The 128,417-nt window shown below is 53.8% G+C and overlaps 12 protein-coding genes and 1 non-coding gene across 30 annotated transcripts; 6 read left to right on the top strand and 7 right to left on the bottom strand.

The window, feature by feature from the left end:
• Positions 1-3,325: 3,325 nt before the first annotated feature.
• Positions 3,326-3,430, top strand: LOC114224481 (U6 spliceosomal RNA). The gene has a single exon (XR_015769405.1). It is a non-coding gene; the product is annotated as a U6 spliceosomal RNA (small nuclear RNA).
• A 9,670-nt stretch (positions 3,431-13,100) lies between these two features.
• PRODH2 (proline dehydrogenase 2) lies at positions 13,101-22,705 on the top strand. 4 transcript variants are annotated; one of them, XM_028123585.2, is made up of 10 exons: positions 13,101-13,274; positions 13,350-13,546; positions 13,635-13,773; positions 13,857-13,943; positions 16,325-16,405; positions 16,483-16,638; positions 16,716-16,882; positions 20,958-21,068; positions 21,507-21,592; positions 22,521-22,705. In XM_028123585.2, the coding sequence occupies exons 1-10, from the start codon at positions 13,101-13,103 to the stop codon at positions 22,703-22,705; spliced, it is 1,383 nt and encodes a 460-aa protein (XP_027979386.2). The 4 variants fall into 4 exon arrangements, with proteins under 4 accessions (XP_027979386.2, XP_087884601.1, XP_087884602.1 ...); XM_088028475.1 differs by lacking the exon at positions 16,483-16,638; XM_088028476.1 differs by lacking the exon at positions 21,507-21,592 and having other exon boundaries at positions 22,521-22,545.
• Positions 22,706-24,991: 2,286 nt separating this feature from the next.
• On the top strand, positions 24,992-31,642 carry LOC114224386 (inactive serine/threonine-protein kinase TEX14-like). Its single transcript, XM_088028440.1, is given in 17 exon segments — positions 24,992-25,124; positions 27,441-27,555; positions 27,956-28,121; positions 28,201-28,355; positions 28,436-28,496; positions 28,573-28,697; positions 28,836-28,928; positions 29,368-29,703; positions 29,806-29,963; positions 30,040-30,233; positions 30,317-30,389; positions 30,473-30,561; positions 30,700-30,873; positions 31,045-31,095; positions 31,097-31,198; positions 31,394-31,443; positions 31,549-31,642. Coding segments are annotated over 17 exon segments (2,169 nt in total).
• Positions 31,643-31,799: 157 nt separating this feature from the next.
• On the bottom strand, positions 31,800-43,518 carry ARHGAP33 (Rho GTPase activating protein 33). Its single transcript, XM_028123539.2, has 22 exons — positions 43,424-43,518; positions 42,234-42,331; positions 42,070-42,154; positions 41,641-41,721; positions 41,399-41,536; positions 40,877-40,969; positions 40,229-40,351; positions 40,063-40,140; positions 39,913-39,979; positions 39,769-39,828; positions 39,521-39,673; positions 39,335-39,437; positions 38,305-38,449; positions 38,144-38,226; positions 37,955-38,062; positions 36,499-36,644; positions 35,706-35,859; positions 35,476-35,621; positions 35,318-35,392; positions 33,559-34,239; positions 33,075-33,466; positions 31,800-32,972 (listed from the first exon to the last, which is right to left on the bottom strand). Exons 1-22 carry the CDS (start codon positions 43,448-43,450, stop codon positions 32,187-32,189), a joined length of 3,822 nt encoding a protein of 1,273 aa, XP_027979340.1. The 5' UTR covers positions 43,451-43,518; the 3' UTR covers positions 31,800-32,186.
• Positions 43,519-48,616: 5,098 nt separating this feature from the next.
• PROSER3 (proline and serine rich 3) lies at positions 48,617-57,103 on the bottom strand. 9 transcript variants are annotated; one of them, XM_088028427.1, is made up of 11 exons: positions 56,523-57,103; positions 55,687-55,783; positions 55,177-55,379; positions 54,158-54,285; positions 53,945-54,054; positions 53,189-53,271; positions 52,953-53,062; positions 50,147-50,322; positions 49,081-50,029; positions 48,911-48,992; positions 48,617-48,802 (listed from the first exon to the last, which is right to left on the bottom strand). In XM_088028427.1, exons 1-11 carry the CDS (start codon positions 56,690-56,692, stop codon positions 48,661-48,663), a joined length of 2,250 nt encoding a protein of 749 aa, XP_087884553.1. In that variant the 5' UTR covers positions 56,693-57,103; the 3' UTR covers positions 48,617-48,660. The 9 variants fall into 9 exon arrangements, with proteins under 9 accessions (XP_087884553.1, XP_087884551.1, XP_087884554.1 ...); XM_088028425.1 differs by having other exon boundaries at positions 52,953-53,092; positions 56,523-57,098; XM_088028428.1 differs by having other exon boundaries at positions 50,180-50,322; positions 52,953-53,092; positions 56,523-57,098.
• On the top strand, positions 56,356-60,551 carry HSPB6 (heat shock protein family B (small) member 6). The gene is made up of 4 exons (XM_028123639.2): positions 56,356-57,140; positions 57,268-58,249; positions 59,219-59,341; positions 59,462-60,551. The coding sequence occupies exons 2-4, from the start codon at positions 58,067-58,069 to the stop codon at positions 59,630-59,632; spliced, it is 477 nt and encodes a 158-aa protein (XP_027979440.1). The 5' UTR covers positions 56,356-57,140; positions 57,268-58,066; the 3' UTR covers positions 59,633-60,551.
• A 57-nt stretch (positions 60,552-60,608) lies between these two features.
• On the bottom strand, positions 60,609-65,809 carry LIN37 (lin-37 DREAM MuvB core complex component). Its single transcript, XM_028123598.2, has 9 exons — positions 65,278-65,809; positions 62,677-62,752; positions 62,435-62,485; positions 62,107-62,136; positions 61,940-62,025; positions 61,688-61,854; positions 60,991-61,131; positions 60,831-60,904; positions 60,609-60,745 (listed from the first exon to the last, which is right to left on the bottom strand). Exons 1-9 carry the CDS (start codon positions 65,642-65,644, stop codon positions 60,664-60,666), a joined length of 1,074 nt encoding a protein of 357 aa, XP_027979399.2. The 5' UTR covers positions 65,645-65,809; the 3' UTR covers positions 60,609-60,663.
• Positions 65,810-66,571: 762 nt separating this feature from the next.
• On the bottom strand, positions 66,572-67,992 carry PSENEN (presenilin enhancer, gamma-secretase subunit). Its single transcript, XM_028123658.2, has 4 exons — positions 67,842-67,992; positions 67,553-67,709; positions 67,022-67,126; positions 66,572-66,855 (listed from the first exon to the last, which is right to left on the bottom strand). The coding sequence occupies exons 2-4, from the start codon at positions 67,611-67,613 to the stop codon at positions 66,716-66,718; spliced, it is 306 nt and encodes a 101-aa protein (XP_027979459.1). The 5' UTR covers positions 67,614-67,709; positions 67,842-67,992; the 3' UTR covers positions 66,572-66,715.
• A 61-nt stretch (positions 67,993-68,053) lies between these two features.
• U2AF1L4 (U2 small nuclear RNA auxiliary factor 1 like 4) lies at positions 68,054-70,338 on the top strand. 3 transcript variants are annotated; one of them, XM_028123601.2, is made up of 9 exons: positions 68,054-68,190; positions 68,337-68,424; positions 68,810-68,876; positions 68,957-69,006; positions 69,082-69,180; positions 69,358-69,491; positions 69,613-69,708; positions 69,818-69,967; positions 70,063-70,229. In XM_028123601.2, the coding sequence occupies exons 1-9, from the start codon at positions 68,087-68,089 to the stop codon at positions 70,145-70,147; spliced, it is 873 nt and encodes a 290-aa protein (XP_027979402.2). In that variant the 5' UTR covers positions 68,054-68,086; the 3' UTR covers positions 70,148-70,229. The 3 variants fall into 3 exon arrangements, with proteins under 3 accessions (XP_027979402.2, XP_027979401.2, XP_027979405.2); XM_028123600.2 differs by having other exon boundaries at positions 69,818-70,338; XM_028123604.2 differs by lacking the exon at positions 69,818-69,967.
• Positions 70,339-70,434: 96 nt separating this feature from the next.
• IGFLR1 (IGF like family receptor 1) lies at positions 70,435-73,176 on the top strand. Its single transcript, XM_028123594.2, has 4 exons — positions 70,435-71,292; positions 71,795-71,979; positions 72,329-72,719; positions 72,803-73,176. The coding sequence occupies exons 1-4, from the start codon at positions 71,016-71,018 to the stop codon at positions 73,126-73,128; spliced, it is 1,179 nt and encodes a 392-aa protein (XP_027979395.1). The 5' UTR covers positions 70,435-71,015; the 3' UTR covers positions 73,129-73,176.
• Positions 73,177-73,590: 414 nt separating this feature from the next.
• On the bottom strand, positions 73,591-93,641 carry KMT2B (lysine methyltransferase 2B). 3 transcript variants are annotated; one of them, XM_028123533.2, is made up of 37 exons: positions 93,279-93,641; positions 91,941-92,013; positions 89,636-91,695; positions 89,266-89,379; positions 89,022-89,172; positions 88,456-88,735; positions 88,237-88,292; positions 87,711-87,989; positions 87,331-87,425; positions 86,951-87,049; positions 86,711-86,824; positions 86,423-86,569; positions 86,223-86,318; positions 85,671-85,788; positions 85,066-85,179; positions 84,689-84,873; positions 84,515-84,604; positions 84,319-84,423; positions 84,110-84,183; positions 83,409-83,524; positions 83,221-83,312; positions 83,001-83,138; positions 82,019-82,177; positions 81,668-81,788; positions 81,516-81,594; positions 81,255-81,415; positions 79,955-80,182; positions 78,577-79,873; positions 78,401-78,490; positions 78,214-78,323; positions 75,576-75,713; positions 75,397-75,471; positions 75,120-75,297; positions 74,726-74,833; positions 74,527-74,610; positions 74,277-74,406; positions 73,591-74,162 (listed from the first exon to the last, which is right to left on the bottom strand). In XM_028123533.2, exons 1-37 carry the CDS (start codon positions 93,639-93,641, stop codon positions 73,887-73,889), a joined length of 8,193 nt encoding a protein of 2,730 aa, XP_027979334.1. In that variant the 3' UTR covers positions 73,591-73,886. The 3 variants fall into 3 exon arrangements, with proteins under 3 accessions (XP_027979334.1, XP_027979335.1, XP_087884541.1); XM_028123534.2 differs by having other exon boundaries at positions 79,955-80,152; XM_088028415.1 differs by lacking the exons at positions 73,591-74,162; positions 74,277-74,406; positions 74,527-74,610; ... (2 more) ...; positions 75,397-75,471; positions 75,576-75,713 and adding an exon at positions 76,643-77,138.
• Positions 93,642-94,630: 989 nt separating this feature from the next.
• Positions 94,631-98,403, bottom strand: ZBTB32 (zinc finger and BTB domain containing 32). Of its 3 annotated transcripts, none has more exons than XM_028123578.2 (6): positions 98,277-98,403; positions 96,202-96,249; positions 95,869-95,942; positions 95,684-95,752; positions 95,397-95,558; positions 94,631-95,211 (listed from the first exon to the last, which is right to left on the bottom strand). In XM_028123578.2, the coding sequence occupies exons 1-6, from the start codon at positions 98,375-98,377 to the stop codon at positions 94,934-94,936; spliced, it is 732 nt and encodes a 243-aa protein (XP_027979379.1). In that variant the 5' UTR covers positions 98,378-98,403; the 3' UTR covers positions 94,631-94,933. The 3 variants fall into 3 exon arrangements, with proteins under 3 accessions (XP_027979379.1, XP_087884595.1, XP_027979378.1); XM_088028469.1 differs by lacking the exon at positions 98,277-98,403 and adding an exon at positions 97,032-98,270; XM_028123577.2 differs by lacking the exon at positions 98,277-98,403 and having other exon boundaries at positions 96,202-98,270.
• Positions 98,404-118,189: 19,786 nt separating this feature from the next.
• UPK1A (uroplakin 1A) lies at positions 118,190-126,110 on the bottom strand. Its single transcript, XM_028123634.2, has 7 exons — positions 125,585-126,110; positions 123,922-124,122; positions 121,362-121,436; positions 121,110-121,217; positions 119,684-119,863; positions 118,318-118,401; positions 118,190-118,234 (listed from the first exon to the last, which is right to left on the bottom strand). Exons 1-7 carry the CDS (start codon positions 125,663-125,665, stop codon positions 118,190-118,192), a joined length of 774 nt encoding a protein of 257 aa, XP_027979435.2. The 5' UTR covers positions 125,666-126,110.
• Between the last annotated feature and the right edge of the window lie 2,307 nt (positions 126,111-128,417).

The raw sequence follows: 128,417 nt of genomic DNA, 5'->3' as shown, positions 1-128,417 counted from the left end.
CTTTAATTTAAAAGATGATTTGATTCCTAAAAGTAGAATTTTCCTCATTGTGTATTTTTCTTTTTTGAAGAAGAGACCTACAGCATTCTGTTTCCACACTGGCTAAGCAGGAAAGTGAATTTATTTGGCTGTTCTAGCTGACAACGGCAGGGGAATGCTGGCTTCAAGCACGGCTGGATCCAGTACTGAAACAAAGCCACGAAGGGTCTATTTTTCTATGTATTGTGGCTCTGCTTTCCTGGTTGGTTTCACGCTCAGGTAGACTCTTCATTTAAGAAAGAAAGACGACCCCTTACAGCTCTAGGCTGGCATTCCACACAAGCTCAGCAGCCACCGTGCCTGTTGGGCCGGTATTTCTGGAAAGTCCGGGACCTGTTTTTCCCTCAGCCCAGCTTGGGTCTTAAGCCCATCCCTGAACCAATCATTGTGGCCAGGGAAGAGAATATGCTAATATTCTTGGATCTGGGTTGCTGGATACCACTTGAACAGCTCGGGTAAGGCTCCCCAAAGGAACTCCATCCTGTGGCTGGATCTCTTCGTGCACTTCCTATTTCCTCTTTGCCACTGTCTGAATCAAGGTAGCAAATATCTATTGCTTCTGTCTGCCCAGAATCTAGTCCCTTTTAATTTACATAAATAACTCTGAATGAGACAAGTTCCTGATTACAGCAACCTCCTGGATCCAGCTGTGCCTGAAGTGAGAGCTGCTTCAGGACCATAAATTCCCCTTTCCCCTTAGGCCAATCTGAATGGTGGCTTTAGTTAGTTGCAAACATAAATTACCCTCCTTCTTAAGCCAGTTTGAATGGGGGGCCTTTAGTTAATAGATACAAAAAATGGATAATTTGCAAGGGGCAGAAACTCACTCAAGCTTAAGTAGAGCTAAAAAATCATTTGTTTTACTTGTTACTAAGGGAAAAATAATAATTTCATAGTTGAGAAAACATGATCGATGCCACCTTAACCAAACGATCAAAGTTAACATTACCAGTCATGGGACAAAATGGCATCACGAGCCCCCTGGTATGAAATACTGAGGATATGACAGAATGTCAATGATATTCTGGAGTAAAATGCATAATATGAATCTAATAATGAGGAAGACAGATAGGAATTGAAGGATATTCTATAAAATAACTGGCCTGTAATCTTCATATATGTCAAGGTCATGCAACACAGAAGATTGGGGAAAGAAAAGAACACTGAGGGGCGCCTGGGTGGCTCAGTTGGTTAAGCATCTGCCTTGGGCTCAGGTCATGATCTCAGGGTCCTGGGATTGGGCTCCTTCCTCAGCGGCGACTCTGCTTCTCCCTCTCCCTCTCCTTTTGTGATCTCTCTCACTCTCACTCTCTCTCAAATAAAAATCTTAAAAAAAAAAAAAGAAAAAAAGAACATTGAGGAATTATTTCAGATTAAAGGAGACTAAAGAGACATCAGAACTTCCATAAAGACTATTATGGGGCCAATTGGCAAAACTAAATAAGGACTGTAGATTAGATAACAATATTGTATCAATGTTAGTTCTATTATACTATGGTTGTGTAAAAGAATGCCTTATTCTTAGGAAATGTACACTTATGCATTTAGGGTAAAAGGGTATGGTCTCTTCAGTTTACTCTCAAACAGCTAGGGGGAAAAAGCGTATATACACACTGACAGAAAAGGATAAAACAAATGTGGTAAAATGTTGACTGTTGGGGAATGTGAGTGAAGTGTACGGGGATTCTTGGTACTATTCTTATATCTGAGTCTATATGTCTGTATATCTGTAATTAGGTTAAAATTAAAAAAATATATTGTAAAGATGCATGACAACGTCACAGAAGCAAAAAGTAGGAAGTGCAGCTGGGTCTCATGGGTTGTATAAATCTATCCAGTTCTTTTCATCTTGCACTGGTCCATTCATGTTTGCCTGTATCCCTCAGCAGATTTCCTCCATTTTCTCCTTGTAGATATTTAGCTTCCCTCCTTGTCCATAATGATTGCTTGTTGAGGAATTTGCTGCCCCCGTTCTAAAGCACCATGAAGCCCAACACCACACAGCTGCTTGACTCTGAAATGTAGTACCCTTATTCCAAATTTCAGACAGGTCAAATCTAACTGGCCCAAGTTGGATTAAGAAAAAGAAATCATAGGAGGAATAAAGAATATCGAGAACTGGATAAAAAAATGAAAATACAACCTATCAAAATCTGTTGAATACATTAAAAGAAGTGTTTTGGAGGAAATTTATACCCCTTAATACTTACACTAGAAAAGAAGAAAGCTCCAGAGTCATGAACTAAGTGACTATCTTAAGAAACTAGAAAATGACATTTCTCCAAAGAAGACATACAGATGGCCAACACACAAAAAGATGCTGAACATCATTCATCATCAGGGAAATGCAAATCAAAACTACAATGAGGTATCACCTCATACTTGTCAGAATGGCTAAAATAAAAAACACAAGAAACAGTAAATGTTGGCAAGGATGTGGAAAAAAGGGAACCTTCTTGCACTATTGGTAAGAATGCAAACTGGTGCAGCCACTGTGGAAAACAGTATGGCAGTTCCTCCGAAATTTAAAAATGGAACTACTCTATGATCCAGTAATGACACTACTGGGTATTTACCCCCAAATTTTAGCAAAAACACTAATTCAAAGGGATACATGCACCCCTATGTTTACTGCAGCATTTACAATAGCCAAATTATGGAAGCAACCCAAATGTCCGTTGATAGATAGATGGATAAAGAAGATGTGGTATATACACACAATGGAATATTATTCAGCCATAAAAAAGAATGAAATCTTGCCATTTGCAACAACATGGATGGAGCTAGAGAGTATAATGCTAAGGGAAATAAATCAGTTAAGAGAAAGACAAATACCATATGATTTCTTTTTTTTAAATAACATATGATTTCACTCGTATGTGGAACGTAAGACACAAAACAAATGAACAAAAGGAAAAAAAAAGAGAGTGACAAACCAAGAAACAGATTCTTAATATAGAGACCAAACTGATGGTTACCAGAGGGGAGGTGGGGGGGGAATGGGTGAAATAGGTGATGGAGATCAAGAGCACACTTATCACGGTGAGCACTGAGGAAGGTACAGAATTGTTGAATCACTATATTGTACACCTGAAACTAATATAACATTATATGTTAACTATACTGGAATTAAAATTAAAAACTTAATAAAATTTAAAATAATAATAATGTTGGGAAAATTTTGTTTTGGGGAAAATTTTTAAAAAAGAAAAAAACTAGAAAATGAACTACAGAATAAACTCAAAGAAAATAGAGTATTTCTTCTACTTTTAAGAAAATTAAAATAGTGTTTGCTTCAGCAGCATATATACTAAAATTGGAACAATACAGAGAAGATAGCATGGCCCCCGTGCAAGGATGACACACAAATTGAAAAGTATTCCATATTTAAAAAAAAAAAAGAAAAAAAGAAGTTAATGAAAAAGTAAAATGGAGATTCTTTTTTTTATTTTAAAAGATTTTATTTATTGGGCACCTGGGTGGCTCAGCTGGTTAAGCGACTGCCTTCGGATCAGGTCATGATCCCAGGGTCCTGGGATCGAGTCCCGCGTTGGGCTCCCCCTGCTCTGCAGGGAGCCTGCTTCTCCCTCTGCCTCTGCCTGCCACTCCCCCTGCTTGTGCTCTCTCTGTAAAATAAATAAAATCTTAAAAAAAAAGATTTTATTTATTTATTTGAGAGATAGAGTGAGCAAGAGAAAGAGCACACAGGCAGAGGGAGAGGGGGAAGCCAGGCTCCCTTGCTGAGCAAGGAGCCTGATGTGGGGCCTGATCCCAGGCAAAACTAATTTGTGGCATTAGAAGTCAAAGAGTGGTCTTCTTTAGGGCACAGAGAAATAGTACTTGAATAGCATTCCTGGTTCCTCCCCTGTAAAAGTCTGTAGCGCCCTCCAGTGTGGCAACTAAAAACAATTGCGCAAGTTTCCAAAACTCCCACTAGGGGGCGGTACCGCCCCGTTTGAGAAGAACAAATCTAGCCCAGATTCTAAGTAAGTGGTTTGCATATTGGGATCTGGAGCTCAGCGGAGAGGTCTGTGCTGGTGATAAAAACTTGGTGGTGGTAATGGGAGTGTCCTCTGATGTTAAGTGGTCACCGAGCCCCGATATTAAAGGCTGAGTAGGCGTGAAGGGCACTGAGACACAGAGAATCGCAGGAGTACTGGGGGGAGAGAGATTTTCCTAAAATTGTTGCTGGAGAATTGGTAAGGCAGGGAGTGATGGGGATTGAGGCTGGTGAGATGGACCAGGATAAACCATGAAGATTAGCTTATGGTGTTTGTACTTTATCCTACAAGTGGTCAGAAGCCAATTAATAGTTGAAATAAGGACAATGGACGAACAGCATTCATGAGCCGTCTCCACATGCCAATCCCTATTCTAAGTTCTTTTTATGTATTTTCTGCTGGAACCATTAGAACCACTCATGAGTCCAATCATTTTGTCACCCAGTGTCCATTCACCCTTTCCCATGCTGACTTTTGGGAAGCAGCAATACCTATTCCCTCACTTCAAGTAGGCTTTGTGCATTGAATGTAGTGCACTCTACCTGGGGCTCCAGAATGGCCACTCAGATTCGGCCATTCCGAGTATCTAACTCTCCAACCCCAGTGATTGACTTAGGGGTCACCCAATCAAAACGGAGAGGACTCTGATCCCATAGCTGTTCTCCCACTTGGAACTATGTCTCTTTGCTAATATAAAAGCCCCTTTCCCTCCCGTCACAAAATGGGTCTCCACCCACAGGACCACATGGAACTTCATTCCAGAAACTTCCATGGCTACTATAGAGCAGCCCATTGTGTTCTCTCTGTTCTGCCAGGCACGCAAGATTCTCCACCTAGTCTCTCCTTCATCCAGATTGTCATTTTCTTTCTTTTTAAAAAAATATTTATTTGAGAGAGACGGAAGGAGTGGGGCGGTGCAGAGGGAGAATCTTGAAGCAGACTCCCCGCTGAGCGCAGAGCCCAATATGGGGCTCAATCCCAGGACCCCAAGATCATGACCCGAGCCAAAATCAAGAGTCGGCTGCTCAACTGAGCCACCCAGGCACCCCTAGACTGTCATTTTCAACTTAACTTTACCCCAGTCTTAGCTTTGCCCTTTGGATAGGTCAGAATCTTTTGTTGTTGTTGTGGCAGATTGTATTTTTCAAAGATGGCCACAACAAGATTTGTTCCTCTTACAATGTGACTTGACACTATCCACTAAAAGACAAGATCTGTGCCCCTCCCCCCACCACACCTTGGTCTGGGCAGGTTTATGACTATGGCAGAAATGACACTGTGTGACTTCCAAGAGTAGGTCATAAAAGGCAATACAACTTCTTCCTGGTTCCCTTAGGATGCTTACCCTAAGAACTCGACCACCATGCTGTAAAGAAGCCCAAGCATCTCTCCCTCTCTCTCTCTCTGAAATAATAAAGTCTTTAAAAAAAAAAAAAAAGGCACCTGGGTGGCTCAGTCAGTTAAGAGTCTGCCTTCGGCTCAGGTCGTGATCTCAGGGTCCTGGGATTGAGCCCCGCGTCGGACTCCCTGCTCGACAGGGAGTTTGCTTCTCCCTCTCCCTCAGCCTGTCCCCACAAATTGTGCTCTCTCTCTCTGAAATAAATAAATAAAATCTTTAAAAAAAAAAAAAAGCCCAAGCATTCTGTGGAGAGGAACTGAGGCCCCCCAGCCCACTGCCTTGACTGAGCCTCCAGCCAACAGCCAGTACCAAGTTGTCTTATATGTGAGTACAGCATCTAGAAAGTGCCTCTTCCCGCCTCAAACTGAGCTGTCCCTGCTCATACTGTATGGAGCAGAAACAGGCTAGCGAGGCTGAGCCCTGTCCAAATTGCTAATTTGCAAGCAAAATAAATTACTGCTATTGTTTTAAACTACCAAGTTTAGGGGTAGTTTATTTTGCAGCAGTAGATAACTGGAGAATTGCTTCTGCTGACTCACTCCTGGTGTCTTATTTTCTTGTGTGCCTGGTGATCTTTGAGTGTGAACTTATTACCTGATCTTAGTTACTGGGAGTCCTACACACTTAAATTGGGGAAATCTTCCTCCAGAGAGGATTTGCTTCTGGTTCTGCTGGTACTTAAGGGGCGTAATTAACCTGGGTCTATCCCAGCCCCTCTCAGGGTCTTGGCTTAACTTGCAAGTACCAAGTCCAGACCCCCTACCTCTCCCACAGCCCAAGACTTCTCAGCAGCCACTCTCAGGGCAGATCTACCTCTCAGCTATCCCCCGCTCTCCCTCGGCCAGATCTTTTGAGGGGGTGATTCTTCGGGACTCTATTACTCCTTGCAAGATCACAGTGACTCAAGGAGGGAGTCTTATCCACAATTTACTCATACTGCTGCAAGAAGGAATCTCTAAGTCCTGTGTCCAGCAAATGCCAAATAAATCCATTACATCATTCATTCATTCAACAAAAATGAAGTCCCATGCTAATCACTGGGGATAAATTAATGACATTAACAAATGTGGCCCCTGCCCTCATGACACTCACAGTCTGGTGAAGAGGGAGATATTAACTAAGTATTTGCTCAAATAAGGATGAACGTGTCAGGAACTACAAGTAAAGTGTGGAATGGTTAAAATTCCCTCACGGCAAGGGCTGCTCAGGGTAGGCCTCGTTGAAGGCGCACCTTAAATCCTGAGACCTGAGGACATGTGGGAGTTAATTAGGCAAATAAGAAAGGGAAGAGTTGTTTGTTTGTTTAAAGATTTATTTGTTTGTTTTAGAGAGAGAGAGAGAGCATGAGTGGGGTGGGGGGAGGGGGGAGGAGCAGAGGGAGAGAGAGAATCTCCAGCCGACTCCATGCTGAGCGCAGAGGCTGACGCAGGGCCCAATCCCACAATCTCAAGATCATGACCTAAACCAAAATCAAGAGTCGGACACCCAGCCGACTGAGCCACCCAGGTGCCCCTGTTTGTTTTTTAAGTAGGCTCCACACCTAGCCTAGAGCCCAATGCGGGGCTTGAACTCACAACCCTGAGATCAAGACCTGAGCTGAGATCAAGAGTCAGATGCTTAACCGACTGAGCCCTCCAGGCACCCCAGAAAGGGGAGAGTTTTAAGGGAAAAGGAATAGCAAGTGCAAAGGCCTTGAACAGGAAGAAGCGTGGTGTGTTCAAGGGACAGCAAGGACTAAAAGAGGGTGGGTTTAGGGGAGATATAAGAGCTAAGGCAGAGGAGTGTAGAGGCCAGACTGTGGGGGGCCAGCCTTCTCAGCTGGGATGCACATTTAATCACCAGGGGAGCTGGTGACATTCCCAATGCCTGTGAACAATTAAATCAGACTCTGTGGGGGTAGAAGCCCAAACGTGAGGAATTTTAAAAGCTCACCAGATGCTGGAAACAACAGGTTAATGGATAAACAAGCTAAGATTTATCCACACAACAGAATACTACAGCAGTCAAAAGGAGCAAGCTACTGATAAATGCAAAAACTTACGTGATCTCAAAGACATCATGCTAAGTGAAAGAAGCCCGTCTCAAAGATTACATACTGTATGGCTGCATATATTTGACATTCTCAACAACACAAAACCACAGCGATGTTAGAAAAGATCACTGGTCATCGGGAGTTATGGGTGGGGAGAGGGTGCGGCTGCAAAAGGAGTGTTTTGGGAGGATGCAACTGTTCTTATCTTGATTGCAACGGGGGTGTGTGTGTGTGAAATGAATTTATACATGTGTTAACATTCATTGAACTGTACACTGAAAGAAAAAAGTTATGGGGCGCCTGGGTGGCTCAGTAGTTAAGTGTTTGCCTTTGGCTCAGGTCATGATCCCAGGGTCCTGGGATCGAGCCCCACATCGGGCTCCCTGCTCCGCGGGAAGCCTGCTACTCCCCCTGCTTGTGTTCCCTCTCTCTGTCTCTCTCTGTCAAATAAATAAATAAAATATCTTTTAAAAAAAAAAACTTATTTTTATGGTATGATAATTTAAAAAATAAAATTAAAATCTCCCCAGGTAATCTCAATGTGCAGCCAATGTTGAGACACTGGTGATGGCCCTGAAGACCATTTGAAGGAGTTTTTCGTTCTCTTCAGAACCATGGGGAGCAAGAGAGGGGCATCCCTGGGATGGGAACCCCCAGGAGGATTCATACATTGAGGCTGGTCCAGGGAGGCCACTCTTTGGTCTGAAGGCACCAGAGGGATGAGACATACTCTGGTTTGTTTCATGAATTCATTCAATAGTTATTCAGCACCTAAGTTGTGCTGCCTATACCTGGGAAACAAAGCAAGACAAAAATTAAACTACTCCTTCCTCCTACCAGGCAAGGAGAAAGGAGTATTTAGAGATTGCAATTTTGTTTCTGGCTTCTCTCCTCTCCCTATTCCTCCCTGAACTCTAGACCTCTCAACCCCTAATGGCAGGTCTGGGAAGGCTTTGAACCTAGCCCCTCAACCTGTCTCCTACCCTCCTGGTCAAGGCTGCTCTGAGTTGTTGAGGAGCCTAGGAGGCCCTAATAACATGGTGGCTAAGAGACCAGGCTTGGGGACTCTGGAGTCAACCTAAATGGTCAGCAGTAGGATGCTGGTCTACTAAATTATGGCTCTTGACCAAAACACAGGATTTACAGTAAATACATAGGGTAAAGGAACACATTAGATGACATCACATGAGTATAGTCAGGCAAATACAGCATGTGGGGCATTCTACAAGACATCTGGCCTGGGCTTTTTTGGGAAGTAAATATTGTTTGTTTGTTTGTTTGTTTTTTAATCATGGGGCGCCTGGGCAGCTCAGTTGGTTGAACCTCCGACTCTTGATTTTGGCTCAGGTCATGATCTCAGGGTCATGAAATCCAGCCCTGTGTTGGGCTCTGCGCTCAGCACGAAGTCTGCTTGAGATTCTCTCTCTCTTCCTCTGCCCCTCCCCCCGCTCGCACTCTCTCAAATAAATAAATCTTTAAAAAATACCATGAGGACTATACCAAAAATATACCCAAAACACTAAAGAGACATAACAACCAAATGCAAAGCATGAACATGGATTGACTCTAGTCTAATAAATAATAACAACAGCTATAAACACATTTTGGAGACAACTGGGGAAATCTGAACATGAATGTGATAGTAGATACTAAGGAATTATTGATATTTTCTTAGATGTGAGAACGGTGGTGTGGGTATGTAGGAGGATGTTCTTTTTATTAAGATTTATTTTAGAGAGAGTGAGAGAGAGAGAATGAGCAGGGGAAGGGGCAGAGGGAGAGGGAGACAATCTCAAGCAGACTCCCTGCTGAGCAAGGAGCCCGACACGGGACTCACCTCAAAACCCCAAGATCATGACCTGAGCTGAAATCAAGAGCCAGATGCTCAACTGACTGAGCTACCCATGCACCCCTGTTCTTACTCTTAAAACACGCATGCTGAGATGCCACAAGGTCTATAACTTACTTTCAAATGATATGGGACACATGTTTATATTAAGAGATAAGGAAAGAGGAGAGAAAAAGCAAAGATGGCAAGTTGTTGGATCTAGGTGGAAGGTGTGTAAGTGGTCTGTGGTCATTCTTTAAACTGTGTTTGCAAATTTTTAGGCTAAGTGTCAGAGAAAATGAAATCATCAACGATGAGAATCCATACAACAGAACAATCTGCAAACGTTAAAAATGAGACAGATCAGCGAACCATAGAGAAAATTAACAAAGCCCAAATTGGTTGTTCGAAAAGATAAATGAGACTGATAAAATCCCTAGCTAGACAGATGAAGAGAAAAAAGAGAACAGAAATGACCAATATCAAGTGTGAAAAAGAGGTTATCTCTACAAATTCTGCAGTTAAGATTTGACAATTTAGATGAAGTGACGATTCCTTGAAAAACACAGGGAATGAAAGCTTGTGAAACAGAACATAGGAAGAGCCCTATATTTATTAAAGAAATTGAATTCATTATTTAAAAAACTTCCCGCAAGATAAATAAGTAAAATCTTAAAAAAAAAAAAAGGCAAACTTCCCACAAAGACAACTGGCCCAAATGGCTTTACTGGTGGATTCTATCAAAGATTAAAGTAAGGGGGCACCTGGGTGGCTCAGTCATTAAGCGTGTGCCTTTGGCTCGGGTCATGATCCCAGGGTCCTGGGATCAAGCCCTGCATTGGGCTCCCTGCTCAGTGGGAAGCCTGCTTCTCCCTCTCCCACTCCCCCTGCTTGTATTCCCTCTCTCACTGTGTCTCTCTCTGTCAAATGGATAAATAAAATCTTAAAAAAAGAAAAAAAGATTAAAGGAAGAAACAACATAGAGCTTTTCAAATTTGAGACAGAACTATATGTGCTGAGATGGGAATGATCTTTCAAAATAGATTCAGTTAAAAAAAATCAATGTGCAAAGGAATGAATAGTAACCTCTCATTACGTAATAAATAAAGAAGATATATAGGTGCATTTTCTGTCTTTGCAAGGATAGCCCACTGCCTTACAGGGAGGAAACTGAGGGGCTGAAATTCAGGAGTGGGAGAAAGACTAATTTTTCACTCTGCCCCCTTCTGTATTGTTTTAATTTTTAAATATGAACTGTGCATGGAATTAAAAAAAAAAACAGCTTAAAGACTTTAGCTCAAGCTTTGCTGGATTTATAGTCTGACTCTAGTCACATGTTCTGTGAATTGGGTACTGATAAAAGACTGCAGAAAGAGGCTGCATGGCTAAAATCTTTTTTTTTAAAGATTTTATTTATTTATTTGAGAGAGAATGAGAGACAGAAAGCACGAGAGGGAAGAGGGTCAGAGGGAGAAGCAGACTCCCCGCCGAGCAGGAAGCCCGACGCGGGACTCGATCCCGTTACTCCAGGATCATGACCTGAGCCGAAGGCAGTTGCCCAACCAACTGAGCCACCCAGGCGCCCTGCATGGCTAAAATCATGAGGGGACAAGGTCATTAAACCCACACTTAGCCACCCACTAGCCAGTGTGATTTCAGGTAGGTAGCTCTACCTCTCTAAGCCTCTGCTTTTAACACCTGTGAATTAGGGGTTATACAGTAAAGGATTAATTTTGCCCAGTTCCTGGGAGGTAACCTCTTGGAATATCCTGCTTGGAAAGAGTGTTTTTGTTTACCTGGGACATGCAGTGTCAGCTTGACTCTGGAGGAGCTGGAGACTAACGTCAGTCACATGGGAGGACAGCTGTAACTATGTGACTGACCCCCCCCCCCCCATTGAAAGCTTGGACACCAAGGCTCATGTGAGGGCCCCTGACTGCAGTCTGCTGGGCCTGTTGTCACGCACTGGGGCTGGGAGCATTGAGTGCTGTTTGCTCAGTGGCCCTGGGAGAGAATGACTAGAAGCTTGTGCTTGGAGCCACCTGGAACCCATGGACCTCTTTCCTTTGCTATTTTTAATCCATATCCCTTCCCTGGGATAAACCATGACTGTGAGTAAAATAGCTCTTCTGAGTTCTGTGGGTCCTTCTAGTGAATTACTGAACCTGAGGTGGTTTTGGCGATCCCCGAACACAGGAGTGATGAACACTGTATACCCCACCGGGGGCAGAGGCACCAGGGAGACTGTGCACACACAGTACGTAATGATCACAGCCGGTACTTACTGAGCGCATATCGTGGACCAGCCTGTGTGAGCTCATGAACTCACCGGATCCTCATAACAGCCCCATGAGACTGATACTATGATTCATGTCTCCTTTTTATTTTATTGTGAAATGTACTGTACATTCAGCAGTATAAAATATAGGTGTATGGCATTAAAAAAATACCTAGAGGGGGGCGCCTGGGTGGCTCAGTTGGTTAAGCGACTGCCTTCGGCTCAGGTCATGATCCTGGAGTCCCGGGATCGAGTCCCGCATCGGGCTCCCTGCTCGGCAGGGAGTCTGCTTCTCCCTCTGACCCTCTTTCCTCTCGTGCTATCTCTCATTCTCCCTCTCAAATAAATAAATAAAATCTTTAAAAAAAAAATACCTAGAGAGACACCTGGGTGGCTCAGTCGGTTAAGTGTCTACCTTCAGCTCAGGTCATGATCCCAGGGTCCCGGGACTGAACCCCTGCGTCAGACTCCCTGCTCAGTGGGGAGCCTGCTTCTCCCTCTGCCCCTCCCCCCGCTAGCGTGCGCGCTCTCTCTCTCTCTCTGTCTCAAATAAATAAATAAAATCTTTTAAAAAATACTTAGAATGTGAACAACTGTGAATCATCCAGTTAAGAAAAAAGGACAGGGAAGCCCCCAGGAGCCCCTACCCAGTTATAGCCCCTCCCATCGCCCGAGGTAACCACCTCTGACTTTTGAGATAATCATTTCCTTTTTTGTCTTTTCTGTATGGGTCAGCCACCCACGTACATATTCCTAACACTACTGTTTCATTTTCCCTGCCTTCAAGTGTATTGGATGGAATAATGCAGCGTGTCCTGTTCGGTGTCTGCTTCTTTCACTCACTACTATGCACGTGAGATTTAACCATGGGGTCGGACACATCAGTAGTCTGTTCCTTTTTCATTGCCGTATAGTATTCCATATAGTATGCCATTGTAGAGACCACAGTATATCTCTACCCGTTCTGCGGTTGATGGAAATTTGGGTGCTTTGTGGCCGTGACAAACAGTGCGGCTGTGAACGTTCCTTCCTCTACTTGTTTCCCAACCGCCACGTCCCAGTTCTCTAAGATGTATGCTCAGCCTGGAACAGCTGGGTTACAGGTTATGTGCATTTTCAAATTGACTCAGTAACACTGCCATCTTTCCTATTTGAAAATGTAGTAATTGCAATAAGCGAGGTTAAGTAACTTTCCCAAGATCACAAAACCGAATGGCCTTGAACCCGGAGATCCTTGTTCCAGAGCCCATGCTTTCCCTTACACAACAACTGTGAGCTCTTCTGCTGAGGGTTGTTGGGGGCTATTATTGGGGGTTTCCATTCCTGTCCCCATTATTATGAACTCTGTCCCCATCAGTTAATAATTAACTGCCCCCCAAGGAGCCTATGATCCTAAAAGATTTGCCTTGCCCTGGCTACTGCCTGGTTAATCAGTCACTGTCCCTGGCCGCTCAAGGGGCACTTGGTAGACCTCCTGCCTCCAAAGCCCCTTTACTTGCTCTAGAAGCGGCTAGGGATTCATGATGCTTCGGACCTGTCGTGTGCTCTGTTCCCAAGCTGGACCCTCCGCTGGGGGCTGGCAGCCCTTGAGCTTTGACGGTGGGGCTTTTCACCTCAAAGGCACAGGAGAACTGACACGAGCTTTGTTGGTGCTGCGGCTGTGTGCCTGGCCCCCTCTGGTCACACATGGCTTGGCGGTGAGCAGGGACCCTGGGGACTGGCCTTGGGCATCCCCAGACTGGGCTCTGAGCCCTTGCTCTCTGTCACTCCAGCTCCAGGCCTGGTCTCAGCGACTCCTGGGCTCCCGGCTCTCAGGCGCACTTCTCCGAGCATCTATCTATGGGCAGTTTGTGGCTGGTGAGACAGCAGAGGAGGTGAAGGGCTGCGTCCAACAGCTCCAGACCCTAGGCCTTCGGCCCCTGCTGGCAGTACCCACCGAGGAGGAGCCAGACTCAGCTGTCAAGACTGGGTGAGTAAGGGCCAGGCCCAGGGAGGCTGGGAGGTTGGCAGGAAGGGGACTGGTGGGCTCCAGAAGCTAATGCCCGCTGGCTGGGCAGTGAGGCCTGGTATGAGGGGAACTTCAGTGCTATGCTTCGGTGTGTGGACCTGTCACGAGGCCTGCTGGAGACCCCTGGCCCGACTGGGAACATCCTTATGCAGCTGAAGGTGACGGCGCTGACCAGTGCTCGGCTCTGTGTAAGGGACGGGCAAGATGGGGGAGGGAGGGTATGGCTGCCTACCAGGTCCCCCTCACCACTCCACCCACCACCTCATTCCAGAAGGAGCTAACCTCATGGATCAGAAAACCAGGGGCTTCCTTGGAGCTGAGTCCCGAGAGGCTGGCTGAAGCCATGGACTCTGGGCGGGTAAGGAACTCAGGCTGGTAGAGAATGGGTGGTTGGTGGGGAAGTGGGCGCGAGCAGAGTTCTCTATACTTGGATGTAGCAGGCACCTGCCTGGCACCTGCTTGTAAGCAGGATGTTCGAACTATATAACTACTGCTGCTCCCCAGGCTTGGAACAATCAGAAATAAACGTGGCTATAGCCCTGGGGTGTGGCTGGAATGGATGGAATATATGGGTCATCTGGGGGTCCTAGGCAAGGGCCTGGGGGCTGGGAGTTCACAGAAGAGGGAGTGAGACAGTAGTTCTCTACCAACTCAAAAAGAGTAATCAGTATTTGGTCAATCAACTCAGCTATGTTGTGTGCTGACTGGAAGTTATGATTAGGCCAGTGGGGTTTTGGTTTGGTCATTCATTCATTCACTCATTCCTTTTTATTTCCATATACTATTGCTACCCTCCCTGCCATTGGCATCCCTAATACAAACACCTGGTTTTCCTTTTCCATCTCTGCTAGTTCATTCTCAATCCTTGTTAGGTTCTTCTCTGCCTGTCTCTTCAATATGGCGCTTTCCCAAGTCTAGGTCGTGGCTCCCACCTCCTCACTCCTTACTCCCCTCGATGGGGGCTTCTTATCCACCCTGCAGCCTCAGTTTCCCCACTGGGTACTCATGAGGCCCACATTTGTCTCCAGACCCAGCCTTTCCCCTGAGCCCCTGGACATCCTCCAGACCCTCACACCTACCAGGTCCCACCCTGGCTTCAGTGTCTCCCCAAACCTGCCCCCCTTCCTGTCCCCATCTCAGAAACAGCCCTCCCATCCCCTGTCTCAGTCCCTACCCTAGAGGAAGGTGAAGATTGAGTTAAATATTTGGTGAGGTACCCAAAATAGCACCAGGCACCAAGTAGGCCCTCTCTGAGGGTGGCCATCATATGTAGGGAGTTTCACCAGCTACTTACTCCTCAGAACTCTCCCAAGACTCCACCTCCAGCCAGAGGGAGACAATTCTCTGAGGACAAGATAACTGGGCAGGTACCCCAGCTCTTCCCTCTTGCTGGAAAGTTTTCTCCACTAAGCCAAGGCCGGGGGGGGGATGCCACAGCCTGATCCTGGGGCATTCCATTAGCAGACCTAGGCCTGTGTCTACATCTGGACTCTGCTGGATCTGGTAGAACTAAGTCCCACCTGTTCCTCCTTCTTGAACCCCCCAATTTCTCTGAACCCAGCTGGACTCCTTGAGTCGCCAGCCCCTCATATTCACCTATGGAATGTCCATAACAAGAACGTAAGTTAGGGGCAATTATTTCCACTGTGCTCCCCCAGGGGTGTACGAAATGATGACCAAGACAAACTCCCAGTCCTTGAGGCACTCACTTGCTAGTCAGGGAGGGACAAGAGACACTCAATGACTAAAACCAAAGCCACTAAGTAACAAGTATAAATAAGCATTGTAGGGACAAATAAGGCTGAGGAAGGAGAAGGGAAAGCCCCAAAAAGTGAGTTGCAAATGTGAACCAGGGAAAACCTCATTGAGAAGGTGACATTGAGAAAAACACCTGGAGAAGAGATCGGAGTGAAGTAAGTGGACATCGAGGGGAAGAGTGGTCCAGGCAGAAGGAACAGCCAGAGCAAAGGCCCTGAGGCAGAAAGGTACCAGGCATGCTGAAAGACTAGCAGGGAGGCCAGCATGGCTGGAAGACTGTGAGCTTGAGCTTGGGAGAGCTGAGGAGATGAGAGCAGAGGGGCCAGATGGGTGGAGCCTCGTGGGCTGCAATGAGGCTCTGGCCTTACATGAAAATATGGAGGTCCTAAGAGACCTAATACCAGATGACAATTCTGGCACTTCCTATGAGCTGGCTACTCTTCTATGCACTTCCTACGTATTAATTCCTAAGTCTCCTCACTCACCGAGCTTCAGTTTCCTCACTGGACAAGGAAGCTTGGAGTAACTGTCTACCACGATCATTGCGAAGATTATATAAGTAAGACAGCATATGTAGTCACTTATTATTATAATAACAACATATATCGAGTGCTTATCATGTGCTGGCCCCATCCCATTCTTATGTCCAGGCACGTCTTATAGGTCCACACAGCAACTCCATGAGGGAGATGCCATTATCCTCTAATCGTTGAAAAAACAGACAAAAATTGAGGCCCAGAGAGGTGATATGGCTTGCCCAAGGCCACACAGTAAGTGGTGGAGTCTGGATTCAAACACAGATCCTGGGCTCTTAACCACTTTATTCACCTCAATAAATAGTATCTATGTGATACAGCTACGTTTCCTATTTCTAAAAATTTCTGAACTTTTCTCCCTTCTGGGTGATGGCGGAGAGGAGACACAGGTCCCGGAAGGATCCGGTCACCTGAGCCATTCTCGCCTCCCCTGCTGCTCCTCCAGGATCTCCAGGTCTCCTGCCTCAACGCCGAGCAAAACCAGCATCTCCGGGCCTCTCTGAGCCGCTTGCACCGGGTAGTCAAGGTAACACCTGCCGTGGCCTGGCTCCACCACGCGTGCTGGGCGCCCTGAGGCCTGACCGCGGCCCCTCTCACCCGCAGCATGCCCGGGCCCAGCACGTGAGGCTCCTGGTGGACGCCGAGTATACCTTCCTGAACCCGGCTCTCTCTCTGCTGGTGGATGCCCTGGCCATGTGCTGGAACAGCCCCGGGGAAGGGGGGCCCTGGGTGTGGAACACTTACCAGGCCTATCTGAAGGTGTGTGGTGAACTGTGGGGGACCGCGGGCTGGGGTCCCGGGGGCCCTGACCCGAAGCTGCCGGGGTGCCCCGCCAGGACACACATGAGCGGCTGAGGCGGGCCGCGGAGGCCGCTGACAGGGCTGGCCTGGCCTTCGGAGTCAAGTTGGTACGAGGGGCATATCTGGACAAGGAGAGAGAGGTGGCTCGGCACCATGGGACAGAAGACCCCACTCAGCCGGACTATGAGGCTACCAGTCAGAGGTAGGACTGGGCCAGACAGGCCTCGGAGATAAATAAGATCTAACCTGGCACACTGCCCATGATGCTAAGCATCCTGTGTATGTCCACATAGCATTTCCTCTCCCTGGTCCAGGACATTGTCACTTCCTGCCTCCTCTTTGGGGTCCCTGCTCCCTCCTTTGTCCACCACCCCAATCTGTACCCCACAGGCAGCTAGAGGGAGCCTGTTAATATCTAAGTCAAATCCTGTCCCTCTTCAAAACCCTTCCTTCACTCCCACTGCCCCTTAATAAACCCAAAATCCTTACAGCAGCCCCCCACCCCCACATAATCAGGTCTTGTCACCTCAACTTCTCTTCCGCCCACTCTGTTCCTCCAAACAGGCCTCCTTCATGATCCCCAGGGCCTTTGCACTTCCTATTCCCACTGCTTAGAACGTTCTCCCTCCAGACAGCTGCTTGGCTCAATCCTTCACCTCCTTGTTGTTACCTCCTCAGGGGACCTTCCTTGCCCTCCCTATCAAAAACTAGAACACCCACACTACTCTTTTCCTAAATTTACTTTTCCTCTTTAGCACTTACCAGCACCCGAGGTTCTATACACTTTCATATTCAATTGCACACTGTCTGTCTCCCCCTCTAGAGCGTGGGCCCAGGAGGGCAGGGGTTTCTGATTTGTTCATTGTTGAGCATCCAGTGCTTAGAATTGTGCCTGCTATGAGGCAGGTTCTCCGTACAGATCTGCTGAACACATAAACAACCCCCAAGCAGTAGGTACTATTATCATCACCCCCTGCCCAATTTCACAGGGGAAGGAACCCAGGCACAGAGAGGTAGAACCACTTACCCAAGGTCACATAGTTAGTGGCACAGCCAAGTTCTGAACCCAGCAGACTGACTCTAGAACCTGCATTCTTACCCACCTCAAATCACCCTGTGCTGGGAGCAAAATATGGGCGAGCTCCTTGGGCCCCCATCCCATGACCCTGGGAAGAAGGAAACTGTTCCTTTACCACATACTTTCTGATCACCTGACTTAGATCAGGACCTGGGCTGGACCCTGGTCCCACTCCCAACTAAAGGTCGTCCCCAGGCCCTGTCCCCGTAGAGCTTAAAAATCTACCTCCAGGGCGCCTGGGTGGCTCAGTTGGTTAAGCGACTGCCTTCGGCTCAGGTCATGATCCTGGAGTCCCGGGATCGAGTCCCACATCGGGCTCCCTGCTCAGCGGGGAGTCTGCTTCTCCCTGACCCTCTTCCCTCTCGTGCTCTCTATCTCTCATTCTCTCTCTCTCAAATAGATAAATAAAATCTTAAAAAAAAAAAAAAATCTACCTCCAGGGGCGCCTGGGTGGCTCAGTCGCTAAGCGTCTGCCTTCGGCTCAGGTCATGACCCCAGGGTCCTGGGATCGAGCCCTGCATTGGGTTCCCCGCTAGGCGGGAAGCCTGCTTCTCCTTCTCCCACTCCCCCTGCTTGTGTTCCCTCTCTCGCTGTGTCTCTGTCAAATAAATAAATAAAATCTTTAAAAAAAAAAAAAACCTACCTCCATTTCACACTGGATCCAGGAGAGGTTTGTAGAGCCACAGGGACTGACCCAAGCTCACAGGGCAATGGGCCACACCATGGCCAGAAGCTAGGCTTGCATCCAAGGCCCAGGAGGGCTCCCACATACGTTTGTGCCCCACAGGCTTAATCACTGGCACCATTATTATTTTTTACTAAGATATAATTCACATACCATAAAATTCACCATTTCAAAGTGTACAATTCAGTGGATTTTAGTATATTCACAAGGCTGTGCAACCATCACCACTAATTCCAGAACATTCCATCACCCCCCAAAAGAAACCATGTCCATTAGCAGTCATTCCCCATTTGCCTCCCCTCAGGCCCTAGCAGCCTCTCATCTATTTTCTGTCCTATGGATTTGCCTCTTCTGGACATTTCATATCAACGGAGTCATATAACGTATGGCTTTTTGTGTCTGGCCTGTTTCACTTAGCATAATGTTCTCAGGGTTCAACCACGTTGACAGATGAATCAGTGCTTCAGTCCCTTACGTCTAAATAACATTCCACTGTATGGGCGTACCGTATCTTGTTTAGCCACCCCTCAGCTGATGGATATTTGGATCGCTTCCACTTTTGGCTATGGTGACCAGGGTTGCTATGAAAATTCGTGTGCATATTCTTCTGTAAATATGCACTTTCAATTCTCTTGAAAGCTCAATTCTCTACAAGTGGAAATGCTGGGTTATACAGTAACTCTGTTTAACTTTTTGAGGAATTGTCAGATGATTTTTCAAAGCTGCTACACCATTTTGCATTCATACATTACACATTCTGAATAAATAATAAGTTTATGTGATTAAAAATCAAAATGAGGGGCACGTGGGTGTCTCAGTCAGTTTAGCATCTGACTCTTGGTCTCAGCTCAGGTCCTGACCTCAGGGTCATGGGATCGAGCCCTGAGTTGGGCTCTGTGCTCAGAGCAGAGTCTGCTTGTGACTCTCTCTCTCCCTCTGCCCCTTCCCCCGCTTGTGTGCATGCTCTCTCTCTCTAAATGAATAAATAAATCTTTAAAAGAAAATAAAAATGATATGCAGTACCTGGATGGCTGTCGGTTAAGTGTCCAACTCTTAATTTCAGCTCAGGTCATGAACTCAGGGTCATGAGATCGAGCTCTGCGTAGGGCTCTGTGCTGGGTGTAGAGCCTGCTTGGGATTCTCTCTCTCCCTCTGCCTCTCTCCCCCACTCGCTCGCTCTCTCTAAAAAAATAAAAAATAAAAATGATATGAAATGAATACACTGACATATCTCACTTCCACCCAAATCCCCCTCTCATTTTGGAGTCTCCTTGCTCTCCACAGGTGACTACTTTTGTTAGTTTCTTACACATTTCTTAAGTTCCTTTATCCCAAAACAGGCAAACACAGAGATTTGTGTGTGTCTATGTGCAAAAGGCATCATGCCTACACACTGCTCCTTGCTTTTCCACTCAATTGCATATTTTAAAGGGAGAATAGTCTAATGATAATAAACCCAGGCTCTGGAGCATCAAAGGGCCTAGGTTCAAATCCCAGCCCAGCCACTTTTAGCTGTGTGACCTGGGGACAAGCTTCAGTCTTCCCCTCTGTAAAATGAGGATAACCAGGACATCTACCTCCTGGAGCTGACTTGAGTGAATGTATGTGGGTCAGGCAGAATCCTGGAGGAAAGAGAATTCCAAGCAAAGGGGTTAAACTAAAGGAAATGTAGTAAAATGCACTCTCTCTATAGAGGGTGCGCAAGGTTAGGGGAACCCCTAAGAGCATGAAGCTCTTACAACCGCTGTTCCAGAGCTGAGGAAGGAGGGCCACCCTAAAGCTGAGGAAGGTGTCACCATGCACAAGACAGTCAGCATGGGCCAGAGAGGGGGCTAGGGGGTGAAATACCCCAAGCTCCCTCTCCTCCCATTTTCTGATCTCCTGCTCATTCCTCCATGGGTGATACAGAACATAAAAGTCAGCTTCCTGAGGGGCAGAGAAGGTTAGAGAACAGATCTGGGGGGCAATGGAGAATAACCAGTGATGTCCTTAGGATGGCATTTGGCCAGCAGCAAGCTGGGAAAGCATTTGCCAGTCAGTTTACCTTTCCATATCAGTGCCCCAGAGTGTCCTCACCCTTCTTTAGTGCCTGGCGCTCCACTATCCTTTGTGTGCCGTCATTCATTTGAGCCAGGCCCCATCGACAGACCAATTGCATTACTGCTCCTCGTGTTCCGTGGCCAATGCTGCAGTGAATGACCTTGGTAAATGTCATCTCATGCACGGAATGTGGCCCTTTGCTGTGAGACGGCCATTGAGTCAGGGGCTTTATGACACCCTCATCTCACTCCATCCTCAACAGTGCTGTTAGGTGAACTTGAATCGTTAAAAGAGAGGAAACAGGCTCAGAAAAGGGCTATCCCTTGCGCCTGGTGCAGGTGAAATGGGGGTACTGTCTGACTCCAGAGTACTTGCCCTTAAGCACCCCACCTCCCAAGGACAGGAATCCAGAGTCCCTGGGGCCTGACCCTTAATCACCAGGTGCCATAAGCTGAACAGAATGTCTCCCTTAAGTTACAGCCGCTGTCTGGAGCTGATGCTGACCCAGGTGTCCCACCGTGGCCCCATGTGCCATCTCATGGTGGCTTCCCACAATGAGGAATCTGTTCGCCAGGCAACCAAGCGGTATGTAGAGGGATGAGAAATGTGTACCCGCAAGAAGGCCCCCTCCCTTCCTCTCCCCCTTGCTCACATGCCAGGGATGGGCAGAGGGTGGTGGACATGGAATAGGGGGAGAGATGGTGAGGGGCCAGTAGGTTCACAGGGATTCGGGGGGCCTATCCAAAATATTTAACCCCCGCTAAACCTGTAGGCCCTGTAGGTCCCAGCTAAACAAGACATTGCTCCTTACTTGCTGGGGCACAGGGAGGTCTGAGGGTTCCAGGGAAGGAGCTGGGACTCACTGGGGAGTTTTCAGGGAACTGAGAGCAGTGTTTATTTATCACTGAGTTCGGAAGTACTTCAAAATTTTAATAACTGGAACAGCCATATGAGTGCATAATGGCTGACGGTCAGCTCTGGATCCAGCCACTGTCTGGACTGATGATGTGGCCTTTTCTACAGCATGTGGGAGCTGGGCATTCCTCTGGATGGGCCTGTCTGTTTTGGACAACTTCTAGGGATGTGTGACCATGTCTCCTTGGCACTGGGTATGTGAATGGCTCATTCTCCCCATACCCCACCACCATGACCCACCCAGCCCTCAGCCTCATCCCCTCCCAGCCAAATCCCTCCTTCCACTCCCAAACAGTGCCTGCCCAGGCTCCCCTCCAGAGCCTGCAGCTGGCCCAGCCACCAGACTCTTCCGGATAGATCTGTTGCTCCCGTATCTGAAGGCCTTGCACACCTGTCTTTGAGCCTGCTGTCTGCTGCTTTTGCTGGTTCTTGATCATGGTGTCTTGTTTCATGCTCTGTTATCTTGACTGTGTTGCTTCCCGGGGTCCGAGACCAGAAGATTTATGTTTTCTTCTTCCAGGTACTAAGGGGTACAGAATTACTTTACCCTAAATTCAGAGCTTGAGGTTTCCTGAGGCATCTCCATGATGCAAATTTGAGCTACAAATATGTGAGGCTAATCCACGGCCTCGATCTCTCAGAGATGAGTTTCTGTTTTCTTCTCTGCTTCACTTATGGTCAAGGCCACCATTCCCTGTGAGTTGGGGAAGGTGGGAGGGTTGACTTCTGGTTAACTCTGGCACTGAGGGTGCAGCTTAATTTGAGGAAGTGCTCCATTACAACTCACCCTGGTCAGGCTCTGGGCCTCAATTCTGCACCCCCTCAACTCTGTGAGGTCACCAAATTTTGCCTTCAGGGTGGAAGTGCTTCCTTGCATCCTTCCCTCTTTGGGTTCTCACTTTCTCTTAATGCTTGGATTACTAAATTCCTTACTCTTTTGGCCGTATTTTAATAACTTTAGGAAGATTTTTCTAAATGTTTATTGCAGGATTTTACGTTTTTTCAGTGGGAAATTTTGTCCAACTCAACTAGTCTGTCATGTCCTCAGAGATGAAAGTCTCTGTTCCAGATGGGGCCTCTCCCCAAACATGAGTTCACACCCTGCCAACACTCTCCCCACAGGGCAGGCCGGCTATGCCGTGTATAAGTCCATCCCTTATGGTTCCCTGGAGGAGGTGATCCCCTACCTGATCCGGAGGGCCCAGGAGAACCGGAGTGTGCTGCAGGGTGCCCGCAGGGAACAGAAGCTGCTCAGCCAAGAACTTCGACGGAGAGTGCTGGGGCGGGGCCTGAGGGTACCCCATTAGCATCATGTGGTTAATAAAGATCCTGAGCTATGGCCCAGGCTGCTGCCCTGCACTGAAGCTCCTCCTTGGGGAAGGGCTATTCTCCACCTCAGTGAGCCCAAGCTAGGGACTCTGCAGCTTAAGAGAGACTGCTAGCTGACCCTAGAGCATAGCAAGGGCATTGATCAAAGACTAATCATGCCTACCCCTAACCCTGAGGCCGACTATCCTGCAGTGGGCCTGGGATCAGCTCTACTCAGCCGGTCAATGACTCATGTGGGAACTTTCTTCACTCCAGGGGATGCCCAGATGAACAGCAGACACTGAGGCACTGAAACCAAGAGGCTGGGAGGGACAGAGGGAAGAGGCAAATCACTTTTTCATTTAATAAGCATTTACTGAGGTTCCTTCTGAGCTATGCTCTGAGATGAACAATGCCGGGGACTCAACACTGACAAAGACAACCGCAGGCCCTGCTTCACAGGGCTTAGTCCAGTAGGGGTAGACAGACCTATCTTTAGACAGTGACAGCCTGGTGGATCAAGGGGAGACACCTGGTGATCAAGAGGGCTTCCCAGAGAATTCATAAGGATAACCAAAGGAATACTGAGAAGAGCATTCAAAGGCAAGGGCGTGCGCATAGACAGAAAAGTTTGAAACAGACTAGGGAGTGGGAAGACAGGGATGAAAAGGTAGGCAAGCCTGACAATGCCATCTTTGATGCCAGAGCTCAGGGCCTGGACTTGTCCCAAGGGCCCTGGGGAGTCAGGAGAGTTTCTAGCAAGGGAGGGACAGAGTCAGGTTTGGCTTTAGTAAAGAGTCCCCTGGCTACCATGCAGTGAGTGTACCAGAGTGGGGAGACAGGCTGGGAGCCCAAGGGAAGCTGAAGTAAGAAATCCCTGCAGGTAGCTGGAGCATGGCAGGGCTGTAACAAACGGAGGAGGCGGCTGGTGGGAAGGACAATCTAGAGGCTGAGTGGATGGGCCCTCGGGCTGAGAGGCTGGATGGGAGGGAGACACTGAAGGGCGAGGCCCAAAGCTCTGGCTTGAAGAGGGGGTACCCTGAGATGGCGATTGGGAGGAAATGCAGTTTGGGGGAGATACTACAAGTGTGGGACTCAGTGGATGGGAGGGTCTCAGAGGATTTCCAGGGCGAGGTGTCAAGGACACTGTGGGGCCCCAGGTTTGGGGCAAAGAGATGACGCTGGGGTTAGGGAAAAGAGACAGCCCGTGGTGGCGTAAGAAGCGTGGGAAGAAGACAGCCAAGGACAGGGATCAGGAAGCGCCCACCACCTCAAACAAGTCCTGGGGCAGGCGTAACGGGGATAACACGTACCTCGAACGTGGATATGGCTTTCTCTTCTTTTGCATCACCTCAGGGCCGGAAGGGCGCCTCTCAGAGAAGGGGGGCTACTGCGCAAGCGCAAGCCACTGATGCGCATGCGCCCCTCATTCCCGCTCAGCCGTGGGAGCGAGCGCCTGCCTGGGTCACGTGGCGGTCACGTGGCGATCACTGTGGGAGCTAAACGGTAGGTGCAAAGACCCCCTGGGCTGGGGCCTAGGCCCCAGAATCTTCCTAGAGCTTACTGGGCTCTCAGGCTAGGCCCCACCCCCAGACCGCCCCCTTCCCGCATACTCCCCGCTCCTTCCCACCCCTGGTGTGCGGCAGACCCTACCCCCTATCAGACTCCGGCTCCCAGCCCACAGACACGTCCTCCTTCCTCCTCCTTCCTCAGTCTCCTCCAGTAGCCCACAGACCCCACCCCAGCGCCCAGAGGCTTCCCTGGACCTCAGTCCGTGTCCCCAACCCTCACACCCTGTCTCAGTCCGCAGAGCCTGCTTCAGAGCCTCAGCCCCTGCCCTGACTGCTCTCCTCCCTTCCACCCCCTCGCCCAGCCTGGAGACTCTACCCCTTCTCAGGCCAACCCTCAGGCCCGTCTTCCACCAGACCCTTTTCCTAAACCACTAGTCTCCTTTCCTCAACTCAGATCCTATCCCTGGAGCCCTTACACCGCCCCCCCCCCCCCCCCCCCAGAGAGAATGCCCAGCCCTCAGACTCCCTTAGACCCCAGACCTGCCGGGCTTTCGTTCTCCCAGATCCCACCCCTTTTCTCATTCAAACACCTGAACAGCGGAGCAGATTCCTCCTGATAGTCCCCTCCCTTTCTCACTCGGCTCTCCAGGACTCCCAGCCAGCTCTGTTTTTATTACCCCCAGGTAATAAAGAGGTCCTCTGTTTACTTCCTCCTCCCTCATGAGACACCCCTAGGTGATCCGTGCCCAGGAGCTGAGCGGCTGGAGCCCACAGATGCCCTCCCTGCGCTCTCGCTTCCCCGTGGAGCTGGGCTCTGTTAGGGATCCAGAAACCCAGGTGGGACGACTGCATCGCCTGGTTATGGCCAGGGGCCCAGGCTGGGGCCTCACCCGGCTCCTGCGGAGAGGTGAGGGGCCAGCTCAAGAGGCCGTGTAGAAGGTGGGACTTCTACACGCTCAACAGTTGTGAACCAGGCGCCTGTGGTGTACCAGCCTCTGTCGTCTATGATGGGGATTTAGGGACGACCTTCTGGGTCGTTGTGAATGAAATCTATCATGAGAATTTAAGAGAGTGGTGAAGATGAAGTACCTACACCAAGAAGGGTGGCTTTATAAGAGCCGGTCATGCAAACCACACCCCCACCCCAGGGAGACAAAGCCACTGCAAAGGCCTTGAAGTCAAACTGTTAAGTAGCAGCAGTGGGGGAGGGGACTCAGGGAGAGGGCTGAAGCCTAAGAGGCAGCAGCTCCATCCAGACAGGAAAGGGCCTCTGAAGTAGTGGGTGAGTTCTGTTATATTTTGTTCTGTGTGTGGGGAGGGAAGCCATTGGAGCTGTAGGCAGGAAATTAACATCTAATTTACAATTTCCATTTTTCATCGATTTCTCTAAGTCGATTGTGTTTCTGGCTACTTTCTGAATTTTAATAGTTGTAGTTTTTGAATTCTTTTACTTTTGTTACCCACAGATGGTGACAGTTTGGTCTCGGCCCTTTCAGCTTTTTTTTTTCTCGTGTGAGGTGTTGGCCAGAACCCCCAAACCCCCAAACCTTGTTGTCAATGGACATCTCTTAACTTGTTCTTGATATTAAAGGGAATTAATCTGTATTTCTGCATTAAGTATTGTGGGTGCTCTTGGGTTTTGGTATATAATTTTTATAAAGTGAGGAAGTTCCTGTTTAGTCTTCGCTTTTTGAGGTATTTGCCCCCGTCAGTCATAAGTAAGTATTGAATTTTATTTTTATTTATTTAGTCATTCATCACTTACCTATACCACCCAGTGCTCATCATAACAAGTGCCCTCCTTAATAACCATCTCCCATTTAGCCCATCCCCCACCCACCTCCCTCCATCAACCCTCAGTTTGTTCTCTGTCATTAAGAGTCTCTTATGGAAGTTTTGAATTTTATCAGGTGCTTTTTCTGTATTTACTGAGCCAAATGTGATCTTTGTTCTTTAGTCCATGAATGTGTTTTCCTACATTGATTGATTTTCTTATGTTGAATCGTCCTTGATTTCTGGGAATAAATCAACTGGATAATCCCTTTTAATCTCTTTAGGGGGTTAGCATATATGATCATAAATGGAAGTGAAACATTTCATTTTTGGTTCTGGAAACGTACCTGACTTTGGAATTAAGATCATACTAGCCTCATAAAAGGAGCCTTGCCCTCTCTCTCTCTCTCTCTCTCTCTTTTTTTTTTTTTTGCTTTTGGAACAACTTGTATAGGATTATCTATACGTGAAATGAAATGATTACCATTGTAATGATTATCTATATCATGCAGTGATTTGTGTTTTAAGAAGATCCTTTTGCAGGGCAAGACAAATGCAGAAAACCAGTTAGGATGCCATTGCAAAAAACAGTGGGCTACTGGATAAAATAGGGTGCAGTAATTGTGATATTCAGATGTTCCTAAAGGACCACATTTGGAGAGATTTTGTGACAGAGACCAAGCTGGGTTGGGCCAAGCACATGATTGATTTTCGCCATATCTGCCTAGGATATAGCGCAAGGACAAAGACACCATGCATTTGCCCTGCATTTGCCCTCAGTAGGGAGATAGGAAGGGCCTAGAGGAAGAAGAATTCAGGGTAATGGGTATGGAGAGGAGGGGTTAGGAAGGGGATCTGAGCAGAATGAGGAGGGGGGGAAGAGATTGGCATAAGTGGAGGTGCAGAGGAGATTGCTACTTGGATTCGGCTCTTAGAAGCAGTATTCAAAAATAAACTTGAGAGATTTCCTGATAAAATCCAAAGAGTTTGCTTTTCTTGAAGAATTGGATGCTGGCCACGTGGGACCTTTATAGATTCACTGAAGTAGAGCTGGGTGGAGGCTGCCAGCTTTGGACAGTGCACGAGGCTCCTGTCAGCTGAGGTCCCTGAGAAGTCCACTTCCCCCCCCGGCCCCTGGGTACCTTTGTGTGATTTTTGACACTTCTGGGGTGGCAGATGGGTGGCAGCATGGCAGGTGGATGTCACCCCTTGTGGCAACTCTGTAGACTTATTAATGGTGAGCACTGTGTTGAGACAGATTCTGAGCAGAGTCCCCAGTGGTTGGAGGGTGGGGGTTCAGGACATACAGATAGAATCTGGAGTTGAGGGTCACCCAGGCAAGGAAGGACTGCGGGGACTGGGAATTGGCAGAGGCGTTGCATAGCAGCCCCCGGGACCTCTGCCTCTGGAGTAAAGGGCAGGGAGAGTCCTAAGCCTTGCTGCCCCTCAGTTGTCCAGGTGGATGGTGAGAACTCTGCTGGGCAGACGGGGCTCTTCCTCTCGGCACTGCTGGGCCACAGCTCTGCCGTGCAGCTCTTGCTGACCTTTGGCGCCAACCCCAACCAGTGAGTGGACCGAAGGCGGTGCCCCCACGCTCCCAGGGGTCTGGGTCAGAACCCCAGAGAGCCTGAGAGCCAGGGCTTTCCTCCCCAGAGACCACTCCCTCATGACACCTTTCCATCCTGATGACCCTTCCATGCCCAGTGATCTTCCCCCTTGTTCTCTGGATTAACCCCTCCTTGTCCTCCAGGGACTACTCCCATTCTCCTGGTTACTGTCATGCTCACAATGAGACTCTCACCTCTCAAAGACCCCGCTCTGTCCCCAAGCGACCCCTCCTGTCCCACTGTCCACCTCCCATGTTCACCGTGACTCCTCTCATCGCTCAGCGCTCCCATCCTGCCACCCCTTGTCCCCGTTCCGCCCCTTTCCTAATACATTTCTGTCCTCATTGTTCTGATACAGCCGCTGCCTCGATGGCAGCACACCTGTGCACGCAGGCGCCTTCTCGGGCCGCAGCCTGGTGATGCTGCACCTGCTCCAGGCAGGGGGTGACCTGCGTTTGCATGACCAGCAGGGTCGCACGCCTCGGGACTGGGCAGAGCAGGGTGGTGCCAAGCAGAGCTGGGAGGTGAGCAGTGGCCCAGGTGGGGTGGGGGCATATAGAGCCAGCACCCGCACCTGCCTCACTGCACACGGCCCCCATCCAGGTGCTGGAGCTGTTAGAGCTATGCCGAGCCCACATATCGGCACTAGTGCATGGCGGTGAGTTGGCAGCCAATGCATCCCTGGGCCAGTTGCAGGCCAGCTCTAGACACAGCCCGTGTGGCTCTCTGTCCTTGCCGCGGCTGGTGCATGCGGACAGGTAACCACCCCCAGCCTGAAGCCCAGTCAGCCACCACCCCCAGCTGCCCTAGACTTACCCTGGCCTTCCGTTTGACCCAGGGCACCGAGGCCAGAGCACAGCAGAAGACTCTCCCAAATCCCAGCCTTGGGGTTTGGCCAGGTAAGCGGGAGAAGTTGGGGGAGCAGGGAACACCCCTGTCCGCTTTGTGCCTCATAGTCCCACTCCCCATCCCCAGCTGAGCAGCCTGTGGCCACTGGGGCTGGTAACAGGCATACCCCTCGCGGACCCCAAGGAGCTGCTGCCAGCCCAGGGCGAGCCCGACCGCACCTACGAGAGCAGCTCCCACACCCTCATGGCCAAGTGAGAGAGAGCCCCTCCCACACCCCCTGCCTAGCTGTCCAGCGGAGTCTGGGAGGTGTCCAGCTCTCCTCCTTCCCTCATAGGAAGACCCCCCCCCCCATTTCAGACCTGTGCTCTTTTCCCCTCTCCATTCTCTAGCCTCCTGTGGAGGGGCCACCCCGTGACAGCTCGGCAGCTGAAGGCACCTGGAACTCAGCCAGATGTGCTGTTGGCTGACCTTCAGCACTGCAGGTACGCCACCCCCAGCCTTGCCCCCAGGCTGGCCCAGTCCCCCAGACCGGTCTCCCACCTGCCCTCCGGACTCAAGTGTCTCATAAACAGGAGGCCAGGGAGTTTGGCAGTGGCCACGGTTACAGTCTTCACCTCTGGGCCAGTACCTGGCATGGAGCCCTCTTACTGGAGTGACCACCCCTCCTCCCCTCTGTAAAGTGGGTCCCAGGGCTGTGTGCTCTGTATTACGGGCCACAGAGAGGTGGCTGGGCGTAGAGAGGGGTACCCCGGATGCAGTATGAACTGGATGCTGGCCCTGTGAGCCAGGTCTCAGTTTCTCGTCTGTCTGGTGGCTGGTGCAGATCGTCAACCCCTGGCACGTGCTGATCTGTGCCCAGGAACAGCCCCCACCAAGCGGGTCGGGGCCTCCTTGTGAGTGGCCCGCTCTCCTCCCGCCCAGCACCCTGCACCACCCCAACCTGTTGCTGCTGATGGCACTGAGCCCCTCGGCCGACCTGTCAGGGCTGTGCCTTCTCTTCGAACCCGTGTGGCTGGGCTCCCTGCACGTGGTGCTGCACCCCCGCGGCCCGAGTCCGGGAGGGCCCTGCACCGTGCCAGGCCTGTCGCCCGGCCACCTACTTCTACAAGTGCTGGAGGCCCTGCTGTTCCTGCAGGCCCGCTGGCGCGCTCATGGCGGCCTTAGCTCTCATGCAGTGCAGCTAGTACGGCCAGGCCTGGCCAAGGTGGGCAGCCTGGAGCACGGGCGCCCCCTGCACCAACGCTGGCTGCAGCCCAGGTGAGTGCCCGCCTCCCCTGCCTGCCCCTGTATCCCTGTCCAGTGGCTGCTGGCTCACCAGCACCCCCCCCACCCCCCCACCCCCCGCCCCAGCCTCCATAGGCCACAGCAGGGCTGCTCCCGGGGAGGCCCAGGCCCGGGGCTGCCCCCGCCTCCTGAACTGTACCCATGGCTGCCACTTGAGCTCATCTGTGGGGACATGCCTGCTGCCACCTCAGATCTCTACAGCTTTTGCATCCTGGCCCAGGAGGTGTTCACCGGTCAGTGAGTGATCCTACACCCTGCCCCGCTGAGGTCGCCCTTCGGGTTGGGTCCCCCAGTCATGCTTCCTCACAGGAGAGCTGCCCTGGGCTGGGAGAAAGGGGCCTGAGGTGAAGGCTAAATTGGAGGCAGGTGAGAGCCCGGCCCTGGATCCCCTGGTGCCGGCCCCCTACCAGGCCCTGGTTCAGGCTGGGCTGGGCCTAGGGCCCGCCGACCGCTGGGGCAGCCTGCAGAACACTCGATACCTGCTGCGGGAGGCCATGGCCCAGGTATGGGACGGGTTGGCCGGGTGGGTGGTAGCCATGGAACCTTAGGCAGGACCCACGTCGCATACTCAGCCTCCTTTCCACAGGACCCAGCTCCTGAGGTGAGCTCCCCGATGCACTGGAGTGCGCGGTGCCCCGTGTCTCAGGGTTTCCTACCAGGTTAGAGGGCACGGAGCGGGTGGTAGCCAGTGCTGAGCGCAGCTCTCCTCCCCCCATTCCAACCAACTGCTCTGTCCCCCCAGAGACACTGTACTGTGAGGTGGTTCCCAGAGCCAAGTCTGCACCCAGGCCTGTGCCCCCTTTGATGTCCCTAGGCCCCTCCCCATGCCAGGTAGGAGCCAGAGCAAGGATCTGGGGGACCAAGGGAGCTGCGGGCCACCGGAGGGACAGGGATGGGGACAGCAGGAGCCAGAGCAGGGATCTGGGGGACCAAGGGAGCCCATGCCACCTCCTGCCGTTGTGTCTGCAGGCCCTGAAGACTCCCGAGGTCACAGGCCGCAGCAGAGTCCAGAGGGCCCCAGCCTGGGACTCTGGCAGCAGCTTGACTCTAGGCAGCAGACTGACTCCTGGCCCCAGCCTCTACCCAGGCTCCAGCCCCGCAGGCCGGGTCAGCCTGCACCGCTGTCTGGAGCCCAGCTCGACAGTATGGATCCCCCCAGGGCCCTGTGTGACCAGACTGTCCGTTTGTTAAACTGTGACCCCTCACCCCAGTTGTCACCAACCCCAGTTTCCCTGGCTGCTTCTCCTTTGACCAGGGACCTCCCAACTGTCCTCTCACTGACCTGTGCCCCCTGACGAACCCGCCTTCCCCCAGGGCCCTGCCCTGCACTCCAGGCTGCGGGACTCAGCCTCCCTGCTGGGGACCCAGGGTTCTGTGGAGCAGTTTGAGAGGAACTCAGCCAAGATGCCAGCCCTGCAGGGGCTGCAGCGGCACACACATAGGGCCGCCCTGCTGGAGCCCCCGCCCTGTGAGCCCACCCCCTGCCTGCTGACCCACAGGGAGGCCTCTCACACCCTGGAGGCTGCTGGCAGGGAAGGCCACGAGGGTGGGTGAGACAGAGGACCCCGAGCCTGTCTCCTGCCCCCCCACCCCCACCCCCGGCCAAGGCCCATCCCGAGCTCCATGGCTACTGGCTGGCAGCTCCAGCCTTCTTCTCCTACAGGAGTCCAGTCCTGAGCTGATCGGAGGAGGTCTCTTCTCCAGCCTGCAGAAGTAAGAAATGGGCCCTGCTGCCCACACACCGCCCCCCCGCCCCCCGCCGTCCCTTCCTCATCCCTGCGGTGACCCTGGCTCCACCCCTATCCCACTGCTTCCCAGGATGGACCTGCTGGAGGAGATCACAGCAGAGCTGCAAGGTGGACAACTCGGAGACAAGCCCAGCATCGACCCAGCTCCTGACACCGTTTCTTAGAGTACCCGTGACTGCCTCTCTGCAGACACCGCCCCTCAGAGCCTCCCAGGAGTGACTTCCCACGCAGCACTTGCTGAAGTGATAAAGTGATAAAGTAACCCAGCTGTCTCTGCCTCTTTGTTCCCTGAGTCTGGCCCCAGCATGACACTAGCACCCGTATTTTCACGGTTTTTATTCATTAATTTTGTCAGATGGTTTAGTGGGGTTGTGGGGGGAGATGGGCAGGAGCTGTTCCCCACCCCCTGTGCACAGGTCAGGACAAGCTGGGGGCTCCTGGAGGGAGAGGGAAGACAGGGTGTCAGCCTAGCCCTCAGATTTGTGCGAGAGCCCCCGGGGACAGGAGGGTGGTGGGGGGATGGGTGTGCCCTTCGGCCCAGGGTAGGGAAGCCATAACAGGTTAGGGACCCACATCAGAAACAAGTTACAAAGTTAGAAACCTGGGGTAGGGGTCGGGAGCTCAAGAAAATACAAAACAAGCGATTAGATGGGTCCAAGATCAGTGAGGGCGAAGGGAAGGGAGGAAGGTCTCTCTCCCGGCTGTGGCTCAGCAGTAGCTTCGGGTCTGACCCTCAGAGTGGAGGGACCAGCTGGGAGTGGGGTAGGGGGGTGGGGGACCAGCCCCCTCCCTTCCTTGCCCCCCATTCCTGTACAAGGACCCTCGGTGGTGCTCGCCCCCCCTCCCGTAGGCTGGTGGGGCTGCCCTGTACAGCAGGAGAGGCTCTGGAGGGCCCCAGGGCGCAGGCACCCTGTGAGGGGTGTGGGGGCCCCAGGGGGCCCGCTGTTTCTGGGGTAGGCGGGGGACTGGGGGGCCAGGATCTGAACGGCTCCGGGGGTGGGCAGGAGGAGAGGAGGAGCAGGAAGAGGCAGGTGAGGGACCCCGGGGCCCCAGAGCTAGATTAACGTAGAGGGGCTCGGGCCGGGTAGGGCGCCTGGCGGGATGCTGGGGGGCTGAGTAGCCAAGGTGGTCATGGGGAAAGCAAGAAGGGGGTGGTGGGTAGCTGAGCAGGAAGTCGGGGGACCTGTGGAGTGGTGGCGATTGGCCAAGCAGGCCATATGAGGCATTGAGCCTATCTGGGGGCATAGAGCGAAAGGGACTCCAGGACCTCGTGGGGCCAGAGTACGGGGTTCCCTCACCCGTCTCGATTTCATAGTACAGGTTCTCTCCCCTGTCAAGTGGTGCAGGGGGACCTAAGGGGCTCCTCCAGACTGGGGCTGGGGAGCTGGGCTGGAAGGATGGGGAACCCAGGGGGTACAAGCCTGGTTTGGGGACCCCAAGGAAGGGCGGCAGGCACTCCCGAGGGGCTGAAGAGAAGAAGCCGGGAGTAGGAACCTGTGGGGGGACAGAATACAGGAACTGAGCTGCCATCTCTGGCTAATCCCCACACCCCCTGCGCCCCCACCCCCCGCCACCTCTCCTGAGCTGGGCACTGACCTGGGCAGGGCCTCTGAGTCCCCGCCTTGAGGTCCCTGGGGGCCGCTGGCTCCTCACCAGGCTCCCGTCACTTTGTTGCCTTGGCAGGGAGGGTGGGGGTCCAGGAACCCAGGCACCTGGGTGGCCTAGGGAGTTGGGGGCCGGCCCAACCCCTGAGGTCCCTGGGGGCTCACCGCTCACCTCCAGTGACAGTGAGCGGTGGAAAGGGGAGTGGGGAGCAGAAGGGGTGCTCCCATGCTCTTGTTGGTTCTGTCTCTGGGCCACCTGCTGAGCCCGCTCAGCCAGGGCCAGGGCCATGAGGCGTGCTGGGTTCTTGGGGGGTGGGGGTGGGGCCCCCCCAGGGCGCAGGAGGGACAGCGGTGGGGGCAGCAGCGGTGAATCCATACCAGGACCTACAGAAAGAGGAGTGGAAAGAGGAGTCAGCCAGGTCTTGGGTGCAGCTTCAGGGTCTGTAAGGGCATGGGGTGGGCTGAGCAAGACTCACCAGGCTGGCCCTGGGCTCCCCGGGGACCAGGCAGCGCCAGCTTGCTGCAGATCTCCTGCTGGCAGGTGTCACTCAGCCGGGCCTCGGCTCCGCGCAGCAGCAAGGGGATGAGATGGGGCCGTAGGCCTGGGCTGGGGCTGAGGGCCGGCGTTGGGGTGACTGAGGCAGGCGTTGCCCCGGCCCCCAGCAGCTCCAGGACAGCAGGTGGCACTGATACAGCCAGGGGCTCTGAGATGTCCAGGGCAGTGGGCGAGGCAGGGCTGGCGGCCCCTCGGGGCGAGAGGGCCCGGGGGGTCACCCTGGGTGGGAAGGCGGAGGCAGGGGCTGGCGGCGCCGGGCTGGCGGGAGGCGCCGGGTCCCCTGGTGTAGGGCTGCTGCAGCGAAACGTAAGGGGATCGAAGTCGAGCCCCCGGAGCCCCTCCAGGCAGCGGGGTGGGCTGAAGTCCAGCTCGTCACCATCATCTAACCAGGCTGAGGTTCGGTGTGAGGGGGAGCCAGAGAGCGCCCCCAGCCCAGCTGCTGAGGACCCAGAGGACTCGGAGGACTCGGAGGAGGACTCGGACTCGGAGGAGGAGGAGGAGGAGGAGGACAGGCTCTCGCAGGAGCCAGCAGGTGCCGGGCCCACAGGGAAAGCATCGCTGCTGGAGTGGGGTCGCCGGAGCCTATGCAGCCTCTGGAGGCCTGGAAGGGGGGGGCAGTTAGGTGTGAGAGGGGCGGGAACTTTACACACGCATACAGCAGTGAGGACAGGGTACAGTCCCCACGGGTGAGGCGGGGGAAGTTACATGAAGAGGCGCTTCCCTGGATATAGGGTCACAGTGGCTGGGAATCCAGGGATTTGCTGTCCAGACTCACAGTGAGAAAGGAAAGATGAGAATCATTCTACACCCAAAGGCAAGACTGACGTCGGACAACAACACGGCCGGTGAGCAGACCAGCGGGACCTCCCAGGCTCTCACTGTTGGGAGTGCAGATCAGGGCGACCGTTTTTGGGAAAGCGATCTGGCCTTGTCACGTAAGGTTGACCGTGAGCATGGCCTACAGCGCGCCCCTCGGCTCCCAGGGGCTGGGAGCGCTCTCCAGAGTGTGGGCGCGCAGGGAGTGCTCACCAGAGCCCCCAGGCCCCTCGGAAGTAGGATGCACAAGCGATTCTGGATGGGAGAGCCACACATGGATACCAGAGAGCAGCCAAGAGGAACGAGCCTGAGCTACACTCGGCCACGTGGGTGGCAGTGAGCAGAAAGTCAAGTTCCACATCCAGCACCATGCCCCCCCCTTTCTTAGGAGACCTCTAAAGTTTCAAAACAGCTAGGACTGTGCCATATGTTATTTACGCAGAGGCCTGTAGGTGATAAAACCTTAGAGCAAGGGGATGCTGCCCATCAACTCTAGGGGACGCCTCTGGTGAGCAGGCAGCAGACGGGGAGAGGGGAGGAGCTTGCAGGTAAGAGAGTGGTGTCTTTTTAAAAAGTTCTGGCCAGTGGGTTCACGGATGTTCGTTTTATTATTTAGATTTCTTTTCAAAAGGAATGAATAAAAGCCTGAAAGGACCCTGCCTGGACCAAGGATCACAGTACACCATAAACCAAGGGTGATGCTTTATCTAACACATCGATGGTACCTCGTGTCCAGATTAGGAACTAAAAAACCAAACAAACAACCCCAAGCCGGCAAATCTGAAGTACGTTTAGAGGCCATCTCAGGGCCGCCAGCCCTCCCAGCCCCACCGGGGCCCAGGCATGAGCCACCCGGCGCTCACCAGCCCCGCTGGCCTGTGATGACAGAGACTCCTCACTTTTGGCAGATCTCAGGGTGACTGTGTCAGGTCGGCCGCCTGCGGGGAGAGGCGGAATGGTCACAGGCACTCCAGAGTGCCTCCCCTCCCAGCCCCACCCCCCACTCACTGCCGCCTCTGACCTGAAGGTGGCGGTGGGGCACGGGTGCCCCCCAGCCAGGGTAGAGGCTTCTTCCGGGGGATGCTGGGGCCCCGGCCCAGGGCAAAGAAGGTCTTCCAACTGCTTCCCCCTGGCTTTCGCGGTTTCTCGCCTCTCTCCCCTTTCCTCCTGGGGTTTGCGTGAGACACAGGAGGCAGTCTGAGGATCTGGGGCCTCCAGGCTGGCCCTGTGCTCCCCCAGCATCCCACTCACCTTTCCACAGGTGAAGCTGGGGCCTTGGGAGTGGTGGGCTCGGTGGGAGTCCCCAGCCGGCCCTGGGTCCGAGCCTGGGCTTCCTCCAGCGTCAGCAGGCGAGTGGAGGGGCCGCTGCCCGCAAGGGACTTGGGCCTGGGGAGGAGGCAGCGGCCTAGGGAGTTGGGAAAGGGGGCAGCTGTCAGCTCGGGGGGGCCGCTCAAGGCCACAGGCAAAGCCAAGCGCTACAGCCCAAGCCCCGGCCCCGCAGCGTGCCCACCCGGGCTGGCAAGGCAGGGGGCCAGGGCGGATCAGGCGGGAATGGGTGGGCAGCAGGCAGGTGAGGAGGAGGAGTGAGGCAGAACGAGCTGATGAGGAGGCAGCTCCCGGCAGCCAGCGAGGGCAGCGGCTCTGGCTTCAGTTACCTCGGGCCCGTGGGCCCTCCGACGTGCTGAATCCTGATTGGGCTGGGGTCCGGGGTAGGGCGGGGAGTCTGGGTGGGGCCGGGGCGGGGTCAAGTCTGGGGACCTCCCACCTCCTCCCTGGTGGACCCATGGCCCCAAGAGCCCCCAGGAGCTACAAGGGGTGAAGGAAGAACGATGTCCGGGCCAAGAAGTGGGGATCCTGAGCGTAGGAGCTGAAATGAGAAGGGGGGGGAGGGGAGGGAGAGGCGGGGGCGGGGTCCTCAAGGAGCCAGGAGGGAGGTCCAGCTTCAGTGGGGTAGGGATAGGGCTGGGAGCCCACCTGCCCTCCCACTGCAGCCCTAACAATGAGGGGGCAGTAGCCAGGATATCAGGGGGTGGGATGGGCATACCTGCAGGGTCGAGACCAGCAGAAGTGAAGGTGTCGCTGAACAGGACATCCACGTGGGTGAGCAGGAATTCCACCACCACAGACTGCACCCGTACCTCCCTGAAGGCTGCAGCCCCACCCAGCCCCACAGACTCCAGTTCCATGGACCTGGATGGGAGGAGGGGGAGGGAGGCCAGGTGCTTTGAGCCCCAGCGGGCGGGTTCCAGCTAGGCACGGTGGGGAACACCTCTGACCTTACCAAAGTGATCACATCCAGAACTGGGTTCTCAACCTTTCCCCAAGCCCCCTCCCTCCCTGCCTTCCCCATCTCAGTCGGTGCTCAGGCCAGACACCTCCAGGTGTTGTTCCTGATCCCTCTCTTTCCCTCACTCCTACATCCTGTCTCTCAGCAATCCCCGTCTGCTCCACCCACAAAAATCTCTCCAGATTCTAAACTCTTCTCCCCCACTGTCCCCACCGTGGTGCAGCCTCCACCCTCCCACTCAGAGACATCACAGCAGCTCTTCCCTGGGCTCCCTGTCTGTCCTGCTCCCCTGCCGTCTGCTCCCGTGCCCGGTCAGGGCCCCGCTGGCTCCGAGCCCTCCCCTGGCTGCACCTCTCTCCTGGCAGAAGCGAAGTCCTCACCATGACCCACGACCTGTAAGTCACTCCTCTGGCTGGTCCCCTGTCACCTCTCTGACGTCATCATCTCCTCCCCCTCAACCGCTCACCCACTTGCTCACTTGCTCCAGCCACACCGGCCTCGCTGCTGGTCCTCCAGCACAGCAGGCGCCTTTCCAGCCTCCAGACATTGGCACTTGCATTCCCTCGGCCTGGTCTGCTCCTCCCCAGATATCCACATGGGTCCCCACCTCACCTCCTGCAGGTCTTGACTCAAGTGTTACCTCCTCAATGGAGTCTTCCCCACCCACTTTCTTTAAAATTGTAAGCTTCCTTCTCTCTCTTTTTTTCTTTGTCCTAAGAGTTCTTATACCCACCATCTCATGGACCACCTCTTTTATTTAGGACAGAGAGCTCTCCTGTCTTGGTCACCACCAAATCCTCTGGGGCTCACGCTGCTACTGGCCTCAGGAAGACTTCCTACGGAAGCCTCCCCTGCCACTCTAAAAATTTCAAAATGCCATGACCCCGTGCATCTCCCTTCCCTGCTTTGTAATCTTTCTCCTTAGTACTCATCACCATCAGACCATAATCTCTATTTTTCTTATCGATAGCTCATTGTCCATCTCCCCCATGAAAATGTGAGCCTAGCAGCACGGGATCCTGCTCATTACTGGATCCTGGTGCTGAGAACAAGAGCTGGCACCCAGGGAGTCCTTAAGAAATATGTGTTGAATGAAATGAATCAGAGAACAAAAGTTGGGTGGGTGGGCTCTGGGTGGGAAGCATGGGGCAGATTTGAGGCCCAGCCTGTGGAAGGAAGCTGAGGGGGGCAGGCTGGTGAGCTGCCAGCTTACCGTAGTAGGTTGGGTGCCCAGACAATGGCCAGGTTGCGGGCATGCATGCTGGTGTTGGCACTGTGTCTCGCCATGCGGGCCAGGTGCCTCAGCAGGTACTCCAGGGTCCTGGGGGCGGGAGAGGAGGACACCTAAGCCTCAGCTCCCTTGGGACCCCACCACAGGCCTTCCCCGCCCCTTCTGGCTTACCTGTAGTGAGGCGGGGGCAGCTGCTGGATGACGTCGTGGACTCGCACCAGGCGCTCCTCCTCCCCGGGCACCGACATGGCTTCCTGAGATAATGCACAGGTGTGACAGGGGCTGGGCCGAGCATCCCGGCACCCTCCGACTGTGCCAGCTCCCTTACTCACACTGAACTTCCCATAGAGCTGGTACGTGAGCAAGGGATTCGGCAGTTCCCGGAAGTAGAGCTTGCAGAGGGAGGACACGCTGTGGATGTCCTGCAGGAAGGCGGGGCCGGACAGTTCAGGGATCCTCTCGCTGTCGAACTCATGCCTGAGGCCACCAGGTCAAGGAGAAGAAAGATCAGGTCAGAGCTGACCCACCTGGCCATGTTCTTCCTCCACCTCCCAAAGCGTCCACACACGGATGCAACTCTCTTCCCGTGCTGGGCTCTTCAGAGGCAGAACCTTACGGAACCCCCCAACAACTCTGTGTGCCCCAACGAGCGTGCCCCATTTTACAGGGGAGGACACTGAGGCCCAGGTGGCAGATGCTCCTGCTTGCCGCTACCCGAGGCCATCTGGACACAGAGCATGACCACACACGCTCCTTCCACAACGTTGTCTTTCTGGCTTCAAGAGGTCACTGGAAGATGTGGCCAAAATCCCAGCAGCCCCTGCTCAAAACTCTCTGATGGTGTCCCACTGCTCTTGGGTAAACGCCCTCTCATGTGACCTCGTGCCTTGTCTCTCAGAGCCCCAGGCTCCGCACTGTCACCTCACACCTCTTAGCCCCAGTGCTCATGCCTCACTGCTCCCCACCTTAGACTGTTCTTCATGCTGTGCCTCCTCAGCTCAGACCCTCCTGTGGTTACCCCCTTACTCTGAGTAAAAGGAAAATCCTAACAGCATCCGAAAGGCCCATTTGCTTCTGGGACGTGAACTCCTGCTGCCTTTCCCTTGCACTAACTGTCCTACCATGGTGAAAGCTCATCCCAGGACGTCCACACAGCCGGCACCCTCACCTCCTCCACAGCACGCTCTCCCCCAGGCGGCCTTCCCTGCCCACCTTATTTAAAACTGCAATTCCGCCCCCCCCAACTTATTATGATCCGCCCCCACCCGGATAACTCTGTCCCAGCACACGGCACAGGGCCTGGGATAGAGCTGATGCTCAGTAAGTGTTTGCGGAAGGAAGGGCTTGGTGGAGGGCCCTCACCGTAGCCTCTGGATGTTGGATGACACTCCTGAGAGCCGGTAGATTCCATCCACCACCCCGTGGGCCTCAATAAACTCAGAGCAGCAGCGAAGTACCTGGGGCACTGGGAGAAAGCAGGGGCTCAGGTCTGGGCAGGCTGCAACAGGGTGGGAGGAGTGGGCTGGGCCGGTGGACATGAGGCCTCACCATCCTGGCCTGAATTGCTGAGGTGCTCTCCAAGGTCACAGCCAAACACCCTCTGCCGCAGGATGCCCCGCTGCCGCAGCCGCTGCCGAGAAGGGCGGGAGCGCATGAAGGTTCGGAGGAGGCCAGCCAGCTTCCCACGTGGCCGGGGCACAGCTGTGGGAGTAAAGGCAGGCCATAGAAGGTCAGTGCAGCCACTGGTCTTATGGTGGGGGGGGGTGGGCAGGGGCCTGGCCTCTTGTTCCCATTACCTGAGGTCAGAGAGGAGACACCCTGGGGCGTTGGGACACCGCACGGGGGACCATCGGCATCTGTGGGGTGAACAATGGGTGGAAAGAGTGGATGACAGGCAAAGGATGCAGGGAGGCCTCCCCATTTTGCCCCCTGGCACTTACCCCCCTTTAGTCCTGGACCAGGCCGCTCTGTGAACAGTTCCACACACTCACTGGGGAAGAAACCGACCTGAGGAGGGTTTGGGGTCAGTGAGTAGGCCACCCTAGCTGGCACGGTGCCCTGGCCTACCCGTGCACCCAAGCAAGGTTCACCTGGAAGCCTCGTTTGCCCCGCCACCAGCTCCGATCCTCAGTGGGTGGCATGTCGATCACAGAGACAATGTCTCCTACCTGGGAGCGGGAAGGTAATTGGAGGGAGGGTCAGAAGGGACAGGGGAAGTGGGGAGCCCCGCTGGAGTCTGCTTCCCCATAGCCTCACCTCGAAGGACAGCTCATCTGGTGCCTGGGCTGTGTAGCGTTTGATTACGTGCGCAGCGGCCACCGCAGGGATGTTAAGGGAAGCCTCCTCACTGAGGAGCAGTCGCCGGCCGTGGTTGTCCAGCTGAGATGGGGAGAGGCCAGAGGGAGGGGATTAATAAAGGCAGAGAGCGTTCCTCTTTGCCCGGTGGGGGCCACTGCCTGTCCCCTACCGAAGAGCCTCAGTCAGTCAGAGCTATTGGTCAAACACCTCAATTCTTGCCCAACAAAGCCCCTCTTTCCCTCTCATGTCCCAGGGCACCCCTGCACCCTCATCCCCCATAGCAGACACTGCACATTTGCTATCTGAAAACCTACTGGTTTGAGCCACTGTTGGCCAGGTGTTCTAGGAGTTATAGTCAAACCTATTTCTAACTGATATATCTTGAAATCCTCACATCCCCACAGTCCAGTGCCTGCTCACACACACACACGCACACGCACACTCATTCTCTCTCACAGGCATGTGCCCACACAGACCCTGAAATACCAGAGCCTCCTCCACTCTGGCTTGTTTCTTCCCTGTGCCCACACACACTCTCAGACTGGTTCTCGCTCCTCAGACAGCCCTCGCTCACTCCCAACTCCAAGCCCCCCTTCCCGGGCCCACCTCCATCCAGGTGAGCACAGGCCCACAGTTGAGGTTACTGTCCACCAGGCCTGACAGGGTCTCCAGGTATTGCAGCAGCAGTGGTACCAGCATCTGAGGGCAGGTTGTCGGAGGGGGGGCTTTTGTGAGGGGACCTTGAGAGAGTTCGCTGCCCTCTTATACTGCCCTAGCTCACCTCTGGGCAGGGCTGAAATTCAGCCTGAATGCATGGGTGCTTCTCCACTGGTAAGCACTGAAATATATCCATACCAATTAGTAAACGGGCCATGCCGAGCTCCTGTGGGCCCCCATTGGTCTGGGCCGTGCTGACTCTCCCACCGAATCCCCTGGAATGCCTCATGCTCCTAAAACTGAAAGGAGCCTCCCTGCTGCAGTTTCATTCTGGGCCTCTCCATTCCAACTGGTTGGAACCTGGGCCATACCAGTGTTTAAATACTTCACTATCCTCTCTTGATGGCTTCACACATTGCTCATGAGGACACACCATAGGTGAGGTGGGGGCTGAGACAATAAGCAGTTTACCTGGGCAGCCCTGGCACCCTCTGGGGGTGGGGGAAGCTCTGGGAGGCAGGAGAACCTCCTGTCGAATATGCACCGGTGTAGGTGGGCATCCAGGGATCGGAAGTCATCATAACTTCGGAGGACTGGCCAGGAACGGCCCTGTGGGATCAGGAGGGACAGAGATGAGCAGTAGGCCCATTACACTGAGCTGAGAACCATGAAGACCCGCCTGTCAGGCCAGATGAGGAGACGGGTGGCCTCACCTGACAGGTCACCTGCACCCCAAACACCAGCTCATTCTCTCCAGAGAAGCTGGGGCCTTCACGCTCTGGAGACAGCAGGAGCTGTAGAGGGAAACAACGGCCCAGGTTAAGGGCCTCAATTTTGTCCAGTCCTGACCTTTCCAGGTTGGCACTATCTAGAGATGGATCTGTGTCCCCTGCCTGGGCCTCCCTAAGGGGTGTCAGTCAGAGTACAGGGTCCTGGCACAGAGCAGACACCTAACAAAAAGTTAGGTGAATGAATAAAGAAAGGAAGGGATGAATGAATGAGCCGTTCTCCCCTTCCACCCTGCAGCTCCTGCCACGGACCGCTCAGCTGTCCCTGAGGTAGGTTTCAGGGGTACAGTGGCTGATACGGCTTCGGGGTTGGGTAAGATCGCACCTTCCCGCCTGGGTGCAAAGCCCTCCTACCTGAATATGGCCAAAGTCAACATTCTCGTAATGGAAATGGGCACAGTCAGCCAGCCGAGGGAAGGGACCTCGAGGAGCCGAGAGCCTGGGGGACAGGTGACACATCACTGGTGGCTCCTGTGTTTGGCCCCCCTCCTAAGCTGAGCCTCACCCTCACCTCTCACCTTTTCCCAGGCTTCCCCTTCACACTGGGCCCCCCAGTGTGGGGCAAGGGCTGCACTGAGCCCTCCCCTGGGCCATCCAGGCTGTCAGTGCTGCGAGCCTGTAGAGCAGAAAGAAGAATCAGAGGCCTCCAGAGATGGGAGCAGAGAGACAACGGGAGCATTGTTATCTGTGAGCCTGGGCCCAGAGGCCCGAATTGCTCCACAGGCTGCCCTAAGCATGGAGCAGAAGGGTAGGTCTGGGGAGGGGGCGGTGTGACGGCAACTAAGGGTAGGCCTGCTTCTTCGTGTGTGGTCTGGGGTAGGGGGCTGGAAGAGCCGAGCCTGAAGGTGAGGCAGGGAGAGCACATGCTGGTACCACGTCTCCCTGTCTAAAGCCCTCCTTTAGCCCCTGCGGAGTATAGTCATCTCCCCTGTGTTCCTCTCCACACCTTTTACTGATGTCTGGACAATCACAGCTCCCATCTTATCAATCTTCCTGCTTCCAACCTCTCCCCTCCTGCTAGCTTCTTCACAGCAAGCACCAGTATAATTTTCATACCACACATATCTGCCTGTCTCTCCATAGATCACAGACCTTCAATGGCTCCCTGTTCTCTTCAAGATAAAGTCCGAATTCTCAGGTCGGTTTACCTCTCCAGCCCCACCTTCTCCCCACGGCCTCCACTCTCAGAGCTCTCAAAACTTCTAAGAGTCCAAAAAAAGCACCATCTTCTCATTTCCTCCTAGGGCCTTTGCAAAGGTCCCCTCTGGATGGAACACTCTTCCCCATCCTTTCGGTAGGTTCCCTCCTCCTCATCCCTCAGGTCTCATCTCTCATTCCCTCCTCTTGGAAGTTCTCCCTGACCCAGGCTGTGTCAGCCTCCTCTTCTAGACTCTGCTATCACCTGAGGTTCTCCCAGCCCAGCCCTGAGCACTCTGAGATCTCACTGGTGACAAGTCCCTCTCCCCCATTGGACTGTGACTTCCCCAGGATCAGGGACCCAGCACAGAGCTGGGCACAGAACTGATGCTCCTCACAGGTAAGGCTGTGCCTGATTCTTCTCTGGGTCCCAGTGCCCTGTCACATAGCAGGAGCCCGGTAAAATCTGATGCATAAAATAACCAGCTGCCAGATCGGGATTTCCCAGGCTGGGCTCTAGCCTCTCCCTCCTTCACATCCCTGCAACCTCAGGTTCATCCTTGGGTCTCACCCTCGGTTCTGTCCCTCTCCAGCCCATGAAGCTCCCCAAGGCAGGACGGGAGGTGAATCTCTTTGCGTCTGGAACATGGGGTCTGCCAGGAGGTATCAGGGAATGTCTGTTAAGTGAGCGAATGAGGGAATGAATGGATGAATGAGCAGGAGCAGCATGGTGGGAAAGGGAGATGGTGGGGAGGGAGGGTGAGGACAAGAAGATGGAGAAGGACCCAAGGATCTAGTGAGAGGTACACTGCTGGCTTGGGGTTGGGGTGGAGTAAGAAGAGGGGAGATGCTGGAGAGGCTGAGGTTCAGGCTGATAGGAGGGGGTGGGAAGGGTTGATTGAGAGGGAGCAGAACGGAGTGAGAATGAGAAGAAAAGGGTCAGGCTGAGGATGGAGCCGGGTGGGGGTGGGGCTCAAGAACGCGAAAGGGGCTGGTGGTAGGAGGGGGAGGGGGCTAGCCAGGGAGGGGTGGAGATTGGGAGAAGACGCTGAGGATGGCTGTGGGATGGGGGCTGGCGAAGGACCCAGGAAGCTTCAGCAGGTCCCTGGGTTGGGGGGGAACACTTGGGGGTGCGGGTCCTTCCCGGGGCTAGCCCATCCCCCCCCAAGCCTGGGTCCTCGGCCACTGTCACCTCCATCCAGGGCGTGGAAGGGGATGCACACTGAGGGGGCGGGGCCGGGGTAAGGGCTCGGGCCCAAGACCCGGCCGGGGGGACGAGAGGGATCTGGACGAGGGGTGAGGGGCGGCGCAGGCCGCGGGCTCGGGCGGGGCCGGGGGCGGGGCGCGCGGGGCGGGGCCGCGCGCGGACAGACTGACACGCGGACGGACTGACGGCCGCGTGGGCCCCTCACCACCATGGTAGCGTAGGCTCCTCAGGCGCCGGCCGCGCTCGATCCTTCGCTCGTCGTCCTCGTCGCCGCTGCCGCCGCCATGGCGACACAAAGGGGAGGGCGCGAGGCGCGCGGGCGGCTGCAGGCCCCGCCCCTAACGGCTGCCCGTGGCTCCGGCGCGCGCCCCACGGAGGCGGGGGCAGCGGGGACGCGGCGCCGCTTCTCATTGGCTCCACCCTTGGCCTTAGGACGACGCCCCGCCCACCCGGCGGGTTTTCATTGGCTTAAGGCTTCGGTCCCATCCCTGGCTCGGTCTCTTCGGTCCCGCCCCGCGAAGTTTGACAGCGCCGCGCCCATGACTGCTTTTCATTGGCTGTTATTACCCTCCTGAGACACACCCCTAGGTTCTTTATGCTTTGCTTCCAACACTTCTAACACTAAGCCGTGGGCCGTCCCCTTAGTCCACTCTCAGTGACCAGTCCTCTGACACTTTTTTCCCCCTTTGACTTTCTTAGTTGGATTCTTCCGTGGCCTCAGAGCTTTTTCCCATCCCCAAGCAGCTTTTCAATGTCTCAATCCTCTAGCCCCAACTTGTCAGTCCCGACCCTGACACTGCCCACAGAATACTGAGGGCATTTGCCCATGGACGGTTTTCACTGGCTCAGACACCCTGCCTGGGACGTAATCCTAGGCTCTCTGCGACTTGGCCTCGCCCTTCCCACTGGACATTGTCCTTGCCTCCTCCTCTACTGCTTCTTACAGGCCGGCTTCCAGGCTTGACTCCTTTTTCCTAGGACTTGGTTTAGCCCCAAATGCCAGAACATGACCACGCCTCCCATAAAGCCAGTCCCAGTCGTTCCGCCTCCGACTTGAGCCAGGCCCAGAAAACACTATAACAATGCCCTTTCCAAGAGAATTTTTCCATTGGTCATGTTCCCAACAGGGCCCCTCACCTCAGAAAGTACCACTTTGATTCATTCACTCATTCATTCAAAAACTCTAATCACTTAATTTGTGGCTACATCAGTAACCAAAGCAAGGGAAAACATATCGTGCTCACATGTGCCTCAAAAGCTGGTGGGAGAAGACAATGAACAAAATATCCAAAAATACGGAAAATTAGAAGGTGATAAATTCTATGGATAAAAAGTTAAGCCGGGATTGGGGAAAAGGAATGCTGAGGGAGGGGTCAATTTAGGGTTACTTATTTCAACTTATTGAACTTGCTGACTTCACTCCCATCACAGGGCTTCCCTACCTGATGTTCCCATTGCCTGCAGTCTCCCCTCATTCCTGCACCCCACCCCCCACCAACCCCTGTGGTGGTTTTAAAACACGACCGCAAATTCTTTGACACTGCTTTCATGAAAAGCTGGAGTCTTTGTCCCCTCCCCCTTGAATCTGGGCAAGACTGACAACTTCAATCAACAGAGAATAGTGGAATTGACATTATGTGATATCCAAGGCTAAGTAGCAAAAAAGCAATGCATCTTCCTTTTTGTCCGCTGGAATGACTAGCTCTAGAGCTTTGAGAAGTGCAACTATGTCCAGGAAGCCATGCTTTGAGGAAGCCCAAGCCCTGTGGAGAGACCCTGGGTAAGCACTACAGTCCACAGTTCCCGCTGAACCCAGCCTTGGAGTCATCTGAGCCCTAGTGCCAGACTTGTAAGTGAAGAAGCCCCAGGGATTCCGCCCCTGGCCGTTGCGTCACCTTTGAGTCTTTCAAGTTGAACCCCTAGACATCATGGAGCAGAGACAAACTGTCCCCAGCTGTGCCCTGTCCGAATTTCTGACTCATAGAATCCATGAACATAATAAAATGATTGCTTTACGCCACAGTTTTGGGGCTGATTTATAATCCAGCAATACTAATTAGGATGGCCCTTTGTCAACGAGTTAATTCCTACCTGTCTCAGCTTAAGTGTAACTTCCTCAGAAATCCTAGGCTCCAGTCACCCCCCCAACTAGATCAGGTTCTGCTACTAAAAACATCTTTCATTTCTCTTTATATCTAAACAGAGATTTCCTTCTTTTTGATTTCATTTAAATGTATGGTTTGTTCAAAAAGGCTGAAAACAAATATATACCATGTCTATGATATACAGAAGCTACTTTTTAAAAAAAGATTTTATTTATTTATTTGAGAGAGAGAGAGTGAGCACAAGCAGGGGGAAGGGCAGAGGGAGAAGCAAGCTCCCTGCTGAGCGGGGAGCCGACCTGGGGCTCCTGGGGCTCCAGGTAGGGCTCAAATCCAGGACTCGGGGATCATGACCCGAGCCGAAGGCAAACGCTTGACTGAGCCACCCAGCTGCCCCCAGAAGCTACTTTTATTTATTTATTTATTTATTTATTTATTTATTTATTTATTTATAAAGATTTTATTTATTTGACAGAGAGAGAGACAGCGAGAGAGGGAACACAAGCAGGCGGAGTGGGAGGGGGAGAAGCAGGCCTCCCGCCGAGCACGGAGCCCGACGCGGGGCTCGATCCCTGGACCGTGGGATCATGACCTGAGCCGAAGGCAGACGCGTAATGACTGAGCCACCCAGGCGCCCCCAGAAGCTACTTTTAACAGAAACCTATTCTAGGGCGCCTGGGTGGCTCAGTCGTTGGGTGTCTGCCTTCGGCTCAGGTCATGATCCCAGAGTCCTGGGATCGAGTCCCACGTCGGGCTCCCTGCTCGGCGGGAGGCCTGCTTCTCCCCCTCCCACCCCCCCTGCTTGTGTTCCCTCTCTCGCTGTCTCTCTCTCTGTCAAATAAATAAATAAAATCTTTAAAAAAAAAACAGAAACCTATTCTATCCTCCTTTTTTTATAAATACAGATATCAAAATAATCCTGATCATACATTCTCCAACATTTTATTATGAAAAGTTTCTAACATACAACAAAGTTGAAGAATTTCATGGTAGACACCCATATACCCACCACTCAGATCCTACCAATGACATTTTACTTTGCTTTATGTCACATTCACCTATTACTCTATTCATTCTATCCCATTAATCTTACTATTTTGGGGGTATATTTCAAAATAAATAACAGACATTGGTACGCTGTCCCCTAAACACTTCAGCATGCATATCTGTAACTACAGTTCAATATTTGTTTTTATTTTGAGGTCAACTTTACCTGCAATAAAATTCAGAATTTTCACTGAATTTTGACAAGTGCATACACCTGTGTAACCAAAATCCCTACCCAGGAGGTCAACTGCACTTTTTATACGGTAGCCCAGGGCTCTAAAGCACACAAAAGAGAGGGGATGCAGGGCCACCAGGTGGAAATTGTATAATCTTTTCTAATCTGGTTTAGAAAGTTAAAGCAGTGTCATTTCCTTTGTATTCTCTGTGTTGAGGCAGTCCCCAAAGTTCTACCTAGTTTCAAGGAGAAGGGACACAGACTCTACTTTTTAATGGGAAGTGTGTCAAAGAATTTACAGACAAAACAACTGGTTTTTCAGAAGTCCAGACAGGTGATATAGCCTAGACTGGGATGAGGGCATTGGAAGAAGAAGGGTTAAATTCTGGATAGATTTTACAGGAATTGCTAATCAACTAACTGAAGGTGGGGTGAGGGAAAAAGAAGAGTCAAGAAAGGCCAGGAGGCTTTTGGCCTGAGCAGCAGCCGGGATGGAGCTCAGGAAAACCAGGGAGGGGCAAGTTTAGGGGGAAGATTGAGAGCTCAGTTTAAGACCTGTGGGGCTTGAGACATCTCTTAAGCCTTTGAATGGAAATGGTGAGCAGCAGCTTCTGGGGGCAGGTAGCAGAATACAGGAGCCTAAGGTTCAGTGGCCAGATCTAGGCTGAAGATAGAAATTTGGGGACCATTAGAATAGAGATGGGTGTTAGAGTGGTGAAGCTAGATGAGAGCACCTGGGAATGAATATAGACAGTTAAGGCCAGGGACCTGGAACATGCTCAAGTGACAGGTTGGGGCAATGACAAGGTGTGACACTGGAAGCAGGGGAAGGAAATGTTTCAAGGACGGAGGGATGAGCACACTATATGCTGCTGCTGGCTCAAGCAGGCTGTGGACTGCGGACCGACCATTGCCCAGCACTCTGATGACCCCATTAGCTTCATGCCCAGAACACAGCCCTTTGGTCTCCCCTGAGACAGGAGGATCCACTTCTGAGCTGAGAGTCAACTAAGGTGAGTCCCAGTCTTGCCTCAAATCTGGCCTGGAACCACACCCCTGTCCTGACCTCAGAGAGGATTCCTCGGAGGGGAAACCGGAAGAGATTTTGTGCCAAACTGTCAGGAACTAGAGTGGGGGTGGGGGGCAGGGGGTGGGTAGAGGAGGGAGGGAGCTATTTCTCTGAGTTAGCACGACCCTTAGCCTTTCCAGAACAACTTTCTCAGAGACGATAAGTAACGTGAAAAAAATTTTATTGGGAAAAATATAACTTGTACAACTCAGCGCCGTCTGTTCTCAAGAGAAGCTCCTCCCCTCTGCGGCCGCCTTCCTGGGGACCTGGGGGGCGACCTGGTTGGAGGAGACCAAGTCCCTGAGTCTTCAGTGTGCTCCAGTAAGAGGGATAGCTGGGCGTCCACTTCCCTGCAAAAAAGCCAGGGTAGTAGAGGCTGAGGTTATGCGCTCAGGATCGGGGCCTGGGAGGGTGGATGGCCCTGGGAACGGGGTGTTGTAGATCCCGGTGATGGTCACCTTTTCTGCCGTCTCAGCTCGGCCCTCTGAACTCTTAGCAACTGAAGTACCGGGTCGTCCTGGAACTCGCTGCCGTCAGAGTCTAGGGGGAAAAGCGCGAGCGCCAGGAGGTCGACTCGTAAGGTCCTGGACTGCCATCCAGATCGGGGCAGCCACGCACATCAGCTCACCTTCTGCCGCCTCCAGAAGTCGGGCAGCCTGGCAGAGCAGATCTTCTGAGGGGGCGTGCTCAGCAGCGGTGGGGGGCGTAGCCACCTCCTCGAGAGGCCCCGCCTTGGAGGGAGGGGGCGGGGCCTCGGGGCCAGGGGACGCCTCCTCAGCTGGAGGGGGCGGGACCTTGGGCAGCTGATACCCAGCTTCAGCCAAGGGAGTGTCTTTGTCTTTCCGAGGCTCCCACACCGCTAGGGGGAGCGTGGCCTGAGCTTTCCGAGACTCGGCTTTAGACCGATTTGGCGGAGTCTGTGCTTTGGGAAATCGTGATCCAGATAGAGGGGGAGTGACCTCTGAGCGAGATGGCGCAATCTTGGTTTGGGGGTGTGTGGCCTTGACTTTCAGAGATCCAGCCTTGGGCAGAGGTGGGCCCTCAAGGTGAGGGGGCGTGTCCTCCAGGCTGTCCGGGAAGAGCCGAGCGGATACTACTTGGCCCAGGGCGCCTCTGAGCTGCGGGCCAGGACCCTCGTCAGCTGCCACGACTGTCCCAGAGGACTCCGGGCCTGGGGCTCCCCTACTCCGAGGCTTGGGGCCCTGCTTCTCGGGCTGCGCCCGGCAGCTTGGAACAGGAGTGGGCGGGTCCTGGGGGGCGGCTGGGGGCGGGAGGGTGGAGGCTGCGGGTGCCGAGGTGGCAGCCGGAGGCGCAAGGGTAGAGGGCGTGGGAGGAATGGCCCCGAGAGATATCCAGGGACCAGACTGCGGGGCCCAGAAGAACCCTTGGGGGCTGGGGCCCCAAAAGATGTGTGGAGAGAACCCTGGGGGAATAGGAGGCCTCTCCATATAGAAGGCCTCCAGGGGCCCCGGTCGGGCCACAGTGGCCCAATGTGGGACACAGGTAGGCTGGGTTCCCAGGGAGCCAAGGGTCTCTGCAGGGGCAGGAAGGGCCTGTAGACAAACGGGGGCAGGGACCTGAAAGGGAGAGAAAGGACAGAGGGTTCTTCAGTCCCCTTCTGGCTCCCCCTTCCTCCAACTTCCCTTAGCATCCCTCCCTCCAGCCCCCTCAGCCTCCTCCCTCCCCTGTCTCACTAGAGTGGTGAGGGAAGGAGTCCGGGGTAGTACCCAGGTTCCATCACCCTGCCCTCCTCGAGCCCGTTCAAGCTTCCGCCGCTGCCGCCACTGGTATAGAATATCATCCTCTGGACGCAGGGGTGCCTGGGAGGAGACCGGGGCTGGAGCAGGGATGGGGGCAGGTGCTGGTGTTACTGTGGGGTAAGTAGAAGGAGGAAGGGTAAGGCCACAGGCTGGGGTGATGAGCAAACCAAGGACAGCCTGTGCATATACCCTTCGGCTGTACCAGAAAGGTATTCAGACAGGCTCTCCAGATCATGTCCCACCTCTTCTCCCAAGCAGGAAGTGAGAAAAGGGGCAGAGTCAGAGGAGAGAGCACTCTTGGGCTTCTCAACCTGTCATCATTCCGTTCTTTATTCATCAGCAAATATTTAGTGAGTTCTTACCGTATGCCAGGCCCTGTTCTGGACATTGTGGTTACAGCAGTGAACAAGACAGATCCTCCAGAATCTGTCCCCTTCTTCCTCTCTTGACTGCCCTTTCCTGGGGCCAACCCCACAGCAACCTCTTCTCTGGTCTCTCTACTTCCTCCCAATCTGTCCCATTCCCCCCACCCCACCCCACCCCACCCCACCCTGCAGCCAGAGGGAGCCTGGGAACACCTGAGTCAGATCAGGGCCCGCCAGGATTGGAACCCTCCCCTGTCCTGGTAAAAAGCAAAAGCCTTTGCATTTGTGTTGTTCCCTCCTGTATGCACAGGGTTCCATCCCTCCCATGATTCAGATCTTTGCTCAGTATCATCTTCTTAGTGGGGCCTTCCCTGGCTACTCTGTTTAAAACGGCAACAGCCCCCAGCCACTATCCTCTCTCCTGTTCCAGGTTTCTCCTTAGCTCTTTTCCCTTCTAACATATTCAGTGTGGTACTTCTTTGCTTACTTCGCTCTCCCTTCACAATGCCAGCTACACAAGGAGGTTTTCGTCTGTCTGACCCTCACTATATCCGCAGTGTCAAGAACAAGGCCTGGTGCCATCAGTGTCTGTGGCATAAATGCCAAATGAACTATTTATTATACTGAAGTGCAGGGTCCAGACCTGTGCTAGGGATACAGCAGTGACCAAGGGCAGGGCCACGGGCCGTCCTCAGTTCAATGGGGCGAGTGGACATCATTCCCATCACCCAGAGCATAACTTCATCGGTCATATCAGTAGGGCTCCCATTGTCTCTTTGAAGCCCTACCATCTGATGCTGCGCAGAGAAGGGGGGTGTCATCCTGGATCTCTCTCTCTCCCCCCACTCCTCTCTATATCCTGTGACTCTACTTCCAAACCTGGCCACTTCCCTCTACTCTGTTCCTCAGGCTCTGGCCCAAGAGAAACTACCAGCGTCTCTCACGGGGGGGCCCATAGCAGCCAGAGGGAGTCTGTTAATAACCCAAGAGAGATCATATCCCTCCCTGCTCAGAAGCCTCCCGTGGCTCCCCAGTACTAAGCTAAGGACCAAATGCCTCCCATGCCTACATGGCCCAATATACTCTGACCCCTGCCAATCTCTTCCACCTGGCCCCACACTACTCTCACCCCCCCACGCACCTCCCCACCCTGCCCTTTCTAGTCCGTTATCTGCACCATGCTCCCCCCCACTTCAGGTCCTCCGTATATGCTAGAGGGCTCTTGTCCCCACCTTCATTGTTCAGGTCTCCACTAGACAGCACCTCTTCCAAGAAGGCCTTCCCTGACTTCCCAGCATCACGATCCTCTCTTGCATGGCCCTCATTTCTGCTTACATTTCACATGTATTTGTGGGGTTATGTAGCTATTTCTGCCCCACATTCACTATACTGTGAGGACCATGAAGGTGGGACCACACATGGTTGGTTCACTGTAGAATCCTCAAGCCCCCTCCTAGGGCCTCATCCACAATAAGTATTCAGTGTTTTTTAGATGAAAGAATGAATAAATTTAATCTGAAGGACAACTCATGCAGTAGGTACTAGTCTTATCCCCATTTTTCAGATGAGAAAACTGAGGCTCAGGAAGGAGAGATGAATAAAAGGTGAGGTGAAGCCGAAAAGGAGCAAAGAATCAGACGAGCGAGAGCTCAGCCAGGATCACATACACCACGCAGGACACCTCCCTGTTTACCGTGCCTCCCTGTCCCCCATTCACTCAAGCCCCATGAGACACGGACAGCATCTGTCCTGTGCGCCACTGTGCCCCAGGACCTGGTCATGGAGTACTAGTAATCCAGGTCCTTAATCCCATCTCTGAAATCTGAAGACTTCAGGTGGCAGGAATTGAGCGTTCAATAGTCGGCCTGCTTCAGCAAAGTCCAGCGTCAACAGGGGGCTTGCTCAGTATACCAGACTCAAACACAGTATTTGGTTGAACAATATGAAACTGTCCATATTCAACCATTTTTTACTGACAAAGACAAAAGTTTCGTATGGTTCAAAGTAACACAGCCATAGCAAAAAGTATGTCTATTCACCCTCAATGAGATATAGAGATGATAAACAGCCTTCTTATTCTTTAGGTCAGATTCTGCTCTCCAATCAGGTACAGGGCCAAATGAGCAAAAAGCCATCTGATTTGGAAATTTGTGTTCAGAACTGCAAACAGGATGCGGAGAGAGCCTGTAATACTAATGATAGGTACCGTCAGGACCTGTGGCAAGAGCTCCCTGCATCCCCCAACTCATTTATTTACCCCTGTTTTAAAGCTGGAGAAACAGAGAGGCCCAGAGAGGCCCCAGGTCACCCAGCTGGTAAATGTCAGAGCTGGGATTCACATCCAGTCTCTTCTCCATCCTTGCCTCAGAACTTACCGTGTGCCTTGGGGTCAGAGCCCTTGCTGGAGTCAGGGATGAAGGTCGCGGAGAAGGGAGAGAGCCCATCAGAGCTGACGGGGAATGAGGAGCTGCTGGTATCGCTAGGGCTGAGTGAGGAGGAGGAAATGGAGGCCTTGCTGTAGGAAGAAAGCAGAAGCGAGGCAACAGGGGGTCTCAGAGGCGGTGGGCGGGGTGTGGAGCTGTAGGAGTGGGGATGGGTGCAGGGAAAGCACCTGCGTTTGAGCAGCCTGGCAGCTCTGCTCTGCAGGCTCAGTGTCTCCAGGTCCAGCAGGGATGAGTTCCATGTGTTGAGGCTCTGCGAGGGAAGAGGGATTAGAGGCTAGCCCCCATCTTAAAGGGTGCTGGGAAAGGGCTTTGGACAGAGGGCCTGGAGTACAGGTCTGCCTTCCACCTGGTATCCTCACATGCTGGTAAGCCATTCTAAGGAATCCGCTCCTCCTCCTCAGGGAAGGGGGACCCAGTTTTCCTCTGGGGTTGTACACCCCTCCGTGTAGTCATTATTGTGGGAGAAGGGTTGACCCCACCTTCCTGACCAGGCCTGGCTAATCACAACAATCTGTCCTCTGGTTCCACAGTCATTGGCTCAAAGATGAACGAATGAGAGTAAGCGCTGGGGCTTTGGATGGGACTACTGGAGAATCCTCCTCTTCCCACTGAAGTGACTATGTAAGTTAGAAGCCTAGAATCACTGGGGCTATCTTCACTACTTCAAGGGGAAAGCCTGCCCGAGATTGAGCCAAAGAAAGAGGAACAGAGAGTCAAGAGAGTTGAGTTCCTCCTAATAGTGTTCAAACACCTGGATCCAGCCATTCCTGAAAGCATATACATTTGGATTTCTTGACTGCGTTAGCCAACAAATCCTCCTTTTTTGTTTAAGCTTCCTTGAATTGGGGATTGACTCTAATTCTATCCTAGGGCTGGTGTTGTCAGTTCAGGTACATAGGGAAGAAAGTAGATGAGGATGTCACCTGCTTCATTTCCTTAAGGGGAGTCACAGCCTTAGCCTGAGATGCGCTGGCCACCTTTGCAAGAGTTGGGACTGCTGTGCTCGGTCTTCCTTCTGGTTCACTGACTCCTGCTGAGAAGCCCCAGTTGATTTTGGGGGGCCATGAGGAATCTCTGCTGGGGGCATTGATCAGGAAAGGTTTTAGGCCAGCAGTGGATAGGACTGAAGCCGGTACCTGCTGCAAGTTGACTCGGGGTGTCTGGAGATCCAGGCCGTAGCCACCAAAAGTCAGCTGGGGTTGGGCCTGCAGGCTGGCGTTCCTCTCGGCTTGTGGGCTGAGCCTGGCGGAACCGGTTTATGTACCTGTGAGCATCAGAGAATGGGAGGTGAGTGAATGAGGAGAGCCAAATAATAATAATAATAATAATAATAATAATAATAATAATAACAACAGATAATAACAATCACAACAGTGATGTTTATCAAGTACTTTGGCAATACCTAGTACTTGTCCCTCAACATCTGCTCCTTCTTACAGAGTAATGCAATGTTATATAAGACTATATAATACTGGGCACATAGCCACTCTTCTACAGATATATTTATCAGGGGTCCCAAGAGTTTAATGGCCATGTAACTAGGTTCTTGACCAGCAGGGTTATGAGATGAGACATGATTCTGGCAAGTGGATGTGGTTGGGAGCCACATTTCCTCTATGGTTGGTCCATAAAGGAAAGGACAACAGCCTAGTGATGGGAGGCAATAAGACAGAAGCAAACTGTGCCCCTGACACCTCAGCCGGGGGCTGCCATATCAGCCCTGGTTGCTTCTGCCTGGACTGTTTGGGTGAGGGAGAAATAAATGCTATCTTGCTCGAGCCACAATTAATTTGGGACTGTTTGTTAGAGCAGCTGAACTTGGATCCTACAAATTCAAGGGCTCACTATGTGATAGCACTTGTTATAGATGCTTTATAGACAGTAACTCATTGAAAGCTTAAAACAGCCCTAGGGGATATGAGCTATTAATATCCCCAAATTACAGATGAAGAAACTGAGGCCCAGCTCATACAGAGGGTAAGTGACAGAGCTGGGATTTGAACCCAGGCAGCCTAGCTCCAGAGCTCTTAATAGCACATATAAAGTGTGGTCCTAAAAGTGCTACACAAACAACTCTGGCTATGGTGATTATTATGGGATGCCTGCCACCTCTTGATCCAAACCCTTCTTCCCCTCCAGGGCTGCTGCTACTTACTTGGCCACCACAGACTCCCTGCTGTCAACCAGGGTGGGTGGTTGGGAGGCTCCCATCTGTCCTTCAGTGGTGCTGGGTGGGGAAGGGGTTCCTGAGCTGGACGGCCAGGACTCTTCAAACAGTTCAGAGGAGTTGGGACCTGTGGTCAGAGCCTTGGGAGCTTCTGGGGGCCTGGACCCCCGGGACCTGGATGGGCTCAGGGTCTAAGATAGGGAGGTAGGGAGAAGAAAGTGAGGGTTGAAGGGTCATCCCTGTAGGGGAATGAAGGCACACGTGAAGTGTGTCTTAGTCAAGAGGGGAGGAAACATATCCCACAATGGTAACAACTCAGAGTGATTGGGGGCTACAATAGGTGATCCAGGTGACAGAGGACTGGGTGGGGGCAGAGCCGTGAGGAAGGACTGTCTCTTAACCCTCACCCCCCCACCCCATCACATATCCCCCTTCCCTCTAGTTGTTACTCCCTCACCGCTGGGCTCACACACACCACTCTCTATGGAGTGTCCTCACCTTGGGGTGCCAGGTCTGGCTTTGGGATGGCCAGTAGTGGCTTTGATCCAGGGGAGTATCCTCAAAGGGGCTGTCTTGGATGGAGAAAATTGGCAGACTGCAAGGGGAGAGTGAGGTTGGCAGGCAGAGCCCCCCTGTTCGGGGGTTGTGGGGTGGAGTCAGGTTTTGGGGTTGGGAAGAGGAGGGCAGAACCAGATGACAATTCCCATAGATTGCAGGAAGAGATGAACTATAATTCCCATGAAGCAGCGCTGCACATTCAAGATAATGGTACTAGAGGCTCAATTCCCACCAGCTCTTGGGGGCAGTCTCAGAAAACCAAGGAACTGCCAACTGGTGGTTCTTAACCCTGAATCCAATCTAAGAGCCTTTTAAAAATACAGATATGCGGTCCTCACTCCAAGCCAAAAGAAATCATAATATCTGTTTTTTTTTTTTAAGAATCTAGGTTTCATTTTTTTAAAATATTTTATTTATTCATGAGAGACGGAGAGAGAGAGGGAGAAGCAGGCTCCCAAGGAGCAGGGAGCCCGATGCGGGACTCGATCCCAGGATCCCGGGATCATGACCCCGAGCCGAAGGCAAACGCTCAACCATCTGAGCCACCCAGGCGCCCAGAAATCATAATATCTGGAAGGTGGCTGGTTATCTGTATCTCTTTCGCACCGTCCCAGGTGATTTTGAAGTGGAGCTCGGGTTAAGAACCAGGGCTAAACCCTATTTCTCTACATTTCCCATAAGCCCTGGGGACACGAAGGAGGAAATGGTAAATGGACTACAATCCCCATCAGTAACTGGGCTCCGCCTAAGCTAGAAAGGTCAAAACCAACACCCACCGGAATCTGGGGGCAGTTTTAAAATTCAGAAATTGAACTCCCAAGATGACACTGGACACCCCTAGAGGAAAAAGAAAAGCCCTTGGAGCCACTTGGAAAGCGGAACGTAAGACGCTACGCGACCCCGATGGTGAAGTCCTGGGCTGGAGCTGCCAAAGGATGTGGAGCATCTTGGGAGTTGTAGTTCCAGTGCGGTTGAAAAAGAGACTCCGGACCCTAGCAAACCTGACCCGACGCTGTGTTAATCTCACCCTAAGTCCTCCCCAGGCCTCCTGCGGTCCCCGGGAGAAGGATCGGTCTCACCTGCGGTCCATCCCGCAGCTACCTGGGGGCTTCCGCCAGCTCCGCTCCCTCACCGGGCTGACCCCGCGCGCATCTTTGTCGCTTAGCAATGCCTTGTCAGGCCCGCCCCTCTCCCGGAGTGCCCGCGCGGGAAGAGAGCGGCCTCCAAGGGGACCAATGATGAAGAGGAAAATAAAAGTAATTGGAAAGTGGCCAAAGGGAGATGTCGCACAACTGGCTGTAACTTCGGCCTGACTGAGAGAGCATGTTTGATTGGAGAACCGTAGCGTGCAGCAGTAATTGGCAAGCCTGTGGACCAATGGAAAGGATCTGAGGGTGAGCTCGCGGTTAGGAGGGGTCATAAAGTACTCTCGCTCTCCTGCCGTGTCTTAGAGCCACTCCCCCTTTTTGCTGCGGAAGTCTTGTCCGGACTCCAATGTAACCACCGTTTTTCGCGTTGCAGGGCAATCGGGGAATCTGTCCCGTCTCTAACCGCCGCCCCTCCATCAGTCGGGCCAGCCAACCAGTCCCGCGGAGTCATTAACCACTTCCGTCTTGCTGCAGGAGCAGCTGGTTCCGCTAACTGCCAGGCCTGGGCTCCTAGCCGAGGTGGTGGGATCAAAATGAGCTATTTCGGGCCCGTCGCGCGGCCCCTCGGGGGCCAGCCTGGACTGTTCGTGCCCGCGCCCTCTGGCCGCTGCTCACCTGGCAGACCCCGCTACCCTGCGCACCCGAGGCTGAGTCAGAGGCCTAGAATTAGGCCCGGCTTGCCGGGGGGCTGGGCCCAGGCCCTGCTGAGATGGGAGTAGGGTCTGTTCTGTGTCCTTCTGACAGCCTGGCCGGCTACCACATTCCCTGTACCCAAGAATCTGCTCCTAAGACCGCCATCTGCGTCATCCCCAGAGCTGCCTGCGGGGCGGGGGTGGATTAAAGGGACTGCGAACTCTGCGCAGGGGTTTTCGGGCCCTGGGTCCCAAATGCCGCGCAGTCCTACCCACTCGGCAAGGCTCCACCTCCTCAGCCTTAGTTTCCCCTTTGGGAAATCGGGGGATCACCTCTCTGGCATCCAGCAGGCGCTTAATAAATGGCCAAGTCATTGTTGGGCTTTCTAAATAAGACTCTATTAATGGCCGGGGCTGGCTCGGGTCCCAATGTCCCCGGGCGCCCCGCCGAGGGGCGGACACAAGGCGTACTATAAGAGCGGCTGCGGCGCAACGCAGGGGCACTGCGGAGCCTAGGGGCGGCGGCGGCGGCGAAGCAGGATGGAGATCCCCGTGCCTGTGCAGCCGTCTTGGCTGCGCCGCGCCTCGGCCCCGTTGCCCGGGCGCCTCTTCGACCAGCGCTTCGGCGAGGGGCTGCTGGAGGCCGAGCTGGCTGCGCTCTGCCCCGCCTCACTGGCCCCCTACTACCTGCGCGCACCCAGCGTGGCGCTGCCTACCGCCCAGGTGCCAGGCCTGGGGGAGGGCGGTAACTCGACCATTTGCAAGGCTTGGAGCCCCGGTCATCCCGGGGGGGGGGGGCGGGGTGAGGAATGTCCCCCGACTTTGAGTAGGGTGGAGAGTCCGGCCACTCAGAGGGGCTTCCAGAGTTCCCTGAGTATGGAATCTCACAGGCCGGATTACTGAAGCGGGTGGGAGGTCCCTGCCCATCTGAGGAGGGTCTCAGGTCTGAGGGGCTGGAATGGCTGAGTCACGGATAGGGTGGGGCCGTCACTCTGAGGGGAGCGTAGGTGACTCTGAAGGAGGCTGGTGACCCAGGAAATCTGGGGAAAGGGGGGCGCTCAGTTATTCTGAAGGGCATGGGGGTTCCCAGGGACTCCTGAGGGGAGGGAATGTTTTGTCATTCTCGGGGAAGAGTTTGGAGACTGTATGCATGTGGTGACCCTCTGCCTCCTGGAGAGACAGAAGGGAGGAAGGGTCCTGTGACTTGACAAAGGGGGGCCAGGCTACTCTGAGAAGTGGGGGGAGAGTACTGGTAACTGTTGAGGGCGCAAGCGGCCCCGTGACTCCAGTGGGAGGGTAAAAAGACGACTCTGGAAGCTGGGGGAAGAGGCATCTTGGCAATGTCTGGTGGGGGGGCGGTGTGCAGTAAGTGCAACAGGGGTTCTGAGGGATGGGGGCCTGGGGATTCAGTGTCCAAAGGGCACTCTGACACTGGGGGAGGGGGCAGGCCTTACCCTGTGAGAGCTGAGGTCCTGATCTTGCAGGGGAAGGGGGCCTCATCACTCTGGATGAGAGAATCTCAGTGATCACAGGGGGAGGGGTGATCCCAGTTATTCTGGGTGAAGAGATCCTCTGGGGCTACAAATAGGAAAGGAATGGATTGTCCAGTTCCGGAGGCCTGCGACAGGGACAGCCCCGGTACCGACGGGGGGAGGAGCCTCGCCCCGCCGATGACGATCGGGCTGTGCTTAGGTCCCAACGGAACCCGGGCATTTCTCGGTGCTGCTGGACGTGAAGCACTTCTCCCCGGAGGAAATCGCCGTCAAGGTGGTTGGCGACCACGTGGAGGTGCATGCGCGCCACGAGGAGCGCCCGGTGAGCCCGCTGGTAGGGGTGGTGCCAGAACGCGTAGGTGGATCCGCAGGCCGGAGGGGCGGGGCGTCCATAGGAAAAGGGAGGGGCCACTCAAGTCTCTCTCTCTCTCTCTCTTTCCAGGATGAGCATGGATACATCGCGCGCGAGTTCCACCGCCGCTACCGCTTGCCGCCTGGCGTGGACCCTGCGGCCGTGACGTCCGCGCTGTCCCCAGAGGGCGTCCTGTCCATCCAGGCTGCACCCACAACGCCACAGGCCCCACTGCCGCAGCCGCAGGCTGCTGCCAAGTAGGCGTCATGCCTGAACCCCGGGAGCCGCCTCAGGCCCCCTCTTTTAAAGCCGACCTGACTCCACCCAGCCAGATGTCCCGAGCGCACCCAAACCACCCACCCAGTCTGGGATCCTACCCTGACCCTTCCCACGTAGACTCTTCCCTAGTAACTAGACCATTCCACTGACACTCCCGTTCTCACACTCCCTCCAGCTTTCAGACTCCTGACAGCTCCCTAGCTTCCAGGCCCTACACGGACAACCCTTCAGCCTACAGTCTCCCGGCCCCACTGACCCCACTTTCTTGGCATATAAACCCACTCAAAACTCCCTCCTCTGCTTCCTTCTGACTCATCTGTTAAAATATCTCCACGTCCCATTTTAATCCCTTTCCCTCTCCAACACTACATTATGGTGTGGACAGCCCTGCCCCCACCCTAGGCCAGTTAAGCAGAATCCCTCTTCACCCCTCAAATATCCCAGACCATCCAAGGCCTGGTCCTCAAGATTCTGGATCCTTCCCCTCACTCCAACTGGACAATCTACTCCCCCCACCCATCTTGTGACTTGAAACCCCAGCCAGCGCCCCCATCCGAGACTTTTAAACTCTTTTTCTGACCCCCCACCCTTGGACACCTATTCCAGGCCTAGCAGGACCCTCAACCTCAGACTGCACAGATACCCACCCCATCACCCCAGACTCTGCACAGATATCCTAAGCCCCATCCCCAGCTCTAACCAGAACCCCATCATTTTGCCATAATCCCCTAATCTCCAACCACATATCCCAAGTAATCCACCTTTCACATACCTCCCCTCATTCTCCAAGATCCAACCAAGCAGCCACTTTTGCTTTGGTGCCCCACAATCCTTCTCCCTCCTTGAATTTCCTGCCACCCCATCCCCTTATCCGTTCCCCCAATAAATGTGCTAGAGCTGTGCCAACTGCTTTATGTCTGCGCCGGGAAATATGGGCTGGAGCAAGCAGAGGCCAGTGTGGAGGTGGGAAGGAGGGGAATGTTTATTGGGGGGATGTGGTGGGCAGGGGAACATCACTGTCGCTCATACATCTCCCGTAGGATCTTCATGCTTTCTGAGTACCGAAGCTGGTTCCGATGAGATGCCTCCTTCCACCTGTGTTGGGGGTAGAGAAGCAGAGGGAGGACTCAGCAGCTGGGGAAGAAGCCATAGGGGTACAAGCAGGTTCAGGGACGCTCACCTCTGGCGGATGCGTTTCCAGCGCTGCATGTTGCGGTAGATGAGCGTGGATGGTGAGGGCTCAGGCTCGGAGGGCTGCGTGGACAAAGGCCAGGAGGGGTTGGCCATGTCCAAGCCCCGTACCATATGCCCCATGGCCCTGGGCCAGCCTGCATACCCACCTCATCATCAGGGGTACCCTGGATCTCAGGCTGCAGGGGGGATGGAATTCGGGATCTGCAAGCATCTCCAGGTGGCCCAGGGGCTGTGGGTGGAGGCAGCTTGTACACGTCACGACTCTTGCTATTGGTGACCTCTGAACTCTGGGGACACAAGGGCCCCACACCAGGCCCAAGAGAGTTAGAGAAGAGGGCCAGCAGTACACACTTCACCCCTCCTGCCTTTCCCAGTGACAGCAGACACGAGGGTCTCACCGGGGACCTGTCTTAAGAGCCATGTCAAAGAAATGTCGGCTCCAGGGATCCCTGCCTGTATTCTGTCCAGCCCAGGGACCCCCAATCACTCCTAGCCAGCCCAGTAACCCCCACCTGCTCCACTAAGCCAGGTGGCTACACCTGTTTGTGTAGTCCCAGTAAGGACCCCTGTCAAGCCCCCCAGCTTTTGGGAACCTCTAATCTTGGAGGTCACATCTACCTGCCCAAGGGAGCCCTGTCCCTTGTCCCTCTCCGGCCAGGCAGTCATGTCTGTGTGCTTCAGGGAGTTCCAGCCATACCCTCGGCCAAAGGGTTAGCATCTGTGTGCCTCACCGGATCCAGAAATCACAGAGACCTGTGCCCATCTCTCCCACTAGCTTTGGGAGAGGACATCTTTCACCATCTACCCACTGGCTGTTGAGAGGGGGCCCACCACACATCCAACCTCCTCATCCTCAGGCAGCGGGGGCAGTGGTGAGCTGGGTGAGCGTTCACGCTCGCGCACTGAGGGGCTGTTGCGCATCCAGGCTCGGCAGATTGGGTAGAGCGGTGTGTTCTCACTGAACTGAGCCAAGTCCACACTCCGGTCAAACAGCTTGATCACATACGTGTCTAGGGTAATGGGAGGGGAAAGTGTGTGACCATCCTCACACAGCTCCCCGACCCGGCCTGCCCTCTAGAGCCACTGCCTACTCACTGGATCGCTGTGGCCCTCCCTCAGCCAGCCCGTCATCCATCTCCCTCCTCTTCTTCCTCCGCTGGTGGGGGAAGCGGGCGGATGGCCTGTGTGGGGCAGGAGAACATCAGGACCAGGGCGGGGGCTGGCGACCTCCCGTCAGTCAGCTGGGGCCCCTGCCACCTTACCGTTTGCCAGTGGCTGCAATGGAACAATCCCTGTGGGGAGAGACAAGGTGTCAGCAGGCTGACCCTCGAAAAAATGCCCACTCAAAACCGCCCAAAGGGCGCCCTGGGGATACTGAGATGTTCGCATGGACCCCACCAACCCCTTAGACCCTGTGTCCCGCTCACGCCTCCAGGGCTGTAGGTGGCAACCATGAGGGGACCTAAGCTTCTGCTGCCACAGGGTCTCTGTACATGCAGGGTGGTTAGGACTATGGTGGAGGAAGCTTGGACGAGGCAGGAAGTTGTCCAGCACGAACCCTCAGATACAGATCCCATCCACAAAACTTACTTGTTGTGGGTGTCTGAGGGGGTTTTCCCAGCTTCCTCCTCCAGACGCTCCCTGGTAGCAGAAGAGAACTGTGGGCTTGGGGTTTCCAGGGCTGAGTGGGAAGGCACTGAGTGGCTTTTCCATGGGGCCCCTTGCTCCCTAAGCCAGCCTCTGGGGTCTTACCCAGATCCCCCCAGGACCAAGAGGGTCCAACTTGCCAGGACCCCTAACCCCCTATGACCCGTGCCTGGCCAGGTTCCAACCTGTCCATGTGACTCTTCTCCAGCAGACACTGCAAAACAGCATCGAGTTGGTTCCGGGCCTTGGCCATCTCCAACTCTGGGGAAGAAGATACGGAGCAGGAGTCAGTTCCCAGGCCCAAGGCAGGTGGGCAGACAACTGGGCGGGGGGAGAGGCATGCGTATCCAAGCCTTCAGCCAGAGGGGTGCAGTGAGCAAAGACAACTGATGTGATGAGCAAGAGCACTGGGCCCCAGGGTTGTCCCACATGCTCACGTGTGACCAAAGGCAAGTCACCTTACCTCACTGAGCCTGTTTCCTCATCCTGAAAATAGGTCTCCCAATGACACCTATCTGCAAGGACTGTTGTGAGGTTTAAATAAACCCATGGTGTGTATGACTCTCTTAGCAACAACAGTAATAATATAAGTAAGTTATACAGAGTACTTTTATGTGCCAAGAATTGTTCCAAGCACGTCACCCCCATTAACCCCGTTACATTTTCACAATAACTCTGGCAGGTAGATATGATTATCCCCATCTTATGTATGATGAAACTGAGGCACAGAGAAGTTGGGCTACTTGCTCAAAGTCACACAGCGAGGAAATTGCAGGGCTGAGATTTGCACACAGGCCATCTGGCTCCACAGCTCAAGTTATAAGGCAGAGACTCAAACTGGGTGCAGAATCTAGCCCCCAGATGTGCTCTGTTTGGCTGAGGCAGTGGTGTTATTTAAAATCTGAACTAAATCTGAAAGGACAACATTTAATAATTTGGAGACTGCACCTAAAAATATCCATTTTGGGCAGGAAATGACATCTGGGCCCCCCTTCCTGCATTCCCGGCTCTGTCAGCCTATGGGTTTACTTCCCCTCATCATAGAACTTAAGGAGGTGATGATGTTATAAATATTCTCCTCTTGCTCTTGTGAGGTGTTTGCTCTCTTCCTCCAACCAGTACCTAGCATCACTCTGGCCCAATGCTCAAAGCCTGGAAGGACACTTGGGGACATGCTTTGCCAGCCCTGGGATGGGGAGACACAGGGATTCCCAACATCACTGAGGAGAGACAGGGTAGGGGTGAAGGGCTAGGGGCAGCTGAGATTCTAGCAAAGAGCCCTGGGCAGGAGCCAAGGTATAGATCACACCCACATCTCTTTCCCTAGCCCCTGCTTCTCTTCTGAACCTTAGACCTTGGGATCCCATGGTCTCCTAGATACCTTTCCCTGAACATCCCCTAGGCCCCTACCATCTACTGGGTCCCACACTAGGCTTAGTGCCTCTCTAAATTTTACCCCTTTTCCTGGGCCCCCATCTCGGGGGTAGCCCCGGTGTCCCCTAGTCCCTCCCTGGGTCTCGTAATAGACACCTCTCATCCTCCCCGACCCAGCTTTACCAACCCCGTGGCCTGTCCATTTGGCCTCCTGAGTGTCTCTCCACGTATCCCCTCCCTACTCTGGTCCTCTCCCTTCCTTCTCCGGGGCTCCCAGCCTCAATTTCCTCTTCTGACCGAACCTCCACAAGGTGGCCGGAGGACTCTTTGGAAAACCAAACCAACCCTGATCCTCTCCTGCTTAGAACACTCCACGATTCGGCAGAGCCCCGGGACTGAGCTCTTCGGCCCGGTGTTCACAGGCCTCCATGACCCTGCCTACCCCTGCCCCCCAACCACCATTTGTGGCCAAGCCTTTACTCTTCCACCCACGATTCTTTTGGCATTGGGGGGGGGGCATTTTTATTAACTCGCTCCTCAGCTTCAAACCCTCCCTTGGCCCCCCATTTCCCTCAGAGTAAAAGCCAAAGTCCTAACTTGCGCCCACAAGATCTGTCCTCCCTCTCGCTCTCTGCCGTCATTCCCTCATGCTCCCCACCTCACTCGCTCTGCTCCAGCCACACTGGCCTCCCCGCCCGTCCTTGCACAGGCCACATGAGTCTTCCACCTCAGGGCCTCTTCAGACCTATTTCCTTGGTCGGATTTGCTGTTCCCTCACCTATCCCCATAGCTCTCTCCCTCATCCTGTCAGATCTCACCTTCTCCTGTTTTTGTTTTATTACCACTTATACCATCTAACACCCTACACATCATTTTGCTTTTTTTTTTTTTTTTTGGTCTGGATTCCGTGCCTCTCCCACCACGATATGCCAGTCCTGGTTTCCCATCAACTCGGGCCCAACTGAAAATGACTTCCTCTCTCTCAGCCTCGGTTTCCCCATCCACCACACTTCTACTTCCTAGGATTGTTGGGGTACAGTGACTGCCAGGATTAAAAGCTTCCCTGTACTTCAGGCGCCAAGCACCTTTGCTGGAGATGACCACTGCTGGAAACAGGGCAACTGAGGCAGAGCCAAGAAGGGTCCCTTTCAGAGTCACACGGCTCCGGATCCCGGTGTCTTACCGCACCACACGGTCTGAGCCACCACCATTCAATCTCAACGCCACCTTGAGCACAAACCGGGAAGGTATGAGGAGGGCAGGAATCGTTCCATGCCTGACATAGCGGTAGTCAGGTGGGCGGCAGGAAGAAGTCGCGTGGTCCGTCTTATCGCGATAATCCTGTCTTTCGGGACTCCCATACCCCGATCGGTCAGTGCTCCCCTAAAAGCCCCCTACCTCGGGGTCCTCACCTGATTTCTCCACTTTCACCTTCACCGGGAACATGGTTTGGGTCTGAAGTGTGGCTAACTGGGTCAGAGGAGCCCAGAAGAGCCCAGGGTCACAAATCAAAGCTGAAGGCAGACGGGAAGAGGTCAAGGTAAGCTTTGTGTGCGCCCAGTCCTCCGCGCTGAGGAAGTGTCCGGCGGCGACCGCCACCGCAGCCGCCACCTCCACTAGTTTCCCTTCTGTGGGCGGGCCCCTTTGGCAATTTCTTATTTCCATTTGTCGGTGCGACCGTCGATCTCGTCCCTGACCAATTGACAGCTGCCGCCATCGGCTCCCAGGTCTAAGTCCCACCTTTCTGAGGCCCCGTTTCCGGAAACAAACCAACAACATCCCGGAGCGCTTCCTGGGAGGTGTAGTTCCAGCTCCCAAGACGCAGCCAGAGTAACGGCGCCTGCGCCGCGCGAGGCACGGTGGGTGATGGAGGATCAGGGCTTCGCGAGGCTTCTTGGAACTTGTAGTGTTAGAACCTTTGAGTAACACCAGTTTAGCTGTTGACCCGTTTATTTAACCGTGGGAGTCCTTCTTGTCCCTGAGGAGGAGAAGTCTGGAGTTAGGCCGGGTTCAGTCTCACTGAGCACTCGCTAGGTGCCAGCTACCTGTTAACCTCTCTTCAGGCACAACCTTTTATTTAGCAAGTATTTATTAGTGGGCCAGGCACTCTTCTAGGCACTGGGGACACTGCACTGAACAAAACGTAATAGAGCGTATATTTTGGAGGATGTAAGATTACAAGAAACAAGTGAAGCATTTTAAATGAAATGTGATGAGAAAGGATACAAGCTGAAGGCACATCGGGACTACCAAGGCAGGGATTGGAATTTTAAATAAGATGGTCAAGGAAGACTTCTCTGATAAAGCTCTTGGCTATATCTGTTGCTGCGGACAACATCTTCAGAAAACGGGAAACTTCCATTTACCGCATGTTTTGGCTCAGATAAATTCTAGGAGGTAGCACTGATATCCACATTTCTGATGAGAATACCGAGACCAAGGGGGAAAGTACAGTTTTCAAATTCACACACCACCAGCACAGGATAAAAGCCCCTAGTAATGCAAGCATTATTCCTTTCTTAGTTCTGCATCTGGAAAACGGGGTTCCTGAGCAGGAAAGTTGCTATTTCAGAGGGTGCAGAGAATGAAGGATTGCACATGATGGGTGAAGCACTAAGCCTGGCACAAAGTGGGCATTCAATACATATTTCTGAATGGTAATAATCACTTTATGCTTCAACCTCCAAAAGATCCAGGAAGTCAATATAGAGAATTAGAGTCCTTTATTGGGGGATGTCAGCAAAGAACATAGGAAATGGGAACAAGTCTTAGGGGTTTGAGAATGAGCTTAGAGTAGAGAAGCCCATCCTGGGCGAATGAGCAGGTCCCAGGCCTGTGTGGAGGAAGCTATCAGGGAGTACCCAGGGGTATGGTGAAGGAGAGGTAGTCACCAAGGGCGCCCCAACGGGGCCGGTAGATCTGGAAGATGGTGATCCAGGTGGTGAGCACAATCACCCAGAAGAGGAAGCCCAAAGCTGAGCGCCAGACATCTGTAAAAGGGAACAGGAATGGGTAAGGCCGGCCTCCACCTGCTCCCCGCCCCCCGCCCCGCCCCACGCTGGCCCTCTCTCCTCTTCCAGAACCCCATGATTTTGGAACCTCCATCATTCCCTGCCAACACCTGATGGCCTCCCTTCATCCGTGCGCTGGACTCACAGCCTTTGATTTGGCTCTGCTCCGTGTATGCTGGGACAAGGAAGGCCTCTCGGAAGAACCAGAAGATGTTGACCAACCAGAGGAAAGGCAGGAAAGCAAACCCACCTAAGAGGAAAAAAAACCAAACTGGAGCGTAAGGCAGTGAGGATCCTCCTCTCCCTCCCCTCCCCCTGCCCCAACTCCCACCTAGAGGACGGAAGGCCCTCCCCCATATCCAAGTTCAAATGGAGATCTCTGCTATCAGAGACTTAGAAATCCTGCCCCGCCCCAGGGCCCTAAAATCTGACTCCTCGTTCATCTCTTTCTCAGGACCCAGAGTCCGGCCCAACTCTCCCGTCTCTTGGGACCCAGAAGCTGAGGCTCCAGCCTCCTCTTTCCTCAGGTCCCAGGCCCTTCCCTCAGACCCAGGAGTCCGCAACCCCAGTCGCTTTATCCCTTGGACTCAAGAATCCAGGCCCCCAGGCTCTCTTCCCTCAGGCGCTCTAGTCCGGTCACCTCTCTTCTCCTGGGATCCTAGGAACCGGCCCTTACCCAGGTAGTACTTCCGGCACAGATTCAACTTCTCCTCGTTAGACACCCGCTCCAAGTTCATAGTTGCGCTGAGGCCGAGTCGTCCCGCGGGTCTGCAGGGCAGGAGCCAAGCCTTGACCCCAAGTGACAGATGCAGGGATCGCGAACAACCACGCCCCTATAACGACAAAACGGAGATAAACTGAAGGGTGGGTTTGCTGAAAGAAGGGTACCCCGGTCCCCACCAGCAAGCTGACTGGGTCGAACGCCCTTCATGTTTATTCGGGGGCGCGAACGGCCCCCAACTCACCAGTGCAGTCCACTTCCTCCGCTTGGAAGCCTTAGCCACTTTCAACGTCGGACGTTTGCGCGAGATTCGGCAAGTATCTCTGGAGTTTGTAGTCTTTTTGGATGCGGCAACGCTGCACGCATGCGCCTTCAGGGAACGCCAGGTGGTGATTTTGCGGGGAGGGCGCAGGCCTCTAACCCGCAAGCGCAGTAGGCAGTTTCTGAGCGCGTGCTGTGTCGGGAGGCAGCGACGAACTACACTTCCCAATGCTCTTAAGCAACGGAAATGACGTAAAGAGCAGAGAGAGTTGGAGGGTTCGGGTAAAAATGGCTGAATATTTAGCTTCGATATTCGGGACTGAAAAGGACAAGTGAGAACGGGCGCAGGGAGTGGCCCCTTGCGGGGGCCGGGACCGGGACATTTGGTTCCCTGGTGGCTGGGAGGCGTTGGGCGGTGTTTCTGGGGTGTCCGGCCTTCCCGGCCCTCGGTTCACCTCTGTCTTTGCACCTCTTCCAGGGTTAACTGCTCTTTTTACTTTAAGATCGGGGCCTGCCGGCACGGGGACCGGTGCTCCCGGCTTCACAACAAACCGACTTTCAGCCAGGTGAGACCCGGCACGGAGCCTTGAGGGTTAACGCCTTCCGGCCATTCCCCTTCTGTTGGCCATCACCACGAGGTCCCGCCTTTTCCGGATTTCTAAGCCCCACCCCACCACCGGCTTTTTTCGTGTCGAGCCTCTGCAGGTTCCTCCCCTTTCCTTCAGGCCTTTCTCCCAGGAACTTGGCCACTACCCCCGTACGTACGAATTACACCGCTGGGCTGTCCCCGAGTGCTAGGTGTCTCTTCTGGTTTCCTTAGGGGCAAGCATCGCTTGATGCACTCAAGATGCTTAGGCTTCTTCTCTGTTGCCAAGTGTCACCCCCAGCCTTCATGCCTCACCTCACCCCTTTGCATGCGCTCAGGCCCCGCCCCCTTTAAATTCTGTTCAGACCATAGTGCTTCTCAACCTGTACCGGAATCCACAGAACACCGCCCAAACCGCAGACGGATCGCACTGTGAGTGAGGGACCGGTCTTGGGGGCAGGGCGGACAGCCCCCAACAGACCACCCGCTGATTTCACCCTGCCCCTCCCCAGGTCACGTGAGCGACGTGGAGGTGCAAGAACACTATGATAACTTCTTCGAGGTGAGGGTTGGCAAGGGATGGGCTGAGTTTCCTGTGGAAGAGGAGCTCAGCTGAGTTCCTCCCGGTCTTCCGCAGGAGGTGTTCACGGAGCTGCAGGAGAAGTACGGGGAGATTGAAGAGATGAATGTGTGCGACAACCTGGGGGACCACCTCGTGGGCAATGTCTATGTCAAGGTGCCTCCTGTCCCCACATGAGAGCCTAGAGGTGGAGGCATTTCAGTGCCTGATGGCCACCAATGAAGCCTCACAGCTTGAGGTCCATCACTAAATCCATCCCGGCCCCAGAGCTGCTGACTAATCCCCTAAAGACTTCCGAGTGTGATTGCTGACCCTGATCGACTTTGCCCTCAGTTTCGGCGGGAAGAGGATGCAGAGCGGGCAGTGGCTGAACTCAATAACCGCTGGTTCAACGGGCAGGCCGTGCATGCTGAGCTCTCTCCTGTCACCGACTTCCGGGAGTCATGCTGCCGGCAGTATGAGATGGGGTATGGTAGTATGGGGGTGGGATGGGCACCTGGAGTCCCAGACTCCTGTGTGTTGGGGTGCTGTCATTGCCAACAGCCTCGTCCATCCATCCATCCATCCATCCATCCATCCTCTACCCAGGGAATGTACCCGCGGGGGCTTCTGCAACTTCATGCACCTGCGGCCCATCTCCCGGAACCTCCGACGTCAGCTGTATGGGCGGGGACCCAGGCGCAGGTACCTCAGGACCAGCCTGTCAAGATACCTCATACCCTAAGGGCCCTTATACTCCAAGGTGGACCTGATCCTGTGCCCCAATAACAGCGTCTCTTTTTTGTATCCAAAGACTAGCTCTGAGCACCGTCCAAAGACCAGCGCCTGAGTCTCAACCCCCAAACCAGCTGGGACTCCAAAGCCCCAAACCCAAGACCAGTCTGGATCTCCAGTCCGGAGATCAGTCCCTGAGAACCTGTCCTGATACCACGCAGGAACTCTGGTTACCTGCCCCATCCCAGAGCAGAGAGGCAGACCCGGGGAATGGTGCCGTACTCCTTCCAGCTCTAACCCTCATCTCTCTACTCCTGTCCCCAGGTCGCCCCCGAGGTCCCATACCGGCCACCGTCCCCGAGAAAGAAACCGACGACGTTCCCCGGACCACCGGCATGGCCGCTTCTGAGACCCTGGCTCCCTTGATCTCCACCCTTGACAGGCATAAATGTTCCTGGCCAGGACCCCTCCTGAAAGCTCCCTTAACCCCCCAGTGCCATCTTCCCTAGGCTCCGGGGCTCCATGATGTAAATCTGTTCAACACAGGGACCTTCTCTCACCACCCCTCCCCTAATAAAGTTCTGTATTGAGGGTTTAGAACCTGTTAGCTTGAGCCTAGCTGTGGGCAGGAGTTTCCTTCCACCCCCACACCTGACGAAAAGGGGAAGCGGGCTGGGCTCTGGCCACAACTTCTGCTGAAGAACGTCCAACAACAGGTGGGAGAGCAGCAGGCTCAGGGCCCAGGGCTCTAGAAACCCCTCAGTGGGACTGGTTGGGGTGGGGACGCCTCTGTGCCGGGAACCTCAGCACGGCTGTCTCCGGCTTCTCAAGGGGGAGGCGCCTGGTTGTGGCAGGTTGGAGGATTCCCAGCCGGGAGGAGATTGGGTTTAGGGAGCTAAGGTAGGGTTACTGGGAATTGAGTGGGAGTCTCCAGAGGGTGAGGGCTGGGTCCTCCATGTCAGCTGCCCTGCCGTGGGAGTTGGAAATAACCTACTCCTTAAGCTTACCATATGCCAGGTGCTATTCTAAGTGCTTTACTTCAAGCAATGATGTTAATTCTTCACAATAGACCTTTGAGACAGGTACTGTCATCCCATTTTAGGGTTGAGAAAAGACGTAAGGAAGATGGCAGAGGTGGGATATGAGTCCGATCATTGTGGTTCCCGACTCCTCATTCTAGCCATCTTGAGGCCTTGCTGGCCCTTCTCATAATGGGCCAGGAGCTGGACTAGGGGCTAGGGGTAGACTCCCGTCTTCCAAAGGGGTCTGGGGATCCCATGCCCCCACATCACTGCTTCCTTCTTCTGCCCGGGTTTCCTGGAAAGTGTGACAGAAGCGCTGCGGTCGGAAGTCCTGCGGTCACGGCCCCCCTCGAGGCTGCAGACCCCGCTCGGATGGGGGGGCCCCGATGCCTCCTCCTGACTGCCGCGCTGCTCCTGGCCCCGGCGGCGCCTCGGGGGGCCTCCCAGCACTGCGGGCGCCTCGAGTACTGGAACCCTGATAACCGGTGCTGCGGCAGCTGCCTGCAGCGCTTTGGGCCGCCCCCCTGCCCGGGTGAGGAGCCCGGACGGGGGTATGCGTATGTTCGGGCGGAGCCAGGGGGTGATAAGGAGCCAGGGAAGGGAGGAAGTCTGTGGGTTATTGTCTGTGAGGCTTGCTTCGGGGAGGGGGCGGCGGGCCTTAACGCAGATGAGACAATGTGGGGCTCAGCCTGTGATGGAAGGGATAGTACCGGTTACGATAGGGCCACGGCAAAGGGGTATTGCCTGTTGGGCGGGGTCGCGGCAGTGTTCAAAGGGTGAGGTGTGTGGCTAAATCAGGAGTGGGCGGGGCTTGGTGCCCGAGCTGGGTGGGGGTAGTGGGGGGGCGGGGCCTGTGAGGAGAGGGTCTCGAGACTGGCAGGGCTCGTGCGGGGAGGGTGGGCACGTCGGTGATAGGTTGGGTTAGTGGAGTCCAAGGGGTGGGGCCTGCTGGGATAGGACAAAGGGGAAAGGGTGTCACTAGTGCCGGAGAGGAGGGGCTGGGCGGCCACACGTGAGACCTTGTTTCCCACCAGACTACGAGTTTTCGGAAAACTGCGGGCTCAATGACTCTGGCGATCACGTGTCCCGCCCCTTCAAAGAGTGTCCTATTGGGCAGTGCAACCCCGACAATGCGGAGCTATGTAGCCCCTGTGGCGGCGGAGCCACGGCCCCTGCTCCCGCGGGGAGCCGGAGCGGAACACAGCGGCGCTGCAGAGAGGTGCTGGTCGGGCTCCGGAGGGCCTGGGCTGGGGTGCCGCTTGCGGGAGGCGGAGCGCGGGTGGAGGGCGTGGTTTGGGTTGGATGGGTGGGGTCTGGATCAAGGGAGGGGGGGTGTAGCCCCACTGAAGAGGATGGGATGGGGGCATAATAGGATCTGGGGACCCACCTGGGTTAAAGTGTGTGGGAGGGGGGCGGGGGTTAAAGTGTGTGGGAGGGGCGCGGGGGAGCGTGGGGGGATAGCTGGATCAGGCGGGGATTTGGTCCCACGGAGGGATAGAAGGATGGAGGTTCAGGCTGAGGGGCCGGGAGTGGGGCATACCTCCCGCTTTCTTCCAACCTATTTGCAGAGGTCGGTCCCTCCGAAGGAGCCCTGCCCCCTGAAGTCTGGGAGACCAGTGGTCCTTAGCTCCCAGGAGCCCGGCCCATCGGCGATCTCCAGTCTTTCGTGGACATTGGAGCGCAAGGTCGCTCAGCAGGCCTTGCCGAATTTTGCCCTGCCGGTCGTGCTGGTTCTCATGGTGCTGGGTCTGCTGGTGACCTCAGCAGTGATCCTCCTGCTCGCCCAGCGGTGCCACCGCCGGGCGAAAGTTGTCCTCCACCCATGTCCTGGCGTGGTTTGTGGCAACACCAACATCCATACCCTCTTCCCCGCACACTCGTCCTCTTCAGGCTCCCAGGAGGCATCCGAGGCAGGGGCCCCACCGAAGGAGGCGGCTCTGGTTCCACTCGTGGGCAGAGGTTAGTTGGGGACAGGCCAGGGAGGGAGAGGGTGGCCTGGGAGATAGCCCTTCCTCTCCATCACCCCTCCACGGCTCTCCCAGAACTGCCGAAGCTGGCCTCGCAGCCCCTGTCTCGCCTGCTGGAGGAGCTGGAGGTGCTGGAGGAGCTCGTGGTGCTGCTGGATCCCGAGCCTGGGCCGGGTGGGGGGACGGCCTGTGGCACCACGAGACACCTGGCAGCGAGGTACGGGCTGCCTGCCGCCTGGTCCACCTTCGCCTACTCACTGCGGCCCAGGTGCTCTCCGCTGCGGGCCTTGGTTGAGATGGTGGTGGCGAGGGAGCCCTCTGCTTCTCTGGGCCAGCTCGGCACACACCTGGCCCAGCTAGGGCGGGCAGACGCGCTGCAGGTGCTGTCCAAACTCGGCTGATCCGGGCCTTGCCCAGCCTCGTTCTCAATAAAGTTTCCCATGAAATAAGCGCCTGCCGTCTCCGGGCCTCATTAAGGCATGCTTTTGAAATACAGTCCTCATTGGGCCGAGACCCAACAGGAATCCTCTCCTTCCAGCACGTACACGAGACCAGATATGGCCTGAGGCGCCACTGAGAGCTGGCCTCGGGTGCCTCTGGGCAACCAAGGTCCTCTCCGGGAAAGGGCCCTGCTACCCCTGGAAGGGCTCTCATCCGCAGGGACCCCGCCGGGTTCTAAGTGGGAATCCGAAGAGCACATGTTGCTCTGACGTTGTAAGAGACCCCCACGATTTACCTGTAATCCTGAGTGATGGCCTCCCGCCCCCTGCTCAGGCTGCCAGGCTTCCCTCGGCTCGGGACCGGTGTGGAGAAACGGGAGCTCCTACCTGCCCCCAGCACCATACAAACCGGAAGACCACCTCTCCAAACATTGACAGACTTTATTATGGGGGGTTCCCACCTGGGAACCCACCCTCTTAAATAAAAAAGTGCATAGAAAAGAAGGGATTTAGAAACCTTTGTACAGTATCTACATCCTGGGCCCCCAGGGCAAGAAGGGGGCGATTGCTGGGTGGGCTGGAGGGGTGGAGGCAGGGCCTCTGCCACCTGTAGGCCCACAACCACCCTCAACAGGAGGGTGGGGGTGAGATGCTCTGGGAGGGACTCGGGAGCCCCCAGACTCGGGGCACGACGGCGGCGGGGTCGGGCAGCCGCGGCCTTAGTTCAGGAAGCGACGGCAGCGCTTGGCGCCGCAGTTGCAGGGCAGCTTGTTGCTGGCATCCTCGATGGGGAACTTGTAGTCATAGGTGAGCTCCTCGCCTCGCAGGATGCGGCGCAGGGCGAAGATGACGATGTGCTTCTGACCCTCCACGTGGATGACCCGAGAGAAGCAGTTGGGCTCACACGAGTGGTTGATGAAGCGCGCGGCGTTGCCGTGCATCGTGGCGTCCACCACGTCAAAGTCATCCATACGGAACATGTAGCACCCGATACCCTACGGGGACCACGACGGGGCCGGTCAGGTGCTCCATTCCCACGGCCCAGCCCCCCCCCGCCTCCTCCCCCCGCCGCTTCGCCCACCTCATCCCCATGGCCCCGTGGAGCCCACCTTCCCATCGTAGAACTTCTCCCGCTTGTCGGTGAGCACGGAGCGAATGACGATGCCGGAATACTCGATGACCATCTCGCCGGCATCGATGTTTCGCTTACAGAACAGGCCCCGCCCGTGGATGGCAGATCTGCAGGGGAGGATGGGCCAGGGGGAGCTCAGGGGGCAGGGGGACAGAACCAAGGCAGCCCCGCACTGGGGCACCTGTCCATCCACCCAAGGGGCATCCTCCCCCCCCGACCCCACTAACCTGTAGACACCCACAGCCTCTTTGGATGTCTTCTTGAGGTGGCGAAAGCGCATGGCCATGGGCAGCTCCAGGCTGGTGGCACGTCTGGTGGGGTCAGCAGTGTCACAGGCCGGTACCCAGGAATGACCTCTCTTGCCCCTGGTCACCCTCTTGAGGACCCTTCCAGAACAGCCCCAGCACCCCGGCCTGCCCTCCATACCTGGTTGACCTGAGCTGCACCTCATCCTCTTCCTCGTCACAGGTGGCTCCCTCGGGGAGCACCCGGTGCTGGGAGGCCAGGAAGTTGAACATGTCAAAGGTGCACTTCCTGCAGCAGGGAGGGAAGGAGGAAGGAAGGAGAGAGGGTAACAGTCATTCCTTCCAAGAGACGCCACCTACCTACCCTCTGGCCCGGGCGGGCTGCTAGCAAAGGAGAAATACTGCTACCCCCGGAGACGGAGTGAAAGGGGAACGGATGGGGCTCCCTCTTGTGCCGGGAACTCCAGGGGTACTTCTGGGGCGGCCTGGCATCTTCTCCCAGGCCTCGGTTCCCAAGCTCTAAAGACCTAACCGCCACGCCCGAGAACTGCCCCCGGGCTGCCCAGGCGCCTCACCGGAGATAGACCTCGGCGCGAGCCGCCCCGTGGGGATTCAGGGGCGGCTCCTCCTGGCCCTCTCCCTGCTGGTGGTAGCGGAACTTGTAGTGCTGGCAGCGCTGGGCCCCGGGCAGCTGCTCTGCCAGGAAGATGACAGCGTCGTGGTGGATGCCCAGGAGCCTCGCCCCGCTCATTCCTGGGGACAGAGGTGAGGACACACACGTCGCGTCGGAGGCCCCTCTCATCCTCTCCGAGGCCTCCCAGCTCTCCGCCCGCCGGCAGCCCCTCCACTTGCCACTGAAGGAGAGATGCCGGAGCCGGGCGTGCCCTCGGGCCTCTTGCACCTTCTCAATCAGAGTTCTCCACGCCCCTGAGGAGAGAGCAGGGCCGGAGCGGTCAGGACCGGGGGTGGGGGGGGGGTGGGGGGAGGCTCGACCGGACACCTTCCCTCCGTCACCACCACTCCCGACTCACCCTCCAAGCTCTCGGCCTCCACGCTGAACCCATCCTCACTGCTGATCTCAAAGCGCAGATGCGGGCCAGCCCGTTTGGGGGCCTGGTTCTCTTTGTCCTCTGGGGACGGAGGCTCTTCCTCGGAGCTTGAAGCCTCACCTGGTCCCAAGCAGCAGGTCAGAGCAGGTGAGGATCACCCCTCCTGGACCCCAGGGTCCCAGGTTCCTCACCCCCTCCCTTCCTCTCCCTGCACAAGCACAGATACTTGGTCTGAGGGCTCTCTTCCTGCTCTCATTGCCCCGTGAGCCCTACAGGATGGACATCATTTTTCTCTAAAGAGCCCGCAGTCCCTTTTCTGTGAGAGTTCCTGGAGAGATGAGCATGTCCACAGAGGCTTGGAATGCCCTGGCTCTGCAGGACACTCTCTGACACTCTGGCTCACTCCAACCCATTTTACCAAAAATGCCCATCTACCCCTCATTCTTCTCTCACAGAAAATTAGAAGTACCAGAAGTATATTTTGCACATGCATTTTTTTATATGCAAACTTATTATATAGGCTCCTACCCACAGAGTCGAGTATATGTACATTATGAGCAATTTAAGGGACTTCTCAGGGGCTAAAGATTTTCAAGACGGAACAGACAGGACTTGCTGCTGTAGGAGACGGGGATGTGAGAGCCAGTGGAGGGTCAAGGACAACTCTGAGGTTTGGGGCCTGAACAACTGGAATGGTAAAACTGCCGATGATGAGACAGATGGTGAGGGAGAGGGAGGAACAAGTTTGGGGCGAAGGCAGAGAACTCAGTTTCGGATATGCTGAGTCCGAAATTCCTCTTAGAAAACCTGCCCTTGCAACCTGCCGGTGGAGACGGGGAGCAGGCAGCAGGATCTAGGAGCCTGGCTACCAATCCACCGGCTGTCAGAATAAGAGATGGGATTTAGAGCCATGAAGTAGATGAGAACACCCAAGAGTAGGTACAGACAGAGAAGTCAAGGCTGGGGCCCTGGGACATGCCAAAGTGACAGGCTGGGGCAATGAGGAGGCAGGATCCGGGTGGGGGGGGAGGGGCGGGTGTTGGAAGCCATCGAAGGAAGTGCTACAAGGAGGTGGGAGGGGGGATCAGCTCAGATGCAGCGGCTCGCTCAAGCACGGTGGGTGCGGACTGAGGGCTGACCGTCATGTCTGGAGGGGGAGGGTGGGGAGAACCTCAGTTCGAGTGGAGCGTGCTTTAGAGGAGAGGCAGGACCCACGTGGCCACACTGGCTCCCCACACCACTCCTCTGGGCCAACCTGACCGTGTGCCCTCCCAGCCTGAGGCAAGACTCCAAACCTGATTTGCTGTATGACCCAAATCATCTCCAGGCCTCAGTACCTCTGGGTTCACCTCTGACAACTTCCTCCACCTCCTCTTTGCCCTTACCCCATCCTCACCTCCATTCTGTTCCCTGAACCCGACAGGCTGACTACAGGGGCCTCACCCGGGCGCTCTCATTGCCTTCTTTCTCACGGCGCTCGTTCTCAGCTGCAGTACACTTGCTAACGTACGTGTCTGTTTCCTCTACCAAAATGTGGCGTGGTCCCTAAGGGTGGGGACCTGTCCGTCATGGTCACTGCCATATCCTCACGCCACCTCTGACCCCCATACGCAGTCTTTCAGTTAAGCGGTCTCTTGTGTACCTCGCTCCGCTTCCACGCTCAGTAACTCAGCGCTACGTAATGAGACAATCCACACATCCGGGCAGGCCTGGGGCCAGGAGAAATTCCGAGCCTCAGGCTGCTCAGTTACCAGCTTGCTTGGCTGTAGCCTACCCCCTCTCCCATGGCCCTCTGTAACCAACAGAGCACTCACTGCCCTCCCGGCTTCACCAAGGCTGTCAGCCCAATCCACTCCACGTACCCCTATCCTGGGTCCGGATGGCACGTGCACTGACCTCCCCTTTCCTCCACCTCAGCGGCCCTCTATTCACATCCAACCACCACGCCTCCTCCCACGTCTGCTTCCATCCACAAGCCCCCTTCACCCTCCTCCGTGGCTTTGCCACTCAGCCCTCATACAAACCTCTCTGGGCTGCCGCCCACCCTCTCCTCTCAGACCCTTAGCCAAGCTTGCCGGCAAGATGCCTGGGTCTTGTTTTAGCTTCCTCATCAACCACTGTCTTCAATTCTAGACCCTGACACAACATCCTTCCCAGCCAGTACACCAACCCTAGACCCCACATGCCTGGGGTCCTCTTAATTCTCCTTCCTACTCTTCCTGCCCCTCTGGATCCTAGATGAGCTCCATCCTCGCTGGCTGACCCCCAGGTGCTCGTCTGGCTGCACGGCTCTAAATCCCGTCTCTAATTCTGACAGCCCCCACACCAGGGACCTAACCCTCCGACCCTGGCAGATCAGGCTCTGAAGCCGACCCCCTGGCTCTTGGGCACTTTTGAAGGGCCTCTCATGTGGAGCTGAAACTTCATCTCTCTGCCTTTTTCTGCCATGGGCCAGGAGCTCCGAGGGCATCTCTCTAACTCCGAATACCTAGTCTCAGGCTCAGAGCCAGACTGGTGCACGAGGTCTATCTTTTGAAGTGGACTGACTCCACATCTGACCATCACCCAGCTGAGACAAGCATAAGGAAGGAGGCAGGGAGAGCAAGAGGCTGGTCCCTACCTGAGTAGTGGTGCCACTGGGACTCAAGCAGCAGGTCAGGGGGACCATCGGGGGCCCTGGGAGGACCACCTTCTGGGAGTGGCAGCAGAGGGGACCGGTCCTGGAGGAGCCTGTGAGGAGAGACCTGTCAGAAAGAGGAAGGGATGGAGGTCCCAGAGCCTCCAGGGAAAGGGCGCTGGCTACTCACCTTGGACTTTCCTCCCCAGTGGGTTCCCCAGGCTCATCCAAGTCGAGAACTCCACGCACTGTGGGCGTTTTCATCCTCACTCGGCTAAACCTGGGGGAGGAACCCCAAGAAGGCTGAGCTGCCTTCTCCTGCCCACCTCTCTCACCCTCCTCCACAGACTCAGCACATTCACTCACCCGCTGCCACTAAGCCCTGGACCCTGGGGAGCATCCTCCAAAGACTCTCTGTCTTCCTCCAGCCGGGGGGTCTTGTTTGGGGGAGGCGCTGGTGGGGAACGGCCAGAGAAGGTGGACACCCTCTTGACGCGGATGGCCTGATGAGGCGGGCTGGGGGGCCCACTGCTCAACACCAGTGTCAGTGGAGGAGGGGGTGGTGGTGGGGCGGGGCGGACCACCCCTACCACTGGCAACACACCCAGCAGAGGTCCCGGGGGCAGAGTCCAGGAAGCAGGGGCTGTGGGGGGGATGGGAGGGGGCAGAGGTGGCTGCTTCACCGGGGGTGAGACGGGCTCACCCTCCCCAGCCATCTTCACAAACACTTGCCCCAGCTTGTTGACAAGGATGATTTTGGATGTGGCAGGTTTGGGAGGCTCAGGGGCAGGGCCCAGGCTCAATACCCGGACCCCTGGGGCCCCAGGGAGCCAGGCAAACGTCCGAGTGGGGTCAGCTGGGCTAGGGGGCAGGCCCTGGGGAGGCTGGCTGCCATTGGCCAGGGGAGGTGCTGGGGGGAGGGGCTCCTCTCTGGGCCCAGCACCTCCCTCCCCAGGCCCCCCCAGGTTCTTCAACACAAAATCCACAATTTCTGATGGCAAGTCCTCAGGAGGTCGGGTTCTGTCCCCTGCAGCCCCGATGACCCCGGCCCGGCCCACTCCTGGCCCCGAAGGAGGAGTCCCCTGGCCCCGAGGCTGCTGGACGGCCTCTGCCTCACTGTCCGTGCCGTCATCCACTCCATCCAGCTGTTCGATGCGGGGGGCTCCAGGAAGGGCACCAGGGGCCAGGGCAGGGCCAGACACCACAGTCACAGGGAAGTGGACATAGCGGGGGGTAGGGCTGGCCTCTTCCTCTGAGCTGTCCCCTGGACCCCCGTGGCCGCTCCCCACTGCCCCCGCAGCCACAATCTCTTCCTGGAAGGGCTCAGTCCCCAGCAGGCTGGCCGCAAAGTCCAGGTCAGCAGCACTCAGTCCTGACACCACCTCCATGTCCTCAAAGTCTGGGCCCAGGTCTTCAGGGGGTGGTGGAGGAGATGGGGCTGGGCCAGGGGGAGCCAGCTCCCCTGAGGTAGGCGTGAGGGCTCTAACGACTGAGGTAGGAGGGGGCACCCTGAGCTGTGGGGAGGTTCTGAGAGGGGGAGAGGCCCGCCGTGATGCCGGCAGCCTTGGGGCCAGGGGGCTGGGACGACGGGAACGTCTGGGGGGAGCTGGGAAGTCCAGGTCTCCCACCGTGGGGATGTGGTGGGTCAGAGAAGATGGACTTCCTGTGGGGGGAAGGGTCAGTGTCAGCCATGAGCTCCTGCCTCACCCACCCACCCCTCTCCCCGACACTCCCAGGTACTCACCAGGGGAGGGCAGGGGTCCAAAGGAGACACCCCCCAAGGGCCTCCGGGATGGTGAGTAGTTGGGCACTTTGATTCGAGCCCCCGAGAAGGAGCGGGGAGCCAGAGGAGGGGCACTGCTTGGATCCGGCCGAAGTGGGGGGTCCAGGTTCTGAACAGGTGAGTGGTGCTCAGGAGCTCCAGGGATAAGGGCATCTGCATCTGGAAGGGGGTCCACATGATCTGGGGGCTCTGAGGAGGCAGGAGAACGGCATCAGGAATGGCAGGGGCTCTTTGTCAAAGCCTCTCCCTACACACCCTCCCTTCTTTTGAGCCAACCGAGCCTTTCCCACCCCTGCCCAATGGTCTGGTCACAACGTGCACCGGTTCCCAGTCATCGCCCAGGTCCCACACCCCTCTGTGGCTTCTTCAAAGCCTCCACACACAACTGGATCAGGGGCCCTTTGTAACCCCTCCTCGCGCATCTCTGCCACCTCCCCTGTTCCCGGCTGCCTACTGTTCTGACTCAGGCCCCGCATGCCGCGAGGGGCACTGCCCTCTCTCCAGCAGGGCCAGTCCTACCACTTTCTCACCTGTGGCGCGCATCCCTGCCACATCAAACACATCTGCCACATCCTGGCGCTTGGAGCTCCCCATTACCTGACTCCACCCAATCTGCGAGAACAAATCTCTGCCGCCTCCTCCCAACACTCTCCTGCTACCAGCCAGGATAGCTGCACCCTCTCCTCCCCTCTCTATTTCATGTCATGCTCCAACCTGGCACAAACCCCTTCCCTGCAAACACACTCCGAAAATCTTCCTCCTCCTATTCGGCCCACAAGCTCTCCTTTTACCAGTCTCCAAGCCCAATCTTTGCTGTGTGCCATCCGGCTCTCAGCGACATCCCTCAGCACTGGCATGGCTATAAGGGAACTGATTTGGCTCGCACCCCGATGCCAGGACTATGTGCAGAGCAAGTGCCCTTTCGGAGCTGCAGTACAGTAGAGCGCATGCCTTCCTTAGAGGGCTGGTGGGGAGCATCTCGGGAGCACACGTCCCAAGTCAGGTGGCTATAAACACTGTCTAGAAGCTGCTCCCCACTCCCTAAGCAGGTGGCTCTCCCCTCACTTCCTGTGAAACGCTGAGCACAGTCCCCGGCACGTAATGCAAAGCTGTTAAGCGATCAGTTATTGCCGTTATGACGAAGGGAAGAATGGCAAACATCCTAGGGTTTCTTTAGGGAAGAGGGGAATAGGGTTGGTGGGTAACCACTTGGGGAGGGCAACATTCAGGGAAGGAAATGAGGGAGTTCCAAGGCACGTACCTGAGGAAGGGGCGGGGCTGTGCACAATGGTCTGATTCTCCTCTGCTGCCTCCAGGTGAACTGGCTCTTCCCTCGGACCCCACGGCCGATACTCCAGAATACGACACCGATACCAGCAGCGCCGCCGAGCATCCACTGTGCTCCAGTACAGACGGGAGCACCTGTCAGGTGGGCGTGCGGGTAAGAGGGTCAAGACAACTCGGGCGTTGGGCTCCTGTCCCGGAGTCCTTCCACCCCACCCAGGCCCCCTGGGCTGCTCACTGGTAGCCAATGGGGAAGAGCCGTCCCTCGCAGTCCGAGAGATCAGACAGGGTACCCAAGGAGTCAATTCGGATGGAGCCTATGATGCAAAGAGATCAGGAGGGTGGGCCAGACAGGGTCAGGAAGACCAGGGTAGAGAGCAAGAGGCTTACCAATGAGCACATTGATGGCATCAGGTTCGAGCCCCGTCAAGAACTTTCGCTTAAAGTTGATGCCCTCGAAGTCCACATAGACTCGGCGGAGAACATCAAAACCATCAGGGGTCACAATCTCCTGGAAGGTGGGTGGCAAATGGGGTTGCTAGATTGGTGAGGGGCAAGGGGGATGTGAGGGAAGGCTCTGAGGCAGGGACTGGACAGCTGGGGGCTTGGCTCAAGGACTCAGGAAAACAAGGAAGACACTAAGAGGCAGCTGGGGACAGGGCTGGGGGGGGTGCAGGGGTCTACGAGTGTAAAGGGAAGAGAAAGCAGCAGGGAGCTGTCTCCCCCGTGGTTCTGGCTCACCTTGCCATCCAGCAGGTCTGTGTGTTTCTGGCAGAAAACTTTCTTGTCATCCTGGAAGATGCAGTAGCTGGCCCGGGCACACATGAAGTGGAAGTTGCTGAGGCAGGAGGAAAGGCAGCAGCCCACTGTGGCTCCAGGCTTCAGGCAGAGTTCACAGCGCTGCGGGAGGAAGGGGCTGCTGAGGGGAGAAGCCAGTGACCGAGACCAGCGTCTGATGCTCAGCATCACTGTCCTTGAGACTCTGCTTGGGCCCGTCTAGCCCAGAGCCTCGCAAAGCAAAGGCACTCATCAAACATACCCTCTTCCCTAGCTGCATCCAGGGCCAGGTGCACATCAAAACTACTTCAGATTTTCTGAAGCAATAGGAAGAAAAATAACATCTAACACCAAGCAACATCTACCATCTTTCTCACACCATTTAAAAAAATATATTTAAGCAATCACTACATTCTACACGTGGGGCTTGAACTCGTGACCCCAAGATCAAGAGTTGCATGCTCTTCCCCTCTCATGCTATTTTAATATAAAACCTGTATCATTTTATTTAATCTTCACATTTGCACCACCCCCCCACGCCCCCAGTACGTATCACCTCATGTCTCACTTCCTGAGCCTGAGACGTTATACGGCACCACGTCCCACACTGGTGAGGAGGGGGTTCTAACCCAGGCCATACCTCACCTCACCGAGACCCAGCAGGAGCTAAACGTCACACAGTAGAGAAAGCCTCCAGCACAGGATCAATCAACAGAAGCTCTTCTAACTTTTAATCTCCCAGGCTTCGGGCCCAAATATGGGGGAGGGAGAGCCACTATCCCTGAAGCACCAGAGTCCTGGGACAACCAAAAACGGCACCCAGGACCAGCAGTAAAAGGATATGGTGGGGTAGAAGTTGTGAAACAAGAGCGGTTTCCCCTGCAGAGGGTTGGGGGGGCTACCCGAGACCCTGGGGCTGCCCACCTCTCTAGGCCCGGGCTCTCACCATCTGCCTCCCTCGAGCCACAGCAGCATGCACGTTTTTGAGGGAGCCATCATTTTCCTCAAACACTTCAGCTGACCAAATGGCACAGTTGACGTGTGTCCACTCATTCTGCCCAATGTATAGGAGCCGTCCTGCCTCCTGGGGGCAGAGGAGAAATGGTGTGAGGGCAGGCCCCAGGGACTAGGCCCCACAGCCTGGAGCTTCACATGGTAGCCCTCACCTTAGAATCCGCATCCCCATATTTGAGGCAGAGTGCACACTGACGAGGGTCCTCCAGGTGTGAGAAAGCAGCTGGATCCTTGCCCTGAAAAGCTGGAAGAGGTGTGGGAAGGCAAGTCCCAGAATCAGGACCTAGAGCTTGCCCCACCAACTCAGGGGCCCTGGCTTCCAGTCCCCACTTCCCAGTACCTGCTGAGGGGTCCCCTGGAGGCTGCCCTGATTCTGGGGTCTCTGGTTCCTGCTGCCTCCACTGAGCGTAGACATGGTCCAAGGATGGGGGCAACACGGCATTGGGAAGAACTCCGCTGTGGACAGGCAGGGTCAGCATCTGACACGTCTAACAAGGGTGGCCACCCACAATCTTAGCCTTAACATGCCATGACACACTTGGTCCTCTCTCCATGTGGCATTTCTCCCAGTCTCCCAAATAAGCCAGGGCCCCTCATGCCACCTATGACACATGAAATGCTGCTCCTCATGCCTGGAATACTCTTTTTCCACATCTTGGCTCGGATGTCATCTCTTCCGAGAAGCCTTAACCCTAAGCACCTTCTCTGGGCTCCCACAGCTCCCTTGACGTTCTCATAACCACCCTGACCATCTGGATCATCAGGCACTAATGTGCCTCCTCCAGCCCCCAAACATGGCTTACTCACTGCTATTCCCCAACACTACCTTGCACAAAGTAGAAACGAGGTGAGCTAACTGCACAATCTGAGTCTTTGCTGGCCTAGAACCCCTGAGGATGCTCATCCTGGTTCCACCACCCTCCAGACCCTAACTCTGTTCCTTGTCTATTCTCAGCCCAGGATCCAGACCCTGGATTTCCCAGGTGCCCTTGCTTTTGCCCTTATTCCCTGGTTCCCCTCGTGTTACCCAGCCCTGCTCACTTTGGCAGCCGGGTACTCCGTCGCCAGTACTTGGGGTCGTGGGCGTCGAACCAGCCGAACGCAGACTCCAACAGCTGGGGAGTGGGTTAACAGAATGAGAAGAACTGGCTTCCCCCAGGAAAAGCTGGTAGGGGCAGCATCTGAAGGACCCACACTCTCCTCCCCACTACCACTCAAGCCACTCCACAGACATCCCCCAAAGTTCCCACCTTCAGTAGGAGCCCCTTCATCTGGCCTCCAGCCCGGCGCTCTGGGGTCTCTCCTTCTTCTGAGTGCTTCATCAGGATGCCCACCATGTCCTCCATAAAGCTGTGCTGTAAGGGGGCTTATCAGGATCAGAGCCCCCACCCAACCCACAACCCCCTCCTCCTGGAGCCCACCTATTCCTCTCAGTGTCCCACTCACCACAGACTTGTAGTGGCCTTCCTCGAAGCGCCGACTCACGGCTTGCAGATCGCAAGGGCCTGGGTGCAGCTGCTTTCCAGCCTGCCCACACTGTAGAGAGAGAAAGTCAGCAGGGCTGGTGCTGGGCCTGGCCCCACCCCATCCTACCTCCCGAGCAACCCCCCGGCCCCAGACCTGAGTGCACAGCAGCAGTGGGCTGGCCACCTTGGAGCTCAGCAGGCCCTGGAGCACCTGGCGCAGGCCCCCCTGCAGGGCCCCACTCAGGGCCTCTCGCCAGCGGGGGTGCGTGGCCCCTGCACACGGTCCGCAGGTGTACAGCACTGAGTCCGGCAGCCCAGAAAGGATTTCATAGTCTTCATCTAAAACAGCCGGGGTGGGACAGGACAGAATGGTTCGGGAGGACGTGAGGGCTCTCAGCAGCCCAGAGGAATTGCCAAGGACGCACACTGATGACACCTGTCCCAGGAGAGCCTGTGCTCGGGGCAGGACAGGCACCCCGTGCCCCCGCCCTCGGGGCAGAGGCGGCAGCCCGGCCCGCTCTGCCTGCTCACCCGAGAGCCCCTCGCACTTGGCGTGCACCCAGTGGTCACACTGCGCGCACTGCATCATCTTGCTCTCGTAGTCGTTGTCTTCGTAGCAGCGCGTGCAGATGGGGCAGAAGTTTCCTGCACAAAAGGGAGGAGAAGGGCAAGTCAGGGGCTGGGGCCACGACCTGCCCCTTGGCTGCTGTGAGGGCTGCCTCCGCTATGCCCCGTCTCGGGTCCCTACCACCCTTGAAACGCTGGCTGAGAACACGGCCTCTTCTAGCCCTACGGCCCCAGCGCCGCCCAAAGAACCTTGCGAACTTGCCGCCTGAACAAACGGGAATTCCAGGTTTTCAAAGTGACCAGTGGAGACTCGAGGTGCCCCGAGGCAGGTGAGGGACCACTGCCACAACGGGGTGCAGGCCGGCTCCCGCTGCCCTGAGGGGAACCGCGTCCCTCTCCCTGAGGCACTAGAGAGCCTTCTGCGGGAGACTACCCTGACAGAAGGAAAGGTTCCAGGGCTACGAGAGGGCACAGAGAGCCGCTAGAAAACCGTGTCTGTCTTGCCTGTCTACGAGCCTGGCCCACTGCCCGGTGTCCCTCAGGGTCCAGGTTCCCGGACAGGTCCCCACCTTTCTCATAGAGCTGGGTGCACCTGGGGCAGAGGCTGTAATCTCCGGACCACTCGACGTCCCAGTTCTTGCCTGGAGTTGCCCCACAGCTCTTACAGCGTACGCAGGCTGAGCAGATCTGGGGGGGGTGGGCAGGGTGAAGTTAGGGGGAGCAGGCTGGAGCAGTGGGGGGTACAGTGGGAGGAGATGGGCAAAGAGGAGTGGATGGTAAGCGAGAGACAAACGAGGAAGGACGAGTAAGAGGAGAAAAGGTGCAGGAGAGAGGTGGGGAGGCAAGACCAAAGTAGGGGAGACCGACAGAGGGAGATGAGGAGAGGAGGTCAGGAAGGGGCAGCGGATTCTGAGCCCAGGACCAGAGAATGCATGAACCCTTCTGCGTTTTGCAACCACTCTGTACAAATTCTGCACATAAGTCTCATCTATGTGAAGTTTTGAAAGAGAAAATGCTATTTATCAGATAAACTCTCACAAGGACCTCCAACCTTCCAGCCTGGGGGTGGTAGCGGCTTTAATTAGAACTCCAATGCAAGGGGTGTGGGCCTCATCTCTCACCCAGTGGCGCCGTTTGCGTGTGGCCCGGGTTGGGTAGCTGGGACCCAGGCAGGCTGGGTGATAAGCATGGCGGCAGCGCTCACACTCCAAGAGGTGCTGTTGGGAAGTTGGGAGAAAAACAGCAATGGCAAAACCTATCGGCACAAGCATACCCCTCTCCTCCGTGCCTCCACCCACTCTCACGGCTCCTGTGCCCGAACCTTGGATCCCCGGCCTTTGCGCCCACAGACATGGCAAAACTTGCAGCGGCGGCAGCACCAGGTGTCATGATGTTGGGGCAGGGGCCGCTCGGCCTCCTCCAGACAGAATGGATGGAAAGGGTCACAGCAGACTTGGCAGAACACCAGCTGGGGGTGGGGAGGGTGAACAATGGGCACAGTGTGAGGCCAAGAGGCCAAGGGATGAGACCCTGCTGAGAGGGCCCAAGCAATCAGGCAGTAAGGGCCAATGGAGACCTGGGGGGCTGTGGAAAAAGGCGGGGATCCAACCTCATGCAGGCCTTTGCTGGCACACAGCAAGCACACCATCGGCGGGCCCCCTGGCACGGAGGTGAGCACGCTGAGGCCACCCATTAGCCACACGTTCTCCAGGTCACAATCCTCCTGAGGAAAGAGAGGACACGGGATCAGAGAGCAGCCAAAGCCATCTTTAAAGCCCTGGTTTCTCAGCTACAACCAACAGGTTTCTTTCAAACACCGTCCTCGAGACCCTCTCCCTCAATGCCCTACCTTAAAATCCACACGGACCCGGTGCACTCCATCAGGGGACTTCTGTTTTCCAGTCCAGCCATTGGGAAAAGAAGCAAAGGGGCCAGGGGCCAAAGCATCCTAGGGAGGATGGTGGTGGTCAGAAGGCGGCCGGCCTCACCCTCTGCAGACTTCTCTGCACACTGTTCTCTTCCCCGGCCTGCCCAACCCTGTCTTTTGCCCAGATCCTACTTTACTTTCCAGAAGGACAGACCTGCCTTACCCCTCAGGGCCTGTCCTCTGCTGTGGACACAACACGGCACTCAGGTGAGCCCGTTACCCTGACTTGCTAGGAAGCTCCTGAAGGGCAGGAGCCATGCCTTCCACAGGGCTCAGGGTTCTTGGTGTGGGGCTGTGCTGACCTTGTCCAGGCGCCTTCGGGCCTTGAGCTGCAACACAGGCTGCAGGGTGGGTTTGCGGGGCCGGCTCTGCTCCTCGGGTTCTGGCACCGGTAGCTCTAGGCAGCACACAGAAGTGGTGAGGGTCCCCCTCCTTCCCTGCCCCATTCCCTTTCCTCCACACCCCCCGTTACCTGGATCCCCATGGCCGCCTTTAACTAACCAGTAGGATGACTTTTAGGCCTGGCTCGAACGCACCCATTTTCCCTGTCCACCCCAAACTACCTCTTCCTCTGCACTCAGCTACTTTCTCTATCACACAAATACAGCCCCTGGCCTGGAAACCCCACCCCCCTTCTACACAAGACACAGGACTGAAAGGGGAAACAACGAGCAATTCGCACCATTCTCTCGGGGGGTCCGACGCCGGGGAGCAGGGGGACCCCCGGGCTCTGAGTCATCCGAGTCCTCGAAGATATCATAGGAGGGTCGCTGTTTGACGCAGCGCCGGGCTGACTTGCGCTGCAGTAGGAGGGAGTCCTGCTCCTCGGGCCCTGGGGGGGCCACCACCTCCTCCCGGGGCCCCCCAGCTCCCGCCCCCCGGCGTGGGCCTGGAGGACCAGGGGAGGCCTCAGGAGATTCATCGGAATCCCAGGGCAACAGCGTCTTCACTATCGTCCGGCCTGTGGGAACAGGGGACTTAGTAGGATCTGAGCTCAGCCAGGGACATGGGACATTGGGATACAGAAAAGCCAAAAAGAAGTGGGGCAAAAGAGAACGAGTACAGGAGAGACACGGAAGCACAGGATGGAGAGATGACAAAGGTAACAGACTGCAAAGATAAGGGAAGGAGAGCAAAGAAAACACTGTTTCTTCCACACCACGATCTAAATAAGATTGTGTAAAGAAAGACTCCTCAAACCTCGTTACCTTTTTTAGCCAGCCGTTCCATCTTCCGAGCCTCTATCTTGTCGCACTTCCGGTATCTGGGGAGGGGAGCAGCACGTCACCAGGGTAGGGGACTGGTGGTCTGGGGGAAGAGAGGAAGCTCTCCACAAGGATGCCAATCCCACTGCTCTGGCGGGGCAGGAGGCCTGGGTGACTTGACAACCACGGGTGGCAACAAGAGGCTGCGCCCTGGCTACTCACACACAGCACTGCTTCTTGGTGTTGGGGCCCCCAAACTTGGGCTTGTCCAGGCAGTTGACACAGGACCCACAGTCCTGCACACGCAGGCAGCCCCGACAGTGTCCACACCGTGCCATCCGCATCTTCTTGCCATGATGGGAGGGCAGCGAGCGCCGGGGTGTATGGGCCAGGGTCCCTCCAGACCCTGCAGGCTCTGAGTCTCCCCCAGGCCCTGCTGACTCCACCTTTCCCCGCCGAGACCGTGATGGGACACTCTCAGTCTCAGACGCCGATGATGTATCTAGTGCAATGGAGAGAAAAGGATGGAGCCACAAGGCCATTAGGCCTTTTACCTCAGTTCCCTGTTCTCCCCTAGATCTCATTCAATTGGCCTTCTGGCCCTCCCTTTCCCACGGTGTTCAGGCCCCAGGTGCCCCCAAATCTGCTCTAAGACCTAGCACCCCAACCCACCTGCCACCTGCCCCAAGCATCCAACTCAGCTCCCTCTCTCCTCGGCTCTTGGTGCATGTGCTCGCCCCCGAACTTGACACAGCTGTCAAATCTTCCCACAACACACCCGCCCCTACCCTCCGTGGCGAGGTCCTGCCGATCCCGGAGAGGGAGAGCACTGAGGCGGGGGACGTCTTCGGGCACCATGGCCCGGGCCTGACCTAGGGCCACAGCAGCATGACGACAGACATGTTTGATACGGGGGCCTTGCACAGGGGACTCGGGGCCCTAGGGGAGGAGAAACCAGGAATACGTGTGGGAAGTTGCCCCCTGCGCTCCTGCAACCAGCCTTCTTCAGAGGGCCCTGCTCCCACTCCATACCGACGGTCTCTCTCTCTTAGTTTCCATCGATTCATCTTCAGGCCTGACAGAACCTCTATCCGAGATCTGCTTGACAGTCCCCACGACTTCCTCCATCTGCCCTCCAGGGCTTGGCTGGTAGGGGAATAAACAGGGTCAGAGGCTGGAGAGTGAGAAAAGATAGGGCCGGGGGGACTAGCATGGGGGGAGGGCCAGGGCCAGGACCAGGGCAGGGACACAGGCAGCTGAGAAACGGAAGGACGGGCTCTAAGGGTTCCTTGAAATACTGGAGGGAGTCTGAGGAGACAGGGGGCGAATGAAAATTGAGAGAATGGAGAGAATTGGGGCCGGACGGCTGGGTGCAGAAACCTAGCCCAAGCGCCATGCTCACCGGCATCAAAGACGCCACCTTCTGCTGCTGCTGCTGCTGATCGATCTTGAACAGCTGCACCTTGGCTCTCTTGAGAAGGCTGAACATTTTCTCCTCCACACCAGACAGCGGTAAGGAGCCCGAGGCCGCGGTACGGGCCTTGTCCAGGGGCGATGGCGGCTGCAGGTGCAAGTGTGGCTGTACCTGCGGCGGCTGTGCTAACGCCTGGGGCAGCAGCTGGGTTGGCAAGGCCTGTAGGGGCTGCTGCAGCTGAGCCTGACACTGCTGCCCGTTGCTCAGAGCTGGAGCCCCAGGAAGGGGCACCTCGGCCTTGACAGGAGTGGCGACCACGGGGGCAAATCGAGGCAGGCTGAGGTGGTTGGTGCGGCCCGCTGCCCGTGGCTCAGGCTCAGCTGGAGAGTCATCGGCGGGAGGAGGCTCTGGCTCAGGGGCTTCAGGGGCCCCAAGAGGAGTAGTAAGCACCGATTCGTAGATCTTCAGGTGGGCTTCGCTTGGGGTAAACTGGGGTGCCCGAAGGAGCAGGGGCCTCCGGGATGGAGTGACAGGAGCAGGAGGTGGGGGCGGGGCCGGTGGGGGGGCAGGAGGAGGAGGGGGCAGTTCCCGGGTCAGCGAGGTCCAGCGAAATGTGGGTTCCCTCAGAATGGACCGTCTCTTCTCAGGGAGTGGGACTGGGGTAGACGGGGGAGTTGGGGCACGCGGTGGAGAGGGAGCTGGTGCTGGTTCTGGGGGGGCGAGTGGGGAGGTGGCAACAGGAGGCCGCAGAGTAGGTGAGACTTCTACCTTTAGGGGTTTGGGGGGGTCTTCATCCATAAATCGCCGGGGTGTCTTGATGACTCGGGAGGAGCGGGCACTCACCACAGGCATAATAAACTGCCGGATATTCTTCAGGAAGGTGGTACTTTTGGGGGCCACAGTGGGGCTGTCTTCCAGAGGGCCTCCTGTGATGGTGCTGGGGGTTGGAGTGGGGGGAGAGGTACCCTCCGGCACTGCCCGAGCAGCTTCTCGCTCTGCCCGCTGGCTGGGAGTCAGGGGAGGCCGGCCCCTCTTCCTGGAGCATGTAGCTGGGACCACTGGAGGAGGGGATTCTTCCTGCTCCTCTGGGGCAGGAGGCGGTGGAGGCGATGGTGGGGGCAGAGGGGACACTGGGGGTGGTGGAGGGCAAAGTGGGGATGAAGGAGAAGTGGAGGGGGGTGGGAGGGGTGGAGGGGGTGGAGGAGGTGGAGATGGTGGAGGAGGTGGAGGGGGTGGAGGGGCGGCAGGGGCTGCAGGGGCTGGCGGAGTGGAGGGTGGGGATGGCAGCTTTGCGTCTTCCTTTTCCTCTGCTGGCATCACCCCTTCTGCAGGTCCGGCTCTCTCTACCGTCTCTTCTCGCTCTTCCTTGTCCTTCTCTTCTTCTGTCTCCTTCTCTCCCTCCTCCTCCAGCTTTTGCTCCTTTCTCCAGCAAGGGCCCTCTCCCTGTCCAGATCCAACTCTTCCTTGGGGGGCACCCTGCCAGCTTTCCTCATGTTGATCTTGACCCTGACCTGATTCAAGTCCCAAGGACAACTGTCCCATCTTCACTTTTTTGGCCTTTGAAACAAACTTGATCACAAGAGGGAGCCCGCCTCGGCCTCGGCCTCTACCTCCACGGCCTCCTCGCCCAGACTGTCCTCCACGCTTGGGGGTCCCAGGTCCTGGGCCAGGCCCCTCCTTGCACTTCCAGCTGCCAGTTCGATGTTTTACAGGAACCACAGGAGGTGGGGGCTCAGGTTTGGGGATTGTCACAGCTGCTTCTGCCACCACTACCGCTTGTTGCTTCTTCCTGCAGGGGCCTGCTGGCCGTCCTGGGGGCCGTCCCCGAGACCGACGTGGAGTGGAGGGCTCACATGCCCGGCTCCGCGGGGCTGGGGGTGCCTGGGCCCGGCGAAGAAGTTCAGTCAGTGCCTGCACCATCCGTTCTGTGCCCTCCTCACCCCGTTTCCGGGCAGGAGTCTTTGGGGGGGTAGGAGCGACATCTGCTAGGCGAGGAGGCGGAATGGGGGTCATCTTATGCTTGCGGCCCCGACCTCGGGGGGCTCGACCTAAAAGGAGAATAGGCGTGGGGAGATGGGTCAAGCTAGCCCTGCAGACTGAACAAGGCACTCCAGGAGGGCAAGGACTAAGTTTTACTTGTCTGTATCCCCCGCAGCCCAGGCTAGCTTGAGCTTTGAACACAGAACACGCTATGTAACTGATGGAGACTCTACTTAAACAGGGAAGAGCTGACATGAAGAGCAAGAATAACATTCCTGTAAAGCTATAGAGGTAGAGTTTCCCCGTCACTCACCTCGCTGGGATCGGAGCGCAGAGCGCAGGGAACTGGGGGCCACATCTTCATCTGAATGAAAACCCTGAAACTCCTGATTTAGGGGACCAGGGGTGGAGGGGAGAAACAGCAGTCAGTGCCAAAGCCCTTGTTCCACCTGAGACTCAGGTATGGAGGTATATCCCCCCAGTTTCCCCCTTAACATACCCCTATTTTAGAGAAAAACTTATGACTGGAAGCTAAGAAGAATAGAAAAGAGTCTCTCCCTCTCATCCTAGGGATGGAGGCACAGGGTATTTTGAACCCCCATCCCCTGTAGCAGACTACACCAGCACAGCCATCAGTGGTTCGCTGGCCCAGAAGGGAACAGAACTGGGTCTTCTCAGGCCAGGCAGTAGACACTACCCTCAGACTCCCTCATCCTCCAATTCAGAAAAAGGTGGAACTACTGTTTACACATTCTCAGGATGCAGTTTCCTCCTGAATGAAGATGGGAATAGGGGCACTCAAGTCCGGGGTATGCGTGTGTATGCGTGTGTGTATGTGTGTGTGTTTCAAACGGGGTGTGTGTGTGTGTGTGTGTGTGTGTATGCGTGTGTGTGTGTATGCGTGTGTGTGTGTGTGTTTCAAACGGTGCGTGTGTGTGTGTGTGTGTGTGTGTTTCAAATGGTTTACCGTAATAAGCTCTACTCTGAGCCCTCAGGTGACTACAAACTGTCCTAAATAATACAACCCACACTCTCCTGACTTTTCTGAGAGGCTGGGGATAAATCCTGAGCTGTACTCGGACCTGCTAGAGTTCCCAGCCTCAGCCTTTATTCCATTTTTCTTCAACCTGTGCCCCCAAGAAGAAGCCCTCCATCATGCTACCATCTCTCCACTTTAAGTAAGTGGAATCCGGGTACTAGTGAAACCAGTGATGTGTCAAGAGATTATGAGGCCAGGTGGAGCAGCCTACAGATAAGTGCCCAGAGAGCCCTAGCCTGGGTCCACTAAAGCCACGCTGCTGCTGTCAACCACCACTGGTCGGGCATGCAGTACCCATAGCCTTCTCGCTCAAACCTCTACCCCAACAGCTTTGCCAACTACCAAAATCATCAGCCTGGGACACTTCTGCAGGACGTGCCTCAGGCCCAAGTACCCAGCTGCAGCCTGGGCTTCTCTATATACTTTCAGAGGCCTTTTTCACGGACAGCTCCGCGCAGCCTATCTCCCCCCAGGCCTATTTCCAGGGCCCCTTCCCTCCGCAGGGGCCCTGAGAACCTCGCTTCTCCACTCCACCCCTCAGGGCCACCCAGACCCTTGGAAGCCCCCGGCCTCCGCCCCGCCCGGCGTTGGGGACGCCTCCGACTGCCTCACCTCATCGTCGGATTCCTCGTCACTGCTCTCCTCCTCCGGCACGCAGCCTCGGCTCAGGCCCCAGCCCCGGCCCCGGCCCCGGCCCCGACCCCGCTGAATGCGCGGGCCGGCCCACAGGCGGCGGAGCCGGCGCAGGCCCCGGCGGAGCCCCAGCAAACGGAGCAGGGCCGTGTCCTCCCCGGGCTCGGCTCCGCCCGGCCCCGCCGCGCTGCCGCCGCGCCGCAGAGCTACCCGCACTCTCTCGGCCCCGCTGCCCCGTCCGCCGCGGCCCCCGCCCCCGCCGGAGCCCCGCGGCCGGCCCGGGAAGCGGCCCCGCGCGGAGCCAGGCCCGGGGCAACTGCCGCCGCCCGCCGCCGCCGCCATCTTGGCACCGTGAGAGGGGCCGGGGAGGCGGGGGGAGGGGCGGCCCGTGCGCAGGGCCGGGGGGGAGGGGAGGGAGAGGTGGGGCGGGGCGGCTGCGGCTCACGACAGCAACCAGCGCCGCAGCGGGGCTAGCGGGAGCCGGGGGCTGGGCCGGCCACGCGCGGGGCACCACGGGAGCGGGAGTCCGAGGCCAGTCGGCAGTCACCCTTAGACCGCGCCAGAAGAGCATAGACCCCGTGTTGCGGCCGAAGAGGGGTGACGCGCAGGAACCTTCGGGAAATGTAGTCCGGGCGCCTCGCTCCTTCCGCCGGGAGCTGGGGCCGCGAGAGCTGGGACTATAGGGTCCTAGCCGGACCCAGAAAACCATCTCCGGGGCCGCCGGGAGGTGTGGTTCTCGCCCCAAACTCCTCCCATTGTTCTTGGCGAGGCCGGGGCACGCATGAACTACCACTCCCAGGGTGCAGTGGGCTTTGGACCCTGGGAATCCTAGAGACACTGGGAATCCTAGAGACACTGGGAAATGAAGTTCGCGATTGCAGGAGGCGTGGGGTGGGAAAGGGGCCGCCGCAAAGGATTAGTTTCAGTTGGAGGCGCCACTTGGCTGCCGTTCTGCAGAGCATGGAGGGAAGATGCTCGAGAGGCCGCAGCTTTGCGGTCCTTCTGCTCAAGGAGAGGAGGAGGGTGGAGCACGCCTTCCTCGAGCCCCGGGCTGGGGGTCCCAGACTCAGATTCTGCGCACCGTTGCTTGCTGTGGAAGGGGCGGATAACTTGGTTTCTCACAGCCTCCGCCAACAGGGCTTACTGCTAAGTCAGCCTGGACTTCGCGGCCCTCGCGGGCCCCTACCTATGGGGAAGAACAGGGAGACCCGGGAGCTGGAGGTGGCCCCCGCACTGAACAGTGGATGCACAGCCACGAGGGGCCGCCACAGGACAAGGGGCAAGACTGCCTTTCCCTCTCCCCCGCTCACAGACTAAAATCTGGACTCGGCTTCTGGTCCTGAGAGGGCACAGGAAACTTTATTTTGATGGAATCGCCAGTCCCCGCACAATTAATTTTAACTCGTGCAAACTTCACTGCCCACACCCCACACGGGCTCGCTGGCCCAGACTTCTGGGGCCCGGGGCCATCTGGGAGAAGGCTTTCAGCGCCTTTCCTGCGGTGCTTCTTGGAGCCGAATTTGCTAGGCTGCCAATAGCTGCGGTGCTGGATCAGAAACCTAGCCAGCCCCGTCGGCCCGTCTTTCATTCTTTAATTGTATTGTTGGCTGAAGCCAAAGAAGCTACCAACGCCGTCAGGTGGTGGAGGAAGGGGACCCACAGGGAGAGGTCGAGGCCCGGGACGGCCTCGAAGAGGAGGAGTAGAGGAAGGTAGAGCGAATGGTCCATCCAGGTGGGAGCTGGCTGGGCGAGTGGCCGCGCATGTGCGCCTGCATGGAGGCCAGGCTGGGGCAGCCGGCCCGGCACAGAGGGCAGCGGTAGGGTGCGGCCCCATGCGTTCGCAGGTGCTTGGTCATGGCTGAGAAGTCCCGGGAGCGCTGGGGGCAGAGGCTACAGGAGAAAGGCTTCTCTCCTAGGGCAGGTGGAGGGGGAGGCCGGTAAAGGAAAGAAGGGGGTGAAGGCTGGCGTAGGGGTTGATCTGGGCGACTGGGCAAGGGAATTGTGTGGGAGCCAAGCACACAGAGAAGGACTCAGGAGCAGACAGACCAGAGTTTGGAAGGGAGCAGATAATATTTGCACTGGGCGGGGAGCCCATACCTGTGTGGACTCGGTAGTGAGTCTCCATCTGATGCTTGAGTGAGAACCTTTTTCCACAGACAGAACAAGAATAGGGCCGAGACCGAGCAGGTGGGGGTGGGGGAGGTTGTTGGTGGGATGGGCCTGCTGTACTCACATGACCCACACAGGTTGCAAGTACACCTGTGGGGACAGAGAAGGCAGAGGAGGGCAGGGCTGGGAATCCCAGAGCTGGACCACTGGTACTCCCAGACAAGACATCGGGAGCTACAGTGGGGCTGAGGCAAACGTGCCCTCACCCTACTCACCTGTGTGCCTCTGATCAGACTCTTCCATCTCCCCAGGGCTGAACTTTGTGGAGCCCTGGGGGAGGGAACCTGGAGGGAGCAGAGTGAAGGAGGTGCCCTACTCAGGCTGGACTCCTGGAGTCCCAGCCTAAGGAAAGAGAGACCATGTTATAGCATTTGTACAGGGAGGGCACTGAGGGGCTTACCTGGGGCAGGACTGGAGTTGGCCAACTGGTTCTGGTTCCGGAGACCTTTCTCAGGGTTCAGGGACAGTGGGATCCTGGGGATGGGGTGGGGAAGAGTTAGCCTTGGCAAAACCTGGGATCCTGGCCAGACCCTTCCTGGAGAGGGAGGTGTCATGAGTCCTCCTCAGAGGCTGGGCTTTGAAATCCCCTGTGATGGAAGCTTCTTGTCCTACCATCAGCTCCGGAAATGTACAGCAGAGATAAGAGACATGGTGCTCTTCTACCCATCCCTGTTGCCTCTCCTGAGCCACTCCCTCCCAGCCCGGGAGGTCTTCCCTTAGGCTCCTCACTCACCTCTGGTCCCGAGGCCAGACCTCCTGCCAGGCTCCAGTGATGGGGGTGCTATGGGAGAAGGGAGTGCCATATCTGGGTGGCAACAGCAGGATGCTCCACAGGGCAGGCTGGCCCTCCCCCAACCAAGGGGCCTCAGGCCACCAGGGCCTAGGAATGACGCTTGTTTGGAGGGAACTTGGTGGGGGAAGGTGGCCAGAGAACTCCCGCAGACTTTCCTCAGAGCCCCCTGGACTCTCCGTCACCCACATAATCACTTCTTGCTTCCCATCTGTTCCCCCATAGCCAGTAGGGGATTGCTTGAGTTTTTCCTTTGATCTCATCTGCTCCCCCGCACCCTCCTGCCTTGCCTCTGCTATCTCAGGGCTCTCTCTCGAAGGCCTTTGCTCATGCAGTATCTCTCGTTCTCTCCAACCAGCTCTAATAAATTTCTCTGGTCTCTGCTCTCCATGTCCCTCCAGTCCTCTCTCAGAATCCCTTGTGAGTTTCTCTGGCTCCTCCTGATGTTCCTTGAGCCCTGGACCCAGTTCTCTAGCCCTGTCCCGTCGAGCCCTCCTGCATGCCTCTTCCAGGGACTGCACCCCCAAGGTTCTGGCCGCTTCCTCAAGGGGTCCCAGTTCCCCAGGCTGCAGTTCTACACTCTCTCCATAAACAAAGTACAGAAGCTGGGCAAAGGTAGAAGGGCTGATGCCTTTCACCAGAGCCCAGCGGCCCCTGCGGCCCAGCTGCTGGCTCACACCTGCCAGGACCAGGCTGTGCGCAGGGAATTCTTGGCTTCCCACAGTGATCAAGGTATCACATAGTGCTGGCCGGAGCCTGGCTGCTAGCCGTACCAGCCGATCAGAGCCATAGGGGCTAGGCAGTCTTGTCGTCGGGAACAGGGGCATTGTGCTTTGCCTGGGTACCAATCTCAGAGGACCTGAAGGAAAGGCCACAGTGTGGGGTCCATGGTGGAAAGGGGAGGGAGGAACAGCATATTCTCAAGCCTGTGGAGGTGAGGGGAGAAAGAGTGAGTTGCTGGTTCAGAGCTCTCTGTGCCCTGAATGGAACAAAGAAACTAACCCAAGAGAGGACCCGAGCTTATCCAGAATCATAATGGACCAGGGGTAGGGGTGAGGGTGGGGATGGCAGGAGAATGGAAATTAGACCATATTCAGGACTTAAAGAATAAGAACCAGACCATTAACAACCATATCAAAGAGTGGGTTTAAGGCTAGTATAGATGGGTCCTGCCAATTGGCAGTCTCTGACTTAAAAGAGAGCAGACACTGATACTTCTGCTACTCTAAGCCCTTCTGCAGGGAAAGACCTTGGAGCAGGCCAGGCTTTCTTCTTTCCAGACAAAGAGATCACCATAAGACCCAGTCAGCCCTGGCAGTTAGGGATGGAGCAAGACACAGCTTCATGGGAGAGTTTTGAAAGCTAGTTTCACCCCCACCCCATCACACTTTGCTGAGTAGTCTTGAGAGGCAGAAAGGACAGTAAGACTGAGGTCACAGCTGCAGGAGGGCATGCCCTAAGGCATCAATCGATTATCTCCCTACAGCTGAAACTTCTAGAACATGTCCTCAGAGAAGGACCTGGAAGAGAATCCCATCCAGTGGGTTGAGAGAGCAGGTGCAGAAGCCACAGAAGAGAAGGGTCCCATCAAGGATGGAGAGAGATTTTGAAGAAAGTTTTGACCCCTGAGGAAGTGGGAGAAAGGAAAATGGGAACTATATATATAGGGAGAGGCTATTTTCTTTCCAGATTAGGATAAGGAGATGGTTTAATTTTGTTTTTCATAAGCCAAAAGCGAAGAATAGAAAGAGCCAACAAGGCAGAAATTTATCGCACATCAAAACTACCACACTGACTTTTAAGAAGAAAGCTGGGAACCCAGATGCTAAGAGACAGACCTAAGTGTCTCAGTGCCCAGTAGGCATATTCCTCAGTGTGGGCTCACCATGAGTAAGGACCCTTGTGGGGAGGATTACTACTTGGACCCCTCAGGGAGAAGGCTACAAGTTGGTAGGAAGTGGACAGAAGAAGGGGTGTAATGGGAGGAAAGTCTCAGCTGGGGAGAAGCAACCACTCACCGGTTGTAGCTTCCTCCTGGACACCGCATGCTCTGAACTGCTGTTGGGGCGCCTGGGGCCCCCCTGGAGCTAGCCCCGCCCCTGACCTCACAGTCTTCCATTGGGTGTCCCAAGTATCAGTCTGCCACAGTCCCCCAAGGGGGTGTGGTTTTATACCCCTGGCTCTGCTTCACCCCTCTAGGAGAGACCACCTCATCTACTTCCAGATTCAAGATATTCTGCCTCCCTTCCTGTCTCATTTCATTTGTGAACTTCTAGAGTCAAAGAAATTCATGTGAGGGGGTGCCTGGCTGGCTCTGTTTGTAGAGCATGCAACTCTTGATCTTGGGCTTGTAGGTTCGAGCCCCATGCTGGGTGTAGAGATTACTTTAAAAGAATAAAATAAAAATCAAGGAACGCCTGGGTGGCTCAGTTAGTTAAGCGTCTGCCTTCGGCTCAGGTCGTGATCTCGGGGTCCTGGGATTGAGCCCTGCAATGCATCAGGCTCCGTGCTCAGCCAGGAGTCTGCGTTTCCCTCTCCCTCTGCCCACCCCCCCACTCATGCGCTCTCTCGTGCACTCTCTCTGCTGTCTCTCAAATAAATAAATAAAAATCTTAAAAAATAAAGTTCATCTCGCAACAAGAACCTTGGAATAATCAGACCTGCGTTTAGAGCCTCATCTCTGCCATTTACTAGTTGAGCCACATTGGGCAAGTCATCTTTCTGAGCCTCAGTTACCTCATCCATGAAATAGGGATAACCTTTGCTTACCTCATTTGGAGGTAAGGGTGAAGATGAAATGACATGATGAATGTGAAAGTGGTTTGTCAGTATATAGCATCATTCAAATAAGATTAGTTCTTTTGAGAAGTGTCGGAGCTCTAGAAGCTGGAAGCTGTTTCTACTACCTCAGAAGTAAAAAGGACTGACACATCTGGATTCTGAGGAGAGAGTGAAGGAGAGCCAAAAGCATGCCTTGTCCTTCCTCTCCCTGACTTAGTACTAGGAAGCCTTAACTGCTCTGTGGAAACGACCCCTGTCATCTGGGCCACCACTGGGGACTGAATGTACAAGTGACTCAGATTCTCCCATCAAGCTCTGAAGGGGGCAACCCCAGAAAGGGCCTGCGGTGGTCTTCGAAGAGAAAACTCCCTTTTCTTGGGTTGATGACAAATGATATTTCTCTGAAATCAGAACTCCGGGGTTTCTTTCACTTCCTGTCAAAAGGGTCGAACTCTCAGGAGATTTCCCCTGTTTTCACACTTTAGCACTTGTTAACCTGGGAAAGGATGAGGTCTGAGAGACTCAAATTTCTTTTCCTGTTTTTTATTATTCCATTAACCTTCATCCTGTGGCAGTTTTTTTATTCATTCAACAAGCGTAGAGAAATCATTTATGATATGTGCCTGGTATATCATATATGCCCCATAAATAACTGGAAGATAAAAAAAATCAGGCATTGGTAGGCTGTTCTGGTGCCCTGACACAGTCTGGTTCACCCTAGGCTTGTCCTTTAGGTCCTGGCCCCTCTTAGACCCAAATATTATGTCCCTAAACTCCCGTTTCTCCCTTTGGCTCCAGGACCCCAAAATGTTCAGACAGCCCCCTACTTTCTCCCTCCAGACTTAATATGCCTTCCCCCTCTACCTCTCTCGTTCTAGCTTGAGTATAGACAGATGTTAACCCTTCCTAGATCAGGCAGGGTGTGCCAATGGGTGGGGCTGGTGGAGGGGCAATAATAGGGTGGGGAGAGGGGAAGATGACTCAGAGTGAAAGGGAAAATGCAAATGGACAGGCCTTATTCATGTGCTACTCTGAACGTTAAATATTTTCCATTTCTGAGCTTTCTGACTCCTCATACCACCACACCCAGGGACTCATTACACACCCATATAAAAAGCACTTGGCCTGGACATATAAAAGCACCAATCCTGGATATGTATGTATACAGAGAAAAACATCCTTTCTTCAACACAGTAATACAGTCCCTGAAGATATGGAATAAGTGGAGAAAATCATGAGAGAGAAACCCCAAGTGTAGAAGAAAAGGTACAGGGGTCTGGAAGATTACATCATCACCCAGTGGCCTTGCTTCCCAGCCCTACGTCATGTGCCTGTGACTCAGCTCCCCCACTGGTATGATTTTGCTCATTGATGATCAAAAATATTGGCGACTATGCTCAAAGGGCAGTGTCCTCTATAAGCCAAGTATAGTTGACAGGGAGTGTCAGCAGGCTTTCAGGAAACCTAATAGGGAGGAGAAGGGCAAGGGGACTCCCCATTCAGTGAACAAAAGCCCCCCAAGAGTGGGAAACCCCATTTTGCCTCCTACTTGGTAGCTACCCCACCTGAGGATATCCTTTTAGAGACTGCCTCCTTAGAGGTATCTCCAGGGTCCTCTACACCTCAGCCCTGAGGCTGGTGATACTCTAGGCCCTTTTCTCTCCGTACATTCTTGACTACACAGCCCAAGCCATCTTGCATTGAGCAGTGACAGCAGAAGCACAAGCAAATAGCACTTTGACTTGGAAGGGTAGGGAAACTGATAACTCTGTTCTTGAAAAGTCTCCCATCACAGTCTCAAAAACCTTGTCCACCTTCCACTTCCCAGGATGACTCTGTAGGAATCCCCTGCAGCTGTCTCCTGGGGTGGACCCAGGAAACCATTGGTTCTGAGGACACAAACCTGCATCCTGGGACAGGGTAGAGTGGGTGGGAGAGATTAGTTAGGACATAACCAGAAGGAAGTATGTGGGAAAAAGAGGTATGATTTTTGCCTCTCAGTCCCAATACTTATATTACTAAATAAAGTTTAAAATCTGCTGTTTTTTAATTCTAATTGATAGGTATGACCATAAGCTCCTTCATATGCCCCTGCAGGTACAACCCAGGTTGATATAAAAATGTCAACACAGCAATACAAGTATGGATTCTCTTTAAAAGTAATTAAAACTGGGGCGCCTGGGTGGCTCAGTTGGCTAAGCGTCTGCCTTCGGCTCAGGTCATGATACCAGGGTCCTGGGATCGAGCCCCGCATCGGGCTCCCTGCTCAGCAGGAAGCCTGCTTCTCCCTCTCCCACTCCCCCTGCTTGTGTTCCCTCTCTCGCTCTCTCTGTCAAATAAATAAATAAAATCTTTAAAAAAAATAAATAAAAAATAAAAAAATAATAATTAAAACTAAACCATCAGAATAGGCCAACTAGAGGCATGACTATTTGTTTTATGAAAAATGTTCTCCCTTTATCTCACTTATTTTAAATAGTGAGTATTCCAAAGCCAAATTAAACAAGATTCAATTTAGAAAAATTATATGAACTTTCCACTTTTTCTAGGAACACATCTCTTTCTTCAAATTAAGGTAAATTCCCCCACAGCATTTTTTGCAGATAAAGACCAATTATCCAAATCTTACATAAACTTTCAAATGCCTACTCTTCCTAGTTAAGTACATCCAACACAGAGAAGAGACACCGTGGAGTAAATTAGTTTCTTTCTTCCCTTAAATCTATGTTTCGTATACCTCAAGAACCAGAATAATCATAGCATCTAGGTCACAGAGAACCTATCCTAGCATATCTTTTGTGAATCAAGTGGAAAAAGAACTAGAAGTAAAAAAATTTAGGTTCCACTGCATCTTCTCTGTGGGTGGCCTTTTTCTTCGGCCCTAATATGGGGCTAACTCTTCTGAGATCCTCAATTTGCTCACGGGGGCTGTTTTCAAGACCAGTACTGAATGCCAATATTGTGTGAAACCCACTCTGACCCCCTCTGGCTGTGTCCCCTCCCCCCAACCTTGGGCCAAGGATCCTAAGGGCATCTAGGAAGGGCCCACCTGGAACATGTGTCCCCCAGTTCTAGGCTGTGCTCTGGTAACTTGGAACCCTGGACTTCCTCACCTAAATGGCCCACTTACTGGACCTACACAGCCCTTAACCCCAGGTCTAGACTCAGGAGGATGAACTGTGTGACTGATGTACACACCCCAGGCCCTGGTTGTATGTGAGGGGCAGGTAGACAGCTCAGACATGCAGACTAATGTGCCTTGAAGTGTGCACCAACACCAGGTGTGGGAAGAAAAGGGGAAATCTTCATTTCTAGTTTGGCCTAGATACGGAAGCCTGCTTAATTCCAATGGTTCTTAAGGTCATAGGTTAAAGGGATTGCCATTCTTTTTTTAAAATTGTAAGCTATGGAATCAACTCTTTACATCAGAAAATTATAGATACTCATACCATTGTGCATGTGAATGACAAGGGATTCATAGACTGAAGCCAGTCCTTGGACAGGTTAAATACTCCTTGTTTATCCTTGTGGCTGCTTTGCATGCCCCCCCCCCCCCCGCCAACAACATGCATACAGTTTTTCTTATGATTTCCAGGAGCTCAAAACCCCTTGAAATCCACTCATGGACCACTCCCTTGCATCCCTATCCAAGGTTTAAGAACACTGGGTGTACATGAAAGCACTCTGAAAGCTTTAATACTATGTAGAACTTGAACAGCTGAGTGAAATTAGATATCACACCCTGCCCCATAAGAATACAAAATCTTCTGTAAAGACAACCTGGGTGATTTCCTAAGGAGCAGGATATCTCACATACCTCTTACTTTCCCTATGCATCTGGTCCCATTCTTGCTGCCTGGTATCCTCTGGGAATGACCAGGGTTTAGGAAAGAGTGGACCAAAAGGCCCTAACATGACCCAATCCTGGTTTTTTTTCTAAGTCACATGGCAAAAATATTTCATGGAGGGCAAACAACCTCTGAGATTCAGAAACTCCCTCCTCAAGAACCTCCAGAAGACCCTGGGCCTAACCTCCTGGCCAGGTTGTCTAACCTGGACCCGATACTGGAAAATCTGCACCTCAACCTGGAGTCCAACGACTGCCCCAAAGCCTTGCAGCCACCTGTTCTCAGCACAGCCTGGATGCAATGGCCGTTGACAACTTCCCATTGGGCTTTCAACCTTGGCAACTCTCACTCTCAGCCCAGGCTGGGTCCTAAGACCCCAGAAAACCTCTCAAGGACACACTAGTTTCATCTTTTGGCCAGTGACTCCCGATAACCTCTGGAGGGCCACAGGCCTCTCCTTCCAGTCACCAGGTCCAGACTCAGTCCAGAGCCCTCAGACAACCTGTCACACTTCAGAGGCCATACCTCATGGCCAGTGACGCCACGCAGAGCTCCAAGGGCCTCCAACTGCCCCACAATACGCTTCCAAACCAAGTTAGCCTCAGGGACCATGGACCAACTCAGGGCAAGTTGGCCTGGCCTCTGACCAGCCTGGGCCCAACGGCGCCCGGGAGGTCCCGCTGCCAGCCTCGCCAGAGCAAAGGGAGACCGCAGGGACTGAGGCCCTCAATCCTCACGGGGACCACTCAAGCCCTCATACCCCAGCTTGGCCTGGGCCAGTCCCAAGCCTGAAGAAGTGTAAGAAAAACCGTGGCACTCACAGACTCGGACCCCGTTCCTCTTCCCACAGTCTCACATACACTGCGGGCAGCGCGAGCTCGAGGGGCCGTTAGAAAGTGGTGAGCGGCGCGAGCCCCGGAGCTCGAGGCCCCGGGCGCGTGCACAGCTTGCCGGTCGTGCCCGGATTCCGAGGCGGACGCTGATTGGCTGCAGCGCTGGCCGCATCCTGCTGAGCATGCTCAGCGTTCTGGGAGACACCTAGAGCAGCTCCACTTGCTGTCTCCCACCTCGCGCCCACCCCTGGTTGGCTGCGGAGCTCCCACCCACCCTGCTGGCTCTGTGGGGTGGCAGGGCCTTGGAGTCTGATGGGTCCGCGGACTTGGGTTTCAGGTCTCTAAGGCTGAGATGTTACCCTCCAGCCTGCCCCCCTCTCCTGCTGAGTGGCTGTGGAATTTGCCCTCCTCCCACCCTCTCTGTGAAGAGACTGGGCCCGGAACCTCCTTCGCTTCAATAGCCTTGGAAGCTCCCTCCGCAAGGGTTCAGGATACCACCGCTTTCTTGCTGCTGTCTTGCCACCCTAAGTAGCTCTCGTTGCAAACCCTTTCACCTCTCTCTTAACCCTTGACAGTCTATGAAGTGTGTGTCTGTGATTGGTTGGGAGGCCCTCAAGAGCCAGCCAGGCTTTGGGTGCCTGTGGGCAGCTTCCCTTTCCCGCCTCTTGCCCTGCCCACCACTGATTGGTTGCAGAACACACCCCGCCTCACCCGGGAGTATGCGGGGACAGGGAAAGCACAAGAGGGGGCAGTGCCTTGACCCGTGACTGGTCTAGATGCTCACGCTTCGAATGCTCATCGCCTGTCAGATGAACCAGGGTTAACTGCGTACTTCACATACTAGCCATCTCCACACACACACACACACACACACACACACACTCCACACCGTAGAGAGAATGGCCCATTGCTCTGCCTCGCCATTAACTGGCCAGGGCTAAGAGCTCAGCCAGCTGGCTTTCTGTCCATGCAGGGCTTTGGTGCGGACAGGAGGCGAGCCCGCACCGCGCCAGTCTGTAAGCTGATACTGCCTCTCCAGTCCCAGGAGCCCGGCTGCGGTTGCACTGCTGATTGGCCGGCCCCACTCCCTTCTAAGAGGCTTAGCTTTGGGTTCGCGCTCGGGCACATCCAATGAGAAGCTAGGGCGCTTTAAGGAGGCGGGCATTGCTCGACCGCTTCCACTTCTGATTGGTCTGGGGGCTTGCTTCTTCCCTTTTGATTGATCAGCGTTTTCAGGAGGCGGGAGCCCAGTCCAACGGTTTCAGGCGGCAGTTGGACTTCTGTCCCTGAGCTTTAAGTTCGGCTCCGGGGCTTGGTGGAGTGTTGTCTGGCGCCCACCTCCCCGCAGCTAGCCGAGGAGCTGGGGACGAAGGACGGGCGCGGGGGGACCCTCCTGAGGAGGGCCTGGGACAGTAGCTGCAGCCAAAAGTCGGGACGGAGACCGACTGAGGCGAGTGGCAGGCCGGTTGGAGAACCCCTCAAAAAGCTGGAGAAGACAGGTGCTGTAGCAATAGTAACAACGGCTCCCGTTCACCGAACCCTTTCGGGGTGCCGCGTTGTGTGCGTCATCTCATTGACTCCTGCTAAATAATCCTGCGAGGGAGCAGATTACTCTGCTGGTTAACCTCTGAGGCTCACTTGTCTCACGTCCCCCGGCGAGAATGGCCATTGCCGGGACTCTGACCTCGTTCTGGTGAGAGTCTGGCATTCGAGCTACACTATGATTAAGTAGGGTTGATCTTGTAGATGTGGGGTGGGGGGGTCTGATGTGATCACGTGGCCCTGGTTTACCTCATCTACAAATGAGGGGTTTTTTTTTTGTTTGTTTTTGTTTTGGACTTGAATCTGATCCTGAAGGCTTCACTCCGTTCATATTTTCAAGTCCTCAAACTTTTGGGCAAATGCATTTGCCTCCTAGGAAAGGATATTTTAAAAATCGTCCTCGTAATATCTTTGCCACACTGAACCAAGCCAGTTTTAAGTGCTTTACATGTATCAGCTAATGGAATTCTTATAACAAGCCCTACTGGACATTTACTGCTATTAGTCTCACTTCGCAGATAAATGAATTGAGGTTGGGAGAAGAAATTGATTTTCCTAAGATCTCACCAGGAGTAATTGTCAGAGCTGGAATTTGAATTAGGCCTGTCACAGTCTGACTCCAGAGCCTAAACTCCTAACTCTTGGTATATACTGCCTCCCATCCCAACAGCTACAGGGTGCAGAGTGTAGGCACACATGGTCCTGGGAAATCCTCATAGCCACCCCAGGAATAGGACTGGTGACAACACCCACTGGAGCAGACAACCAAGGCTCATAGTGTTGAAAACACTCATACCAGCTCATGTAGCTGGTCTGTAGCTAAGCGAGGAGTAGAATGAATATCACATAACCTTCTGAATCTGAAGTCACATTCTTAATCTTAACACTAGTCTCTTCCCATTTGACAGATGAAGAAACTGAGGTCTTGAGGAGAAATCAGAGCTGGAATTCAGACCCAGGTCTATCAGACCCAAGAGATTACCCCTCTGAATCACGTTGCCTCTAAGAAGTAACTGTCTGGTAGATCCTGGCTTGGATCAGGTTAAGGAGTCCGCTTACACCAGCCAACCTTGTCTACGAACAATGAGTTCATCTGGTCCTAACTTTGGCCCTAAAGGTTGTGGGCAGTGTATTTCACAGCCCCAGAACTTTGGGGGGCTTCTCACTGAGACGCTCTAATCATAAATGTTACAATTTATTGAGCCATTTTTATGAGCCGGGCAAGCTGGGAAGCATTCTGCACACATCATCTCGCTGAATCCCTATAGTAATTCTAGAACATAATGATTGTTACCGTCCCCATTTTATAGGTGAGGAAACTGAGACCAGGGAGGGATGTAACATTCCTATGTTTACTGAGCTTGTGAAAGTTGGAGCCTAGATGGGAAGCCAGAGAACCTGACTTTAGAGCCCTCAAACCTAGCTACCTAGCATGTGCAGGCATAAGAAGGTGGAGTGAGGGACTCTGAGCTCTGGCAAGATGGACTAGGAAGGGTTATCGGCTTGGTTCTGGGGGTTGGACTGATGAGGAGAGTCAAGTGAGGGGAGTAGAGAAATAACTGTTGCTTGTTGAGCACTGCCCCCATGCCAGACCCTGTGTTAACTAAGCTGCAATGTATGTTGAGAAGCAGGGAGCTTTGTGCTTAAGCAACTTGACACTGGATCCAAATTGCCTGGATTCCTATCCTGGACCTGGTACTTTCTAGTTGTGAGACCTTTAGCAAGTTACTTAACCTCTCTTGGCCTCAATTTCTTCATCTGTACAATGGGGATAATGACAGTAAACACCTTTCAGGACTGTTGAGAAGATTCAACGAACTAATAGAACAGTGACATCTCTTTTTGTCTCCAGTGTCCTGAAAGTGAGTTGCTTTCTTGCAATCACCATTACCCCTCCCTGACTTTGGCATAAACCCTGTAAACTAAGGCCATTTGCAATGGAAAATTCTGGAGGAAGTGTGTTCCCAGAAGAGACAGCAAGTGCAAAGGCCCTGAGACAGGCATGAACTTAGTATGTTTGAGATATACCAAGAAGTCTGGCTAGAGCTAGGCAGATTACTAAGCCTCAGGAGTGCAGTTCGACTGCACAGGTGTTAGATGTAAAAACGACCCTGTACTTTATGCTTGTTAGAGCATAACTTTTCCCCAAGCTTTGATCTCTGGAGAAACGCAAGGCCATGATTACTTTTGAGGTTTCAGGATCCAAGGCTGCTCAGGAATTTAGAGATGAAACTTAGAACTCAAACCTTCTTGCTCTCCATCCAGGGCTTGTGTGTGGGGCTCAGGAGACTTGCATTCACTCAAATATTTACTAAACTCCCAACAACGTATACCATCTGGGCTGAGCCCTGGAGAAGACTCAGCCCCTTTGAAATCTTTAGATTCAAAGATGTAACCTTCTAGAAAGGAATAATTCGACCTCAAAACATATCCTTCCAGAACCAAGTGAAAAGTGTAGCAACTAAAGCCCAGAAGGGACACTTAAGCCAGGCATGGGAGAGGGAGAAGGGTGAACAAAGACTTTCCAGTGGTGCCTCCAGAGTATATATTTTTGGAGCACCTGTTAATGTGCTAGATATGGTGCTTGGTACAAAGTATATCATGGCAGGGCGCCTGGGTGGCTCAGTCGTTGTGTCTGCTATCGGCTCAGGTCATGATCCCAGGGTCCTAGGATCGAGTCCCTCATCAGGCTCCCTGCTCAGCGGGAAGTCTGCTTCTCCCTCTCCCACTCCCCCCGCTGCTTGTGTTCCCTCTCTTGCTGTGTCTCTCTCTGTCAAATAAATAAATAAAATCTTAAAAAAAAAAGTATATCATGGCAAGCAAGAAGAGACCAAATGTATGTGTACTTGGGCTGCCGTAACAAAATTCCACAGATGGGGTATTTTAAACAGCAGAAATTTATTTCTCGCAGTTCTGGAGGCTGGAAGTCCAAGATCAAGTGGCCAGCAGAGTTCGTTTCTCCTGAGGCCTCTCTCCTTCTCACTGGGCCCACATGGCCTTGGCCCTGTGCATGCACACTCCTGTATCTATTCCTCTTCTTAATAAGGTGCCATAGGCTGAACATTTGTGTCAATTCATATACTGAATCCTAATCCCCACTGTGCTGATATTTGGAGAAGGGGCCTTCAGGGGATGATTAGGTCATAGGGGTGGAGCCTTTATGAATAGCATTAGCGCCCTTATAAAAATGCCCCAGAGAACTCCCTTGCCCCTTCCATCATGTGATGTTACAGTAAGAAAACAGCTATCTATGAACCAGAAAGTAGGTTCTCACCAGATACCAAATCTGCCAATGCCTTCATCTGGGACATCCCAGCCTCCAGAACTGTGATCTTGAGAAAAGTAGATTTCCCTTGTTTATAAGCTGCCCAGTCCATGGCGTTCTACTATGCAGCCTGAGCGGACTAAGACATAAGGACACTAGTCCTATTGGATTAGGGGCCTCCCTACTCTTATTACCTCATTTAACCTTAATTCCCTCCTTAAAGGCCCTATCTCCAAATACAGCCACATTGTGGGTTAAGGCTTTCACATATGAATTTTGGAGGGGACGCGGTTCAGTCCGTCACACAGAATATCTACCATTGGCCGGCTCACATTCTGGTAGGGAGATGCGTATTATTTACTTCAGAGGGAGGGAACAGAGCAGAGTGGTTAAGATGTGGGTGCCTGGGTGGCTCAGTTGGTTAAGCGACTGCCTTCAGCTCAGGTCATGATCCTGGAGTCCTGGAATCGAGTCCTGCATCGGGCTCCCTGCTTGGCAGGGGGTCTGCTTCTCCCTCTGACCCTCTTCCCCTCTCGTGCTCTCTCTCTACCATTCTCTCTCTCTCAAATAAATAAATAAAATCTAAAAAAAAAAAAAGAATAGTTAAGATGTTAGCTCTGCAACCAGACTGACAGGTTTGAGACCTGCCTGTACCACTCCTCAACTGTGTGAACTGGAGCAAGTTTCTTCTCCTTTCTGTGCCTTGAGAGAATCGAATGAACAGACACCCGTGAAGTTCTTAAAACAGCCCTGGGTGCAGAGCAAGGGCTGATTAAGTGTTGGCTATGGTTATTAGTTGCAAGTAAAACTTAAAACTATGCTATGTGCTCTGAAGAAAAATCACGAGATAGCTACTTTAAGAAGGGAAAACAGAACTCTTAACGTGGCCAGGGTTTTCCGAAAGGCTTCCTGGAGGAAGTGATGCTTGCGCTAAGATTTTACGAATAATTACTAAGCTGACTAGGAGAGGGGTGAGTCCTCCAGGCAGTAGGAAAATAGGTTGCAGAGCTCTGGGGTGGGAGGAAGCATGGCCCTGAAGTCCACTGTTGTTGGAGTGGAGACAGAAAAGTGAGGGGCCACGGGGGAGTGAGGCTGGATGTAGTGGGCAGGGCCTGGCCTAGTAGGCCATGCTCAGGAGTGCTGGCATTTCCTAAGATCCATGCAAAGTCACAGGAAGAGGTGTTTTTTTACAGAGACCTTCCTGGGAACCCTACGAGCACGGCCATGTGAACAGGCTTGAACTGGCCTGCTAAAGACACATGGCCCAGGGAGAGCCATTACCCCAGCCACCTACACCAACTGCCAGCCAGCCATACATGTGTGGGGAACCACCCAAGACCAAACAGCCCCCAGCCACCCCACTAGCTGACTGCAGCTGCAAGAGTCAACCCAGGTGAGACCCACAGAAGAACTGTCTGGCTGGGCTCAGCGCAAATGGTCCCAAAGAATCCGGAGCTAAAAAATAATCATTTTAAGTCACTGGGTTTGGGGTGGTTAAAAAAGCCAACTGACATACCCCGGACCAGAGTAGTTTCTAGGCAACAAATATCACTTGCCTTGATTCTGGATCCTGAAAATTGACAAATTCGAGGGCACCTGGGTGGCTCAGTCTGTTAAGCGTCTGCCTTTGACTCAGGTCATGATCCCAGGGTCCTGGGATGGAGCCCTGCATCAGGGGCCCTGCTCGGCGGGGAGCCTGCTTCTCTCTCTCCCTCTGCCCTCCTCTTCCTCATGCTCGGGCTCTCTTTCTCAAATAAAATCTTAAAAAAAAAAAGTTGAAAAATTCCTTCCGTTTACAGACTTGTTCAATTTTCTGAATGAATTTTTATGAGATGAACTTTAATGCCAGAGAGCTTTTGATCATTCTTTTCCCCAGTAGGACTGGCAGTAGCTCTTCAAAAAAAAAAAAAAAAACCACACACACACTTGCTCTGTTTTGCATCTTTCTATTTCCATTTGCAGAGCATCTGAAAAGGCAGTCAGTTAAGGAAGAAATTATTCTATTTCATATTTTCAACACATCTCTTACTTGGGTTAAATGGTGTGTTCCTAGCTGGGCTCAAGAAGGTGCTGAACGTGGCCAGCTACAATGTGGAAAAGAGTAACAGCCACCTGCTGGTCACAGCCCAGGGGAAACGGGAACAAAGCCCTGGAATCTGGAGAGAAGCCACTAACTCGCAGTGTCCGTCTAGCGCCCCCTACTGACAAGGCCTAACCTCATGCCTGCTGACAAATACTGGGATTAAGACGCAATAAATGGATAACTGGCCCAGTAAGTGATGGGGTCCCCAAATACTAACGAAAACGACAGCCGTGACAATGGCTAACATTGACTTCTCAGTGCTTTTTGTGTCATTTATCTCTGAATCATCAGGAGAAGGTTTATTATTATTTTTTAAAGATTTTATTTGTTTATTTGAGAGAGAGAATGAGAGAGAGAGCACATGACAGGGGGAAGGGTCAGAGGGCGAAGCAGACCCCCTGCTGAGCAGGGAGCCCGATGCGGGACTTGATTCCGGGACTCCAGGATCATGACCTGAGTCGAAGGCAGTCGCCCAACCAACTGAGCCACCCAGGCACCCCAGGAGAAGGTTTATGGGGAGAGAAGATAGTGGTCCTTTCTGCTCCCAGTGTCGGTTCATCTTTCCCTAGGCTCAGAGCCCAAGTCCCTCTGAGTAGCCAACTGTTCCCCCTGGCAGGCCAGGCCCGTTGGGTGGCGCTGAATCCATCTCTGCTCCAAGGCAGGCACGTGCCCCAGGGATTGTCAGTCTGAGCTCTCTCCAACCCCCACACATGGTGATGGAACAATGGACAATGGGAAATAATCCAGAGGAGGGGCCTTGCCACTTCTGGAAACTCAGACATCCAGACAGGACGTGGATGTGGTGCTGGAACGGCTTGCCTCTCTTCTCTGCTCGTTTTAAAATTTTATTTTTCTCCCTAGCGCTTATTTCCTCCGACACGTGTATTTCCCTTCTTGGTTTTCTTGATCTCCTCTTTCAAAAGGTAAGCGTTTATAAAGGGAGAGATTGAGGTCTGATTTGTTCCCTGCTCGGTCCCCAGATCTAGACCAGTGCCCAGTGTGTGCCCATGTTAGGCAAGCAATAAATATTTGAATGTTGGAATGAGTCATGTTACTGGAAAGATTCACAATTTTACCACTCAGGACAGGGGCAGATGCAACTTGTCTCATCAACATAGGTTCCTGGGCCCCTAGTCCCTGGGGCTTAAGGGATCAGTGACATTGTCTGCATAAGACTGGTTCTCACCAGAGTGGCTCAGTCAGTTAAGCGTCTGTCTTCAGCTCAGGTGGTGATCCCATGGTCCTGGGATGGAGCACCACTTTGGGCTCCCTGCTCAGTGGGGAGCCTGCTTCTCCATCTGCCACTCCCCCCAACTCATGCTCTCCCTCTCTCTCTCAAATAAAAATCTAAAAAAGATTGGTTCTCGCTGGATCTGGAAAATTTGGTTCTTATAATTCTGCAGCGCCTTGAATACCCAGGGCTTTACATCACCATTCCGGAAGAACTTATGTAACAATGTAAGCTTTTCCATTTAAGAGATGTTAACCCACACTGGACTCTTGGCGCTCACCCCTAACTCAGGATAAGCAAGGCCACACTGGGGAGCCAGGGACTTCAGCGGCCAGATTTTTCTGAAGATTGTTATTGCTTCCAGGTCTCCACTCTTCTGGGAAGCCTGTTCCCTGCTGTCTGCTCTGCCTCTGGTACAGGACTCTGAGCTCAGTTCTTAGGGGACGGCAACTAAGAATTCATTTCCCTACGATGTGTTAAGCCATTTGGGTCAATACCGGTAAAAGATTTTTTGACAAATTCAGTGAGTTGCCCATTTGATACCATGAACATTTTATGAGTTGGTTTCTAGTGAATTGCCCTGTGTCCTTTTTTGCACTTCAGTCCTCAACCATGTGTAATTTCTTTCTACAATCCAAATTGGAAGACATTTTGAAATTATGCCATCAGATAAAATATTTCAAATAATGACATTGGTCAGGTAGGTACTCTGAAAAAATCATGACACGAGTGTGAGTATAACTTATTTTTAAACTATTCATCAGTTTTCAAAGTGGATAATCATTCCTGAATTAAGGAAAATCACTCCGAAAAGGACATTTCCCGTGCATACACAAACTTTGCCTTTTTTTTCTCCTTTTTTAGAGTTCTACAAATATAGAAATATTTAGTTTTTTTCAAATAAACTTAAATTTTTTTTTTATTTATTTGAGAGAGAGTGAGCACGAGTAGGGGAGGGTCAGAGGGAGAGGGAGAAGCCAGCTCCCCACTGAGCAAGGAACCCAATGCAGGGCTTGATCCCAGGACCCCAGGATCATGACCTGAGCCAAAGGCAGACGCTTAACTGACTGAGCCACCCAGGCGCCCCTAAACTTTTTATTTTGGAAGAATTTAAGATTTGCGGAAAAGTTACAAAGACAGTACAGAGAATTCTTGTATACCCTTCACCCAGGTTCCCCCAATGTTAACGTATTACATAGCCATGGTACAATAATCAAAACCAAGAAATTAGTATTGGTGCAAACCATTAACTAAACTCCAGACTTCATTTGGATCATGCTAGTTTTTCCACTAATATATTTTGTCTTCCAGGCTCGAATCTAGGATACCATGTTGCATTTAGCATACCTTCAGTTTTGAGCCTTGCATTTTTCTCAATGAACAATGTATCTTGGAAATGGTTTCATATCAGCAAATGTAAATGTGGCTCCCTTTAAACCTAGCTGCGTAGTATTGCATGGTGTGCACATGAATTATATAACTCCTTCTCTTCTGACATGATTTAGGCTGTTTCCTAGGTATGGCTTTTTAGTTGTTCGTGTACATAGGTCTTTGCACACACTTGTGAGTGCATTTGCAGAATGGGTTCCCAGAGGGAGAATCAGGAGGTCAAAGGGGTGAGAGTGTTACATTTTAGTGACTAAGCCAACCTGCCCTCATGTAAGGAATATAAACAACAGTGGATGTAGTCAGAGGTGTGTGCCTGCTTGATTGCTAGTACAGTTTATTCTTTCCATTCTATAATCTTAGATGGGTCAAAGAGAGACTGACCCAGTGGGGCAAGAGAGGGAGATAAGCCTGGGCAGGTGGCAAGGAGACAGGCCATAAGGGCCCCTCGGTGCCAGGCAGAGGTGCTGGATGTTGTCCTGAGGGCACTGTGGAGCCATGGAGGGATAGAGGCTTGATCAAGCCATGGACAGATGTGGTCATGTAGAGATGTGGTAGGAAGAGCCATCAAATGGCTACCTCTCCCTTAAACAGTCCTGAGAGCCTCACCTGGCCCTCATCTCTCTGTTTCCCTCTCACCTACAGGAGCAGGCATCTGAGTGGAGGGGTGGGGACAGACATACCTGTTTTGCTAGGTGAGGTCTGCCTTGACCAGGCCACATTGCTGCCAGTCTGGCTGAGTGAGCCACATTCTGCAGGTATGTGACCAGATGGAGCCAAGGAAGGCAGTGACATATCTGGGACAGAGGTGGAAACCAGCCTCCCTGCCCTCCCAGAGGCCAGCTCAAGCTCCAGGCCCCAGCATTTGGCAGGGCCTGACCTGTTTTCACGACTCAGGTAAAATTTGAAAATGTTTAGCAGAATCATTCTTTCTTCAGTGCACATCTCACATCCCACGGTGACATTTTGATTCACATTTATTTATTGGTTTGGGAGGACAGCAATAATCATCATAGAATATTCGGAAAATACCAAAATGTCCAAGGAATGAAATAAAAATCCCCTGCACATATCTCCTCTTCCTTCATAACCAATGACAACCTTGGGGGACTTTGTTTTACAATTTTAATGCTAATGTGCACATATTTATATTTTTATCAGAGAAGTAATCATAGGGGCACTTGGGTGGCTCAGTCTGTTAAGCGTCTGCCCTTAGCTCGGGTCATGATCCCAGGGTCCTGGGTTCGAGCCCCACATTGGGCTCCCCGCACAGTGGAGAGTCTGCTTCTCCCTCTCCCTTTGCCCCTCCCCCTGCTTGTGCTCTCTCATGCCCTCTGTCAAATAAATAAATAAAATCTGGAAAAAAAAGAAAAGCAATCATACTTAGCATGCTCTTTTGTAATCTTTTTGCATTGAATAATTTCCAAAGTATTTTCCCATGACAAATATTCTTTTGCACTGTGATTTTTAAGGGAAAACCTGATTTTATGCATACCAATCTCCATTAATTCCACAAACACTCTTTAAAGACCCTCAGATAAAAAGTATCATTAACTCTAATGTACGCTGAGCCCTTGGGTTGCATCCCTCAGCAAAAGCACGAAGCATATTCAAGTGTGACTTTACTGTTTAAAGTACAAGTATGGGAGTCACCTTGGTGAGTCAGCCTCTGTACATTAGGTATGGTGGAGCCCAGACATTTGCAATTGGGACTCACGCAGCCTCAGCGGATGGTGTATTTCTGCACTTGATTCTGATTACACAGAATGGAGAAAATTCCTGATTCACAATAAAAAATTCTGTTAGTTTCTGAACTCTTAGAATGAATGGGGCCCTATGCCCTGAGGCAGGGATTGTTGGAATCCCCATTTCACAGAGGGGCACACTGTGGCTGAGACAGTGTGGTGGGGCTTGTGAGAAGCTGGTGAGGCCTCTTTGCCTCCTTCAGAGACTCTGAGTCACAGACGAGGTCACTGTGAACTTGCTCATGACCTGAATGTGAAAGCAGATTAGGCCAGAATCCCCCCTTTCCTTGACACGTTTACAAGGCAGTCAAATATGTGCACAGGATCAGGGAGATTTTCATTCCAGAGCCTGCAGGAAAGCCAGTTACGTCAGTTAACTGGGAGCAGCTCTTGTGTGTTAAATATGGTGTGTAGGGGCGCCTGGCTGGCGCAGTCCGTTAAGGTGTCTGACTCCTGATTTCGGCTCAAGTCATGATCTCCGGGTGGTGGGATCAAGCCCCGAGTCGGGCTCCTTGCTCAGCACAAGTCTGCTTGTCCCTCTCCCTCTGCTCCTCCGCCTGCTCACTTGTGCTCTCTCCCTCTCTCTCTCTCTTTCAAATAAATAAATAAATAAATAAAATCTTTTAAAGAATAAAAATAAATAAATAATGGTGTGTATCACATCTACATGCTATTTTAAAATTTTGGCTTGCAAAGTAAACTATATGTTGTTCAGTACTTTAGAAACCACTTTTCTTGTTTTTGAAAAATAATAATCTTTATACAAAGTTTCTCAAACATTATAAAGATATGTATGGAGTCCTTCATGGGGAAGATATATATGATTTTTATAAAAATGAGATCAATTATGTATCCCCTTCCTGCTCCTTGCCTTGTTTACTTAACGACAGATCAAGATGATCTATGACGCATCTATACCCTAGAACGCGTTACAACAGTAAAAAACAAAAACAAAAAACCAGAGGTGAATGTCATAAATACTGACATGAAAATTGACCATAACATATAGTTAGGTAAAGAAAGCAAGTTACAAAGCAATATTTTAAAGCATGATTCTATTAAGCATGTGCTTGTGCTTATGTAAATATCTATAGATGTGTCAATATAAACTTTTGAAAAGCCAAAAAGGACATTCATCATGTGTTAATTATTCGGGGGGGGGGGTTGGACCAGATTTGGGGAGGTGTGGTGTGGGGAATGAAATATGGGACGTTTCCATTTCTAAATTTTTATAATCTCTAAGCAGAAGGGTTATGAATGATTTTGGTTTTTTTTTAAGTATTCTTTTTTTTCCATTTCCATTTTTTCCCATTTTTTAAAACATTATTCTAAAAACATTGGCCCATTTCTTTAAAAAGAAAAGACCAGCCCTGAAAATGTATCTACAAGAATAAAAGTACTGCATGTGGTTTGCAAGTTTTTCTACTCGGCATCTCTTGGAGATTTCTCCATGTTAGAACAGTACCTTTTACTAATGTGTGGTATTCTAGACTACAGACGTAGCATAGCTAACTTAACTGGTCCCCTACAGAGGCTCATTTAGGTCACTGTAATGAACATCTTTATATATACTTTCCAATTATTTATGCCATTATGACATCTTTTTGTATTGGCTCACATAGTTCCATCTTCTTCTTAAACAGCCACAGAGAATCCAGGCCAAGGATAGAACATGAGCCGTACAACCCACTCCCTGCTGAGGGATGTTTCCAATTCTTCACCCTAACAAAAAACCTCTTTGACCATTACAGATTATTAAAAGTATATTTTAAGGGGCCCCTGGGTGACTCAGTTGGTTGAGCATCTGCCTTTGGCTCAGGTCATGATCCCAGGGTCTTGGGATGGAGCCCCGCATCGGGCTCCCTGCTCAGCGGGAAGCCGGCTTCTCCCTCTCCCACTGCCCCTGCTTGTGTTCCCTCTCTCGCTGTGTCTCTCTGTCAAATAAATAAATAAATAAAATCTTTAAAAAAATAAGCAAAAGTGTATTTTTAAAAAGCTGAAATCTAAATTCAGCTTTTGCAGACCATCTGCAGACCAGTGGAGTAAATGGGGACCCTGAGAAACATCATCTGGTTGGGAAGGAAGTCAGGCCCTCTTGGCAGGGCCTAATTGCTATAAAATGGACAGAGGTTGGCCTGCTTGAGTGAGGACAACAGTGAGGATGAAATTCCTAGAGTGTTTGCTGTCATGCATCCATTAGAGAACTTGCTGGAAGCTACAGCCCCTCGAAGGAGGCTATCTGCCACCTGTACCAGCCCAACAGCCCTGCACTCTAATTTTCCTTTGATGAATCACCCCCACTTCCCAACACCATCCTTAGCAGCAGTAATAATTCAGGTACCCTCCTTTCCCCAACCAAAGGATGGGCCTAGACGCTAAGATAGTGAGATTGAATCCTCAACCTTGGCTCAAGCTGTTGGGAGAGAGGCCTCTCTTGCTGCTCCGTGGCTTAGCTATCAAGATGTAAGTCTGGCGTTGCCAGAGGAATCCTGCCTGAGAATGAAGCAGGTTTCCTGGAAACTTAGATTGAACTCCTGGATCTAGATGTGCCTGAAGCCAGCAATGTTGACTCAGTTACACGAGTCAAGAAGTTCCATGTTATGTTTCAGTCAGTGCCAGTTGGGTTTCTGCCACTTCCATTCTTGTTCATTCGCCTTTGCCCCAGAAGAAAACAAATTAATTCATTCAACCAGTATTTATTGAATATCGATGCTCCTCCCTCTGCTGGGTGATGCTGGGGACAATAAAGTGACCACGACAGAGCTTGTCCCTCCCCTCATGGCAATCTCCGTCAACCAGAGAATAAACAATCACAAACTACTTAGCAAAAATGGCAGCACCTGCCATGAGGGAGGAGCTCGGGGAGCTACAACAGAGGCATTGGTGATGTGGGTAGTGGGATCTGGGAAGGGTCCCTTGAGCACAGGACTTTAAGCTGACACTGAAAGATGCGCCAGGAATCAGCAGAGTGAAATGAGGTCAAGGGCTAAGGGTCCCTGTACACATGTCCAAGGGCTTCAGGGCACCCCCAAGTCTCAGCAGGGCTCAGAAAGTTGGTAAAAGAGAGAAGGAAGAGGTAAAAGAGAGGAAGGAGGGAAGGTTAAGGGAGGTGGGAAGGGGAGACGTGAGGCAGGCATCCAGACCTCAGCCGGAGGAAACCGGAACGGGAGAAGGAGGAGGCGGCCGAGGTGCGCACGTGGCCTTCCCTCCTTTTTCCTCACAACGTGGTGTAGAAATACATGGCTATCAGCATCACAGGGAGCTGGATGAGGAGGCAGTCAGGTGAGGGGCGCTCCAGCCCCACACCCACATCCCCCCCTCGCCCACAGGCTTCCCGCCTCTCACCGTCCACATCAGGATGGCAAACCCAAACCATGAGATACCCCACGTGTAGCTGTCGATGGCATGGCCGATGTGCTCGAAGCAGCCCTGGGCGGGGGGGGGGGGGGGACAGGGGTTTGAGAAAATGCCCAGTAGGGCTAGCACTGAGGGAGAGTCCCTGCCTTCCCCTCAGCCATGCAATGGGGATTGTGGCAGTGTCTACCTCCCAGAATGGTTTTTGGGGAGCCAGGGATGTGATGTTGAACCCAGGCCCCAGGCAAGTAGGTACTACCCTGGCGGTGGCTATGACAGTCTGAGGGTGATTTTGTGCAGAGCTGGCTTTCCACACTGCCCACAAGTTCCAAGGGTTTGAAATCTGCCTTTAGGAGCAGTGCAGTTTTGATACGTCCCCATTTAGGAAGGAGGCCAAGTGGGGCCTGAGCCTCACAACAGAGTCACCTTCAGGTAGACCCCTGCCTCGACTTGGAAGCAGCCACGAACAAAGGTTGAGGGTGCGCGTCCTGGAGTCAGGCGGGACTGAGTTGGGGGCCATCCCCGTCATTTGTTAGCTGTTAGGGCCTGGGAACGATTCTGGCTCTCTGAGCCTCAGTTTGCCCATCTGTGAGGTGACAATCTTGACAGCACTGGCCTCTGAAAGTGGTCGTGGGGAGTCCATGAAATGACGCATGCGTGCACTCTGCACAGAGTTGGGCTTCAGAAATGGCCGTCTGGCTCTGATAGCCGTCATGCTTGGCGCAGGTCCCCTCCCTGTGACACCTGATCTAAGACATGTGGCTGAAGGGCCCCTAGGCAGCCGAAAGCAGCCAGAGGGACCGTTGGAACTGGTTCTCCTCCTAGTCTAACCTCCTCTGGTTTCTCTCTCTGCCTCTGCACTCACCTTGCACTGGTTAAAGCTCCTGAAATCCAGTCCCAGCTCCATCGCTCACTAGAGAGTGAACTCAGTTTCATCATCCTTAAAATGGGCTCATTGATAATATTGCACCTCACAGGCCGTGGTGGGAATTAAATAAGACAAAGACTTAAAGCCCTTAGAAGAATGCCGGGAACGACATAGAACGACAAAGAACGACATAAAGGCTCAATGAACGTTGTTACTAAGGTGGGCACGCTATTGCTATGATTCCTGTTGCTCTTCTTCCCAGGCGACCTGAGAAAAGTGGCAGGTGCCAGCTCAGGATCAGACAGACCCTGGGCCTCCCAGTGACTTGCAGAGGGAGCAGGGGAGAGAGTCGAGAGAGCCGGAGAGACGGGAGAGAGAGAAAGAAGCCAGAGAGGGAGGAGGAGAAGAAAGTGGGAGGGAGGCTGAGGTAGAAGGAGCAGAGGGGCTGGACCGATGCACAGACAGGGGAGTGGCAGTGAGCGGACACACCTTGGTGAACAGGTAGTCTGTGTGGCCCAGGCGGCAGCCTTCTGCACTGAGGGGGATGAAGTTGCCAGTCCGCCGACAGCACAGTGGGGGCCAGGGGAACACCACCTCCGGGGTGGCTGCCCGGAAAGCTGATGTGAAGTTCACCCAGTCCATGGGCCCGGATGTGCCACAGCACTCTTGCTGGAGAGAAGTGGGAGGAGGATCAGGCAGGCTCTGGCTCAGAGAGGACAGCCACTCGCCTGAGGTCCCAGAGGGAGGAAGGGGCCGACTTCCCCATGTCCTGGGCCTCGATGTGGGGGGCGGGCAGTGTCTGTGCGTGTGAACAAGGAGCAGAAGATATTTGTCCCAGCACCAAGAGGCTGATGGGGGTTTGAGTCAAACCCACACTTGTGACTCATTTTAAAATTCTTTTGAATTAGCTGTCAACAAAATCTGAGGTAAATGACACCAAAAAAAGGATTTCTGGCTTTTTTCTGGCCCCTGTGGGTGTACAACTAGTGGCCCTGAATGATGAAAACATTGGCTCCTTCACGTATGAGTTCCAATCCTGGCTAGTGGTATGACTTGAAACCAATTGGGACCTTACTTCCCCTTGGGTCCTCAATATTCTCTTCTGCCATATCACGTTGGGTTTAATTAAGAATGTGGCTTCTGGGGCACCGGGGTGGTGCAGTCACTTGGGCGTCTGACTCTTGGTTTTGGCTCGGGTCATGATGGGTCATGATCTCGGGGTCGTGGGGTCGGGCCCCATGTTGGGCTCCGCACTTGGCACGGAGTCTGCTTGAGACTCTCTCTCCCTCTCCCTCTGCCCTTCCCCACCCCCCGCACATGTGCATGCTCTCTCTCTCTTTCACTCAAATAAATAAGTGAATCTTAAAAAAAAAAAAAAAAAAAAAAGAATGTGGCTTCTGGAAGCTGGTGGCCTGGGTTTGAATCCTTTTGGTTCTGTGACCTACTGGATGTGTGACCTTATGTAAGCCACTCAAACTCTTACCTTGGTTTCTTCATGGCTAAAAAGCTGATCTCCCTTATGGGGTGGTTGTAAGGATTAAATAAGCTTTAAAAGTGCTTCCAACAGTACTAAACAAAAGTTAGTGCTCATTAAATGTTCATTATTGTGATTAAGAAGGTATCTGTAATGGTCAAGAACAGAGGCTCTGGATCCAGGCTGTCAGACTTTGATCCCAGCTTACCAACCATGTGACACTGGGCAAGTGATGTTCCCTTTTCCCTTTTCTGGGCCTGTCTACTCATCTGGAAAATGACCATGACCAGCCTCGCCCCCCAGAAGAACCACAGGAGTGGGTATCATCTACCAGTGGGCATAATGGGAGGCCCCTATCTACCTCTGTGGTCAGAGCCCCAGGTCCTCCAGCCCTCCCTCCCCCCTCACCACCTCATCTCCTCATCCCCCCGCCTTGTCTACCTCAATCATGACACGGTCCCAGAGGCGAGTCAGTTCCTGGCCCTGGTCTGTGTCTGCACTGTAGAAGGTCAGCATCTGCTTGGTAATCAGGGATGGGTTGGACACCATCTGTGGAGGTCCAGGAAGAACAGGGTCCAGTGGGGCCGTGTGGTGGTGGGGGAGTCGACCGCCGCTCCATCCCCAGACTCAGACCCAGATCCTTGCCACTCTTGCCCCAAGTCATGCCCCTCCCCTGGCCTTTGCCCAGCTCACATAGTCACGATGAGTGTAGGACGTGATGCAGGAGGCGCACTCAAAGATGTAGACGATGAGCATGAGCACCAGGTACTGGGGAGAGATGGAGGGAGAGACAGAGGGACCCCCCAGTCAGGGCAAAGCCTGTGGAGCCACACCCCCTCAAGGAAGTGGAGGACAACGTAAATGGCGGCATCTATGTGGTGGGTGTACAGGTGTTCCCTGTTCAAGGCTTTCACCTTTTCTGTATGTTTGAAATTTTTTTATAACAAAATGTTAGGGAAAAAATGAAATCAACAAAATATGTAAAGTATTGCCTGAAATTACTATTGGTCTGGACGTAGTAAAATAAATAACTACTATAGGAAAAAAAAAAAAGACACTCTTGAGACAACCAGAGACATTTGAACACAGACTAGGTACTGCAACATAGACATGAAGGAACTTGGGTGAATTTTGTAGGGCTCAACGGTGGCATGGTTGTTACGCATAAAAACAAAACAAAAAAAAGCTCTTTCCTCGCCCTTCACCCTCACCCTTAAAGCAACAGGGGGTGGAATGGGGATATGCCAACACCTCTGCCAAAAGTTAAGATGATGTGGCACAACACGCCTGACTGCTCTCAACAACGTCCTTATCACTCAGAGAAACGTGCACTCAAGTATTTACAGGTAAATGATTTGGTGTCTGGAATGCACTTCAAAATACCCCAGAAAGAACAATGTGGGTAGGCAGAGGGTGGAGCCGAGGGGACCAAGTTGGCTGGGCTGTGCTGTGGTCGATATTGTTGAAACCAGGTGATGGGTACGCAGAGTTCATGCCATTTCCTCCACTCTATGTTTGAAATTTCCCATAATAGATTTTTTGTTTTTAAATTCCATGTCTTAGTTAATGACAAACCAATAGGGGAGACAGACACAGACACAAACCTTTTTTTTTTTTTAACTGGTTGGCTGAGCTTTTAGGGCTTTGGTTAAACTGTTATGTCAGAGAATTACATGCAGGAAAGAAAGCAAAAGAGAAGGAAAAGACCCTTTCCAAGGCTCCATCTTACTCCCAGTAAAGCCAAAGTCCTTATCAAGGCTGGCAAGACCCGACTGACAGGCCCACCTCCCCTTTCCTGCCCTCATCCTCCGTGCCCACCGCCCACGGTACCCCCCTTCCCTCCACCCTCCTTGCCTCTCCCTCATCCCCACCCCCTCTTGGCTCTGGCCACACTGGACTCCTGGCTCCCTCTTGCTGTTCCCTCCCCCAGGAATGCTCTTCCTGCAGACACAAGGCGCACTCCCTCACCTCCCCCAGGCCTTCCCTTTCTCTGGCTGCAGGCCTCCCCTCCCACTTCTCCAGCTCCAGATCTCCCTTCCCTCCTCACTGTCCACTGTCGCATTGGGGGCATCCTACCCTTAGGGCAAGGGCTTTTCTGTTTTCTCTCTAGATAGCCCCAGTGCCTAGCGCAGGATTTGGCCCATGGTTCTTGCTCCATCAACATTTGTTGATTGAATAAGCAGCTGCTCCTGGGAATCTAAGAGGCCCTCAATTGTGGACCACGCACAATGTTGGCTCTATGTCGGGTGGCCAGGATCGGAACCCCTGCCTTCCCTATCACCTGGGCTGTTGGCTTCTTTGAGACCCAATTTTCCTGTCTGGTAAATGGGTAGAGAAGCACTAATTCCAGAGAGCTGCTGGGGACACTGAGGGAGCTCATTTTCTGAACTGCTTAGCCTAGTGCCAGGCACATGAGTCGTCCTTGGGAAGTGTGGGTTCTTGCTGTGGTGGTTATCACTGGCAGAAATGAAGAGCAAGGGGGTGCCTGGGTGGCTTAGCCGTTAGGCGTCTGCCTTCAGCTCGGGTCATGGTCCCGGGGTCCTGGGATCGAGCCCCGCATCAGGCTCCCTGCTCAGCGGGAAGCCTGCTTCTCCCTCTCCCACTCCCCCTGCTTGTGTTCCCTCTCTCACGGTGTCTCTCTCTGTCACATAAATAAATAAAATCTTAAAAGAAGAAAAAGAAAAAGAAATGAAGAGCAAGGCTCAAGCTGAACTGCTCAGGTTTAAATCCAGCCGTCACCCACTCGCTGTGCAACCCTGGGTAAGTGATGTCACTTCTCTGAGCCTCAGTTTCAACTCTGTCAAATGGGCTCACCATGCTGACGGTACCTCCTGGCGGGCTGTGAGGAGTAAACGCACCCATCCATGTAAAGTATTTAGAATATAATGAGCACTCCTGAAATGGCAGCTGTGCTATTATTATTGTTGTTGTTGTTGTTTTCACAGAGCTCATGTGCACAGACTCTGGGGATCAACTAGCTGAGGTTCGCATCTCAGTCCTGCCACTCAAGAGCCGTCCTCCGGGGCAGAGCACCCTTCCCTTCCTCTCTGTGCCCCAGTTTTCTCTGTAGATTGAGGGTAACAGCTGAGCCTGCCTTACTGGGTTATGCAAAGATGAAATAGAGTGACTGCCACGAGGCCCGAGTGCGGCACACGCTGGACACACACTCGCGGCTCTGCCAGCCGCGCTTGAGGTGACTGTGGTGACCATCCCCGTGCCCGCCCGGCCCCATGCCCTCCCCCTGGGGCCTCACCGTGAGGATCATGGACCGGCGGCGGCACAGTGCTGCGCCCACCCCAAAGCTGGCCACCACGAAGAAGGAGAAGCCGCAGAAGATGGCGATCCAGGCGCCAGCGAAGACGTCATCCTTGCCCGAGACGCCCATCAGTGGGTACACGCGGTACTGGTCGGCTGTCACCCACACCGTCTCGGCAAACAGGGCCAGGCCTGACAGCTGGGCAGGGCATCAGGTTAGAGAGGGTACAGCAGCTGGGGCCGCGGGACTCTCCCTGAGCAAGTTCCCCTCCTGAGCCTCCACCGCCCTCCGTAAGGTGGGCATGTCCGAGGGACAAGGACATCGCCTTCTATGAGCAGGGACGGGGCTGGGCAGAGGCCAGAAGGGAAGGGCTGCCCAGCTAGATCCCTGCCCCCCGCCCACGCCCCAGCTGCCTGACGCTTCAAGGATACCATGAGATGCCACATGAGAAGCCCAGACCGCATGACTGGAACAGAGGAGACACTCATTTGGTCACCCTGCCTTCCCTCAAACAGTGTTGTTATTCCCGAGCGGGGAATCTGGCCAGAGCCAGAGCAACTACAAATGCATCAACCTTTGGGCACCTGGGTGGCTCAGTTGGTAAAGCGACTGCCTTTCGGCTCAGGTCATGATCCTGGAGTCCCGGGATCGAGTCCCACATCAGGCTCCCTGCTCAGCAGGGAGTCTGCTTCTCCCTCTGACCCTCTTCCCTCTCGTGTTCTCTATCTCTCATTCTCTCTCTCTCAAATAAATAAAAATCTTAAAAACAAACAAACAAACAAACAAACAAATGCATCAACCCTTTGATCCAGCGATGCTGCTTGCAGAAATCAATCCTACCCGTGCAGGAAAATCACAAACCCACAAGGTCATTCTCCGCACCTCCGTGTCAAAGGCACCACCATGCCGCACAAGGCAGTGCTCTGCAGGGGTGGAAAAGGGCGGGGAGGCTCTCTGAGGACTCACGTGGAGTGACCTCCAGACTATGGGAGCGGGAGAAACAGGGAAGCACAGAACAGGATGCAGAATGAGCTACATTTGGGACAAAAAGGGAAGAAAATAGGTATATACGTTCCTATTTGTATGTGCTTAAAGAACTTTGGAGAAACTAAAGATCTAGGTACCTATAGGGATGAGAGATGGGGAACAGGGAGAGGGGAAGGCTTCTCAGTGGATACCTTTGACCCCAATCAAGCTAATTGTCATAGGGCACGTAGTGTGTGCGCGCCCCGCGTCAGTCCTAGTAACAGCTTCCTGTGCGATGATCCCTGTTACCCGCTGCAGGGCACTATTCCTGCTAAGGCCAATACAGACAGCAACCACACGTGCCAGACTCTGGTCTGAGCCCATGAATCCAATAACTCATCCTCCCGGCATTCCTATTTTCTCTCCACCTACAGAGGAGAAAACCGAGGCCCAGAGAGGTTACATTGCTGGCCCCAGGTCCCACAGTAGAACGAGGCAGCGCTGGGGTTTGAACCCAGGCTGTCTGGCTCCAGAGCCATGTACAGGTATCACACTTTAAAAAATTAACTATTAATGAAATACTATGGTTAGTACTCATCACTATGGGAGTCCTGGGCCCTCAGTCTCCACCCCCAGGCCTGGGCTGTCCCTCCCCACCCACCCACTGGGCTCCCAGCACTGGGGGAGGTCTCACCAGAATAATGATGTTGCCCACCACCAGCAGGCCCACCACAACTGGAGACCCCTTCTCTGCCTCTGTTGCTGCGGATGCCATGGTCCTGCCTGGGACACATGAGCAGGAATGAGGCCAGGCAGAGGCCGGATGGGAGGGCAGCCCCAGCCAGGCCCACCACCCTCCCTCCACACCCCAGCTGCCAGGGGATGCTCCCAGCTCTCTGCTGGGCCCAGACTGGAATTGAACGAATCCTCCCACAACGCTGATGGTGGGCCATCTTACAGAAGAAGGAACCAAGGCTCAGGCAGGGCAGTCACTGGCCAGAGCTCAGCGCTGGGCTCCCTGTACCTCAGAGCTTCCCAATTTCCCCTGCTCATCCAGACCCCCCGAGCCCCCTCCTCACCTTCTCTTTCCGAAGCCTCTGTGGCCAGCTCTTCCCACAGTGGCTCCCTATATATGCCCAGGCCCCTCCTTGAGCCAGTCCCCAGGAAGGGGGAAGGGTGTCTGGAGGAAGAAACAAGAGGTCAAGCAGGCCGACCAGCATGGAAGAAGAGTTTTATGAGCACCACCCCCCCCAACCCAAGTGATTTATAGACCTGAAATTCAAGATTGTGCTAATGTCTGGCTGCATGAGCAGGGTGATGTGCCCCAGGCCTCCAGCTCCCAGGCTGCCGTGGTGGTGGAGGAGGCTGGGGTTGGGAGGGTGAGTGCACCACTTGATCTCTCTCCTTTGGACGTGGGCCTTCCTGGGAGCAGGGGAGAGATCCAAGTTGGATCCTCACGTGAATCCTGAATCCCAGAACTGCCTCTTGTGCTGGTGGCTCCACATCTCAGGCTGGGAGCCCAGGGGGAGGTCCAGACAGGGACCCCAGCAGGCTAGGTCAGAGCTGGACCGAGACAAGGAGGTGGGGAGGAGATGAAGGGGCAGGAGGGAGGGCAGCTCAGAAGGCTGATTATATGGGCCAGAGGCTGAAGGGAGACAGTGGCTTGAGATGGGTGGGGGAGGGGAGTTCCAGATGAGTGTATGAGGGGGAGATGAAGAGAGTGTGCTAGAAAAAGAGAGAGGGCACATGGAATGGGCTTGGTGGGAGAAAAGTACCCCCCCACCCATGCATACAGACAAAGCAGGGCTACAGTGAGCCATAGGTGGAAATGTCTTCAGGCTGCAGAATCAAAGAGACCGAGCTTGAAATCCCAGTTCTGCCTCCTCTGGGCTGCGTAACTTGGTATGTGCGTTTGCCCATCTGTAGAATGAGTATCATCGGACGACTCGCCCCAGTAGCAGTGGGAACTGAGCGCAGGGATATGTGCAAAGAATGTCCTCTGGCTTGGTGTACAGCAAGAGGCCAGGCGACACCAGCAACGCTCCCGGGGGCCCACTTTTCCTCCGATGGTGCCCCCTAGTGTCACAAGGCTGGTTCCTCAGGTGAAAATGGCTTGGGGCACCCCGTCCTTCCCCAGAACTTCTCAAGAACCAAGGCACTGACTGTATTTTCTCTCTGAGCTGCAGCTCCCTTGGGGCATGTGAAATGGGCAAACAAATGGAACTTAAAATTTCAGTGTTAAGACAATGGCTTGGTAATAAAACACATGAGATGTGTTCCGATTAAAATTAAAATGAGTCATTTGTTTTTTAGCCAATCCACTTTACATTTAAGATAGTTTTTCTCTGTTGATTTACATTTATATTAAGGAGTAATAAGAAAATTTAAATAATAACGTACATGACCTGTCAAGTACATTTTATGAGCTTTAGCTAAAATAACTTGGTAATAATAGGGCCATGCTAACGACATGAAATACTTTTATTTTCAAACAGTTGGTAACTGTTAGTAGTTGGAAGTTATATAAAATGTCTCAGCCTTTTGGCAAGACCAAGTGTAAAATGCCTGGTAAAAGCAAAAAGTTATCATCAATGGGGCATTACTGTCACCAGTCATAAAAGGGATCCATTTTGTTCTAGTGTGATGTTAAAGCCTTTTAAAAAATTTTTAATAAATTTTACTTATTTGAGAGAGACAGAGAGAGAGAGGGAGAGTACTGAGGGAGTGGGAGAAGCAGGCTTCCTGCTGAGCACGGAGCCCGATGCGGGACTCGATCCCAGGACCCTGAGATCATGACCTGAGCTGAAGGCAGATGATTAGCCAACTGAGCCACCCAGGTGCCCTGTTCTAGTGTGATATCAAACATTAACTTTCACGATTCCTTCTTCTCATTATATAAGCCAGTCTTCAAACAATACATGTTGAAGTGCTAATTACCTCCTCTAAAAAATCACAATGCTGGGGTGCCTGGGTGGCTCAGTCAGTTAGGTGTCCGAATCTTGATTTTGTCTCAGGTCATGATCTTGGGGTCGTGGGGTCGAGCCCCCCACCTACCTGTGTGTGCTCTCTCTCTCTAAAAAAAATTTTTTTAAAAAAAGTCACAATGCCAAGATCTCCTAAAGAGGACTGTTGCCTATCCACGATTATCCTGTGATCCAGTCATTTGTCCCTGGGAATCCCCCCATTTCTGTCTACTAAACGCTCTGAAAGTATTCATATTAGTCCCAAACTGGAAACCACCCAAATGCTCCTTCCCAGTAGAATGGGTAAGTACATTATGGTACATACATACAAGGGATACTATTCAGCAATAAAAGGCAATGAACTATTGGTACTTGCAAGTACAGGGATGAATTAAAAAAAAAAAAGCATTAAATGAAAAAAGCCACATTCAAAAGACTGTAAATGTATGATTCTAGATATGAAGTTTGAAAACAGGCAAAACCAATCTAGGGAGATAAAAGTCAGGGGAGTTGTTACCCTTGGGAGCATTGTGACTAGAGGGACAGGGAGGGGATTTCTCTTTC

The sequence above is a fragment of the Eumetopias jubatus genome, unplaced genomic scaffold, assembly GCF_037043125.1.
Source record: "Eumetopias jubatus isolate StellerSeaLion01/CBP00866 unplaced genomic scaffold, mEumJub1_p1.0 scaffold_10, whole genome shotgun sequence".
Lineage (NCBI taxonomy): Eukaryota > Metazoa > Chordata > Mammalia > Carnivora > Otariidae > Eumetopias > Eumetopias jubatus.
The sequence above is the reverse complement of the archived record's forward strand: the minus strand, read 5'-3'. Positions and strand labels throughout refer to the sequence as shown.

What these genes read in the sequence shown, in the direction of transcription:
- PRODH2 (XM_028123585.2), top strand. Translation starts at nt 13,101, where the DNA reads ATGCTTCGGACCTGTCGTGTGCTCTGTTCCCAAGCTGGACCCTCCGCT. An exon ending in GTTCGCCAGGCAACCAAGCG is followed by an intron (nt 21,069 to 21,506) that starts GTATGTAGAGGG and finishes CCTTTTCTACAG; the next exon opens with CATGTGGGAGCTGGGCATTC. An exon ending in CCATGTCTCCTTGGCACTGG is followed by an intron (nt 21,593 to 22,520) that starts GTATGTGAATGG and finishes CTCTCCCCACAG; the next exon opens with GGCAGGCCGGCTATGCCGTG.
- ARHGAP33 (XM_028123539.2), bottom strand. Translation starts at nt 43,450, where the DNA reads ATGGGCTGGAGAGGGACAGAACCGAGG. An exon ending in AAGGGGAAGCCTGGGAAAAG is followed by an intron (nt 42,155 to 42,233) that starts GTGAGAGGTGAG and finishes CCTGTCCCCCAG; the next exon opens with GCTCTCGGCTCCTCGAGGTC. An exon ending in CAGCAATTCAGGCCAGGATG is followed by an intron (nt 39,438 to 39,520) that starts GTGAGGCCTCAT and finishes GCTTTCTCCCAG; the next exon opens with TGCCCCAGGTACTTCGCTGC.
- PROSER3 (XM_088028425.1), bottom strand. Translation starts at nt 56,692, where the DNA reads ATGCTCCACATCCTTTGGCAGCTCCAGCCCAGGACTTCACCATCGGGG. An exon ending in CCCTTAAGGAAATGAAGCAG is followed by an intron (nt 53,272 to 53,944) that starts GTGACATCCTCA and finishes CTTCCCTCGCAG; the next exon opens with AGCCTCAACACATGGAACTC. An exon ending in ACTTCTGGAGGCGGCAGAAG is followed by an intron (nt 48,993 to 49,080) that starts GTGAGCTGATGT and finishes TTTTCCCCCTAG; the next exon opens with ACTCTGACGGCAGCGAGTTC.
- HSPB6 (XM_028123639.2), top strand. Translation starts at nt 58,067, where the DNA reads ATGGAGATCCCCGTGCCTGTGCAGCCGTCTTGGCTGCGCCGCGCCTCG. An exon ending in TGGCGCTGCCTACCGCCCAG is followed by an intron (nt 58,250 to 59,218) that starts GTGCCAGGCCTG and finishes GGCTGTGCTTAG; the next exon opens with GTCCCAACGGAACCCGGGCA. An exon ending in CGCGCCACGAGGAGCGCCCG is followed by an intron (nt 59,342 to 59,461) that starts GTGAGCCCGCTG and finishes CTCTCTTTCCAG; the next exon opens with GATGAGCATGGATACATCGC.
- LIN37 (XM_028123598.2), bottom strand. Translation starts at nt 65,644, where the DNA reads ATGTTGTTGGTTTGTTTCCGGAAACGGGGCCTCAGAAAGGTGGGACTT. An exon ending in AGGGTACCCCTGATGATGAG is followed by an intron (nt 60,905 to 60,990) that starts GTGGGTATGCAG and finishes TTGTCCACGCAG; the next exon opens with CCCTCCGAGCCTGAGCCCTC. An exon ending in TGGAAACGCATCCGCCAGAG is followed by an intron (nt 60,746 to 60,830) that starts GTGAGCGTCCCT and finishes CCCCCAACACAG; the next exon opens with GTGGAAGGAGGCATCTCATC.
- PSENEN (XM_028123658.2), bottom strand. Translation starts at nt 67,613, where the DNA reads ATGAACTTGGAGCGGGTGTCTAACGAGGAGAAGTTGAATCTGTGCCGG. An exon ending in GTGCCGGAAGTACTACCTGG is followed by an intron (nt 67,127 to 67,552) that starts GTAAGGGCCGGT and finishes TTTTCCTCTTAG; the next exon opens with GTGGGTTTGCTTTCCTGCCT. An exon ending in GCAGAGCCAAATCAAAGGCT is followed by an intron (nt 66,856 to 67,021) that starts GTGAGTCCAGCG and finishes TCCCTTTTACAG; the next exon opens with ATGTCTGGCGCTCAGCTTTG.
- U2AF1L4 (XM_028123600.2), top strand. Translation starts at nt 68,087, where the DNA reads ATGCTCTTAAGCAACGGAAATGACGTAAAGAGCAGAGAGAGTTGGAGG. An exon ending in TTCGGGACTGAAAAGGACAA is followed by an intron (nt 68,191 to 68,336) that starts GTGAGAACGGGC and finishes CACCTCTTCCAG; the next exon opens with GGTTAACTGCTCTTTTTACT. An exon ending in AACCGCAGACGGATCGCACT is followed by an intron (nt 68,877 to 68,956) that starts GTGAGTGAGGGA and finishes GCCCCTCCCCAG; the next exon opens with GTCACGTGAGCGACGTGGAG.
- IGFLR1 (XM_028123594.2), top strand. Translation starts at nt 71,016, where the DNA reads ATGCCCCCACATCACTGCTTCCTTCTTCTGCCCGGGTTTCCTGGAAAG. An exon ending in TGGGCCGCCCCCCTGCCCGG is followed by an intron (nt 71,293 to 71,794) that starts GTGAGGAGCCCG and finishes GTTTCCCACCAG; the next exon opens with ACTACGAGTTTTCGGAAAAC. An exon ending in CACAGCGGCGCTGCAGAGAG is followed by an intron (nt 71,980 to 72,328) that starts GTGCTGGTCGGG and finishes ACCTATTTGCAG; the next exon opens with AGGTCGGTCCCTCCGAAGGA.
- KMT2B (XM_028123533.2), bottom strand. Translation starts at nt 93,641, where the DNA reads ATGGCGGCGGCGGCGGGCGGCGGCAGTTGCCCCGGGCCTGGCTCCGCG. An exon ending in TGCGCTCCGATCCCAGCGAG is followed by an intron (nt 91,696 to 91,940) that starts GTGAGTGACGGG and finishes TTCTCCTTTTAG; the next exon opens with GTCGAGCCCCCCGAGGTCGG. An exon ending in CACTGCTGCTGTGCACTCAG is followed by an intron (nt 84,605 to 84,688) that starts GTCTGGGGCCGG and finishes CTCTCTCTACAG; the next exon opens with TGTGGGCAGGCTGGAAAGCA.
- ZBTB32 (XM_028123577.2), bottom strand. Translation starts at nt 97,085, where the DNA reads ATGCCCCTGTTCCCGACGACAAGACTGCCTAGCCCCTATGGCTCTGAT. An exon ending in GTCTGGCCTCGGGACCAGAG is followed by an intron (nt 95,943 to 96,201) that starts GTGAGTGAGGAG and finishes CCCCATCCCCAG; the next exon opens with GATCCCACTGTCCCTGAACC. An exon ending in GTCTGATCAGAGGCACACAG is followed by an intron (nt 95,559 to 95,683) that starts GTGAGTAGGGTG and finishes CTGTCCCCACAG; the next exon opens with GTGTACTTGCAACCTGTGTG.
- UPK1A (XM_028123634.2), bottom strand. Translation starts at nt 125,665, where the DNA reads ATGGCATCCGCAGCAACAGAGGCAGAGAAGGGGTCTCCAGTTGTGGTG. An exon ending in CCTACACTCATCGTGACTAT is followed by an intron (nt 121,218 to 121,361) that starts GTGAGCTGGGCA and finishes GGACCTCCACAG; the next exon opens with ATGGTGTCCAACCCATCCCT. An exon ending in GGGACCGTGTCATGATTGAG is followed by an intron (nt 119,864 to 121,109) that starts GTAGACAAGGCG and finishes ACTTCTCTCCAG; the next exon opens with CAAGAGTGCTGTGGCACATC.